Below are 143,815 nucleotides of genomic sequence, written 5' to 3'. Positions count from 1 at the left end.
TCTCCTGCCTCAGCCTCCCAGTAGCTAGAACTACAGGCGCCCACCACCTCGCCCGTTTAATTTTTTTTTTTTTTTTTTTTTTTTGTATTTTTAGTAGAGAGGGGGTTTCACCCTTGTTAGCCAGGATGGTCTTGATCTCCTGACCTCGTGATCCGCCCGCCTCGGCCTCCCAAAGTGCTGGGATTACAGGCGTGAACCACCACGCCTGGTTTGGATTATTTTCAAAATTTCAAAACGATGAACCTTTATTATTACTTGTGTATTAGTCTCTTTTAAATGTATTTAAATCAAATTTGCTTAAAATGCCGCTGCCCCCAATTCCATGATTTGAGGGAGAAGAAGATGAAAAATGTACTTTGTGATACAAAATGGATGATTCTTTATGGTCCTGCACAGCTGCATGTCCCAGCATCACATTAACCTCTGGATCTTCTCAGCATTCACTCTGGAATGTTTTAAATGTCATAACAGTGTACTTTCAAAATAGTATCCTTGCGCACCCCCTCCTCCCCAATCGTGTAATATTGTCAGGATGTTTTATCTGGTGCCATATATCCTGCACATGACAAATCCATTTCCCCAAACAAACCATCACATATGTCCACACTGTCTATAAATTTTGAATCCTGACATCAACACTATTACCCTTTGACGTGTGGATTGGCCTGAGTTGTGCAAAACTGAGGGGATGATGTCTTTAAGGAATTAGGGGATGTCACTCTTTTCTTTCTGATGGGTCCCCTCTGGAGAAAGTGATGTCAGGAACATGCAAAATTTAACGCTGCTGGAGAAAGCCCTAGATACTCTCCCCAGGGTACCCGGAGATTCAGCCGGCCAGATCTGTAAGCGTCTCCACCTCTGGGGGTGATAACAAGGTCACCCTATACTTCAGTTTGGCTTTATAATAATACATCTGGCATCAATAGAGATTCTTTCTTTTCAAAGTGCTTTCCTATTTATGATCTCATTTTGCCCTTGCAGGAGGAAGAAAGAGAGCTGGTTAGGAAGCAAACTTGAGTTTCCCCTGCTCTGTGGCTGAGCAAGTCACTTCACCATTCTCAGGTTCAGTTTCTCCATCTGTGAAGTGGTATCATAAGGGCTGTTGACTGCTTAGGGTTGTGTAAGTGCAAATGCTGCTGTGGGTTGGGCGGCGAATGCCTAAAGAAATACAAAAAGCCATAGACAGAAACGCACTGTGATGATAAAAGTCATTTAGACACTCTGGAAGTGGTAGAGCTGGAAGGAACTTCAGAAATAATAGTAAAGAGGTTTCAGTATTCTATCTTGTGAAGATGCACAGATGAAGCGTGGGCAGGAGCAGGACACATTACTTTGGTGGCTCAGATTTTTGGTCTCTCACTTTAAGAGGCACCTAAACTGTAAGCAAAATGCCATTGCTGGCATTGGCCCCTTCTCCACCCCACTCTCTCACTCACTCAAGAAAGCATACCAGAATGCTAGTGAAAGAGGTTATTATAAGAGCAACCTTGATTTCCCTCTAATTTATTTTTCAAAAATGCAAACTCAGGATTCTTACATGGAACAAAACCCTGACCCAAGCCGACTTAAGCAAGAGTTGATATTTATTGACTTGTGAAATAAAAGAATATCCAGCAGTAGATGCTTTAGTCCTGGCTAGATCCAGGGGATCAAATGGTTTTGTCAGAACTTAGACTATTTATTCATCTCTAGGTTCTGCTTTTCTTTGTATCGACACTGTCAGACAGAGTCTTTTCATGAGTGATAAATGGCTGTTGGCAGGCTTCCGTTTGTATCCTCAAAGCTTAGCACCCCTGTGAAAAGAGAGCTTTCTTCTCCCAGTAGTTTCAGTGTTAAGTTCTAGGATTAAGACTCATTGGACTGACTTGGAGTCACTGTCCCTGTCCTTCAATCAGCCACTGTTTCTAGGGCAGTGGGATACGCAGACTGCCTAGAACTACATCCTCTCTCTCTTCCTTTCTCTCCAGGACGGAAGTGGGGATGGAGGTGGCATCAGCCTCATTTGAACCCACATGAACTAAGAGGGGCTGTGGGGGTATTCCCCAAAGGAAGACTGAGGGGCATTACTAGAAAATGGGAGAATGGAAGCAGAGTGGGCAAAACCAACAGATGTTCACTACAGCAGATAAAAAACTTGGCAAATTATTAGTGAGCAAGTACTTGTAACACATGTGGCGCACGGGGCTGTGACTCACCAGTGTGTTAGCACAATATGGTCAAAAACCTCTGATCCAATTCAACCTGCTCATCTGAACGATTTTATCAGCATTTAATACGTTTGTTTTGGCCATAATGAGTTACAGTTTTGTTTGTGGTTTTGACACCTCATTAGAGGTTTCATCAGTGTAAGAAGCCAACCTAGGAGCTCTTCTCACAAGTTTCCCGGGAGAGAAATTGCCCCTCCAAATGTGAGGAGTCCCACTTTATGTAGATAGCATCCACATTTCTTGCATTCGAAAACAAACCTTATAAAATGTAATACGTTTGGTTTCCTAACTTTTTCTTGACCCTGGGGTGGTAGAAGGAAGTGCAGGTTTTATCACCTGGATTTAGAGACAAGGAAATTGAAATGGAGAGAGAATTGGGCTCACGTGCAGGCAGCATGTCTAGCTGCCTCCATAGTGTGATCTGAGACACCCCGTGAGGCCTATTATTACTGTAAACCTCTAAAATAATAAATAAATGGCCGGGCGCGGTGGCTCAAGCCTGTAATTCCAGCACTTTGGGAGGCCGAGATGGGCGGATCACGAGGTCAGGAGATCAAGTCCATCCTGGCTAACACGGTGAAACTCCGTCTCTACTTAAAAAAAAATACAAAAAGCTAGCCAGGCGAGGTGGCGGGCGCCTGTGGTCCTAGCTACTCGGGAGGCTGAGGCAGGAGAATGGCGTGAACCCAGAAGGCGGAGCTTGCAGTGAGCTGAGATCCGTCCACTGCACTCCAGCCTGGGCGGTAGAGCGAGACTTCGTCTCAAAAAATAAATAAATAAATAAATAAAATAAAATAAAATAAAATAAATAAATAAATAAGTCTCTGCCACTGAAGTGCTTCTTAATGAGATGTGTGTAGTTTAATGGGACCAAGGCATTGGATCACTTGAAGGACAATGTATAATTAATGCGTTTTTGCAAGTTGGTTCAATTCAACAAATAGTTATTGAGGATCTACTACTAGTTCTATCACTGAGGATGTTTTGGTTACAAGCACAGGCATATCCTGAATATATTGCAGGTTCAGCTCCAGATCACCACAATAAAGTGAATGTTACAATAAAGCTAGTCACATGAATTTTTTGTTTTCCCAGTGCATATAAAAGTTATGTTTACACTATACTGTAGTCTGTTAAATGTACAATAGTATGATGTATAAAAATGTACATATCTTAATTTAAAAATATTTTATTGCTAAAAAATGCTGGCCGGGCGCGGTGGCTCACGCCTGTAATCCCAGCACTTTGGGAGGCCGAGACGGGCGGATCACAAGGTCAGGAGATCGAGACCATCCTGGCTAACACGGTGAAACCCCGTCTCTACTAAAAGTACAAAAAACTAGCCGGGCGCGGTGGCGGGCGCCTGTAGTCCCAGCTACTCGGGAGGCTGAGGCAGGAGAATGGCTGAAACCCAGGAGGCGGAGCTTGTAGTGAGCCGAGTTCGCGCCACTGCACTCCAGCCTGGGTGACAGAGCAAAGACTCTGTCTCAAAAAAAAAAAAAAATGCTGACACAGAGACACAAGTGAGTACATGCTGTTGGAAAAATGGTGCCGATAGACTTGCTTGACACAGAGTTGTCACAAACCTTCAATTTGTGAAAAATTCAATATCTGCAAAGTGCAATGAAACGAGGTATGCCTGCAATAGCAAACCCCATTTCAACAGACTTAACATATAAAAGGAATTTATTGACAACCCAGTGATAAGGTGACCTTCAGGTGAGGCTTGATCCAGAAGTTCAACAATATCATAATACCAAAGACCTAGTTTTTTCTCCTTTTCTTCTCAGGCTCCCAGGTATTTGCCTCATCCTAAGACTGGCTGCCTGATGATCACAGGGTGGCTGCCAGAATGTTCTGAGAATTACGTGCTTCCTCATTTATACCCGGGATGAGAAAGCAGCTGTCCAAGGAGTTTGTAAGTGTGAGACAGTTCCTTCCCAGGCAGTATCTGCTCACATCTCTCTAGTTCAAACTGGGCCACGTGCTGCCTATTCCTAAACCAAACTTGGTGGCTAGGAGGAGGGGATGTGCTGAAAAGCAAGGATCATGCCTGGCACCACCTTCTGTAGCGGCATATGGGCTGTGGGGAGACGGGTCTTGCCTGAATGAAAACCTGGGTACTGTTAACAGGAGGAAGGGAAATAAATGCAAAACCACCCCTCATTAGGAGCCGAATCTCTTTGTCAAAGAGTACAACAGTAATGAGTATTTGTAAATAGAACAAAGAAAATCAAGTTTCAAGGGCAGAAAGGGAGAATAATTTTAATTTTAGACATGTCGAGTTTGAAGTATCTGCAGAATATGTGGACAATGCTGTTGAGGAGTAAGTTGGAAATAAGGACCCAGGACTCAGCTTTGGGCTGGTGCTGTTGATAGAGTGGTTAAAGCCACGACAGGAGAGGCCAGCAGGTGCAGGGCAAGCCCCCCTGGGTGGCGCAGGGAGAGTGGGTGGAGCCCTGACACCGCATGATCTGGGCTTATGAGGGAAAAGGAACGGGGCCCCACGGGATTGGAAAAGTGAGGAGAACACTGTATTAAGAAGGCCTAGGGAGAGGCCGGGCGTGGTGGCGTGTAATCCCAGCACTTTGGGAAGCCGAGGCAGGCGGATCATGAGGTCAGGAGATCAAGACCATCCTGGCTAACACAGTGAAACTCTGTCTCTGTTAAAAATACAAAAAATTAGCTGGGTGTGGTGGCGGGCACCTGTAGTCCCAGCTGCTCGGGAGGCTGAGGCAGGAGAATCACTTGAACCCGGGAGGTGGAGGTTGCAGCGAGCCAATATCGCGCCACTGCGCTCCAGCCTGGGCAATAGAGCAAGACTTCGTCTCACACACATACACACGCAAAAGAAGACGTACGGAGAAAAGCAGTTCATGAAGTGGGGAGGCATTGTCTTAGAGGTAAGATGAGGCCTTAGCTGTTTCTGTTCAGTTTGGCCACAGTTAGGTCCCTGGTGGTCTCTGTGGAGGGATGTGGAGTGGTGGAGGAGGAGTCAGTGAGGGGAGGATGGGAAGTGATGAGGCTGAGGATCTCACCCTGCAGAGCCTGTCTCTGAAGGCCCAGGGGAAAGGAAGAGAGGGCAAAACTCAGAGAAGAGGGAAGACACTTTTTTTTTTTTTTTTTTTTCCTGAAAGGGCTTTGAAGAGGTTGAGTACTTTTTGTGCCAGGCCACCTAAACTGATGATGCTCCTGTCCCTGGACAGGGGAGCAGATGTGGACAGAGAAGGTGGGGACTGAGATCTGCTACAGGTGGTGGACTACAGTATACAGACCCCAAATACTTCCTTTCTGATACAGTTAGGATATTTTCCCCTGCCCAAATCTCATGTTGAAGTGTAATCCCCAATGTTGGAGGTGAGGACTGGTGGGAGGTGTTTGGATCATGGGGGCCGATCCCTCATGAGTGGCTTGGGCCAACCCCTTGGTGATAAGTGAGCTCTGGCTCTGACTTCACGTGAGATCTGGTCATTTAAAAGCGTGTGGCATCTCCCTACCCCACACCCAGCGCTCGCTCTCTCTCTCTTTTGCTTTTGCCATGTGAAGTGTTCATTCCTGCTTTACCTTCCACCATGATTGGAAGTTTCCCCAGGCCTCCCAAGGAGCACATGCCAGCACTATTTCCTGCACAGCATGCAGAACCATGAGCCAATTAAACCTCTTTTCTGATAAATTACCCAGTCTGAAGTATTTCTTCATAGCAATGCAGTAATGGCCTAACACACCCCTCCTAGACTGGATAAGGACTATGTCACCTTGGGGTGCCCATCTGTAATGCACTCAGGTATCTATGTACCTTCCCACTGTTCTCATTGACCCAGAGCCAACCCAAGGACATCTTCCAGTGGCTGCTTGGGCATCCTGGGTGGTAGCAGGTATCTCCATTGCACTCTATCTGCCACCTAACCCTGAAGGAAGGTAAAGGGCCCCTTCAAACTCCATACAAAGACCTTCCAGAGTGCCCACTGTGCAGATTGCCTGGTACAATGTCCAGCCTCCCCAGCCCCTCAATCTTCACCTCTATCTTTCTCTTGCAACTTGACCTTCACCAGTTTTGAAATCCCTAATTGACCTGGGTGGGCATGGGCCTTGGAAGGATCTGATGAACATTCTTTTTATTTTCTCACTCACCCCTGCCACAAACATTCTTTAATAGGCCTTAGCCCCTTTATCTCTTCTTCTGTCTTCTTGCCTCAATGGCCCTATTGCCCCTTCCTTCCTTCCTTCCTTCCTTCCTTCCTTCCTTCCTTCCCTCCCTCCCTCTGTCCCTCCCTCCCTCCCTCCCTCCCCCTTCTTTCCTTCCTTCTTTCTTTCTTTCTTTCTTTCTTTCTTTCTTTCTTTCTTTCTTTCTTTCTTTTTTTCTTTCTTTCTTTCTTTCTTTCTTTCTTTCTTTCTTTCTTTCTTTCTTTCTTTCTTTCTTTCCTTCCTTCCTTCTTTCTTTTCTCTTCTCCTCTCTTTTCTTTTCTTTTCTCTTCGTCAGGCGTCTGAGCCCAAGCCAAGCCATCACATCCCCTGTGACTTGCACGTATATGCCCAGATGGCCTGAAGTAACTGAAGAGTCACAAAAGAACTGCAAATACCCTGCCCCGCCTTAACTGATGACATTCCACCACAAAAGAAGTGAAAATGGCCAGTCCTTGCCTTAAGCAATGACATTATCTTGTGAAATTCCTTTTCCTGGCTCATCCTGGCTCAAAAAGCTCCCCCACTGAGCACCTTGTGACCCCCACTCCTGCCCGCCAGAGAACAACCCCCCTTTGACTGTAATTTTCCTTTTACCTACCCAAATACTCGCATGACACTCTCTTTCCCTCTTTCTTTCTTTCCTTCTTTCTTTTTCTTGATGGTATCTTGCTCTGTTGCCCAGGCTGGAGTGCAGTGGTGCGATCTCAGCTTACTGCAGCCTCCGCCTCCTGGGTTCAAGCAATTCTCCTGCCTCAGCTTCCCGAGTAGCTGGGACTACAGGTGCCCGCCGCCATGCCTGGCTAATTTTTGTGTCTTTTGTAGAGACGGGGTTTCACCATGTTGGCCAGGCTGGTCTTGATCTCCTGACCTCAGATGATCTGCCTGCCTCAGCTTCCCCAAATGCTGGGATTACAGGGGTAATTAAAGGCCTGCCCCTTTCATTTCATTGAGTGTCCCTGCTGACCCTGTCCCTCACTGCCTGTCCCAGTGGGAAACACCCGAGACTGGAGGGCAGGGCCTAAGGACAAGCTGCAGGGTCAGGGCATGTCAAAAATTTGCTGCTCAGCTGCTTCTCTCTCCCACTCTGCTGTTCCTTACTACTTCAGAGAGAAAATCCCAAAGAGGGTGTTTCTGTGGCTTGGCGAAGGGAAGAGAGAGTTCGTGGGTTCTCAGGAATGCTACAGTTAATGCCTCTAATTAACACCCCAGGCGCTTTCGCTGCACTGCGCTGCTGCTTTGTAATCATCTCTCTCCACTCTGCCTCAGACATGCGCTCTGGAACTGTGAGCCATCTGGGAGGTGCAGGAGGATTCCAGGAAAGGGCAGGAAGGCCTCAGAGGAGTTTCAGTATGTACTTGGCCAGGACTAAAGTCTGTCTTCATCTAGGCTCTAGGTGCTGACTTCTGTAACAGGGGAGCTGTTAGCTTCTTCCTGGGAATCCACCTTCTACCCCACACCCAAAAGCAGAGCACCATCCACTTAGGCCTCCAAGTGCTCCAGGCCTTGTATTCCACCTCTGCCTATTTTGAACCAGCAACTGATTTCAGCAGGAATTCACTGAGACTGACGTCCTCTGTGCTCAGCACCGTGTGCCAATAGTATGGCCACACAAGTAGATTTTTCCTGTCTCTCTTTTCTTATGCTAATGGTTCAGCTCTAAAGATAAGACTTAAGTAAGTAAAAGAAGCAGAAGACCTTTTTTTTTTTTCTAAAGTCAATACATTTTTATTCAAGGAATTCCATGTTGTGATTTCTTCCACTGTCCATCAAGGTCACTTTAGATCCCCTAAAAAGCTGGAGTCAAAAGATCTTCAAGTTTATCCTTTTTAATGAAACTGATCCAGCTGTCCTGTCAGCCCAAAATTACTTTGGCTTCTGTCATCTCCTTTTAATATGGGTATACTGATGAAGACTTCAAAATTCACCAAGAATCTTTGGGATCTAATTTCTTTAACCAATTTACTTTAGGGTCCTTTTGACTGCCGGTGGTGGGGATCTGCCTGGTTCTCAATTTGACACCCTCTCAATATGAATGAGTTCAAGTCGCATTCATTCCTAAGCGATCACTCAAGAATGGTACAGATGTGTGGAATATGCCAATACCTAAGGTAAAAAAGTAGATTATCTGGTTTTTCATAACATTTAGTAACTGTCTTTTTCAAACTTTTAGCAACTGTCTTGTAGTTCCTTCCCACAGATCTAACAATAGTCCTGTGAGTAAAGTAAAACCACAGAGTTACTCTATGAGGCGTTTCCAACGACGTGCAAGCTACAGGAAAAGCCCCATCGGGTTTTTTTTTTTTTTTTTTGAGACGGAGTCTTGCCCTGTCCCCCAGGCCAGAGTGCCGTGGTGCGATCTCCGCCCGCTGCAAGCTCCGCCTGCCGGGTTCATGCCATTCTCCTTTCGCAGCCTTCCTCGTAGCTGGGACTACAGACGCCCGCCACCACGCCTGGCTATTTTTTTTTTTTTTCGTATTTTTAGTCGAGACGGGGTTTCACCGTGTTAACCACGATGGTCTCGATCTCCTGACCTCGTGATCCGTCTATCTCGGCCTCCCAAAGTGCTGGGATTATAGACGTGAGCCACCGCGCCCAGCCGCAGAAGACCTATTAACTTCATATTCAGTTCCTGAAGGAATATAATCAAGGCAATACAGGGAGTCAGTATAAGGTAAAGTTGTGTGTTCAATGTGGTAGCCACTAGCCACAAGCTATTTAAATGTAAATTAAAGAAAATTAAATGAATTAAAAATGTAGTTTCTCAGTCATACTAGGCATAGTAGGGGCTCAAGAGCCACATGTACCTAGTGGCCATTATATGGGAGAATGCAACATTAACCTTCTCACTAGAGAAAGTCCTATTGGACAGTGTTGGCCTGCAGTAATAGAGGCCAATTTCACAGTGTAGGTGTGGCTCCACCTGGGCCTGGAAGTATAGCAGAATTAGAAGACGAGGGAAAGGGTCTTCCAGATGGGACAAATGGTGTTAAGAGATTGGAATGAACCTGGCATACTGGGCCAACATTCAGCAGAAGAGGACCAGCTGGAGTAGAACATTCCTTTTGAGGAACTGGGAAAGGCATCATCACTGATGGTAACAGGCACAGAGAATGCAACGGAGAAGCCCAACCTCATCCTCTCAATTCTCAATTGAAATTGAGATTGATGGGATTCCTATAATCCCACCCTTCACATTTACTCCACCCCACAAGAGGAGAGGGTTCTGACTCAACCTTGGGCTTCTGATCTTGGAGGGTGGCAGCTTGGAGTCATAACTAGTTATCTGCTCTATTTGAAAACACTGCTGGGAATGGACTGTGTTGGGGACCCGAACTTGCAACCTGTGACCTTCCTCCCCACTTAAGCTGGCCTTTGAACCTGCTTTGTCACTGAGAAATGATGAAAAGCCCGGAAGTCAGCCCCACTTGAATTCAATTACTGGCACTTCTACTCACCAACCAAGTGCTTGTAGGCAAATAATTTAACTCCTCCAAACCTCAGTTTACCCATCTACAAAATAGCACTGGCCTCATAGGATAGTTACGATGGTTCAATGGGATAACAGTTGCAAGGGGCTTGGCCTAGTTCACAGCCAAATGAAATGAATAATCTATTCATTATGTTATTCCGCTACCACACTGAAGCTGTTTGCAGGTTCACTGCTGTTATTGTATCTGCTTCCTTCAGAATTAAAATTTTAAAAAATATGATTGAATCCATCAGTTTTTTTCTCTAATGATTTGTGTTCTTTGTGTCTTATATAAAAAATGTTTCCTACCTCAAGATCTTAAAGATTGTTACATATATTTTCTTCTAAAAGTGTTTTTAAGTATATTTTTAATTATAGAATAATATACTTAAAAGGTGCATGGATGATAAAAGTATAGCTCCAGGAATTTTCATAAAGTCCACACATCTATGTAAGCAGATCCAGATTAAGAAAGAGCATCATCAGAAGCCAGGGAGCCTCACTTGGGCCTCCTTTAGTCACAAGCCCCCTAGCCAGGGTAAGTATTAATCTGACTTCTAATGTGACACTTTAGTTTTTCCTGTTTTGAACTTTATAAAGGCCTACAGATGCAGCATATACTCTTAGGTGTCTGGGTCCTATTTGTGCGATTCATTCACACTGTGCATACAGCCATAGCTTTTTCATTCTTATGGCTTTACACTTTTCAACTGTGTGGATAGACCACAATTTATTTATCCATTTCACTGTTTTTAGACGTTTGAGTAATTTCCAATTTTTGACTACAATGAACAGTGCTGCAATTGTATGTGCCTTTTGGTGAACATACGTACATATTTCTGTTGGGTGTGCAGGCCCAGGAGAGGATCATTCCTCAGTTGTTATCATAGTCTCCAAATGTTACAGCAGGAAGAAGGCTTGGGGTACATCCAGTCTGCCCTGTTGCAGAGAAGGGGAATACGGCCCAGTGCAGACAGTGATCTGCTGAGGTCCTGCAGCTCACATGTGGCAGAACTGGGTATCCTAAGAGCCAGAACCCTAATTTGTCCTGCTTTTCTACACCCCTGCTCACCTCCTCCAACTCCTCAAACTAGGAGCTCCAATTAAGGAAACTGCAGCCCCGTAGGGCATTTACAATACTGCTTTCCTTTTTCTTTTCCTTTTTTAGAGACATGGCCTCACTCTGCTGCCCCAGCTGGAGTGCAGTGGCACAATCACAGCTCACTGTAGCCTCAAACTCCTGGGCTCAAGTGGTCCTCCCACTTCAGCCTCCTGAGTAGTTGAGACTACAGACATGTGCCGCCATACCTGGCTAATTAAAAAAAAAAAATAGATATGTGGTTTCGCTATGTTGCCCAGGTTGGTCTTGAACTCCTGGCCTCAAGCAATTCTTTCACGTGGGCTTCCCAAAGCACTGGGAGTACAGGTGTGAGCCGCCACACCCAGCTTAATACTGCTTTCTCAACTCAGCTTCAATTTTCCCTCCTTTTTGGTCAAACATTCCCTAAAAGCCCAGAATACCTCCATGCCTCTTTGTTCCAAGTCTGCTGTAGCTATTGTCCTCCATGGTCTTCTCTGACAGCTGGTGATAATGCATGTATGACCCACCAACCATGGCTCCTTCCATTGGCTATCCTGGACCTCCTTGGATTTGTAATGTCCAACTGTATTGCTATAATCCTAGGGTGTGGGAGGCAGCATGGAAAGAGACGAGATGCTGCAAACCTAGCTGTAGAAGCGATCTGCCTAGGCCGGGCTGCGTCCCCTCGGCCAGGCACTGCTACGGGGCACTGGCATATTCCACCCAGGGCAGCTCTTTCTTCTGTTCAGTGACTTTTGTCAACTTTGGTGCTGCTGAACCATCAAGACATTACTGTGAGGGCCCACTCCTTTACCTCCTTTAAATGTCAGGCTTTCAAAGAGGCCTTTCCTGACACTCCTAGATAGATTACACACCACTCCACTTCCAGCAACCCAATTTCCCTTCCCTTCCCTTTTATTTCTCTTTAACACTTATCGGCCGGGCGCGGTGGCTCAAACCTGTAATCCCAGCACTTTGGGAGGCCGAGACGGGCGGATCACAAGGTCAGGAGATCGAGACTATCCTGGCTAACCCAGTGAAACCCTGTCTCTACTAAAAAATACAAAAAACTAGCCGGGCAAGGTGGCGGGTGCCTGTAGTCCCAGCTACTCGGGAGGCTGAGGCAGGAGAATAGCGTAGACCCGGGAGGCGGAGCTTGCAGTGAGCTGAGATCTGGCCACTGCACTCCAGCCTGGGCCACAGAGCGAGACTCCATCTCAAAAAAAAAAAAAAAAAAAAAAAAAAACACCACTTATCACTGCCTTACATACTCTATTTTTATTTTATTGCTTGTCTTTTCCAACTAGAATGTAAATTCCATATAGGCCAAGATTTTGGTTGATTTTGTTTTTTACTCTATTGCTGCCACTTAGACTGGTGCCTGGCATATTGGAGGACTAAAAAAAATTTGCTAAATACGTGAATAAATTCAGAAGTTATCTAGAATGGGTGTCTCGGTCCTGCTTACCATCTTTTTTAGGTCTTCAAACTCTAAAGCATTGATTTTACCCTCTTTCTAAGGCTACATGACATTACCTAGACACTTGTCACATAAAAGATCTGCTGGTAAGTGATTTTTATTTGACGAGGGGGGACATTTCTCCTTTTTTATTGCAACACAAGGTCTGGCATGTGAGTTGCATGGAAGAGGACACTTCAGCTGAACAGTAGGTCAACTTTGGCTGAAGCTGGAACAAAACAGCCCGCAAGTCTGACATCCACTGAGTGTTCTGCTGCCAGGTAGAGGCAGGGCTCGGTCATCGTTGACTCCCTTGTGGTGCCACTGAGCTAGTGCCTGGAACATAATAGGTGCTTGATAAATATTGCCCAATCCAGTCTTTCTCACATACTTCATTCTCTGCTTTTCTCAGTCAGTTGAATTTTGGGAAATTGCATAAGGGGATATTATTCATCCTTAAAAAAAAAGAAGGAGGTCCTGCTATTTGTGTCAACATGGATGAACCTGCAGAACATTGTGCTAAGTAAAATAAGCCAGACGCAGAAAGAAAAATACTGCATTACCCCTCATTTTATTTGTGGAACCTAGAAAAAAAGAAAAAGTCAAATACATAGAAACAGAATTAAATGGTGGTTATGGCAGGGGGCAGGAAGATTAAGATTTTTTAGAAAATAGTTGCTAACTCATAAAAATGAAGAGACTTCACACCATCCCCTCCCCCAAATCTGTTAGCATTGGACCTGTAGCTCCTGCTTAAATTTTGCATTACTGGGGCAGAGGTATTGGGGCAGAGGTGGTATGTAGAGGGGCTCGTTCTGAGGATGTGCAATATCCTCAGACTGTAGAACAGGATGTGCAACATCCCAAGGTACAAAGGAAGGTGAGATGGGGGCCCAAAGAAGGTGCACGGATGAAGCAGAGGGTTGGGCAGAGCCTTGCCCAGCATAACAGCTTAAGGTTTTCAGCCTTTGAAAGCCTGTTTGCAGTTTTCTTTTATAGTTTATTTAAGGTGTACAACATGGTGTTTTGATATACATAGTGAAAATCTCACATAGTTACCCTTTTTGTGTGTGTGGGTGGCAAGAGCACCGAAAATATATTATTTTAGCAAATTTCCAGTGTACTATACAATATGATAATTGTAGTCCTCATGTTGTACATTAATCTCTAAATGTATTTACCCTACATATCTGAAACCGTGTACCCTTTGCCCGAAATATCCTCATTTCCTGTCCTCTGCCATAACCACCATTTAATTCTGTTTCTATGTATTTAACTTTTTCTTTTTTTCTAGGTTCCACAAATAAAATGAGAGATAATGCAGTATTTTTCTTTCTGTATCTGGCTTATTTTACTTAGCATAATGTCCCGCAGGTTCATCCATGTTGACACAAATAGCAGGATCTCCTTTTTTTTTTTTTTTTAAAGGCTGAATGATATTCCCTTATGCAATTTCTTTATCCATTCATCTGTCAACAGACAGGAGCTGTTTCCATATCTTGAGCCTATTTGCAATTGAAGGGCACTGGAAACTGGTGATTGTGGTGTATAACGTGAGATTTTTAATCTATTACTTTTTTCTTCTTTACTTTACACCCACATGATTCCAATCCCCCCTAACTTCAAAGGAAGGAAGGAAGACCTGGTTGGTGACGAGGTCATACAATAGCAGCTTTTTGTTTTGCTCTCTTTCCATTTAAGAGTAGCCCCTCCTTTGTTTGAAGCTGCTGGAAGGTCTCTTTGTGCCAAAGAGCTGGGGGAAGCCATGGGAACAGGTTGTTTTCACAGCTGTGCTGAACTCCAACTCAGAGCTGTCCATCCCACTCCTCACACACTCGGGCAACTCTGGCGAAGGGGGAAAGGATGTAAGTCGTGCCCTCCCACATGTGTTCTGAGCTCATTTGTCTCTGAGCCTCACCCAGGGGCCTCTTAAGCTTTGACTATTAAGGAGTGAGCCAAGGCTGCAGGAAAGGTGACTCTTTAGCATAACAGTAAGGCCTACCCCACGGGCAAATCTACTCTGGTGTGTGCAGGTGTGCCTTGCTTTACACAATAAGGGCATTGACAAAACCCTAGACTGATGGGACCACATGCTGACCAGGGCCACCACCTCCTCTTGTGGAGGAGGAAACTGCTTTCCTCATAAGTTTAGTGAACTAGATGGTCTCCAAAGACTCTTCCAGTTTTGACCGTCTATGGTTTTATGAAGATGTAGAGATATCAGATTTTTAAGATGCACTGTGGGAGCTCTCCAGGAATAATAGAGCCAACATTTATTGTGCTCTTTCTGTGCTCCAGACCGTGCTAAGTACTTTTCTTGTGTTCTTTCTTTTAGTCTTCAGAATAGCCTTCAGAGTCAGGTATCCTTTTTCCCACTTTACAGATGAGGCTTAGAGAGAAAAAAGTAAGTTGCTCAAGATCTTACAGCTACTAAGGTGCAGAACAGGCATTCAAGCCTTGATCTATTTGACACCAAGGCTTGTGGGGTTAAATACCTGTGGTAAGGTGAAACTCCTTTCAGTGTCTGTGACCCAATTGCAGATTAAACTTTGGTCACCTCCAAGGACTAAGAGCTTGCGAAGAGCCAAAAAATGTGCAGTATGCTTTTCACAATCAACACATGGACGAGTCCAGGCATACCAGCTGACAGAGGACTTCAGTATGCCGAGCGTTTTGCTCCACAGGATCTGTTGGCCTGGGATCCACCGAAGCCTGCAGGTTACCATGGTGCACGCTACCAGTTAGCAATTGACTAGGATAGCTGATGGGCTGCACAGCAGCGTGAACTAAATAGCAATTTATGGAAACAAGGAAGGCCCAGCTCCTCACACTCGGGAAAGTGAAGGGCTTCAGTTCACAAGTCTGCATGCTGCTCCCACACCTACCCTTTGGAGAGAAATGGCGCTCTGATGCAACATGCTTTTTTTTTTTTTTTTTTTTTAATCTGCAGAGGCCTTGCTGCATCTGCTGCTTATTTTGTGAACTTAGGGAAGGGAGGCCCCAGAGAGGCCCCACAGCCTCCTGCTCACCCTGCTGCTTCCCTCACAAGCCCTGCAAGCCTGCAAGGATCTTAGTTGCCCACCACTATCTGTCTGTCTGGTGCCTATCTCTCTCTCTCTTTAACTGGGGCCATGTGGGGTGGGGGTACTTCTACAGACAGCAAATGCATAAACACCTCAAATATATCTCAATTATCTGGAATAAGGGTCCCAAATTAAAATACTTTCAGAAACTAGGCAGGCAACATGATAAGAGAGGCCCACTGGACGCGTACTGGGAAGTACTGTTCAACTCTAGCCTCTTGCTTGCAAAATTTGAGCAGGAACCCACAAGTCCAATGCTAACAGATTTTTGGAGGGGCGTGGTGAAATCTCTTCTTTTTTTTTTTTTTTTAGAGACAGACTCCCTCTGTCGCCCAGGCTGGAGTGCAGTGGTGCTATCTCTGCTCACTGCAAGCTCTGCCTCCTGGGTTCACACCGTTCTCCTGCCTCAGCCTCCCAAGTAGCTGGGACTACAGGCGCCTGCCACGACGCCCGGTTAATTTTTTGTATTTTTAGTAGAGACGGGGTTTCACCGTGTTAGCCAGGATGGTCTCCGTCTCCTGACTTCGTGATCCGCCCACCTCGGCCTCCCAAAGTGCTGGGATTACAGGTGTGAGCCGCTGTGCCAGCCGAAATCTCTTCAGTTTTATGAGTTGGCAACTATTTTCTAAAAAATCTTAAAATACCTTCTAGGGTAAGCTAAATACATCTATGGGCTAGAATCAGGCCATGGTACCCGGAATCACCTAATTCTCCACTTTGTTGTATGTATGAATGCAGCCCTTGCTCTTGGAATTATAATTGCCCCAGTGTTTGCTAAGCACAGCTGGCTGAGAGACTATAGGGTGAACTGATAAGAGGAATAGAAGGGAATCAGAAGACCTGGGTTTCAGTCTTGTTCTCTAATAAGCAGCTGTGTGGCCTTGCTCTCATGAATCTCGGTTTGGTTAGAGCATCTTTATCTATAAAATGAAGGCATTGATGAAGGAATCCTTAGGGCCCCTTCTAGTTCCAAACTTCCATGTCTATGCCTTTAAATGATTGAATTACTTTATTTTGTTTGTATCTAAAATACCTAGGCTAGATACTTAGAGACTTTGGCTTAAGCAGCACTGTGGTAACAAATCCGATTTACAAGAGTGAAGGAACCCTTGAAGTAGGATTTTTCTAAAGGATTCCTTAACAGGAGAGGCTAAAGAAGGGTTCACTCTAAAATTAAATGCTACTCCACTTCTCCAATGGCAAAAGCAATTAGGAATTTCATTTGAAATCTGGGGACGATTGATGGAAAAAAGAAAACAAATATATTAATAAAGAATAGTAAGAATGGTCATTGCTGGCGGGAATGGTGCAGCCACATTACAAAAACAGTTCGTCAGTTATTCAAAATGTTAGGCATAGAGTTACCATATGACTCAGAAATTCCATCCTAGGTATTTATCCAAGAAAAATGAAATCTACCTACAAAAAAACTTAGGCACAAACATTCTAGCAGCATTATTCGTCACAGCCAAGAAGTAAAAACAACCTAAAAGTCCATTTGAATGGGTAAGTAAAATGTGGTACATTCATACAGTGGAATATTATTCTGCAAAAAAAGGAATGAAGTACTGATGAATGCTACATTACAGGTGAATCTTGAGAACACTAGGATAAGTGAAAGAGGCCAGTCACAGAGAATGATATGTTGTAGGATTTCATTTATCTGAAATGCTTGGAAGAGGCAACTCTATAGAGATAGAAAGCAGATTAGTGGTTGCCTGTGACCGGGGAGGATGGGAGGAATGAAGAGTGATGCTAAAGGATACGAGATTTCTTTTTGGGGTGATAAAAATGTCCTAAAATTGGCTGGGCACAGTGGCTCATGCCTGTAATCCCAGCACTTTGGGAGGCCAAGGCAGGAGAATCACCTGAGGTCAGGAGTTTGAGACCAGCCAGGCCAACATGGTGAAACCCCATCTCTACTAAAAATACAAAGATTAGCCAGGCATGGAGACAGATGCTTGTAATCCCAGCTACTTGGGAGGCTGAGGCAGGAGAATCGCTTGAATCCAGGAGGCAGAGGTTGCAGTGAGCCGAGACTGCACCACTGCACTCCAGCCTGGGCAATAGAGTGAGACTGTGTTGGGTGCGGGGCGGGGGGAGCGGATCCTAAAAGTGCCTGTGGGGATGGTTGTAAAACTCTGACTATAATAAAAGACATGAATAGGACACTTTAAAGAAGCAAACTGTATGGTAATATGAACTATGTCTCAATAAAGCTGTTTAAAAAAGAAAAAGGATAAAAAGGTTAACATGAAGGAGTAGATGAATAAAACCTTAAACGAAGGTTAATGAGAAACTAAGGAAAAAAATATATATGACTAGGTTATGTTACTAACATAATCTCTTTAGAACTGCTCACTGTATTTTGAGAAGGGGCTGCTTTTAGCAGGCAAATTGTGATCAGGGAAAGGGATGATTAACAATAATAAATAGTGATTTTCATTCTTGGATATGGTCCTAGGCACTAATTGTTTTTCTGAGTATTTTTATGCACTGTTTTGAAGCTCGGGCAGCCTGTTACTCTGTTTTTCAGCTCCAATTGTTTGAGTTTGGCAGATTTGAGTTAGTAATGAGGATGCATTATGGCAAGGGACACTCATGACATCAGTACACACAGGGCTGCCAGAATTCTGGGGGCTCTGCCAAGCCCCAGTGAGTTGCCCCAAGCCTTGCAAAATCCAAATTGCAAAACAAGAAGAGTGAGGACTTGCTAGTTGGTGTTAAGTTTGGAGGATTCTATGTTTAAGTGCCAAAGGTGAAACCATTCCGACAAGAAGTAGTTACTTTAGCTTAGTTGCAAGGGCAATTTCAGTGGCGTTGAAATCCAGGCCATGCTTTGTCAGATTCTCCAGGAGGAGGAGTCACACATTTGGATATCAATAGTGGTCTGGTAGGTAAAGTAGAACAGTGTTAAGTGGTTAAATGGAGGGCTTTCTGTCCCACTTCACAGGGCCAGACCCTGTGCTGTTCATGTTCCTTGTTACTGTATAGAAGGAAAGACCAGTATTGCCAAACCAACCTTCTGATTTTTCAAAAGAGACCGAAGACACTGATTTTTATTTTTTATTTTATTTTATTTATTTATTTATTTTGAGATGGAGTTTCACTCTTGTGGCCCAGGCTGGAGTGCAATGGCGTGATCTGCACTCACCGCAACCTCTGCCTCCTGGGTTCAAGCGATTCTCCTGCCTTAGCCTTCCTGAGTAGCTGGGATTGCAGGCATGCGCCACCACGCCCGGCTAATTTTGTATTTTTAATAGAGACCGGGTTTCTCCATGTTGGTCAGGCTGGTCTTGAACTCCTGACCTCAGATGATCCGCCTGCCTCATCCTCCCAAAGTGCTGGAATTACAGGTGTGTGCCACTGTGCCCGACACGGATTTTTAAATAGTGAAATCTTCCTCTTTGAATGTTTCCATCTAATTAGAATTTTAAAAGAAATGTAATAGCCCATAGATTGGGAGAAAGTAATTCCCATGGCCGGGCGCGGTGGCTCAAGCCTGTAATCCCAGCACTTTGGGAAGCCGAGACGGGCGGATCACGAGGTCAGGAGATCGAGACCATCCTGGCTAATATGGTGAAACCCCGTCTCTACTAAAAAAAAAAAATACAAAAAACTAGCCGGGCGAGGTGGTGGGCGCCTGTAGTCCCAGCTACTCGGGAGGCTGAGGCAGGAGAATGGCGTAAACCCGGGAGGCGGAGCTTGCAGTGAGCTGAGATCCGGCCACTGCACTCCAGCCTGGGCGACAAAGCGAGACTCCGTCTCAAAAAAAAAAAAAAAAAAAAAAAAAAAGAAAGTAATTCCCTTACTGGTCGGTTTAGGACTTTCGGCCTCCACTATTGCTCTCGGTACTGGAGTAGCAGGCATTTCAACCGCTGTCATGACCTTCTGTAGCCTAATGACTTCTCTGCTAGCATCACAGACATATCACAAACTTTATCAGTCCTCCAGGCCCAAGTTGACTCTTCAGCTGCAGTTGTCCTCCAAAACTGCGGAGGCCTTGACTTACTCGCTGCTGAAAAAGGAGGACTCTGTATATTCTTAAATGAAGAGTGTTGTTTTTCCCTAAATCAGTCTGGCCTGGTATATGACAACATTAAAAAACTCAAGGATAGAGCCCAAAAACTTGCCAACCAAGCAAGTAATTATGCTGAACCCCCTTGGGCACTCTCTAATTGGATGTCCTGGGCCCTCCCAATTCTTAGTCCTTTAATACCCATTTTTCTCCTTGTTTTATTTGGACCTTGTATCTTCTGTTTAGTTTCTCAATTCATCCAAAACCGTATCCAGGCCATCACCAATCAATCTATATGACAAATGTTTCTTCTAATGACCCCACAATATCACCCCTTACCACAAAAATCTTCCTTCAGCTTAATCTCTCCCACTCTAGGCTCCCACGCCCCCCAATCCCACTTGAAGCAGCCCTGAGAAACATCGCCCATTCTCTCTCCATACCACCCCCCAAAAATTTTCGCCGCCCCAACACTATTTTGTTTTATTTTTCTTATTAATATAAGAAGGCAGTAATGTCAGGCCTCTGAGCCCAAGCCAAGCCATCGCACCCCCTGTGACTTGTAGGTATACACCTAGATGGCCTGAAGTAACTGAAGCATCACGTAAGAAGTGCAAATACCCTGCCCCACCTTAACTGATGACATTCCACCACAAAATAAGTGAAAATGGCTGGTCCTTGTCTTAAGTGATGACATTACCTTGTGAAAGTCCTTTTCCTGGCTCATACTGACTCCAAAAGCTCCCCCACTGAGCACCTTGTGACCCCCACTCCTGCCCACCAGAGAACAACCCCCCTTTGACTGTAATTTTCCTTTACCTACCCAAATCCTGTAAAACAGCTCCACTCTTATCTCCCTTTGCTGACTCTCCTTTCGGACTCAGCCCACCTGCACCCAGGTGAAATAAACATCCATGTTGCTCACACAAAGCCTATTTGGTGGTCTCTTCACACCGACGTGCATGACAGTATTTGCACATTATATAATTGATAAGGGACTTGCATCTAGAATATATAAAGAATGCTCACAACTCAATAATCGAAAAAAACAAATAACCCAATTTAAAATGGGAAAGGGATCTGACTAAACATTTCTCCGACAAAGACATATAGATGGCGAATAAACACATGAAAAGAGGCTCAACATCATTAGCATCAGGGAAATGGAAATTGAAACCACAATACTACTTGAAATACTACTTCATATCCACTAGGATGGCTAGAATTGAAAAAAAGATAACAAGTATGGATGAGGAGGTGAAGTTGGAACCCCCATATAGTGCTGCTGGGAATGGTGTAGCCACTTTGGAAAACAGTACAAAAGTTTTCCACAAGGGGTTAAACAGAAAGTGATCATATGACTCAGTATTTTCTCTCCTAGGTTTATACTCAAGATAAATGAGAACATATGTCCACACAAAAGCTTGCTCATGAATTGTCATAGAAACATTCTTCACAATATCCAAAAGTGGAAGCAACCCAAATGTCCATCAGCTGATGAATGGATAAACAAAGTAATATTCTGTACCATGGAATTTTAATTGGCATATTTGGAAATAAAAAGGAATCAAGTACTGATACAACCTACAACATGGATACATCTTGAAAATGCTATGCTAAATGAAAGAGGTCAGTCACAAAAGACCAGATATTAAATGATACCACTTTTTATGAAATGTCCAGAGAGGCAAATCTATAGAGACAGAAAGTACATTAGCAGTTGCCTAGGGAGGAGAGGACAAGGGAAATGGGGAGTGACTGCTCTAGGGTATGAGTTTCTTTTTGGAGTGATGAAATGTTCTAAAATTGTGGTGATGCTTGCACAATTCTATGAATATAGTAAAAAACATGAATTGCACACTTTAAATTGGCTCAGTGTATGGCACGGGAATTATATTCCAATAAAGCTGTTATTAAAAAAAAGAATATAGTGCCGAGCACAGTGTAATCCCAGCACTTTGGAAGGCTGAGGTGGGTGGATCCCCTGAAGTCAGGAGTTTAAAACCAGCCTGGCCAACATAGCGAAAACCCATCTCTACTAAAAAATACAAAAATTAGCCGGGTGTGGTGGTACTCTCCTGTAGTCCCAACTACTCAGGAGACTGAGGCAGGAGGATTGCTTGAACCTGGGAGGTGGAGGTTGTAGTGAGCTGAGATCATGCCACTGCACTCCAGCCTGGGCGACAGAGTGAGACTCTGTCTGGAAAAAAAAAAAAGAAAAAAGAAAAAAAAGAAAAAAATATATATATACACTCAAGGTCAAAGAAAACATATTGGATTTGATTACTGAATAGTCAGACTGGAAGGCATTTGTCAAGCCCAACACCTTAAGAAACCAGAGAAAAGGGTGCTCTGCCAGGTCTACAGTCACACATTTATTTAGTGGCAGAAACATAGTCAGACCTTGTCTCTTGACCTTGACCTCTACGTTGTGCTGCTTCTCTTCAAAGCCCAGTTTTGAAGACATAGCTTGGAAGGGATTGTGAGAAGTCAATCTCATGAACAGCTGGCTATGCTCTCTTCCCTTTCCCACATTTTGCAAAGGTCCCCCAAAGGCTTCTTGAGGAGGGGATAAATTGTGATAAAAAGGAATACTCCTCTTCCTTAAAGGAAGAGACTGCCATAGAGCTTCCCTGATCTTTTCCCTCATAGGATGGGAGGGTCTGTGTGTTTCAAAGAACACTTACTCTGTATGTTTCTAATTCATTTGCACTTAGCTCATCAATATGTTGTTTATGCAAGAACCATTTGATGTTCAAGAAACCCTCTGGGCCTCTTAAAGGGCTTTTAAAAAAATTCGAGCCAGAGAATTGAACTTTGCCAAGAGTAAATGGAACTCAGATATCAAAAGGTCTGAGTTCAGTTTTCATTGAATACAAAGGGTGAGTAGATTCTGAACTGAGCCAAATGCATTCTCCCACCCTTAATTTACAGTACATTGTTTTGGCAGACTCTACAATTCTGAAAGTTGGCTTGTCTTCTCCCATTCCTTTCTAGGGTGCAACCTCAAGCCTATCTTTTAGTGAACTTTACAAAAAATAAGGCCATGTTATAATGATTTATGAGAGCCTCACTCATCACTGTTTTTGTAACTATTAATTTTATTAGAACAAATTCAAATGTTTGAAAAGGTTAAAATTCTCCTCTAAAGCTATAATTTTGTTTGATCTCCTACAGAGATTTCTATGTTTTTTAGTCCTCTCATCTGGGAGTTTATCAAAAGAGATGTTGCTCCTCTTTCAATAAGTGGTCAGGTCATCAACCAATTATCAAATTGAATACTAGAGGGCTACTATTACTTGTAGTGCTAGGATTTGGAGTACAAAACAAGTTCCTTTGCTCCGCCTTCGAAGGAGTAAGGGCCAGAGAAATTATTAGCACTTTGAGTTACTTTTTAATAAAAAACAATCTCAAAAAAATGGCAAAATTAAAATCAGCCCAAGTTCTGCCACCTCAAGATATGCAGTAAGATTTTGTGGGTCACTTTCCTCTTATTCTAAAAAAGTACTTAGGTGGCTGGGCGTGGTGGCTCACGCCTGTAATCCCAGCACTTTGGGAGGCCGAGACGGGCAGATCAGGAGGTCAGGAGATCAAGACCATCCTGGCTAACACTGTGAAACCCCGTCTCTACTGAAAATACAAAAAATTAGCCGGGCGCGGTGGTGGGCGCCTGTAGTCCCAGCTACAAGGGAGGCTGAGGCAGGAGAATGCCGTGAACCTGGGGGGCAGAGCTTGCAGTGAGTGGAGATCGCTCTACTGCACTCCAGCCTGGGCGACAGAGGGAGACTCCATCTCAAAAAAAAAAAAAAAAAAAAAGTACTTAGGCTGGGTATAATGGCTCGTGCCTATAATCCCAACACTTTGGGAGGCTGGTGCAAGAGGATTGCTTGAGCCCAGAAGTTTGAGACCAAGGCTGGGCAACATAGGGAGACCCTATTTCTACCAAAGGAAAAAAAAACCTGGGTGTGGTGGTATGTGCCTATGGTCCCAGCTATTCAGAAGGTTAAGGTGCGAGGATTGCTTGAGCCTGGGAGGTCGAGGCTGCAGTGAGCTGTGATCACACCACTGCACTCCAGCCTGGGTGACAGAACAAGACGCTATCTCGTCCCTCCCAAAAACCTCTGTATCTATATATCTATGTCAGTATACATAGTTATAGATATGTTATTATAAAAATGGGATATTATATTGTTTTACAATTTACTTTTTCCATTTGTTAGTTCGTGATTGTCTGTATTAATAAAATGATATCTACTCATGCATAAAATTCAATTGTACAGATGGTTACTTAAGTAAAGTCCAGTGGGACATCTGGTTTAAGGTGTGGCAGGATACAGCACTCAAATAATGTTCCGAGGTCTGCTTCTTTCCTTTCTATTTGCTCTGCCTTCTGCTGCCTTGGTGCCACTCACATGTTGCACATACAGGCAGCAGTTTGAGTATATGCATTCAGGATCTTGGCTGGCAGAAGGGATCAAGACTCTATTCCGATAGCAATATCTGATCATATCATTGTAACTTATGCCTGGGTTACATGACACACTCTCGGAATCCAAGTATTACACTAGGATAACATAGACTGAGAATGGGGAAGGGATGGAAGTAGGGAGAGGTGGGCCCCAGAGGGAAATGGGAGGATGGTTATCAGAAGGAGAATGAATGTCAGGTGGCCCAAATCACAGGTCCACAATCCATACACTTGGACATTTGGAACTTGTTTTGTATTGGTTTCCTGGGGCTTTCATAACAAAGTACCACAAACTGGGCGATTTGAAGATAAATTTGTTGTCTCACTGTTCCGGAGGCTGGAAGTCCAAGATCAAGACACCCACAGGGTGAGTTCATTCTGAGGGCTGTGAGGGAGAATCTGTTCCATGGCTCTGTCCTAGCTTTTGGCAGTTTGTTGGCAGTCCTGGTGTTTGTTGGCTTGTAGATGTATCATCCTGATCTCTGCTTTCGTGTTCACATGGTGTTCTTCCTGTGTGCACAGTGTGATTTCTTTGTTTTTTTTTTTTTTTAAATAAAGACACATCATATTGGATTAGAGATCCTTCCTACTCTAATATGACTGTATTTTAATTAATTACATCTGCACTGATGCTATTGCCAAATAAGATCACATTAGAAAGTACTAGGGGTTAGGGCTTCAACATATGAATTTTTGAGGTCACAATTCAACCCAACATATTTCCACCATTTTTCCATGCATTTAATATATCTGGCTACATCTAAGACCCATGCAGTCTGGGTGTGAATGCGGAAACCAGCTGCCTCCCTGTTTCTGCTGCGTGGGCTAGGAGATTGGATGAGGCCACCTCTAGGGTCCCTTCCAGATAACTTCACGATTAAGTGTCAGGGCTAGGAATCCATCCTGTGGTCTGAATGTATGTTACAGTGCCACCACTGACTAGCTCAGGGACTTTGGGCAAGGGGCTTACCCTCTGCAAATTTCAGTCTCCTCAACCAGTAAAATCAGGATAAGAGTCCTTCATCCATTGGTTTGTTGTAGGTTAGACACATAGCCTTCAATAAATGTCAGGCAGTGTTCCACTTCTTTGAGGATGTAAGGACTGCAGAGCCAGGAGAAGAACCTATATAACTCCTAGTGTTCTCATTCTCTCATGACAATTCAGAGCCATAACTTCTCCAGAGGTTCACTTGTTAGAACTTTGAGAGAGAGGCCGGGTACCGTGGCTCATACCTGTAATTCCAGCACTTTGGGAGGTTGAGGCCAAGGAGTTCAAGACCAGCCTGACCAACATGGTGAAACCCTGTCTCTACTAAATGCAAAAAATTAGCTGGGTGTCGTGGTGCATGCCTGTAATCCCAGCTACCTGTGACCCTGAGGCAGGAGAACTGCTTGAAGCAGGGAGGCGGAGGTTGCAGTGAGCCGAGATTGTGCCATTGTACTCCAGCCTGGGCAAAAAGAATGAAACTCTGTCTCAAACAAACAAACAAAAAATCTTCAAGAGGGGAAAGGGTTCTTTTTTTTTTATCTTGCAAACCAGAACTCAAATCCAGCTCAGGGAACGCAAAATATTTCTCTTTCTCCCCTGAAGCTGGATGCTATAAATTCTGAGCCAACTCCTTTTCTTTTAGGCAATGTGATTATTAAATACCTGTCCCCCTTGGGTTCCACTTATCTCTCTCTTATCTCGTTTTCTCTTATAACTTGATTTTTCCCACCAGTTTTCAGATGTGGGCTGGAACCAGTATTTTATTTACAATCTGTTTTTGGCTTCATAAATTTGGGGAAATGGAACAGATGTGTGCTGCTTTCCCAGGAAGCATATCTTTAGTTTTTTCATGCTTTAACTACAGAGTCTAATTCGGCTTGCCTAAATGTTTATTCAGTAATAACTCTGAGTTCTTGCAGGTAGCAGAATCTATCTGATACAGGTGTATTAGGCCTTCACCAAGGTCAAAGCAGGAGGAGGTGCCAATCACCTTTAAAAAAATGTGGTCACTTTCATTTAGTGCCAGGTGTTGTTCTAAGCACTAGGGATATAACAATGAACAAGAGAGCCACTATCTATCCCTGCTTTTGAGGAGTGCACATTCTGGAACATTCATTTCTGCAGAAAATATATAAGGAGAACTTATGACATGTTAGATATTGTTCATCATTGAACAAAACAGAAGCAATCTGCACTTATGGTTATGTTGTGTGTGTGGGTGGTGGCAGGAGAGGGGGAAGAATACAGTACACATAGGTACATTAAAAGAATCATGTTAAAAGGTGATAAGTGCTATGGAAAAAACGAAGTAGGGTAAGGGGGATTAGGAATATTGGAAGGATTTACAAGTTTAAATAGGATGGTCAGGGTAGGTGATACCTGAACAAAGACTTGAAGGAAAATGAGGAAGGGAGCCTCAATGTTTGGGGGATGAGCAAGTCCAAGAGCCCTGGGGCACGAGTTTTTTTCAAGGAGAAAAGGGCCCTGCTTTTTCAAGGAGAGTCAGGAGGCCATTTTAGCTGAAGAAGAGTGAGCAAGGTGAGAACAGGAGGAAATGTGGTTGGGGGCAGATCAAATGGAGCTTTCATCCTGAGTGAAACGAGGAATTAATGGAAAGTGCTGAGCAGAGAAGTCACCTGCTCTCACGCTTCAAAGGTCTGGTCTGGCGGCTTTGTTCAGTCCGGACTGTGCAGGTGCAGGGTGGTGGGGTGATATTTGGGGGGCTGCTGTAACCACATGGGTGGGGTGGTACAATCCTCTGATGCACATCAGAGGGTAGCAGGTGGAGGTGGTGTGACATGGTCAGATTAGGGGTCTATTTTGGAGGCAGGGACAACAAGATTTTTCTGGCAGATTAGATGTGGGGTGTGAAAGAGAAGAGGCAGGGAGGATTCCTAAATTTTTATCCCTTAAGAATAGCCATTGAGGCCGGGCGCGGTGGCTCAAGCCTATAATCCCAGCACTTTGGGAGGCCGAGACGGGCGGATCATGAGGTCAGGAGATCGAGACCATCCTGGCTAACACGGTGAAACCCCGTCTCTACTAAAAAAATACAAAAAACTAGCCGGGCGAGGTGGTGGGCACCTGTAGTCCCAGCTACTCGGGAGGCTGAGGCAGGAGAATGGCGTGAACCCGGGAGGCGGAGCTTGCAGTGAGCTGAGATCCGGCCACTGCACTCCAGCCTGGACGACAGAGCGAGACTCCGTCTCAAAAAGACTGCTGGAGAACGTTTTTGTTTTGCTTCGGTGCACTGGGAGTTCCAGGAGTTCCGTCTGGATGTTAAGTTTGAAGGGGCTATTTACTATTCAAGCGGAGCGGAGAGCTGGATTTTGAAGCTCTCTGGGGACATACTTTTGGGGACATTTCTAAAGCTTGAGACCCTGCTCCAAAGCCTCGAAGACCCTGTCGAGGTTCTTCCAGAGCCGGCCACGTCCCTCTCTTCTCAGCCCTCCTAAATTAAGCCGGAAAATCCCTGGGACAGTAGCCCCTTTATTCGGCAAGGTCCTTTTTCCTCTTTGAGGAGCGACGAGAAAAACGAATAAAAATGAAGACGCGCAGCAGCACCGCGTCCTTTCCCCGCTCGCTGCAGGGAGAGGCAACGCGGCCTGGTGTGCAAGAACAGGCTCCGCTCTGGGCCGCAGGCGCTGCTGCCACGATCCCCAGCTCCAGGCGTGTGGGCGGGGCCTGCGTGTAGGCGGGGCCGCGGCGCCAGGGCACGCCACAGGCGAGGGCGTGGCCGACCCGGCGCTCGCCCGCCCGCCTGGTCTCGCGCTTCCCTCGCGCCGGCCCTTCAGCGGGTGATCAGCTGGTCTGCGCTCCCCTGACGTGGGCTGGGGCACGTCACCGCCGAATGGCAGCCTCCAGAAAGCCACCGCGAGTAAGGTGAGGGCACTCCACCGGGAGCCGCCGTCCGGGCAGCGTGCAGCCCTCACTGCGCGGCCGCGTGTGTTGCACCTCGGCAGGCAGGGACGCGCGGGTGAGGAGCCCGGCCCGCCGCAGTCTGGCTAGGGCCGCGCTCTCCGGAGCCCCGGAACGGGAGAAGGGGGAGGGGGTCCATGAAGCCGGGCGAGATCCTGTTCGTTTCCGGCGGGTCGGTGGGCACGGGGGCGGCCCGAGCCCGGTTCCTGGACGCGTGTGCCCGCGGAACTGCAGCACTCGGCTCGAGGGGGCGGCGGCCGTCACAGATCCCGGCCCGCGGGAAGGCCCCGCTCATGGTGGAAGTTGGCCCCTCCTGGCCCTTCCTCGTGCCCGGCGAGGTGGGCGAGCCTCTGCCCTGGCTCCTGTTACCCAGGAATCCAAACCTCAAGTTACAATCTCGACAATACTGACTCCTGCAATTCGCTCTACTGATCTGTCACCGCCACAAGGATAGACGGTCGCGGGCTCCTCCCCACCCAAATGGTTTCAGAGGCTGTGTAAGGGGCTATTTTAGTATAACCTCCAGGAAAATCCCCCCAGTAGCCTGCCCTCGTCTCTCCTTGGGCACAGGAAGGTGAGAAGGATAATTTCCCGGCCTCAAGTTAAACATGTTTTAGTTTATTCCCCTCCCATAACCAGGGTATACTTATCAGAGCCTCTGATAAAGTGGGAGACGAAGAGAGGTGTTCAGAGTTCATGGAGGCCACAGGCCACTCCCTGCCCATCCCCAAGGGGTCACCCACCTGCTAATCGCTTGAGACATGAAAGCAGTCACTTTGCAGCGTGGCCAGCCTTTCTTGCCGAACACAGACTATGGCTCTTGGCTTGTGTTTGTAAGTAGGGGGGGTCCCAAACCTACCTTGACCTGGATTTGCCCTTGCCACAGCTTGTTAGCGGTGAACAGAAAGCCAGACCCACCGTGTGGAAGTATGTGGGGAGGGGTGGAGAACTTCCATCTGGAAGGAGCTTCCTGTAAGTGAAGTGCTGGAAATGGAGTCAGGCAAGTGGAATGATGAGTTAGGCTGTGGGCCTCAGGTGGCCTTCGAAGGCCACAGTGATCTGTGCTAGATTTATGGACGCACAGCCTTTTAGGAGCAGAAGAGTCTTTTCTACACCAGCTGGTAGAGTCTTTTACTTCAAAGGAAAGTCCAGTGACAGGCTGAGAGAGGGGAGGCCATTTTCCGTAGGCGCCTCCCCTACTGGTAGAATTTGAGTGCCATCCAGTGTAAAAGTGAGCACTTCTTTCAGTTTAAGTAGTGCAAACTGAACTCCAATTGATTTAGGTAAAATGGGGTTGAGCTGGCTTCTAGTGTGGCTGACTCCAGGAGCACCACCAACATTGGCTTCAGACTTGGCTTCTCTTTTGCATCTCTTGGCTCTGATTTATTCAGTATCGGCTTCATTCTCAGGCAGACTTTCTCCTTATGGCAGGTTATGACAGCTCTAGGCTGACAGCCCCAGCAGAGAAGTTGAACCCTCCTTCCTAATGGAGCAGAAGTCCCCGATCTGATTCTCACTGGGCTGACTTAATTCTCATGTTCATCTGTGAAGCAATCATTATGGCCAGAGGGAGGGATTGACCAGCTCTGGGTCCCAGAACCTGATGGGTGTGTCGATAAGACTCCTTTGAATCCGTTGGGCTGAAATGGAGAGGGTACCTTCTCAAAAGGAAAACCAAGGTTCCCATCGAAAGGAGGGATTGATTCTGGGTAGGCAAAGGACAACATTGCTTACTTCCCAACTTTGGAACTTGTTCCAGTTTACCCTTGTCTCATCCCACTAGGTGTGATTGAGCATCTTGTTCCTTGTTTTGCCCCATGCTGAACACTACACATGTGTGATTCCCATGAACTGGGGATTGCAGGGGGGTGAGGTATTTGGAACCCTGCCAGAATTTCTTTGAAAAATAGGGAGAAGGCCTTTTCCAGTGCTGCCATAACCATCTTACACAAAGATTGAAAGTGCGCTGCATGCTTCTTGCCCCTTACCCACTTTGTGGCTCATCATGAAGTTGAGAAGGTGAAGGTCGAAGAAGTTCTGGGAAGGGTAGGGGCACTGAGCTGGAAGTTGGGAGGCCTGAACGCTGGTTCTGGCTGTGTCAGCACTTACCTGTAAGGCCTTGAGCTCGTCATTTGATCTCTGTTTCTTGGTTTGCTGGTCTAGAGGAAGGAATTGGGTTGGATAGTCCCTGAGGTATATTCTTCTAGCTCTTAACATTTAACGATACTTGTGCTTTAAAAGAGAACTTAAGAATTTTATTTGTCCAAACAAGCGAAGGGTGGATAGATCTTGGACTCTACAGAGACCAGGATATGACAAGAGCAGAGCAGCTGTAGTATTGAGCTGCTTTGTAGCTCCCGTGATCCTGACAGGAAGGTGGAGGTGTTGATGCTCACAGAGAGTTTGAGCTCACCTGTCAGACCTGGTTTCTGGTCTTGGCTTTGCAGCTACTGAGTTATATGGCCTATGGTAAGTTATCTTTGCTTTTTTCTTCTGTAAAATGAATGAATAGGATTACCTCAAGATAACCTTGGCTAGGCATGGTGGCTCACATCTATAGTCCCAGCACTTTGGGAGGCTGAGGTGGGAGGATCACTTGAGGCCAGGAGTTTGAGACCAGACTGGGCAATGTAGTGAGATCCTGTCTCTTCAGAAAATTATTAAAAAAAAAAAAATCAGGTGGGTGTGATGGCACATGCTTGTAGTCCTAGGTCCTTGGGAGATTGAGGCAGGAGAATTGCTTGAGCTCAGGAGTTTGAGGCTGTGGTAACCTAAGGTTGTGCAACTGCACTCTAGCCTGAGTGACACAGCAAGACCCTGTCTCTAAAAAAAAGATAACCTTCCAACTCTGTAGTCATGTGTCTGAACCAGTCGTTGGGATCACTTACTTATCAGCTTAGAAACTTATGTATGAAGTAATGGGAAATTGGGTGAGAATCTGACTTGTATCTCTGTCCACAAGAAAGAGACGTTATAAAATTTATAATGGCTTTATTGAGATACAACTCACTTACATGCAATTCATCTGTTAAAATGTACAATTCAAGTTATGAGTATAGTCACAGAGTTGTACAACTATCATCACAATCATTTTAGGTCATTTTCTTCATCCCCAGAAGAAATCCTGTTACCCACAATCAGTCACTCCTCATTTTTCCCGACCTCACCTCAGCCCTTGGCAACCACTAACACTGCATGTCTACTTCCTGTCTTTATAGATTTGTCTATTCTGGACATTTTATGTGAATAGAATCATATACTACGTGGTCTTTCGTATTAGACTTTTTCCCTTAGCATGTTTTCAAGAATCATGTATGTCGAGGTGTGATTTCTTTTTTCTTTTCTTTTTTTTTTTTTGAGACGGATCCTTGCTCTGTTGCCAGGCTAGAGTGCAGTGGCATGATCTCGGCTCACTGCAGCCTCCCCCTTCTGGGTTCAAGCGATTCTCCTGCCTCAGCCTCCTGAGTAGCTGGGACTACAGGAGTGCACCACCACACCCAGCTAATTTTTGTATTTTTAGTAGAGGCGGGGTTTCACCATGTTGGCCAGGATGGTCTCTATCTCTTGACCTCATGATCTGCCCGTCTCGGCCTCCCAAAGTGCTGGGATTACAGGTGTGAGCCACTGCGCCTGGCATTATTTCTTTTTATTGCCAAATAACATTCCATTGTACGGATAGATGCTTTTATTTATCCATTTATCAGTTGAGCATTTGAGTTGTGCCTACAATTTGGCTGTTACAAATAATGCAGCTATGAATATTTGTGTACAACTTTTTATAAGGATATATATTTTCAGTTTTCTTGATTATGTACCTAGGAATGGTTTTCCAAAGCCATTACACCATTTTACATTCTCATCAGGAATGTTTGAGGGTTCTAATTTTTTCCATACCCTCACTTGCCCTTGTTATTGTCAGTCTTTTTTATTATAACCTTCCTAGTGCATGTGAAGTGGTGTCACATTGTGGTTTCGATTTGTGTTTCCCTAATGACTAATGATATTGAACATCTTTTCATGTACTTCTTGGTCATTTGTGTACTTTTGCTGGAGAAATGTCTATTGAGATCCTTAGCCCATTTTAAAATTGGTTATATGTCTTTTTATTGTTGAGTTGTAATAGTTTTTTTTTTTTTTTTTTTTTTTGAGACGGAGTCTTGCTCTGTCGCCCAGGCTGGAGTGCAGTGGCGCGATCTCGGCTCACTGCAAGCTCCGCCTCCCGGGTTCACGCCATTCTCCTGCCTCAGCCTCCCGAGTAGCTGGGACTACAGGCGCCCACAACCGCGCCCGGCTAATTTTTTGTATTTTTAGTAGAGACGGGGTTTCACCGTGGTCTCGATCTCCTGACCTTGTGATCCGCCCGCCTCGGCCTCCCAAAGTGCTGGGATTACAGGCGTGAGCCACCGCGCCTGGCATAGTTTTTTTTTTTTTGAGACAGAGTCTCCCTCTCGCCCAGGCTGGAGTGTGGTGGCGCCATCTCAGCTTACTGCAGCCTCCACCTCCTGGGTTCATGCTATTCTCCTGCCTCAGCCTCCCGAGTAGCTGGGACTGTATACAGGCGCCCGCCAGCACAGCCAGCTAATTTTTTTGTGTTTTTAGTAGAGACAGGGTTTCACTGTGTTAGCCAAGATGGTCTCGATCTCCTGACCTCGTGATTTGCCCATCTCGGCCTCCCAAAGTGCTAGGATTACAGGCGTGAGCCACCGCACCCAGCGAGTTGTAATAGTTCTTTATGTATTCTGGATACTAGACTCAACAGATCTGCAGATATTTTCTCCTGTTCTGTGGGTTGTCATCCATTTTCTTGATGGTATCCTTTGAAACACAAACATTTTAAATTCTGATGAAGTCCAGTGTATCTCTTTTTTCTTTTGTTGCTGTGCATTTTGATTTGTGTCTCAAGAAGTCATTGCCTAATCCAAGGTCAGGCAGACTTATGTTTGTGCTTTAAGAGTTTTACAGTTTAGCTCCTATGTTTATGCCTGTGATCCATTTGTGTTAATTTTGTTTATGGTATGAGGTGGATTAAACTTCATTTTTCTTTTTTTGAGACAGGGTCTCTCTGTGTGACCAAGGCTAGACTGCAGTGGGGCGATCACAGCTCACTGCTGCCTCAACCTGTCTGGCTTAAGCGATCCTCCCACCTCAGCCTTCTAAGTAGTTGGGACCATCGGTGTGCACCACCAAACCTGGCTCATTTTTGTAAATTTTGTAGAGATGTGTTTTGCCATGTTGCCCAAGCTGGTCTTGAACCCTTGGACTCAGGCAATCTGCCTGCCTCAGCCTCCCAAAGTACTGGGATTACAGATGTGAGTAATTGTGCCTGGCTTTTTTTTTTTTTTTGAGACAGGGTCTTACTTTGTAACCCAAGCTGGAGTGCAGTGGTGCTATAATGGCTCACTGCAGCCTCGACCTCCAGGGTTCAAGTGATCCACCCCACCTTAGCCTCCAGAGTAGCTGGGACTACAGGTGCATGCCACCATGCCCGACTAATTTTTGTGTTTTTTGTAGAAATGGAGTTTTGCCACGTTGGAAACTTTATTCTTTTGCATGTGGATATTCACTTGTCCCAGCACCATTTGTTGAAGAGACTATTCCTTCCCCCATTGAATGGTCTTGGCATCCTCAAAAATCAGTTGACAGTTGTGAGGGTTTATTTCTGGACTCTTAATTCTGTTTTACTCATTTGTAAGTCCATTCTTATGCTAGTACCACACTGTCTGGTATTTAAGTTTGAAATTGGGATGGAAGAGTTCTTTTCAAGATTCTGTTCTTTTTCAAGATTGTTTTGGCTATTCTGGGTCCCTTGCATTTCCATATGAATTTTAGAATCTGCTTGTCAATTTCAGCCTACAAGCTAGCTAGAATTTTGGCAGGGAATGCATTGAGTCCATAGATCAATTTGGGAAGTACTGTCATCTTACCAATAGTAAACCTTCTAATCCATGACCATGGAATAGCTTTTGTTTATTTAGGTATTCTTCAGTTACTTTCAGCAGTCTTTTTTAGTTTTTATGGTGTACATTTTGCACTTCTTTTCTTAAATTTATTTTTAACTTTTTTTTGTTTTTGATGTTATTGTAAATGGACTTTTCTTAATTTTATTTTTGGATTGTTCATTGCAAGGATATAGAAGTCAAATTGATTTTTTAAATATTGATTTTTGTATCCTGTGTTCTTTTTTTTTTTTTTTTTTTTTTTGAGACGGAGTCTCACGCTGTTGCCCATGCTGGAGTGCAGTGGTGCGATCTCGGCTCACTGCAAGCTCCGCCTCCTGGGTTCACGCCATTCTCCTGCCTCAGCCTCCTGAGTAGCTAGGACTACAGGCGCCCGCCACCGCGCCCGGCTAATTTTTTGTATTTTTAGTAGAGATGGGGTTTCACTGTGGTCTTGATCTCCTGACCTTGTGATCCGCCCGCCTCGGCCTCCCAAAGTGCTGGGATTACAGGCTTGAGCCACCGCGCCCGGCCGTATCCTGTGTTCTTGATGAACTCAGTTATTGGTTCTAATTTTGTTTGTGGATTGTTTAGGATTTTCTGTATTCAAGATTATGTCATTTGCAAATAGAGATAGTTTTACTTCTTCTTTTCTAAACTGGATGCCTTTTGTTTCATTTTCTTGCCTCCTTACCCTAGATAGAACTTCTGGCATGATGTTGAATAGAAGTGCCAAGAGTAGACATCCCTGTCATGTTCCTGATCATAGGGGAAAGCATTTAGTCTTTCAACATTAAGAATGATGTTAGCTGTAGGTTTTGTAATACCCTTTGTCAGGTTGAGGACTTTTTCTTCTAGTTTGCTGAGTACTTTTATCTTGAAAGGACATTGGATTTTGTCATGCTTTTTCTGCATTTGTTGAGAAGACCAGGTAGATTTTGTTCTTTATTCTGTTGATATGGCCTATTATAGTAATTGATTTTTCATATATTGAGCCAACCTTGTATTCCTGGGATAAGTCTCACTTGGCGATGATGATCCTTTTTATGTTGTTCTAGATTCAGTTTGCTGGTATTTTGTTGAGAATATTTGTATTTATATTTTACAAGACATATTGGGGTGTCTTACTTTTTTATGAAAGAATAATATGTTTACCCTAGTTAAGAACATCCCATTCTGTCCAGTAAAACTAAAGTCACAGCCATATGAAAGTAGGCCTAGAGTCATTGGTAAAGCTGCCTGGTTATCTGGTTCTGGCTGTGTGGTAGACTGAGCTAATGTGTCCCTCTCTATCTTTACCAACATGTAAACATGTGGTTAAATTATAACTTAATCAACTTTGAGTTCATAGCTAAGTAAAATTCAAAACCTTTTCTATGGCCCACAGTAGGCCCCCTGGTGCCTCTATGACGTTGTCTCTGAACCACTTACCTCCCCATCCCCTGATACAATCACACTGTGCTGGCCTTCTTGCTTTTCCTCAGGTACACTAGACATACTCCTGCCTCATGGTCTTTGCACTTGCTGTTCTCCTGGAACATTGTTCCCCTAGCCGTTCACATGGCTTGCTTCCTCACTCTTTTTAGGTCTGTGTTAAAATGTTGTCTGTTACCAGAGAGGCTGTCCCTGGCTACCCCATATGAAATAATCCTTCCCCTTACCTCCTTGATGCTTTCTTCCCCTTGCCCTGCTTTACTTTTTTTCACAAAACAAGTTCTTATTACCTGACATACTGTGTACTTGTTTTGTGTCTGTTGCCTTCTCTTCCCTATCCTCTCCCCAATCTCCCTGCCTTGCCCCATGTACATTTGTTAAAGTCAGAGATCTTGTCTGTTTTGTTCACTGTTGTGTCCAGAACAGGGCCCGGATTATGGAAGATTTTTCAATAAATATTTGTTGACTGAATGACCTTGAAAGAAAGAGAAATCCTCAAGTGCCAAAAATGTAGAGGGAACCTAACACCTGAATGGTATACTAGTAACCTGAGCCTGGGAAAATGATCAGATGCAGATATAGACCTTCATGCCTGGTGTCCAGGGCATTAGACTATCCCCATATGGGAACAAGAAGTTTGTGTGCAAATCTTCTAGCTATGAAATTAATGTGAAAGTCTTAGAAGCAAGCAATCACAGAACTGCTTGTACAAACCAGGACCCATCACATTCTTATAGATAAATAGTCTCTATTGAAGATAAGCTCTTAATAAAAGATCGATCACAAAGCACAGAAGGAATGAACCACCAAGAGGGAGAGGCAGCAGACCCAGCAGACATGAGGGTTAGTCTCCCAAGATTTGTTTGAAAGTATGGGAGAAATTATAAAATAAGGGCCTAAAATAATGAAGGCACAAAGAGAAGGCATAGAAACCAGAGTGAAAGAATAGGACACCATAAAGAAAGAACAGGCCGATGTGAAAAAGAATCAAATAGAACTTGTGTAAGGAAAAAACATAGTCATTGAAAGTAAGTCTTCTTAGTCTAGTTAAACAGGAAGTTAGACATAGCTGAAGAGAATTTATGAACCGAAAGCTAGAACTGAGGTTAACCTGCAATGGCGATGTTTTACGCCTGCAAGTTTTACATCAAACTTTTATTTATTCTGCCACTGATAATGGGGGTGAGAGTTCTTCTGATTCATGTTAGAGAACTGTTTTTTTTTTTTTCTTTTTATTTTGAGACGGAGTCTCGCTGTGTCTCCCAGGCTGGAGTGCAGTGGCGTGATCTCGGCTCACTGCAAGCTCCGCGTCCCGGGTTCACGCCATTCTCCCGCCTCAGCCTCCCAAGTAGCTGGGACTACAGGCGCCCGCCACCACGCCCGGCTAGTTTTTTGTATTTTTAGTAGAGACGGGGTTTCACCATGTTAGCCAGGATGGTCTCGATCTCCTGACCTCGTGATCCACCCGCCTCGGCCTCCCAAAGTGCTGGGATTACAGGCTTGAGCCACCGCGCCCGGCCTTAGAGAACTGTTAAGTTAAGCAATGCCTCTTCTGATTGAGCCTTGCCACTTTTATTGTGGTCAAAGTCTGCAAATTCCTGTTCTTTCTCTCCTTAAGGGCGAATCACCAGGATTTTCAGCTGAGAAATTTAAGAATAATTGAACCTCACGAGGTGACACACTCAGGAGACACAGGTGTGGAAACAGGTAATAATTTTGTCTGGAAATTAGATGGAACATCTGTAAAGGATTTTAGATCTTCACCCCAACCCCAGGTTGGGTGAGAAAAGAGGGTAAGGAATTAGTAATAGATCATGACTGGGCGTGAGTACCTGGAAGTTAAAAACCATTTTGTGGCCGGGCGCGGTGGCTCAAGCCTGTAATCCCAGCACTTTGGGAGGCCGAGACGGGCGGATCACGAGGTCAGGAGATCGAGACCATCCTGGCTAATATGGTGAAACCCCGTCTCTACTAAAAATACAAAAAACTAGCCGGGCGAGGTGGTGGGCGCCTGTAGTCCCAGCTACTCGGGAGGCTGAGGCAGGAGAATGGCGTAAACCCAGGAGGCGGAGCTTGCAGTGAGCTGAAATCCGGCCACTGCACTCCAGCCTGGGCGACAAAGCGAGACTCCGTCTCAAAAAAAAACAAAAAAAAACAAACAAAAAAAAACCATTTTGTTTTTTGGCTTCCTAAGTGGTTGGTTACTGTTTCTATATATTTACCATTTTTTAGAGAATTCCAACTTTTATTATTATTATTTTTTTTTGCGTTTTCCATTTTTGTCAGGGGGGTGGTGGTGGAGGAGGAGATAGGTTATTATTGAAAATGTTCTGTATTTCTCTAGTATAGTCCTTTATTGATTATCTTAGAAATTCGCTTTCAATTTTGGTCATAAGATTGCAAAATGAGAAAAGCTTATATTATTGTGCTTTATAAATTGAGTGTGCATTTAGGACAGTCTTTTTGGGAAATATTTCTTGGCTGTCCCTTCTCCCCAGAACTGGTTAATTGTCTGATGGGTTACCAGAAACCTGAATTCTGAAAAGTTGTGTATTACTGTATTTCTATCCCATGTAAGCCAGTACGGTTGTACCGACTACTCAGGAGAACCACTTTTTGTTTTTGTTTTTTTTTTTTTTTAGCTGACTGAAAAATTAATCTCTTTTTTTTTTTTTTTTTTTTGAGACGGAGTCTTGCTCTGTCGCCCAGGCTGGAGTGCAGTGGCACAATCTCGGCTCACTGCAAGCTCTGCCTCCTGGGTTCATGCTATTCTCCTGCCTCAGCCTCCCGAGTAGCTGGGACTACAGGCACCTGCCACCTCGCCCGGCTAATTTTTTGTATTTTTAGTAGAGACGGGGTTTCACCATGTTAGCCGGGATGGTCTCGATCTCCTGACCTCGTGATCTGCCTGCCTCGGCCTCCCAAAGTGCTGGAATTACAGGTGTGAGCCACCGCGCCTGGCCTGAAAAATTGATCTCTTAAAGTACATAAGAAACCATGCCTATCTAATCTCTGTTTGGAAGAGCAATGCTATAATTGCATGCAATTTTAGATCCTTTTTCTTTAAAAAATATAGATGTATCCCACACAGTTTGGACCATATTAGGAGGTAGCAGAGGAAGGAGGAAACAGAAAGTAAAGAAAGGAAAAAAGTGATGGAATCATCAAACTTGGAATTGGAAGATAACTTCTTTTTCTTTTTGTAATGTATGAGGAAATAGAGGTTAGGAAGCTTCAATTGCCTGAGGTTGTAGATCCCAGTTGGAAACTGGAGCTCACTTGTTTTGCTTCTGTCTTAGAACACTTTAAGCCTCTGTTATGTCCCCCAGATAATATGGTGTAATAGAGCATGGACCTGAGAATTGCGTAGACCTTGAGTCTATGGTTCCTGATGATCCAGCTGACTTGGGCAAGTACTTAACTCGTTTTAACTCCTGTTCCTTTATGTGTAAAATGAGAATAGTGAAACCTGCCTTGGAGAATTGTTGTGAGAATTAGCCACTAATGTATGTAAGTCCCTTAGCCTTCCCTCAGCTGTGCAACAGAGAAACAAAGCACTACCTCTAAAGCTATGGATGCTGGAAGAGCATCTATGCCTGTGTTAAGGTGCTGAAATTGGAGTAAATGGGCCCCTTCCATTCTTGTGACGAGACGTGGGAATTCCAGTTGGTGCTTCAGATCCAGATTCAAATATTTCTTGAGCTCCTGCAGTGTATTAGGTGCTGTGCATGGTGCTTTCACACATGTTATGTTTAATTTGCCTGGCCGCCAGTGAGATAAGTATGGTGTGCTTTTCATGTACAATCAGTGAAAAATCTTGTTTGTGATAAAGGCTGAAGTTGTGGGAACTTATTTCTAAAAGCAGACCTGTATATGCAAGACTTTTAAGTGAGTCATTGTCTGTAAGGCATAGTTTGAAAATATCTGGCAGTGTATAGGCTAATGTTTCATCATGGACTAGGCCTGTTGCTCTTGCCTTCCTACTTTCCTGCACACTTTGCTTAGCTCTTGACTGTTTCTAACATTTCTGAAAAGTCATAGGATATGGAATGAGCAGATGTCATAATACAGCACCTTGCAAGAGCCTATCTGTCACTGAAGATTCATTACTGTTCATTGAGTCTGAAAAAATCATAGACACGATGTTGTGAATTTGATTTAGCCATCTTCGAGTGAGCATATGTATATGTTAGTTATAGATACATGGATACAGAGATGACACCATCCCTGCCTTCAGGAGAAGTGGTATGTACACCTATTACATGATTTATCACATTGCATTTATGGTTAGTTGTACGTCTTACTCTAATAACATTAAACATGTACATGACGTTTGTTATTTGCCAGGAACTGTTTCTAAGTGCCATACGTATAGTAACTCATTTACTCCTTATTACAAATTACGAGGGTCATCAGCTACAACTTTCACTTCCTCCATCTTGGCTGCCTTTTCAACCAGTGCCACCTCAGTGGCTAGGACTTATATAATTGCACCAATTTTGTTCTCTCCTTAGCTCCAGCTGCTCACCCATTCAGTCACTTTCATCACCTGTTTTCCTTGTAGCTACAGCTGCCTCAGCCACCAGGGCCCACTGTATTCACTTCAGTGGTGGCTGCCTCACTGCCTCAGCCATTGCCTGTTACTGTCTTCTTCACCTTCACTGTTGCTGCCCCTGCCCCTTACCACATCTTAACTGTTGGTTATGGCGTTGAGACTTCTTTCATCATGTCTGATATTGATGATAGAGAAGTAGTTGCATTTCACCTAGAACATGAATGTGATGGGCCTGAAGGATGAGGAAGTAGGAAGAGGGAAAGTGTTGAGTGTCGATGGGGGCAGGTAGCATTGTGGAGAGGAGTGGCAGTGAGACTGATGAGGCTCATGATTCTGTGGGGGTCTGATCCACCAGTCACCAGGGGAAATGTGATGATGTGATGGTGGTGGTGATGAAGGTCAGAATGTGGAAATGAGGAGGCAGGTTGTGATGACTGGGAAGCAGAGGATGTTTTTGAAGAGTTCCAGTTTGTTTTTGTTGGTTTTTAGTTTGCAGTTGAAGATTTTGTGCTCATCATTGGTTGTGTTAACTTTATTGATGAAGTTAGTGACTGATAATATTGATACTATAATCAATACTAAACATCCAGTAGTGCCACCAAAATCCTTAAGTCAGAATGTACCTAAATGGAAGGCACATTCTATAAAGAAATAAATGATCTTGAAAGAAAGTATTTTGGACTCTTACATTTTTGCATTTTAAAACTCCTGAAGCCAAGGCTGTACTCCAGACCAGTTAAGTCAGATGTTCCCCAGATAGTCCTAATGCGCAGCCAGTGTTGAAGTCCTGCTCTAAAGAAAGCTTCGTTTTTGCTTGACTGTTTTTAAGAATGATTACTTGCTCAGAAATGTGATTTGAAAACACAATAAATCTATTCTGAAGCTCCTGAAAGATATCAGAGTAAAATTTTTAGATGCTGGCAAGCTTGTGAGATCACGGTGGGCTTTATTTTCAACCCCCAGTGGAGGTGTTGACATATAAACTTGGATCAGACCAGGTACTTCTGATCCCTTTTTCTCTGATAGGTGAGAAATTATAGGCTCAGTAGATTAGACAAAAGGAAAGGATAGCTGGATGCAGTGGTGTGTACCTGTAGTCCCACTTACTTGGGAGGCTGAGGTGGGAGGATCACTTGAGCCCAGGAGTCCAGCCTGGACAATGTAGTAAGACCCTGTCTCCCCTCAGAAAAAAAAAAGAATGCCCCTCTGAACAATATTCAGAAGCAGCTGTAATGCAAGGAACATGGATGTGCTTGAATTATGAGTAGGACAGTTTCCATTTACTCTTCCTTTGAGTACTCCTGTCTTCTGAGACTTCGGGGTTGAGTCCTAGGGCCTGCTTGTTGAAGTTGCCCTTGCTGCAGATGGTAAGTGAGGCACTTTTTCTAGCTTAAGATCAGTATGGTACCCTATAGGGGATTCTGTTGGAGATAACCATAACAACTGAGGCATAGAAGCCTAAGGTGCTGGTGATGATGAAAAGGAAGAAGCAAATGAGTATGCTAAAGAAAAAGATCCAAAAAGGACCTATGCCCAGCAGGGTTTAAGCTACAGTAAGTCAGGATGTCAGTCCTTGAAGATCACCTCATGTAATTGCCTTGATTTAACTCTCCATTACTTACAGAGTTGTATGTTACAATGTTTTTGATTAAGTAAAAATTTTTTTTTTTTTGAGATGGAGTCTTGCTCTGTCGCCCAGGCTGGAGTGCAGTGGCGTGAACTTGGCTCACTGCAAGCTGTGCCTCCCAGGTTCACGCCATTCTCCTGCCTCAGCCTCCTGAATAGCTGGGACTATAGGCGACCACCACCACGCCCGGCTAATTTTTTTGTATTTTTAGTAGAGACGGGATTTCACCACATTAGGCAGGATGGTCTTGAACTCCTGACCTTGTGATCCACCTGCCTCGGCCTCCCAAAGTGCTGGGATTACAGGCGTGAGCCACTGCGCCTGTCCAAATATTTTTATTTGTTAAAAAATGAGTTGGCAAACTCCAAAACACCAAAAACACCAAATGAGTTGAAATCTTATGTCCATCTAAAACCTGCACACAGATGCAGCTTTATTCATGGTTACCAGAACCTGGAAACAACCAATATGTCCTTCAGCAGGTGAATGGATAAATGGTGGTACATCCAGACAATGGAGTATTATTCAGGGCTAAAGAAATGAGCTATCAAGCAATAAAAAGACATAGAGGAACCTTAAATGCATATTCCTTTTTTTTTTTTTAAATTTTTTGAGACAGAGTTTCGCTCTTGTTGCCCAGGCTGGAGTGCAATAGTGCAATCTTGGCTCACCACAACCTCTGCTTCCTGGGTTCAAGCAATTCTCCTGCCTCAGCCTACCGAGTAGCTAGGATTACACGCATGTGCCCCCATGCCCAGCTAATTTTGTATTTTTAGTAGAGATGGGGTTTCTCTATGTTGGTCAGGGAGGTCTTGAACTCCCGACCTCAGGTGATCCGCCCGCCTTGGCCTCCCAAAGTGCTGGGATTACAGGTATGAGCCACCGTGCCTGGCTTAAATGCATATTCTTAAGTGAAAGAAGTCAGTCTGGAAAGGCTACATATTGTATGTTTCTGACTATATGACATTTTAGAAAAGGCAAAACTATGGAGACAGTAGAAAAGCTCAGTTATTGTCAGGGGTTAGAGGAGAGGCGGAGGGAGGAATGAATAGGCTGCATGTGCACAGAGAATTTTCAGGGCAGTGAAAGTACTCTGTGTGATGCTCTAATGGTGGATACATGCCATTACACATTGTTCAAAACCCATAGAATGTACAACACCACGAATGAATGCAGGAGTAAGCCGTGGACCTAGGGTGATGATGATGTGTTAATATAAGTTTATCCATTTTAACAAATGTACTACTCTGGTGGGGCATGCAGATAGTGGCAGGGGGCTATGTGTGTGTTGGAACTGAAGCTACATGGGAACTCTGTATTTTCTGCTCAGTTTTGCTGTGAACCTGTAACTGCTGTAAAAAATGAAGTCTATTAAAAATGGTTGGAAAAACTCATTCTACTTTGAATTCTAATAGTATAGTTTTGTGCCAGTGTATAGGATATAGTGAAATATGCATGATCACTATTCTATAATTGGCTCCTTCTGAAGTCGTTTTTTTTTATGTAGACATAGGACTACAGCTATGATGTTTATCAGAACATTAACTAATATCAGTGATTGTTGAGAAAAGGTCTTTTTGAAGAACCAACTAAAGTGGTTAAGTCAGCGTGCATCATCTGTGCTTCCACTTAGTGAGTACAAGAGACTATCCCTGACTATAGATATAGGTGAAACAAGTTTACGAATTTCTAGTAGGACCACAGTTAACATCTTTTACATTTCAGTTTAATTAGTTTTATATTTCTATTCCTATTTGTATTTTCTAAAGCTGGTGATTCCAGCTCTGGTTTTATTTGAATGGTAGACTCCCCTGGAGCCTTGGGACTTCGTTTGAAAACCTTGGGTCTCATCCACTCCTGCCATACTTTAGATAAAGTATTGAGACAGAGTCTCGCTCTGTTGCCTAGAGCTGCAGTACAGTGGCGTGATCCTGGCTCACTGCAAGCTCTGCCTCCCGGGTTCACGCCATTCTCCTGCCTCAGCTTCCCAAGTAGCTGGGACTACAGGTGCCTGCCACCACGTCTGGCTAATTTTTTTTGTATTTTTGGTAGAGATGGGGTTTCACTGTGTTAACCAGGATGGTCTTGATCTCCTGACCTCGTGATCCACCCGCCTCGGCCTCCCGAAGTGCTGGGATTACAGGCATGAGCCACCGTGCCTGGCCACTCCTGCCATACTTTAAAAGAGGAGAACAGAGCATTGAGGCCCTGGCCCCCTTCTCCCTTGCACAGCTGGTTGGTAGCAGGTATTCACTAGAAGATAAGACTTCTGACTCCTAGTGGACGGAACTTTCTTCTCTAAATCTAGCTGGGTATTTACCAAAAAGTTTATAAAACATACTTCTTTTAAAGCAGTCAAATTTAAAAAGCAGAAAAATACAAGAAGACAATAATCACTCCAAATTTACTTACTCAAAGGTAACCACTCTTAACACTTGGGTGACTGTCCTTGTAGAAACTTCTCTCTGCATATATACATACACAATTTTAAATAAGAACAATCTATATGTGGTTTTTTTTTTTTGGTTATCTTTTTTTTTGTTTTTGTTGTTGTTTGTTTTTTTTGAGATGGAGTCTTAGTCTTTTGTCAGGCTGGAGTGCAGTGGTGTGGTCTCAGGTCACTGCAACCTCTGCCTCCCGAGTGCAAGCAATCCTGCCTCAGCTTCTGGAGTAGCTGGCACTACAGGCACGTGCCACCACACCTGGCTAATTTTTAATATTTTTGTAGAGATGGGGTTTCACTGTATTGGCCAGGATGGTCTCGATCTCCTGACCTTGTGATCTGCCTGCTTTGGCCTCTCCTAAAGTGCTGGGATTACAGGCGTGAGCCACCTTACCTGGCCTGTCATCTGTTTTTAATCACCCACAAGTGTTCTCTAGGTATCAAATATGTAATCAAATATGTAAGTCTATGTAATTCTTTTCTAGGTCTGTGTAATTTGTAATGAGTACACAGTATACTGTTGTATGTATTATAGTTTAACTATTAACTATAAAATCATACACTTCTCCTGTTTTTTTCCTACTATAAACAAAGATAAACACCTAAATTTCTGTATACTTGTTTATCTCCTATTCATGAGTGAAATCCTAGGAGTGACAGAGGTAACCAGTCAATTTGAAAATGGTTAGTAGCTAAACTTTGCTGGCCACAAATGGCTACTTGGAGGTAGTATTTAAGAACTGTGGGCCGGGCGCGGTGGCTCAAGCCTGTAATCCCAGCACTTTGGGAGGCCGAGGCGGGCGGATCACAAGGTCAGGAGATCGAGACCACAGTGAAACCCCGTCGCTACTAAAAATACAAAAAAAAAAATTAGCCGGGCGCGGTGGCGGGCGCCTGTAGTCCCAGCCACTCAGGAGGCTGAGGCAGGAGAATGGCGGGAACCCGGGAGGCGGAGCTTGCAGTGAGCCGAGATCGCGCCACTGCACTCCAGCCTGGGCAACAGCGTGAGACTCCGTCTCAAAAAAAAAAAAAACAAAAAACAACTGTGAACATTAGTGTTTCTGGCAGCTTTGGTCTCGGTCTGGTGGTGGGGTGGTCAGTTTGAAGACCTAACTGGGAGTGGGTCAGAACGTGGAAGGCACTCCTCTCTGGGGCCCACTTCGAACTGGACATTGAATTGCAGGGGGCAGGCTGGTTTTGAAATAAACTCTCGTGTTGTTGCAGACAGCAGAATGCCTCCAAAGGTGACTTCAGAGCTGCTTCGGCAGCTGAGACAAGCCATGAGGAACTCTGAGTATGTGACTGAACCGATCCAGGCCTACATCATCCCATCGGGAGATGCTCATCAGGTACTGCGTGGAAATGGGCTGTGATGGAACTCCTCAGCCTCTCCTTTCTTTTCAGTCTTTTTTTTGCCCAGCCCTAATGCGTTTGTGGGATTCTAATTGTCAACCCACAACCAGGGCCACAACCAGGCCCTTCCAGGGCTTGCTATGGGGATCTGTGTCCAGTAGGTCTCACTGAATGCTTGTGGATTGGCCCTGGGTTCCTTGATTCCAGTGACTTAGCCATCTTTCAATGAAGAATTAGTGGGCAAATTAAGGGACAGAAGTTCTGGAACTTTCTGTTGCTGGCATACTCCACATCTCGTCTGCCACACTCTTTTCCTAGCAGAATTGTTTGCCCTGTCTTTCTTTTGCCCAACCCAGGAGAGTTGGAGAGGCAGAGACCTCATGTGATAGGGTTGACGGGCAGTAGGGTAAAAGGATTCTGGGATCCAGTGTGAGGTCATTGAGTCAGCAAGTGTTTGAGTGCTTACACTGTGGTTATGGTGCTGTAGGGTTCAAAGATGAACTTAAGGTTGAATGTCTGCTCTCACTGGGGTTATGGTTTAGTGAGAGATGAAATAATATAAGAGTGCTATTCTTCCACAGAATCATCTGTAAGTATAGTTTTCCCAACCTTTGCTTATGTGTAAGGCCCTACCCATCTCAGGTATTAGACATGATACAGAGATGAGAATTGTTCCTGGTTTTAAGAAGCATACAGCTTAATAATGGAGTTTAGATGTACATGCACATACCTGTATTGTAAAATGTGGTAAGTGTGATCAAGAAAATCCGGACAGAAGGCTGTGGAAGTTTGAGGGTGAGAGGGGAAGATAATGAAGAGCTTCATGGCGCAGGGGAGGCATTTGAATTGGACCTTGAAGGATGGGTGGAGTTTGGGTAAATAGAGGGATGGGGTGGAGGAGGAGGAAAGAGGTTCTAGGTAAAAGTATTAGTGGCAGCGAAGGTAAGAAACAGGGAAGCTTCGAGTGCTTTTCAGAAACAATGGGACAGGTTTCCCTGGCAAGAGACCAGGGAAGTAAAAAGCAGTAGTGGGAAATAAAACTGTTGTTATAGGATTCTTCAGTTGCAGGTTATAGAAACTGCCTTGAGATACCTTGATCAGTAAAAATGCTTTATAAGGATTCAAGGGCAGAGCCACCATATTGGCACAACGCCAGATTGTGAATGGTGTTCTCAGAGTTATGCATATCAGGGCCTCAGATAGGGTGTCTTGTGGAAGCTGAGGGCAAGAATGCAGCAGGCCCTCAAGAGGAACTGGGACGGGAGGGTTTTCAGGTCTTGCTGCATATCAGTTTCTTTTCTTCAGCCAACTGGGTGGGTCGTATAAACCTGACAACACCTACATTTATATCTTTTCCTCTCTTAGTTTCAAAATACCAGATTGAGCTAGAACTTTAATCCCTCAAATTCAAAGTCCAGGGTGAGAACTTGATTGGTATATGTAGCAACTTGGTTCTGTATGGTCCTGGTTACTCTGTGTGTGTGCACGTGCGCGTGTCTGTGTGTCTGTGTCTGTGTGTGTGTCTGTGTGATGTCAGACATGAGTAATGGGGGTCTACCAGTCCACCATAATGGAGGGGGTGGTAGATAAGGGTATTTCTGTAAGTTGAGCAAGATCCCAAAACATATCCATTCTGGCTGGCTGACTTCTTGCCTCTCCCCAGAGTTCCTAGTCTACATGGTTGTGACAATGTCAGGCCTGTGTTAACCTGGGGACCACTCAACCACAAGATTGGATCTCTGCCTGGAGACATGGATTTCCTAGCCTTAGGGGCAAATGAAGGGCTTCAAATGAATAACCAAGGGGATCGGATGTCTGAGACAACGGTATGAAGTTTAGGATACTTTTTTAGGATACTTTGATGTTTAGAACAGTGTTCCCCAAACTGTGTTCTTCAGTATTCCTGTTGTGTCTTGTAAGATGCTCTACAAAAAATATATTTGTTAGTTGAGAAAATGAAATGAGCTGAACAGCGTTTTTTTATTGTGGTAAAAAAAGTGTAATATGACATTTATTTTAATCATTTAAAAATGTACAATACTGTAGTGTTAACTACATGCACTTTTTTTTTTTTTTTTTTTGAGACAGAGTCTCGCTCTGTTGCCCAGGCTGGAGTGCAGTGGCTGGATCTCAGCTCACTGCAAGCTCTGCCTCCCGGGTTCACGCCATTCTCCTGCCTCAGCCTCCCGAGTAGCTGGGACTACAGGCGCCCGCCACCTCGTCCGGCTAGTTTTTTGTATTTTTTAGTAGAGACGAGGTTTCACTGTGTTAGCCAGGATGGTCTCCATCTCCTGACCTCGTGATCCACCCGCCTCGGCCTCCCAAAGTGCTGGGATTACAGGCTTGAGCCACCGCACCCGGCCTGCATGCACATATTGTTGTGCAACAGATCTCTAGAACTTTTTCATCTTGCAAAACTGAAACTGTATATCGATTAAACAGTTCCTCCCAATCTCTCTTCTCCCCTCCTATCCCTGGCAACCACCATTCTACTTTCTCTTTCTAAGATTTTGCCGGCCCAGTCATGGTGGCTCACGCCTGTAATCCCAGCACTTTGGGAGGCCGAGGCAGGCGGATCATGAGGTCAGGAGTTGGAGACCAGCCTGATCAACATGGTGAAACCCTGTCTCTACTAAAAATACAAAAATTAGCCAGGTGTGCTGGCACGCGCTTGTAATCCCTCCGCTCAGGAGGCTGAGGCAGGAGAATTTGCTTGATCCTGAGAGGCGGAGATTGCAGTGAGCCAGCTGAGATTGAGCCACTGTACTCCAGTCTGGGTGACAGAGCGAGATTCCGTCTCAAAAAAAGTTTGCCTACTTTAGATAACGCATGTAGTTGGAATCATGCAGTATTTGTCTTTTTGTGACTGGCTTATTTCACTTAGCATAGTGCCCAAGGTTCATCCATGTTGTAACGTATAACAGGATTTCTTTCTTTTATAAGGCTGAATAATATTCCATTTTATTTAGAGACTTTTTTTTTTTTTTTTTTTTTGAGACGGAGTCTCGCTCTGTCGCCCAGCCCAGGCTGGAGTGCAGTGGCGCGATCTCGGCTCACTGCAAGCTCCGCCTCCCGGGTTCACGCCATTCTCCTGCCTCAGCCTCCCGAGTAGCTGGGACTACAGGCGCCCACAACCGCGCCCGGCTAATTTTTTGTATTTTTAGTAGAGACGGGGTTTCACCGTGGTCTCGATCTCCTGACCTTGTGATCCGCCCGCCTCGGCCTCCCAAAGTGCTGGGATTACAGGCGTGAGCCACCGAGCTCGGCCTTTTTTTTTTTTTTTTTTTTTAACCTGTTCTGTGGATGGTCATTTCAGTTTTTTCCACCTCTTGGCTATTGTGAGCAATGTTGCAATGAACATGGGTTTGCAAATATCTTTTTAAGATCCTGTTTTCCATTCTTTTGGATATATGCCCACAAGTGAGATTGCCAGATCATATGATCCTTCTATTTGTAATTTCTGGGGGAGCTTCCATACTGTTTTCCACAGCACCTGTACTATTTTACATTCCCACCGATGGTGCACAGGGTTCCAGTTCTTCCACTTCCTCACCAACACTCGTTATTTTTTGTTTTGTTGTGAGGTGATGGCTCATTGTAGATTTGATTTGTATTACCTGATGATTAGTGTTGTTGAGTATCTTTTCATATGCTTTTTGGTCCCATTTGTATATTTTGTTTGGAGAAAATGTTTATTCAAGTCCTTTGCCCCTGTGAGTTTCATAGCTGCAGGACTTCTCAGGGCCTTTAATATGCTGACGTGCACTCTGTACCTCTAAGGAGGGGATAAAGTATTCAACTTTTTTCGGACTTAAATGTCCATGGAATTTTCCTAGTTATTTCAGGGATGGGGTGGGAGAATCTAGTGTTCCATGGAATACCTTTATGTGTTGTTCTGTGATAGCACTTTTCATCCGATGATGGGTCTTGCATGTAGAGGTGGATGAAGGGAGAGGTCAAAGTGAGAGGTATATTCAGGCACCAGCTCACTGGCTGTTCAGCCTGGCAGAATATAGGAAAAGTAGAATATCAAGCTGGAAGCGGGGTGGTGGCATGTGAGGAGGCCATGAGGCTGGGTACATAACTGTTAAATTTAGTAGGCAGTGGGACGGTGAGGTTCATCTGTGTTCTTTAGAATAGACAAATAAGATTGATCAACTTCAGGCTGGGTGTGGTGGCTCATGCCTGTAATCCAAGCATTTTGGAAGGCTGAGGCGGGCCGATTACCTGAGGTCAGGAGTTCAAAACCAGCCCGTCTCTGCCAAAAAATACAAAAATTAGCTGGGTGTGGTGGCTCATGCCTGTAGTCCTGACTTCTTGGGAGGCTGTGGTGGGAGAATCACTTGAACCTGGGAGTGGAGGTTGCAGTGAGCTGAGATCATGCCACTGCGCTCCAGCCTAGGTGACAGCGCAAGATCCTGTCTCAAAAAACAAAAAAACAAAAAAACAACAAAAAAAATTTGACCAACTTCATATGAAGCAAAGTATCATCTTGACCAAGGACTGGATGAGGAAGTAGGCTGGCCACTGTGATTTGGGCCTGAGTTATGGTAGGAGTCGTAGGTAGCAGAGGAGCTGGGCACTCCCCTGTTTAAGAAGGGCAGACCATTGCCTTGTCTTCAAGGAATTTTGTTTTTTCTTTGGGCCCCTCTGATGAGCTAGCTCTTCCTTGTTTCCTGTCAGTCCCAGGCCTCAGCCTTTGGATGTGGGCTTCATGTCACATGGATTCTCTGCTGGACTCACCAGTGGCATTTTTAATTTGCTGCCCTTCAAGCATTGGACAGTTGCCCTAGGCCAATTTGATTGCAGTCACCCTATTAGTGTTGAGCAGATGGTGGTTCCTGCAACTGGAGCACATTATGATTATGTAGCAGTTGGTCTGGGCAGTTCTGTAAGTCCCCTGGCACAGTTGTCTGAAATTGGGGCCCTCCTCCGAAAGGGTTCTCACAGGCCGTCATGGAACCCCAGCTGAAGACTCCTTAATAGCTCTACTATTTGTGAATCTTCACCTCCAGGGGAGGCCTCAGTATACAGAAAGATTCGACCAGCGTATGTTACTTGAATTAAAAGTTGAAGGTTTCTGGTTAAGGGTGTGTTGGAAGCTTTGTAGTCTTTGTATTTCAGTTTCAGTTTTCTTTTGCCTGGAGTTAGGATATTATCTGTGTGTTTACTGGTAGGAGACACCGACATCTTGTAGCTAAGTCAAGTTCATCTTGATGTTCTTGGTTCTGGGTGCTGTTCCTTTTCCAGCTTTTTTTGTTTGTTTGTTTGGTCATCATAAAGCTGATTTTTGGATACCCGGACTGATACTTAAAAAGGTTCTACCTTTGACAGTAGGTGTGGCCTAATACACCCAAAGCAATTTCTTCTGGGAGTGGCAGTGAGGCCATCCAAGCCACAGGGTGTGTTCCAGGCTTTCCCTCAGCTCTTTATCTCCTGCTAATGATCCTGCAATATCAGAATTGGATGGCTTTTCCCTCCATGAGGAAACTGAGGCTTTAATCCTAGACAGATGTGTTTTCTAGCAACATCCTGAAAATACAAAATGTGTCAAGCTTGCTCGGTGTTAGCTGTTGCTCTTATTGCAGAAGTCGCTGTTTAGACTTCACACTCTTACATTTTTTGCACTATTGCTGTCCTTCCATCTTCATCACCCCTCTCCACTTTTTCTTTTATAATCTTCACTGCCATTTCTACTGCTGTAGCTTAGCTGTCTGTCTTACGTATGTGGGGAAGTTGTGTTTTGTTTGTTTGCATGTTTTCTGACTGCTGCTCGGGGCTCGGTCCTGGGGCAAATGCAGAGGGCAGGTAGTTAGCATACAGATAAGTGTATGAGCTCTAGAGCCTCTCTGGGTTCAGATGCCAGATTTGCCACTTACTAGTTGCTTGACATCAGGCAAGTTACATGAAATTCTGAAGCGTCAGTTAAACTTTCTGGGTCTCAGTTTTTGTATTCTCAAAAAGGAGATTGTGACAGTATGTACCGCATGGGCTATTGTTAAGATGAAATGAGTTCATACTGTAGATGTGAATGCTTGAAGCACTTGAATGCTTGCAGCTTCAATGCTTGATGTCACCTGAAAAGTCTCATCATATTAGCTGCAGCTATTGTTGTTGTTATTACTGTTGTAGAGACGAATGAAATTCCCTTTGAAGAGATTAAAGAATAGGTAAGCCACAGTCATAAATGCGAACACAAAAAGAAATTGGTGCCTGTCATGTGAAAGGACCTCATTAGCACTGTCTGGTAGAAATCTGGTAAAAATACATATGTAATATTAAATGTTCTCATAGACACATTAAAGTAAAAGAGCAGTGAAATTAATTTTAACAGCATATTAATCCAACATATCCAAAATATTATTTTAGCACATCATCATTATAAAAATTATTAAGAAGATACTTTACATTCCTTTTTATGCTGAAATTTCAAATATGGGAAGTATTTTACATTTCCAAAACTTTGCACTTTGAATGTGAAATTTTCATTGGAAATATTTGATCTGTGTTTAGATTTCATAAAACTAACAGTTGAAAAGGTGGACTCAAGACTCAAAAACATACCCAAGTTTTTCTAAACCTACCTAAAAGTTTTCCAGTAACTGAATCTTGAATATCAGTTTTAAAATTTGTATTTCAATTTATTAAAGTGAAATAAAATTAAGTATTCTGTTTCTCAGTCACAACAGCCACATTTCTTTTTTTTTTTTTTTTTTTTTTTTGAGACGGAGTCTCGCCCTGTCGCAACAACAGCCACATTTCAAGTGCTTAGACACATGTGGCTGGCGGCAACTGTAGTGTAAGTTTACTTAAAGTGTGAACTGAATTCAAAGGTGACAGTATTTTAAGCTGGCAGGATCAAGGAAGTCTTCATGGGGGAAGTAGGATTTAAATCAGAACGTGAACGGGTAGAATTTGGATGCATGGAAAGAGGGAGAGAAGCACAAGAAATACCATGGATATCTTTTTATTTTATTTTTTATACTTTAAGTTCTAGGGTACATGAGCACAACATGCAGGTTTGTTACACATGTATACATGTGCCATGTTGGTGTGCTGCGCCCATTAACTTGTCATTTACCTTAGGTATATCCCCTAATGCTATCCCTCCCCCATCCCCCACCTTGTGACAGACCCCAGTGTGTGATGTTCCTCACTCTGTCTCCAAGTTATCTCATTGTTCAGTTCCCACCTATGAGTGAGAACATGCTGTGTTTGATTTTCTGTCCTTGCGATAGTTTGCTGAGAATAATGGTTTCCAGCTTCATCCATGTCCCTACAAGGGACATTAACTCATCCTTTTTTATGGCTGCATAGTATTCCATGGTGTATATGTGCCACATTTTCTTAATCCAGTCTATCATTGATGGACATTTGGGTTGGTTCCAAGTCTTTGCTATTGTGAATAGTGCCACAACAAATATATGTGTGCATGTGTCCTTAGAGCAGCATGATTTATAATCCCTTGGGTATATACCCAGTAATAGGATGGCTGGGTCAAATGGTAAGAAATACCATGGATATCTATAGAATTAGGAGAACATGCATGACAATAAGCTTGAAGAAGAAAGGAAAACAGGGGCCTGATTAAGACCATCCATGAGTTATCCCCGACTGGTCATGGTTGTCCTTGACCACGAGAATCAGGATTTTAGAGTGACATGATCAGAAGGAGCAGTGTTTAGTATGGATTGGAGAAAGGAGACTCTGCGAATTGGGAAACCTGTTAGGCCTTGCAGGATCTCATAGTTGGGGTAAAGAGGGGCTGGACTTGGGTTACTGGGGTTAGGAGCAGAGAGGAGGGGTAGGATTTGGAGAAGTAGTAGACCCTGGATTAAATGTGGACCTTGCAGGCACGTGGCAGAGGGGATTGGGAAGGTTTGAAGCCTGAGAGTGTTTATGGTACCATCAACAGAAAGAAATGGGTTCCTTGTTTTAGTTCCTGTGGAGAAGAGAGACATAGTTGGGGTGACTCTGTTAAGTGGGGCTCTGGATCCTTGCTGTGATTGTGAGAACAAGAAGGAAGGGCTGGCTTCCTGTGTGACCTGCCATAGTCGTCTCCTCAGTAATAGAGACGCTGCTATTCCCTGCGGCTCTTGTTCCTAATTGTTTCAGGGTAGATTCTGGGTTGATGGAGTTTCTCCTACGACTGGGGAAGGGAGGGTGTTGGAGAAGTGAAGGGGAATCTTGAATTCTGTCCTTTGTGTACTTTCCAAAACACAAATATACACACCCACACACTGTTCCCTGCTAGAGAGAAAACGTACCTCAAACGCATAATTACGCAAGGACTTGGCACTCCAGTGGTCTGCTTCTCTCTGTCCTCTGTAACTCTTAAGAGTTTCTTATTTTTAAACTCAGAACAAGGGTTGTGGTATTAGGGTTGTGGATTAATGAGCTTGGGCCCTGGGGGACTTTTTTAGCAAGGGATTGTCTGTTCTCTCTGGTACAGACATGGATGCTTTCATGTACCATCCTAGTCATACATTGGGATTTGTGGTCACCACTTGCCTCAAACCAGGAGAATCCTTGGTTGGAGTCATAGCTGTGCCAGCACTGCCTTTTAGAAATCCTGATTCCCTGTTTTCCTCATCTGTAAGACCCCATATTATGTTGTTGGGCTTGGCTTAGTCAAAGGGTGATGTTTTGTCAGGGACTGACTCTGCCAATGTGAATTTTTGTTTATGGTTCCTCCTCCTGGAAGACGTGAATCAGATTTTCCTAAACTCTTTGGACCCTACTCCATTCTCCTGGAGTCAGCTTCCTGTTTTGTTTTGTATTTCATAAACAGGCTTTCTCTTGGGGTGGGGTTAGTGATTTTTATCCCACAGTGATTTTATCGGTTGTGTTAGAATAATGCTAGCTGTGGTAACACATCTCGACGTTTCAGTGGCCTAGTATTGTAAAGGCTTATTTCTTATTTCATGTAGCAGTATAGAGTGGGTGTTCCTGGTTGATGGGGGACTTCCCTCTACCTTGAGGGAAAGTGATTCAGGGATCCAGGCTCTTTCCATCCCATAGTGCCATCATTTTAGCTGGTGGAAGGGGAAACAGAAGGAGTATGGACAGGGCACACTCATTTGTAAGAGCCCTGACCCAAGTGTCACCTCTTACCCATATTTCATTGGTAAGAGTCAGTCATGTGACCTCACCTCAATGTAAGGAGGCGTGGGAATGAAGGCCTGGCTGGGCAGCTACTTTCCAGTGACTATTCTACACTAAGGAAGGAGCACGAATCTTTGGACAGCTATCAGTTTTTCCCACATACCCTGACTTGGTTTCATTTAGGAGAGAAAAAAAATGCCAAAAACTTATATTTGGAAACAAGGAGTCTGTATCACCATTCACAGTCTAACCTTTGGTACTTCCTGTGGACCGATGGCCCTTTATTCATTCAGTTTCATTTTTCTTGAGAACCTTGTATGTTTGAGGCACAGTGCCAGGCTCATGGCTGATGGGAGAATAGGGTCAGGGAGGGGGAAAGATGTCACCCAAATGTGGACTCTAGTAACTTTAGTCGTGCTTATCTTGGCAGTCAGCTGTCAGCTTTACTTGGCAAGTTCCATCTGCATGTGACCAGCCATGTTGATCCCTCTCCTTAAAAACCAGCTCTGGTCATGTCACCACCCACTCTTCAACTTTTAGTGTCTCTCTAGAACTTGCAGGATAAAGTTCCAGCCTCTTAGTGTGATGTTTGAGGTCTTTGACTATTTGTCTTCAGACGGCCTTTACAGAAATCTCTGCAGCTGCTCCCTTGAACTTCTTGCCCCTGCCATTAGGCTAATTGGCTATCTGCCTCATGACAGGCCTCTCGCCTCTTGCCTCTTGCTTCTCGGCCTTGTCACACCTTTCCCTCTCTCTGGACTGTTTTCCTGCTGTCTTCATCTGTCCTTGGTGGCCCAGTCAAACCTCTGAGCTTGGCCTGATGGATCTAAGGCACATCTGAGCATCCTTTAAACTGTAGCAAATACCACACTGCATATTCAGCGTAGTCTGTTTCATGGAGTATCTGTCTAAAATTGCTGATTGTCTACTTCGAGAAGATAGTTTCTTACGTTTGCTGTAGAGGCAAGCTTGGTGCAGTACATAGCAATAAGTGCTGCAGTTCACCAGATGTTCGGCATGCACTAATTGCTTTATGTCACACCTCAACCCTTCAAGGTGGGCATTATTTTCATCCCCATTTTACAGATGAGGAAGTTGAGCCCCAGGTTCACCCAGCTAGTAAGTGGGGAACCAGGCTTGAACAGAATTCTAACTTCTGGTTGTAGGAGATGTCTATTATGTGGCTGATGAAGGTAGAGGTAAGTGCAGCATATACCTTGTATTCCTTGTTCCCTCAGAATTTATAATCCAGTTGTGGGACTTGATGTGTACAACTTCTCTACAAAATTAGAAGAGGTTGCTTGGCAGCTTGCAAGGGTATGGGCTTTCGAAAGTCAGACCTGAGGCTGGGTACAGTGGCTCATGCCCGTAATCCCAGCACTTTGGGAAGTCGAGGTGGGTGGATCACTTGAAGTCAGGAGTTCGAGACCAGCCTGACCAACATGGCAACACCCTGTCTCTACTAAAAATACCAAAATTAGCTGGATGTAGTGGCGGGCGCCCGTAATCCCAGCTACTTGGGAGGCTGAGGCACGAGAATCGCGTGAACCTAGGAGGTGGAGGTTGTAGTGAGCCCAGATTGTGCCACTGCACTTCAGCCCGGGCGACAAAGCAAGACTCCATCTTTTTTTTTTTTTTTTGAGACGGAGTCTCACTCTGTCGCCCAGGCTGGAGTGCAGTAGCCGGATCTCGGCTCACTGCAAGCTCTGCCTCCCGGGTTTACGCCATTCTCCTGCCTCAGCCTCCCGAGTAGCTGGGACTACAGGTGCCCACCACCTCGCCCGGCTAGTTTTTTGTATTTTTTAGTAGAGATGGGGTTTCACTGTGTTAGCCAGGATGGTCTCGATCTCCTGACCTTGTGATCAGCCCGTCTTGGCCTCCCAAAGTGCTGGGATTACAGGCTTGAGCCACCGTGCCCGGCCGTCCATCTTTTAAAAAAAAAAAAAAGTCAGACCTGAGTTCAGATGTTACTGTGATGTTACCTTGGGGAAGTTAGTTATTTCTCTAAGCTTCATTTTTTTCATCTGTAGATTGGTGAGGGAGGATACCTTCCAGAACTGCTATGAGGATTAGAATGAGAGGAAATGAATACAGTTATTGACTAGTAGGTGTTGAGACAATGATAAACAATACAGACTAAATAATCTTAGCTAACATTGTTTGTCAACATTACCCAAGGTAGGGTATGGATAAGTGCCAACGTGGATGGTCCTATAAAATTCAGAGATGTGGGAGCCTCTGAAAGCTGAAGTGGGTCAGTCAGCTTCATGGAAGAGGGGGCACATGAACCAGATTTTTTTTTTTTTTTTTTTTGAGAAGGAGTCTTTGCTCTGTCACCCAGGCTGGAGTGCAGTGGCGCGAACTCGGCTCACTACAAGCTCCGCCTCCTGGGTTTACGCCATTCTCCTGCCTCAGCCTCCCGAGTAGCTGGGACTACAGGCGCCCGCCACCTCGCCTGTCTAGTTTTTTGTACTTTTAGTAGAGACGGGGTTTCACTGTGTTAGCCAGGATGGTCTCGATCTCCTGACCTTGTGATCTGCCCGTCTCGGCCTCCCAAAGTGCTGGGATTACAGGCGTGAGCCACCGCGCCCAGCCGAACCAGATTTTTGAGAGATGACTAGCTTTTTTTTTTTTTTTTTGTAGTTTACAGATGCTTTATTTGGCTATGTATTGTTTATATTGTTGGAATTAGATGCCAACATTTAAAAATTGGGTAATTTCTCATGAACCCATATTTCTAGCTGCTTCTGAAATATTGAAGACTGGCAACACATGGCCTGCATTTCAGAAATCAGAGCTGAGTAGGAGCTGCTGTCTTTAGAAAAGACATCCTTTGTCCTGTACCCTGAGGTATTTGAGTTTGAAACCCCATTTATAATCCCTTACGATCTTTTCTCCGTTAGATAATGTGTTAGTTTCCTATCACTGCTATAACAAATTACCACAGTGACTTAAAACGAATTTATTCTCTTATGGTTCTGGAGGTCTGAAGTCTAAAATGGGTGAGCAGGGCTGTGTTACTTCTGCAGGCTCCAGGGAGAGTCCATTTCCTTGGCTCTTCCAGTTTCTAGAGGCCACCTGCATTCCTTGGCTAATGGTCCCTTCCTCCATCTTCATAGAGATGGTTGAGGTTTTAACTGGATGTAGGGAAAAGCTTCATGTCTCCTTCTGCTTGTTCATTTGTAATACAAATGTGGATTGAGGATCTACTGTGTGTCACCTGTGCTGAGTTCAGGAACAGTGACAAGACAGATACCCTGATCTCATGGAACTTACATGCTTGGGGGTAAGATAGAGGTTGAGGAACAAGACAATAAAAATGTAAAAAGTTCATTAAGAAGAGAAACATTGCCTAGCATGGTGGCTTATGCCTATAATCCTAGCACTTTGGGAGACTGAGGCAGGCTGATCACTTGAGCCCAGAAGTTCGAGACCAGCCTGGCAATGTGGTAAAACCCCGTTTCTACAAAAAAAAAAAAAAAAAAAAAGGGTGTGTGCCTGCTGTAGTCCTGGCTAGTCAGAAGATTGAGGTGGGAGGGTTGCTTGAACCTGACAGGTCAAGGATATAATGAACCATAATTGTGTCACCACACTCCAGCTAGGATAACAGAAGGAGATCCTGTCTCCCCCCCCCACCAAAAAAAAAAAGGCAAATATCTAGAGTATGTGTGAGCTATACAGAGACTTAAAAGTGGCTGGGTGGCTATTATAGCTGGGTAGTACAGGTAGGTCTGTAGAGGTGACATGTGATCTCAAGTATAATGATGAGAAGGACCTAGCCATGCCGTGATCAGAAAGACTTTTATAGGCACAAGGAAGCGCATGTGCCAAGGCCCTGAGGCAGGAATGAGCTCAGGATATGCAAAGAGCAGAAAGGAGGTGGGTGTGGCTGGAGCATGGTGAATGGGAGCAGAGCTGCAAGAGGACTGGCAAAGTCAAGAGTACCTTGAGTGGGCCAGAGTTTGGATTTTATCTTAAATATTATAGGAAGCCATTGGAGGGTTTTAAGGAGGTTGCTAACATGATCTTAGATATTTGGAAAAGCTCACTCTGAGTGTATGTGCAGAGTGGATTGTAGGGGCGGTAGTCCAGGTAGAGATGATGGAGGCTTGGACTGAGTGCTGCTATTAGGAATGGAGAGAAATGGGTGGTTTTGAGAAAAGCCAGCAGCTGTGCTTCTTTGTTCCTTTTTCCTAGCATGCTACAGCTTTGGTTTATTTTAGGCCCTATGCTGTGCTCTGAGGAGACCGCCCCTGGGCGTTGCCAGCTTCATGCCTGGGAGGAGGAGAGTGACAGTCCTGGGCACAGTGCTTGTCTGGCTTCTGCATAGCCTGTCAGTGTGGAGGTGACGCTGTGGCCAGCCTTGCTCAGCGATGTCTTTCTGGAATGTTGACCACTTAGGTCATGTCTGGACATTCTTACCCCAGACCTTGTCTCCATCCCAAACTAAACATGTCCATTTGCTGTTAATTCCACCTCCCTTTGGAGGAACTCTTTCCTTGCCTTTGCTGATGGAGAAGTCTAGCTAAACCCTGCGGATCTTCCATCTCTCCCAAGCTTACCCAGAAAGGGATGGGGCATCCGTAGAGTACTGTGTCCCTGAGTGGAAGAGTTCACCTGGGCTCAGACCTGCACTGCGTTCTCTACCAGCCTTTGCCAGTATCTTCACCCTGTGTCACGGGTTGAAGAGCCCCAAGCCCGTGGAGTCATGTTGTTGGTGGAGAGTGCCCTCACTGTGTATTCCCCATTGTGCGCAGTGATTTTTAGCACAAGAGTTATTTTTAACTTAGTTTTCCCAGCCCCTTAGATGCCTTCTCACTGTTTAGGAAGAAGAGATGCATAACATCTCTTCCATTGCATATGTGCAGCACTTTCCGGTTTCTAGTGAGTTTTCAAAGACATTAACTTACTGTTTCTCACAAGAGTCCCAGAAGATGTGTGGGCCACCCTTCCCCTCCATTGTTACTTTTTAATAAAAAGTGTTGCACACGGTGATTACTGGGTTAATAAACACACGAGGATTCCGCAGTTCTAAACGATGCTGGTGGCCATTTCTTTCTATTTCCTTAGTGCTGTTGACTGAATGTTCCTTTATGCTGTAGGAATAAAACGTGCTTGCTGTTGCATTTAGCAATCTGAAATGACCTGTCTTAGGGATGAGGAAATGAGGCTGAGAGAGCTGCCAGGACTTGTTGCAGACTATGCAGCTGGGCCTGGGCTAGAGGGCAGGTGGCCCAGAGCTGCTTTATCCTGCCACTGTGGTTCTCTATGCTGGCCCTTCTGGTATCTCCCTGGAGGCTGGTTTGAGACTGTGATTGCTGGTGCCTTGGTGAAAAAGGCAGTTCTTTTTATTTTTTTTATTTTTTGAGACAATGTCTCACTCTGTTGCCTAGGCTGGAATACAGTGGCGCAATCACGCCTCACTGTGCAGCCTCAACCTCCTGGGCTCAGATTATCCTCCCACCTCAGCCTCCTGAATAGCTGGCACTACAGGCACGTGCCGCCGGGCCTGGCTAATTTTTGTATTTTTTGTAGAGATGAGGTTTCACCATGCTCTCAGGCTGGTCTCGAGTTCCTGAGCTCAAGCAATCCTCCCACCTCAGCCACCCAAAGTACCAGGATTACAGGCATGAGCCACTGTGCCCGGCTGAAAGGGGTAATTCTTAACCATACTGCAGGAAAGGAACATGAGGGCCTTTTCCCCCTACATCACGTTGACTGTCCTAAAAATGCCTTGGGTCTGGCCAGCAGCCCCATTCCCCACACTGAACTTTCTTAACCTTGCCAGGTCCTTTGGCTTGGGAGAATCCTGATAACTGCAGAAGGAGCAGCAGCTCTGTACTCAGGCAGGCGTGGCTTTGGATCCTGGCCTACCATTAACTTGTCAGTGGGCAGGTTACTTAAAGATTCTCTCTTTGAACCTCAGTTTTCTCATTTGCTATTGGTCTTATCCTAGAGAGTGATGAGGGTGAGAGATAAAATGTCATGCATTGGCAGCCTGGCATAGGGCTTCAGAGTCCAGACTCTGGAGTTGACTGCCTAGGTTCAAATCCTGCCTCTGCTACTTAATTAGCTGTGTGATTTCGGGCAAGTTACTTAAACTATCTGTGCCTCACTGGCTATTACCAGAAGTTGCACACTTTGACTTGTACCCTTTGCCTAGGCATAAGAATTTCTTACTTTCTTCACTCCCTAACCCCCTTACATACAGAGGCAAGGGGATTATCAGCCGAGAAGACCTTGGTTTTGGACATGATATTTTATTTTGCGGAAGCCTCCTGGATTGGATGAAGCATTTCCGCTCACTCCCTAACAGGAAGGGATGGGGCCTGCATGGGAGAGATTGGTGATGCTCCCTCAGAGGAGGACCCAGACAGGAAGTTTGGAAACAAGTCAGTATCTACAGAAACTTAAGTTAGGGAATTATTGGTGCTTAACACAGAAATTCAGCCTTACTCTTCAGAAAAATAACAGATGCCTAAATGTCAGTGGCAAGGAGGGGAGAAGGCTATTGGTTTGATTTTTGAGTAAGATCTCAGTGAAGAAAGAGCAGTTTTTATCTGTTTCTCCTGATGTGCTTTTGTTCTCCTAGTGAGGAAATAGAGGGTAAAGGGAACAGCTCTCTCTGCCCTTAATTAATTAGAGTCTTCTGCAGTGTGTGCTCATCTGTTGTTTTCAGCTAGACTATTGGCTCCTTGAGGGTGGGTGCCAAGGATTCCCCAGTCTTCATAGTCCCCGCTGTGCCTAGCACAAGGCTAAGCAAGCAGAACAGTCTGCTCATGAGTAATCGAGGCCCACTTTGTTGTCATCTTTGTTTTCCAGAGTGAGTATATTGCTCCGTGTGACTGTCGGCGGGCTTTTGTCTCTGGATTCGATGGCTCTGCGGGTGAGTCACTGCATTTTCTCTGTTCTTGCTGCACCTTTGTTCGCCTCCTAAAAATAACTGAACCGAGTTTCAGCCTGTGATATAGAAGCAAAAAGAAAATGCAAACCAGATGCTCCACATTGACTCTCTGCAGAAAGGTGTGGGTTCCCAGCCTTTCCCGGCTCCCCAAGGTCACCTTGCAGTAACCCTTTTTATTCCTCTCTGTACCTTTGCTTTCAAAGTTTTAACAATTCTTATTTTTAAAAAGTTTTTGAACTTTTTATTGAATATAACATACATATGAAAGTTCTATCAATTAAACTGACTATACCTATGTTACTAGCGTCCCAAATAAGAAATGAGACTGTAATATCGTTTCAGACCCTCCTCTCTTAGCTTATTGGTCCCAAGTAATTCTCCCAAGTGCTTGGCTTTTGGTCTCTCTGTTTTCACTCTTGGCTTACATAACACAGGTTAATGTTAAGCTGCATTGGTGTTCCTCAAAACCATTATGCCTTTGAGTTTTAGGGTGGACTCCCCACTTCAGATTTGTCTGTAAAGCAAGCTGGACAAGGTGGGAGCTCCCCTCCCCTCACGGTTATTAGCACGCTGCTTCCTTTGGCGTAAGTGCTTGTGTTGGTTGGCACATTAGGATTGACTTTGGCTGACACCTCTGCCAAAAGCCCCAAGTTCTGCCAGGTCTGTGGGAACGGAGGGCGGATAGAGGTAGGAGGCGTAAGCTTCCTGCTAGTGACCACAGCAGGAACACTCATAGGGCCCACTTGGTCTTTCTCCAGGAAAGGTGGAACAGCTCTTCTGGGGTGTCTGGTGGAGCAGAGGAGTGGCTATGATTGCTGAGCAGGAACCATCTCTCCCTGTGTCTTGATTATACGAGACCGCTTTGGCCATACGTCTACAGTTCTCCATTCTCTGTTTTTGACTCGTACTGCGCAAGTGCAGTCTTTTTTGTTCAGGGACCAGTGCCAGGCAGCTTGGGTCTCAGGACTGTTCTTTCAGAGCTTGACACACAGCTTGTTCTCAGTGGTGTGGTCTTCTCTTGCCCAGAGGTTTCTTTGGAGTTAAGGACCCATCTGCCCCACTAGGAGGAGCTGGTGCCTCTTACTGCTCTCACCTGCCTGCTGTCATTTTGTGCAGCTTCTGGGCAGTTGTTAGAAACCTTTCTTCTTCTTTTTTTTTTTTTCTCCCCTGCTTCAGGCACAGCCATCATCACAGAAGAGCATGCAGCCATGTGGACTGACGGGCGCTACTTTCTCCAGGCTGCCAAGCAAATGGACAGCAACTGGACACTCATGAAGATGGGTGGGTACAGGCATGGCTAGCCTAAACTTAATTGGCCTGGTCTCGGCAGGGATCCTAGAGGTCCTCAGGACTCCTGGATCGTACTCCTTTTATGCAGTCATGGACCTTTTTGAGAATCCAGGGGAAACTGAGGGGAAAAAAATGGCATGCTTATACATACATAACAATGTACATTCAATTTTGGAGGACGCTGGTTCAGGATACTTATTTTATTGAGGGGAAACTGAGGGCTAGAGAGGACAGTTGATTTGCTGCAGATCACATTGCTGTGCATTTCACTTCGGTACTGGGGGCCTTCTACTATTTGCTGCCTCATGATTCAGAGTGAGATAAAGGCAAGGAGTCATTGGCAACAGGAGCCAGAAAGTTTTCCCCCGAGGCTCTCTCTGAGGATCTTGGATTTGCTTCTGGCAGCTTAGCTCTGGAGAAGAGCAGCATGCAGGACAAGCGAATGGGTCTGGAACTTTCTTGGGCTAGTCGCTTCACTTGCAGTGCTTTAGTTTCCTCATCTGTAAAATGGATTAATCACAGTAAGTAAATAACATATAAAGTGGTGAGAATTAAAGCAGTACTATGTGGAAAGTGTATAGATCAATATTTATTGAATAATGTGTGTATGTACTCTGTTTTCATTTAATTTACTGCTGTGTGTATATTCCTGTCATTAAAATAGTCTTTAGAAACACGGTTTTAGGGACTGTACAAAGTCTTTGCTTCCTGAATTTTGAACTTGGGGAACAGAAGAGAAGGAAGGGCCAAGTGAGAAAGAGAAGATGAAACAAAATACCTGATGCTTCTTGTTTGTTGTAGGAAATAATGAGGAAAGGAAATAGTCCCCAGACTCACAGCAGGGAACAGAGGATTAGACCATGACCCTGAGATCCAGGCAGCCAGCTGACCGAGGGGTGTGTGCACTCAGGTGTACGCCACACACCCTCCACACACACACACACACACACACACACACACACACGTGTTCTTTGTCTTTGAGAAGAACAAGGAACATTTTTGTCCTGGCATTGGATTAAGTTTCTATTTCTCAAAAATCATTTCATAAATGTAAAAACACCAAAGCTACAGATTGTTGCCTGTGCTGCATTTGATTTCTCCTTCCCCTTCTCTCTGTCTGTCTGTCTCTCTCTCTCTCTCTCTCTCACACACACACACACGCACACACACACACACACACGCAGGCAGGCATTTGAGACTGGCTGTTATAAATGGACAGGCTAGTGGTCTTTAAATTTTTTTGTTTGCATGCTTCTGTTAATGGGAGTCAAGTACCCACAACATGTACGTATGTTTATATGTTATTTATATGTGCTAGTGTTCCTCTATATTCCAAATATCAAAAACTAACTTTGTAATTTCTTTATAAAAAATAAATACAAATAGAAGCTCTGATACTTTCTTCTTGCACCCAGTAGAACATTGTTTCCCCCCGGGGAGCAGGCATCTCTCTTTGGGGCCCACAGATTCCGTCTGTTAGGTCTGTTAGTATTTTGGGGGTCAGCATGTTAGAGGTGTGAACACTGCCTACCTGTTCCTTAATGTAGGTATGTGGCAGCACGGAGGTGGCAGAGGGAGTGAATCCTCCTCTCTTCCAGGCTCCTCCCTGGTTTCCTCAGTCAAGTGTGTAGGGAGATTCTGGTGGGTTGGTTGGCCAGTGAGTGATTCATCCCTGGGGTTTTGCCGAAGATCTGTCTGCTAGGAAATGACATGGCTTCATCCTGTGAAAGCTATACTATATAGTGTACTAGGGCATTCACAGAAACTGTGTTAATAAGTGGCTTGTTTAGTGGTTTGAAAAAAAATAGGAAAGAATCAAATAGCAGAATGAAACTCAATGTCAGCTTCTAGGCATTTTTTTGGAGTTGGAATTCATGAGCTTCTTTCTTTATAAACCTTTGCACTTCCCTTGTGTGGTTATGTGGTTATATCAGTAGTCAGTAGAGAAAAATAGTAAAGATAAGTTTCTACTGTTTTAGAATATGTGAACTTTTACTCTAAATATATGTTTATTTTATCAAGATGTTAATTATTTGGCCAAAATCTGATTGGTTAAAAAAAGTATACATCTCAAAGATAACTGGCTAGATATGGAAGATGTTGGCTTAGATTAAAGGAAAACTGGACTATAGAAGTAATTTTAGTTCCATTCTGGAGGCTGATATAGTGTCCTATGACTAACGTCTTAGAAACAGAAAGGGAAAGGGCTGTCTCATCCTGGAAGTTGGGGAACCCAGAGGCCCATGTTAAAGACAACAGGACGGCCAGCACTTTGGGACGCTGAGGCGGGAGGATCACTTGAGGCCAGGAGTTCGAGACCAGCCTGGCTAACGTGGTGAAACCCCATCTTTACTAAAAATACAAAATTACTTGGATGTGGTAGCATGAGCCTGTAATCCCAGCTACTTGGGAGGCTGAGGCAGGAGAATCGCTTGAACCCAGGAGGGGGAGGTTGCAGTGAGCCGAGATGGTGCCACTGCACTCCAGCCTGCGTAACAGAGTGAGACTGTGTCTTCAAAAGTAAATAAATAAATAAATAAAGACAGCAGGATGGGTGCCCGTGTGCCTCTCCTATAAACTTTGGAAAGATCTCTTTGCTGCCGAGACTTGTGCTTAGCCCTCTATGCAGGGGCTGGTTATGGGGCAGGGGCCTTCTCTTGGCCACCCTGCCCTTGCAGATGAGTGGCGGGCACTGGGAGCGTGTTATCACCTTACCTGGTGTGTGATATGTGGGAGGCTCCCAGTTCCCAGACTTCACCAAATCATTGCCCACATTCTCATCAAGTGACCGGTAGTGGGGAAGTGACTGAACTGAGGAGATTATCTTTGTGGTGACACCATGTGCCTACGTGGCAGTGATCCCCAGGATATTTTTATAAGGAGTCAAGTGAAAAATCGTACTTTTTTCCCTTCTGTCTCACCCTTGTCTTATGCTTTTCATACACACAAACTTACACTTCTCCCTCTTTCTGTTGCCTTCCAGGATTAAGGGAGGTTCAAAGATTTTCTAAGTCCTATCAATCCACTTTAAAGAAGCTGCTTAATAAAGACCCTGCTGTCATGATGTTAGAGAATTGTATCCTTCTGGTGGGATAATAAGCGTGGACCCACTGGGAATTGTTTCTTATCAGTTCTTCCCCGCGTAGGTCTGAAGGACACACCAACTCAGGAAGACTGGCTGGTGAGTGTGCTTCCTGAAGGATCCAGGGTTGGTGTGGACCCCTTAATCATTCCTACAGGTAAGTGAGCTTGGTTCTTTTCTGCTTGGGTAAGGAAGTGGCTTTTAGACTCTCCTCCATCCTCTTGGTTTGCTTGTGGGGTGTGGAGCATTGGGGAGCTCAGCATGACTGATTTTATAGTAGAGGTCAAGGTGAGGAGAAGAGTTCCACTGTTGGTGAAGATGTGCTTTTACAGTTCTTCATCCTGCACACCCAGCTCTGGGCCACGGCAGGACCACCTTTCCGAAGGTTCCGGATTTCTAAGGCCCTGCTGCCTGCCCCGCTGCAATGGGCGTTCGGCTCATGGCTGGGCCACAATGTGTCTTCTCAGATTATTGGAAGAAAATGGCCAAAGTTCTGAGAAGTGCCGGCCACCACCTCATTCCTGTCAAGGAGAACCTCGTTGACAAAATCTGGACAGACCGTCCTGAGCGCCCTTGCAAGCCTCTCCTCACACTGGGCCTGGATTACACAGGTCAGAATCACGGTTCCACCCAGCAGGGCCCCCATCATTGTCCCCTTACCTCTTGCTGTTGTCTCCAACCTCTTCCTCCGAATCCAAGTTGAGTTTGAGCTGACGGGAGGATTTTGCCCTCCTCTGCCCCAATGGGATATTTGAAGAAGCAGGAGCTTTATTTGTTTCCACTGTTGCCACCTACTTGCCACTTAGTTTGGCGTTGGTTATTTTTGCAAAGCTCGTTTGGGTGACTTTTTGGGTGCTGCTGAAAGGACTGAGTTTTTTTTTTTTTTTACCACTCAGCTGCTAACTGCCACTCGAACATATTTGATATTGGAAATAGAGCATAGAGGTTTCTAGGTTCCATTTCCCTTCTTATGTCAGCATTTGTAGATGTACCTTCCTAGGCCTCTGTCCTCTGTCTTTTACCTTCTGCTTTAGAGGCTTTGGGGTGTGGGTGTGTTTCCCTGGCCTGCGTGATAGTGCTGGGTAAGCAGCGTGTTCTCTGAACCATTGTGTGGATTTAGGAAGCAGTGAAGGGGCAGAGGGAGAGGCCTGGAGGTGGGGCTGCAGGGGAGGGCGTCTTGCTGTAGAAACAGAGGTAGATGGGGGATGGCTGTGGAATGTAGGCAGGTTGCCCAGAGGGGTCCTGGGAAGAAAGCATGACAGCCTAGATCCTGGGCCAAGTTTTAAACAGCATTCCCGAACTGATCTTCAAAGCAGACCTGGGTGTGGGGGCAGCCCCCAGCCTGCTTTCTTGTGTGACATCCTCACCAGAGGGGTATTGCGGAACAGGGAGGATGGCTCCAGTGAGTGGCCCAGGGTCAGCTAAATATTTTCTATCAGCGTGGTTTGAAATTTTTTTCACTAGAGCAGAAGCTCTGACTTGTTGCTTGTAGGAGAGGGGAGAGCAAATGTTGCTGATAAAGCTTTTGTTCAGTACACATTTGGGTGCCTACTATCTGCAGGACGCCGTGCAAGGTGCTGAGTGAATAAGACAGATGCCCACCCAATTGGCTGTTCCCTGAGTTATGAATTGCCCTGGTAGGGTGGTTGTGGTGGCAATGGAGTGAGCTCCTCTAGCACCACAATTTCATCTTGCAGAGCAGCAGGGAGGCCTTGGCAGTGTCTAAAAGGGCAAATGTGATTTGGAAGTGGTAATCCCAGTGAGTCAGACTGTAGGGAATTCCTAGGTCTTAGCACCGAAAGGCAAGTCTTGCAGCCCCAGGAGCATCAAATGGTGGGTGCCGTTCCCCTGACCTCTGACACTGGGTGAGTTCCCTCTGCTGGGTGGTGTGTTGATGTAGCTCCCTGTGTGTCCCCTGTTGCATCAGTATTTACAGTAGTGTGTTAATTGCTGGTTTCATTGTCTGTCTTCCCTTCTATATTATAAGCCCCATGAAGACAGGGACCGGGTCTGGCTCAGAGCTGTAACCACAGTGACCAGCAGAGTGCCTGGCATGTATCTATGCCTGGCAGATCTAGATGCTACACAGGCATTTGTGGGATGCGTAAATGAATGAATTTTACTGGTGAGGCAATCAAGGCTCACGACAGTTAAGTGGCTTGGACACCTCTTATATAGGGCTTGAATCCAGGCCTCCTGTCTGTGTAAATATAGCGTGCTCCCTGTAAGAAGTGGTGCTGATGTTTGGGGTAGGTTCTTTCACTGGGTTCCTACTGCTTTCTGGGACCAGGGCTGGAGTTAAAGCACATTTGTTTCTTGCAGGCATCTCCTGGAAGGACAAGGTTGCAGACCTTCGGTTGAAAATGGCTGAGAGGAACGTCATGTGGTTTGTGGTCACTGCCTTGGATGAGATTGCGTGTGAGTGCTCTGGTTTCGCTGTTTGGGCATGTTACCCGATCTCTCCTTTGGGTCTCTGGGAATCTGTGTGTTCATGCCATTCAACTTTTCTGAGTGGCCAGGGAATAAGCAGAAGACTATGTTCCAAATGGGTATAGGAGATGCCAATTAGGATGAAGGAGAAAGAATTACAGGGAATTGGGGAGGGGAGTGAGGCTTGCCCAGAGCAGTATTACAGCTGGGTGATGCTCACCTCTGGCCAGTCCCTCAGGACCATGGCACCTCTAAGGAAGGGCATTTCCTACAAATATTTTATGTCTGTCAGCCTCTCTGTAGGTGTAGAAGTGGGATCATAGCAGAAGCCTTCTTTCTTTACACTCGTCCTGTAGTTCCTAAGGTCTTTATAGTGAGAATGTTCTGGGAACGTTTCTACCTCAGAAAACTAGGAACCGAAAGTTCTTCCCCAAGCCCTTTAATAGCAAGTTTCTCAATCTTTAGACCTTAACCCACCTTCATGCAATTGTTCAGCACCTTCTTTCATCTAAAACCTGATGGAATCTGGTTGAACTTTCCTGTCCTGTCTTCTGGTTTCTGAGTCGATTTGACCCAGGGCAGCTGAGGAGAGGCACTGCTTTCTCTTTTTGCCTTCTCGCTAGAGAATGAGACCCTGCTGCAGTGTCCTCTCTCTTCAGTCCCTGCGTCTTCCATCCCCAAAACATTGTCAAGTGTATCAGTGACTTACATCCTTAATTAACTTAATGACCTCAGCGTCAGAGAAAAACACATGGAAAACTTTTTTCTCTCCCCGATTGTAACAAAAACACAATCCCATGATAGAAGACTTGGAAAGTGCAGAGGAAGTAAAAAGAAGAAGAAAAAAATCACCTATAAATTCTGCTACTTAGAGATAATCAGTGTCAATATTCTATGCATATATCATTTTATGGCCCGATTTTTTTCACTGTATCAGTATACTATAAGCATATATAAGCATAATTTTAAGTGAGTATTAAATATTCCATCATGTGGTTATACCATAGTTTATTTAACTGTTTCCCTAAGGATGACCTTTGGGTTATTTGCAGTAATCCCATAATTTATTACGATGCTACCATGAAAATCTTGGTTCATGAATCTATGTCTTAGTGTTTGATAATTTTCTTCCTATTTCTGGTTGGCTTTTAGGGCTTTTGACCCATTTTGCCCTTTGCCTGCCAGAAAGTTTGCACCTTGGTATTTGAATTTGTCCATCTTGCCACACCCTAACCCCAGGTACTGTCATTTTTTAAGAAGTGCTAGTATGATAGGTAAAAAATGTTGCCTCATCACTTTATTTTGAGAAGCCGTTATTTTAAAATAGAGGTTGTACGTTTAATGCCCAGGCCTTTTTTTGCTCTGATCCTCATGAGAACAAGTGATGGAAGCTGGAAGTCGTGGGACCAGAACTGTGCTCTCTCCTGGTCTCTCTAGTTCTCAGACGTTCAGCAACATCACTGCCACTGGCTGTCCGCAGGTCCTCCACCCAGTGGTGGTGCCGGGGCAGACCCATGGGTGGGCTGCAGGCTCTGATTTCATTCGCGAGCTGCAGCCTCGCTGACTCACTGCTTTTCTTTCCACCTCTGACAGGAAGCTCCGTCTCCATGGGGCTCACTGACCCTTACAGAGGAGGCTTGCCTGGCTTCCCTTGTGTGAGGGCCTCAGTTTTTCTACCCTAGGTCATCTGCCTCAGAAGGGAGAGAGGGCTCGTCTCCTTCCCTTTTATTTGGGAGTGCTAGAGGTTTGTCGGCTTCAAGGCCAGGCCTGGCAGGTCGCCACTAGGCGGATTGCATTTCAACTGCTTGTGGGGGCAGTTCTCAGGATTTTGACTAATAGCTTTTATTCCCTTCTCCCGGCAGTGATGTGGAAGCATGAGAAACAGCTCTGGTGCCCTCACGTGGTGGACATGAGCAATTGCAGTTCAGAGGTGGAACCAAACAGGAGTCAGGCTCCCAGCCTTTCTGTGCGATTCCACTGAATCCTTCCACAGCAGCTGGACTCCAAGCTGAAGCTCTTCCCTCCCCCTACAAGCGACCCCTTAAAATCTTAAGTCAGACAGGTGACAGGGACTTTGATTTCTTTTCTAGGGCTATTTAATCTCCGAGGATCAGATGTGGAGCACAATCCAGTATTTTTCTCCTACGCAATCATAGGACTAGAGACGATCATGTGAGTGTTTGCCCTGCATCTGGAACTCCCTTCCACAGCTCCTCAGAGCCCTGGTGTGCCCTTTCTGGTCCTGGCCCACCCATCACTGCCTGCTAGTTCACTGACGTGCTGCTTTTTTCTTGCCCTTTTAACATTTTCCCTTCTTGTCTTCCTTAGCAGTAGGTGTTTATTTATATCCTGCCTCTCTTTGAGCCCCCAAAATGATTTGAAACGCATGAAAGTGTCTGTAGTACTGTGAGACTGAAAAACAATTAGGTGAGGACGTTAGGACCAAGGTGGAGTGAGGTTAGTTCACCACATTTTTGCTGCAAGGTCTTGTTCAGGCCACACATTCTTTGGCAAGTTTTCTAGCAGCCAGTGTAAAGGGGTATATATGTTCAACTGTACAATTCTGGGTCCACAATGCAAATAAACCCAGTCATTTTGAAGGTCAAAAATAATATGGGAAAACCCCTCCAGCTACGCTTTGTTGAATTGTCAGTTTATTTTTTCAAAGCATTTCTTATAGCCTTTTTTTTCATTACTGTTCTAGTTAAATAGCTTTTTGTATTAAGACAACACATTTATTAAGTGCCAGTGATGTGCTTAGGGTCTCTGTTAGGTGCTAGGGTGACTGAAACAGGACGGGGTCCTGGGTTGGAGTCAGGGAGATGAGCATGTCCTCTTTCTAAAGTATTTGGGCACCTAAGTGGGCACCAGTCTGCTTGTGGGAAGGATGCAGGTGTTATGAGAGGGGCCTGACCTAGACTTGGAGATCAGAGGAGATTCTTGGGGAAAGTAATATTGAAGCAGAGAGTAAGGATAAATGTGGGTGAGTCAGGTGAATGGCAGGGTGAGGAGGAGCGGGGAACCGTGATCCAAGCAGAGGGAAGAGCATTTGCAGAGACTCTGGGCAGTAGAGAGCACGGTGCATGTGGAGGACCTGAAGTGGTTCAGTGAGGTCAGAACATAATGAGGACAGAATGTGAGCAGGGGCCGCAGAAAAGAAAGGCCTTGTGGGCCGCATTCAGGAGCTTGGGTTCTTGTTCTGAACAAGAATAGTGGGAAGCTGCTGAAAGAATTTTTCAGAGGGAACCACGTGTTAGACGTACAACTTGTAAAGAATATTATGACTGAAACATCGGCAGACGGGGAAAGACTTAGAGGCTGTGGCACTAACCCAAGTGGGAGATGGTGGGACCTGAACCTGAGTGGTGACTGGGCGAGGCTGTAGTTGAGCTGGACAGATTAGATGGAGATTTAGGCTGTGGGTCCCAAGGTCTTAATGAAGGACGGGAAGAGGGTCATCAATGAAGGACACTGCCCAGATTTCTGGCTTGGCGAATTGGGTGGATGATGACAACATAAACAGGGACAGGGAATGCAGCTTGGAGGGCAGGATTTGGGAAAGGAGTGGGGAGGAGAGAAAAGGGGCTTGGTTTTGGTTGCCAGGAAACAGAGCCTGATGTGTATGTGTGTCTGTGTTGCCACCCTCTCACTCATGTTGCCTCCTTTTGCTGCCACCCACTTGTCCTCCATCTGCAGGCTCTTCATTGATGGTGACCGCATAGACGCCCCCAGTGTGAAGGAGCACCTGCTTCTTGACTTGGGTCTGGAGGCCGAATACAGGATCCAGGTGCATCCCTACAAGTCCATCCTGAGCGAACTCAAGGCCCTGTGTGCTGATCTCTCCCCAAGGGAGAAGGTGTGGGTCAGCGACAAGGCCAGCTATGCTGTGAGCGAGGCCATCCCCAAGGTTGGTGACCCCACTTTGGTCCATCTAAACTCTGCCACCCCCTTCCCAGTTCTGGTATTGTCTTTGGAGCAGAGGCAGACTTCTGAGGCTGCCTGTTGGATCAGAACTGTGGTCTCCCTGGATGAGGCCTTAGAGCTGGAGCCATATCAAGAGCCTGAGGGCCCTTATTGCTTGTTGAGTCTTGTGTTTTCCAGAGCGTGGCATGAGAGATTATTTTAGGTGGTACACATTATTTAGGTTTACTTAAATTTATCTGTTTTAACAGCATTTAGCATATAGTAGAAAAACCATAACTAGCAGGAGTTCGTGATATTATAATTATTTAAAATAAAGTTGAGTTTAATAAAGCTTATTTAAAGATGGTTTAAAGAAAAGTACTAAGTGAATAAGGGTACAGTGGATAAGAAGCTAGGGTAAAAACTGTGCAGGTGGTATGAGAATGCTTGAAGCTTGGGAAATGCTTCTCTACCCCCTCCTTCTGCCCCACCACATTTTATAGCTAAGGACACTTGAGGCCTAGAGAGGACTGGGGAGTTGGGAACTTGTCAAATTCAAGTGATAGTGATAGGCTTGCCCTTTACTGAGCCCTTGCTGGGCAGTGCTAAGCAGCTGACACTTGTTGCCTCATTTTAATTAGGGTCTGGGATAGGACTGGAATCCAGGCCTCTTTAGAGGTAGGCTTTTCTACTGTCCTGCCCTTGGCCTCTGGCTGCCAAGTGGCCTTTGGCAAGCCCAGTGATGTTCTCTCTTCTCCACTGATCAGTGGGCCATCCTGGGAAGAGACCAGGCCTGGCTGTCTAGATCCGGCTTGCCGTTGTACCCCTGCCACCATCACACACAGTGTGACTCCTCCTCTCTCTCTCTCCTCTCTCTCTGGAAAGAGAAAAGGAGATAAGATCACGAAAGCAATTTGAGAAGCTCTGTGCAAGTGTCAGGTGTGCTGAGGCCCCATCTGCTGGGTTTTAACTTGTTCTCAAATTGGAAAGGGTCTTCTCTAGCCTTTTAAGATCAGATCATTATCAGTAGCTGAGATAGGACCACTGGGTGGGAAGGGAGGGAGCAGGAGACCTCACTCATCAGGTCATGTGCATCACCAGACAGGGAGAAAAAGCCCCCTTTGTACAGCAAGAGAAGGGTGATTTCGGTCAGGCTCTCAGTGGTTAGTGAACTCTAACCACAATCACAGTGGTTTGGAAAGCAGTGTCTTGCTGATGGCAGGCAGCCAGCAGTCTCAAAGAGCTAAGGGAGTGAGGGATGGAAGAGAGACACTTTGTTTGATGTACCTACTCTTTTTGGTTGAACTTAAGCTCAGGGTCATCAATCAAAAGGTACAGGTCGTTGGGGCCCCAGGGGGAGCTCTTCAAATGATTGGTCTAAAGTAAGTTTTGCTGAGCAAACAGGTTGTTGCCTTGGTCTTGAGTGGGTGCAGCAGGTTTGGTTTCCCACCCTACTGCCCTTTGCCTCTAGGACCACCGCTGCTGTATGCCTTACACCCCCATCTGCATCGCCAAAGCTGTGAAGAATTCAGCCGAGTCAGAAGGCATGAGGCGGGCTCACGTGAGTAGAGAAGCTGGTGCAGAAGATGGGATGTGAGGTGGTCAGAAGGCCTGGCTCCTTCACCTCCTCTGTGGCATTGAGCCTGGCACAAGGTTAGAATCTCTCTGAGCCTCAGCCTCCTGGCCTTCCAGAGTTAATGAGGGAATAAAATAAAATACTTGATGGATTAGATCTTTACAAAGTATAATACACAACACAAAAGGAGATATTGATGATAATAGTGTAGATGATGGTGATGACATGTTGCTGATGAAGCCTCATAAAAGAGCCAGATTGTGTTTCAGAACAAAGGATGGGTCTCAAAAGATTTTGGGCTCAGAGGTGGCTTTTGATAGTGGCCTATTTTTTCCTGGCCCCTGTAGGGTTCTTAACCTTTAAGTTAACCTTTTGGAGGAGCTCCCTGTGCTCTGAGGTGGGGCCTTTCCTGATTGTACCTGAACTACCGAATAGCAGAGGAGCCTTTCCCTGGTAATGGGAGTTGCTGCACACACCGGCTTCCCAGAAATGTCCACATGTAAAGCTCTGGTTGCTGATGGTGTGTGACCCTGCAGGTACAGCCTTCTCAGTATTGCATTAGGGCTAGGCTCTGAATCTGGTCGTGTGACTTTCAGTAACAACTTAAAAAAATGTCTCCATTGTTTGCACAGATTAAAGATGCTGTTGCCCTCTGTGAACTCTTTAACTGGCTGGAGAAAGAGGTTGGTTCTTAGTCTTTGTTTAATATGTGGGTATACATTATTCAGACCTACCTCTGCTGACCATGAGGTCTGAGATCTTCATCAAATTTTTGGGCTCTATTTTAATAATACTCTCCGGAAATTTGGTGTGTGTAGATTTCAAAATTCTTTAATTATGAAAATAGTAACAAGAATGAAGAAAGAAGTTCCATAATAGAGTGGATGCTTTTTGGGTTAGGGAATCATAACTAAGTGGAATTTCATTATAAGGAAAAATGACTCTTATAATATTATTATAGGCAAACTGATTATATTAGGAGAAAAAGATCTTTGTGTACATTTTGAACTTCAGTTTAAGCCATGAACCTTTTTATATTAAATTGACTCTTGGCCGTTAATTTCTTGCTCTAGTTGGCAAGAGAGTGGTTTCTCTGTGCTGTTGTTAAACAGTATCATGTTCCCTTTAAGTACTGTATAAACAACTCTTTAATTGGAAAAAGAAAATATTGTCTTTATTCCCACCAGTGTAACTTTTTTTTTTTTTTTTGAGACGGAGTCTCGCTCTGTCGCCCAGGCTGGAGTGCAGTGGCGCAATCTCGGCTCACTGCAAGCCCCGCCTCCCGGGTTCACGCCATTCTCCTGCCTCAGCCTCCCTAGTAGCTGGGATTACAGGCGCCCGCCCCTGCGCCCGGCTAATTTTTTCTATTTTTAGTAGAGACGGGGTTTCACCATGGTCTCGATCTCCTGACCTTGTGATCCGCCCACCTCGGCCTCCCAAAGTGCTGGGATTACAGGCGTGAGCCACCACGCCCGGCCAAGTGTAACTTTTTTCCTCATGTTTCCTTCTGGTGATTGTTCATCTATGTAAATTATTATTATTTTTTTATTTTAATTTTTTTTGAGACGGAGTCTTGCTCTGTCACCCAGGCTGGAGTGCGGTCGTGCAATCTCTGCTCACTGAAAGCTCTGCCTCCTAGGTTCACGCCATTCTCCTGCCTCAGCCTCCCAAGTAGCTGGGACTACAGGTGCCCGCCACCACACGTGGCTAATTTTTTGTATTTTTAGTAGAGATGGGGTTTCACTGTGGTCTTGATCTCCTGACCTCGTGATCCACCCACCTCGGCCTCCCAAAGTGCTGGGATTATAGGCGTGAGCCACCACCCCCGGCCTTAAATTATTTTTAAAAATATAAATTATTTTTACATGTCTCTTAGTATGCAGATACATTTTTTTTTCTTTTTCTTTTTTTTCTTTTGAGATGGGGTCTCATCTGTTGCATGGGCTGGAGAGTAGTGGTGTGATCACAGCTCACTGCAGCCTCAGCCTCCCCAAGCTCAGGTGATACTCCCACCTCAGCCTCCCGAGTAGTTGGGACTTCAGGAGTGCATCATCACGCCCAGCTGATTTTTTCTGTTTTTTTTTTTTTTTTTTTTTTTTTTTTGAGACGGAGTCTCGCTCTGTCGCCCAGGCTGGAGTGCAGTGGCCGGATCTCAGCTCACTGCAAGCTCCGCCTCCCGGGTTCACGCCATTCTCCTGCCTCAGCCTCCTGAGTAGCTGGGACTACAGGCGCCCACCACCTCGCCCGGCTAGTTTTTTGTATTTTTTTAGTAGAGACGGGGTTTCACCGTGTTAGCCAGGATGGTCTCGATCTCCCGACCTCGTGATCCGCCCGTCTCGGCCTCCCAAAGTGCTGGGATTACAGGCTTGAGCCACCGCGCCTGGCTTTTTTTTTTTTTTTTTTTTTTTTTTTTGTAGAGATGGGGTTTTGCCATGTTGCCCAGGCTCAAACTCCTGGGCTCAAGTGATCTGCCTATCTTGACCTCCCAAAGTGCTAGGAATATAGGTGTGAGCCATCACACCTGGTTTAGATACGATTTTGTGTTTTGTTTATTTTATTCTCTTAGACTCATAGTGTGAACATTTTCCATGTACGTTGAGGCCTTAAAAAAGGATCCAAATGAAAACTCATCTAGTGGCTATACTGATTTACTAACCCAGTCCTCCTATTTTTAAATGTTTGGGTTGTTTTTAATTTTTTGCTGTTATCAGTAATCCTGCAGTAGTATCTCTGCATTTATCTTTTTTATTTCTCTAGAATGATTTTCTTAGGATGATTTCTTAGGAGGGGATGCTTTTGAATTTTTAAACTTAGATACATTGTTTTGGGAGGTTTTAGGATAAAATACTGAAGCACAATAGTTGAGTGAAAAATTAAATGAATAGAAACTGTTATATTTTAGATAGCTTTGGTGAGAACCTTTGGGAGTTCTCCCTTGCTGAGGATGTATCCTGTAGATTGGGCAGTTGGGATGAAGAAATTGAGGAAAAAGTAAGCTTTTAAAGTATCTCCTCTAATTTGTAAGAGGCACACATGGATTTATCTCACCAGATAATTATAAGCAATTTTCTCATAGGTTCCCAAAGGTGGTGTGACAGAGATCTCAGCTGCTGACAAAGCTGAGGAGTTTCGCAGGTGAGGATCCATTTGGGGGGACCCAGGAAGCTCGTGCTGATTTTCTTGCAAGTTGAATGAGGCTGGAAGGGCCCTGAATCTTAGCACAGTAAAAACCTTTAAGCCACTCTGCTTCTGTCTTTCTGTTACAGACAACAGGCAGACTTTGTGGACCTGAGCTTCCCAACGATTTCCAGTACGGGACCCAACGGCGCCATCATTCACTACGCGTAAGGCATGCGGAGGAGCATGCTGCCGGGCATTGCTGCTTCTGCACAGGAGCCTGAGCAGGGGAGAGACATTATTTTACCAGAGGCCTCTGTGCCCACCTTCATCTGTCTGTTGAGACTGTAAAATGAAGAGAAATAAGACCTCTAAGGTTTTATTTTCTCCCAATCCCCAAGCCTCTGCCTTTTGGGAGCCTCCTCTTAGGCTCAGTATGGCACTGGCATTCTCTACATTGTAGTCAGCTGGGTGTCCGTGTCCCTCTTTCCTTTTTGAAGCTGCAGGAACTGTATGTATAGCCCTTGCATCTTGATGACTGGGTTTTTTTTTTTTTTTGAGACGGAGTCTCGCTCTGTCACCCAGACTGGAGTCTCGCTCTGTCACCCAGACTGGAGTGCAGTCGCGCGATCTCTGCTCAATGCAAGCTCCACCGCCTCCCAGGTTCACGCCATTCTCCTGCCTCAGCTCCCCTAGAAGCTGGGACTACAGGCGCCCACCACCACGCCCGGCTAATTTTTTTTTTTTTGTATTTTTAGTAGAGATGGGGTTTCACCATGTTCGCCAGGCTGGTCTCGATCTCCTGACTTCGTGATCTTCCCGCCTCGGCCTCCCAAAGTGCTGGGATTACAGGCGTGAGCAACCTACAGGCGTGAGCAACCGCGCCCAGCGGGTTTTTTTTTTTTTTTTTTTTTTTTTTTTTTTGAGACGGAGTCTTGCTCTGTTGCCCAGGCTGGAGTGCAGTGGCCGGATCTCAGCTCACTGCAAGCTCTGCCTCTCGGGTTCACGCCATTCTCCTGCCTCAGCCTCCCGAGTAGCTGGGACTACAGGCGCCTGCCACCTCGCCCGGCTAGTTTTTTGTATTTTTTTTAGTAGAGACGGGGTTTTTCACCGTGTTAGCCAGGATGGTCTCGATCTCCTGACTTCGTGATCCACCCGTCTCGGCCTCCCAAAGTGCTGGGATTACAGGTGTGAGCCACTGCGCCCGGCGGGGGTTTTTTTTTTTTTTTGAGACAAGGTCTTGCTCTGCTGCCCAGGCTGGAGTGCAGTGGTGCTGTCCGACTCACTGCAACTTTGAATTCCTAGACTCAAGCAGTTCTCCTGCCTCAGCCTCCTGAGTCACTGGGACTAAAGGCGTGTGCTACCACTCCTGGCTAATTTTTACATTTTTTTTGGTAGAGATGAGGATCTTGATGAGTTGCCCAGCCTTGTCTCGAATTTCTGGACTCAAGCAGTCCTCTTGCCTCAGCCTCCTAAAGTGCTGGGATTACAGGCGTGAGCCACTGTGCCTGACCCATGGCTGGAATTTTTGAGTGGTTTTCTTTCCTGGTAACAGCAGTTGTTTTGTACTAGTCTGTATATCTTGTGAGCTCCGTCAGTTGCATACCAAAAAACCTTAGCACTAGGTTGTGGGGCAACCTGTTTTAGGTGGAGAGTACCCTCTCTTCCTGTCTCCCAGAGCCTGAAGCCTGGCATCCCAGTATGTGGTATTTTTACCACATGGTCTACAAGAACCCATGGACCCACAGGGCCGAGCCTCCCTTCCCTGTGAGACAGAGGGGCACTGATATGTTTAGGACTGACAGGACTGACAGATCCTAAGACAGGATGGTGGGAAATGTCATTAGGTGTGGCCGTTGGGCTTCAGCCTCGGCTCTGCCTGATTCAAACCGCTTTGCTTTGCATTGGGTATTTTGAGTTCTGTGCTTCCCCATCTGTTATATGCACAGCCAGTGAAGGAACACTGTCTCTCTGTGCTGTGCTTGGGCACACATTTTTCCCCCTTTGAATAATTGCTTTTAGAGTTTTTCGTCTTGGGGCAGATTTTGAAGCTGTGTGTGGGAGACAGTCACAGATGTGACAGTACAGTTCCCTCGCTTAATGCTTCTGTTCCAGCCTAAAAATATCAGAGGGACTTCAGTTTTTGTTTAACTCAGGATGAATTTCCTGGCTGGATACTCTCCTAGAATTTTGTGTATAATTAAAACGTTAAACAATTCCATGCCAGTGGGGAAGAAATTTGCCTCTGCTTTGGCACTTCTTCATTGTGGGTGGTTGGAAGCCTGTTTAGAGGCAGGGTTCTGGAGGGCACCGGTTGTCTGTTTCAGTTGTTCAGCTTGTATGTGGACTGGTGCCCTTATTGCTGAAGAGGGGGTGGTACCTGGAGATGGAGGACAACCTCACTTCAGCTGCAGGGCAGAGGCATGGAGTGCTCTCATCCCTTCAGGCGTTTCCCAGTGCAGTGATACTGTTTCGAAAATGGCATGGGGAAAGCGATCACTTTTTGAAAATACCTCATGTTTGTTTGAAAAAAGTGCTCCAGCAGCAGAATATCATGATCCATTCCTTTTCCCAGCAAAATTCCTTTAGTTTTTCTCCCAAATTGAGACATTTACTCCTGCCTGTCCAGTGGGCAGGGAAGCGAGTGGGGAGGTACCTGCTGGGGTCAGGGCTGAAGGAGGGGCCTGGAGGCTGAGGCAGGGGCCTGGGGCTCCCAGAGACAAGCAAGTCTGCAGTGACTCCAGGCTGCTCCTGTCCCAGTTCCCAGGACTCTAGCTAGGTCCTGTTGCTTCTAAGGATTCTCATTTTTTTAGCTTTGACAATTATCTTTTGAACACCTGTTTTATTCCAGACACAAACAGAGGTAGACATAAAGAAATGTGTTATTTTTCCCCTCTTGAGCTCTTTATCTCAGTTGGGGAGATAGGTTGATTGGATTTTTGAAAAGTAGAAGTTTAATATTAGTTGAAATAATTCATTTATTGGGTAATTTATTTTGATATGATTTCAGGCTTATGTAAGTTGCAAGAATAGTATAAAGAGCTCTTGTGTGTCCTCCTCCCAGATTCACTAAGTGTTTACATTTGTGGAATAATTAATTTTTAATTAACTTTGTTAGGCCAGTCCCTGAGACGAATAGGACCTTGTCTCTGGATGAGGTGTACCTCATTGACTCGGGTGCTCAATACAAGTAAGTAAACCAGGACTGCTGTGGAACTTGACTCTGTGATTCAAGGCAGTTGAGAAGGTGGACAGCTGAGCTCCAGCTGAGAGTACTCAGCTGGTCATCACACCCTGTGCTGGCCATTAATGGAATCGTTCCTGTGTCTTGTCCTTTTTTTCACCCCTATTTGAAATAGCCCAATTGTGACTCTGTTCTCACAAAAGACTGTTTGATAGAAATGTTATAGTCCTTGGCCGGAAGTTTTAAAAATATAATTAAACAACTGTGAAATAAAGCAAGCTTTTGGAACCGTTGAAAGTTTTCCACCCCAGCCCATGAACCGCCTGCCAGTTCCCTGTACTTGCAGCCGCCCCAGGGCCTTACGAAGTCAGGGATTCATTTTGAATGAATGGGTGAGAAATGAGGGCTGCCGCCAGATTTCTGAATTCCCTTCTCCATGTTTTGCTGCTTTCACAGCTATCTTCTCTGGAAAAGTTCCTCAGAGAAGAACCCAAGATATGGTTGGGTCTTGATACGGAACCCATGAGAAGGAGTAAGAATAGACCCTGTCTGCGTTAGGAGAGCACGAGCAAGGCCTTTTAATGCTGCTCCATTCCCCACTGAATTTGGGACTGTGGCTAAGGGAGGACCTAATTATTATTATTATTATTATTTATTTATTTATTTTTTTTTGAGACGGAGTTTCGCTCTGTCGCCCAGGCTGGAGTGCAGTGGCCGGATCTCAGCTCACTGCAAGCTCCGCCTCCCGGGTTTACGCCATTCTCCTGCCTCAGCCTCCCGAGTAGCTGGGACTACAGGCGCCCGCCACCTCGCCCGGCTAGTTTTTTGTATTTTTTTTCAGTAGAGACGGGGTTTTACCGTATTAGCCAGGATGGTCTCGATCTCCTGACCTCGTGATCCGCCTGTCTCGGCCTCCCAAAGTGCTGGGATTACAGGCTTGAGCCACCGCGCCCGGCCTAGGAGGACCTAATTATTGAATGAGCTCAGCCAATTATGTGGCAGCCATGCCTGGCCTTGGGACACAGGGGTGTTAATAATATCAGCCTAGAGCTAAGGATTGCTTGGTAATGGTGTAAACTTTTGTTCTCTTCTAAATTTTAGCAGAATTCTAGAAGTTATCCTTTCTATGTCAGGGATATAGTCTAGTATGTGTTAAGATATGTACTTGGATATTTTTAGGGTCTCTGTCCAGGAATCCCCCTGCTGTTCTAACAGGAGGAGTTGGGTTTTGGCCCTCTTTTGCTAGAGATGGGCTCCTGTTTTCTTTGCCTTCTTGCGTCTTGTTCATAACCCCAGTGATAGTGTCTCTCGTGAAGCAGCCCTTACGCTGTAGACCAAGAATGTGTGTGTCAGGGGCTGACGTCACTCCCACTTTATTTAGCCATCCCTGCATTCACATTTTGTTTCATTTTTAAAAATAACTTTATTGGGGTAAAATTTATGTACCATGTAATTCACCCACTTAAAATATACAATTAATTTTTTTTTTGTATATTCACAGAGTTTTGCAGCCATCAGCACAATCAAGTTTAGAACATTTTCATTACCCCAGAAAGAAACCTCATACCCAATAGCAGTCACTCCCCCCTTTTCCAATAGCCTGGAGAACCACTACTCTCCTTTCTGTTTCTATGGATTTGCCTATCCTGGACACTTCATAGAAGTGGAATTGTATTATGTATGGCTTTCTGTGTCTGGCTTCTGTCATTTAGCACAATGTCTTCCAGGTTCATCCATGTTGCAGCATGTATCAGTATTCCATTCCTTTTTATTACTGAATAGTATTGCATTGTGTGGATAGTCCCCCATTTTGTTTATCCGTTCATCAGTTGTTGGACATTTCAACTGTTTCCACCTTTTGGCTATTATGAATAATGTGGCTATGAACTTTCATATACAAGTTTTTGTGTGGATGTATGTTTTTGGTTCTCTTGGATATATAACTAGAAGTGGAATTGCTGGGTCATATCGTGACTATGTTTAGCCTTTTAAAGAACTGCAAACTAGTTTCAAAGATGGCTGTGCTGTTGTACATGCCCACCAGTATTGTGTGGGGCTTCTCACTTGTCTGCATGCTTGCCTGTGTCATATTTGACTTAAAGCTTATTTTGACGGGAAACCAATTTGTCCTTTTTTTTGGAAAGGGATGGCACCACAGATGTAACGCGGACAATGCATTTTGGGACCCCTACAGCCTACGAGAAGGTAAGGTGGAGGCCAAAACCTTAAGAGGTCCTCTCTGATTTCTTAAGAAGAGCATTGCTTTTATGAAAAGAGATAGTATAAAGAAGTAAAAATTACATGTGGGGTAGTAAAATTACTCACTGCTGTGGAGTCAGGCTTATCTGCTTCACGAGGTTCATGTAATTAATTATTGGAGTAAGACATTTGGAGAAATTTTTAAAGCATTCTGCTGCGGTTAGGGCAGCTCAGTTGCAAGTTTAAATATAATAGCTTTGGCGTTCTCTTGAGTCAGGAAATGCCTTTGAGGCTGGGGATGAGATAGTGAAATATATGCTTTATAAGCAGTGTCTAGATTTGATTTTGAAGGCCACCCCCTTCTTTTTTCGAGATTCTTATTTACAGGCTTAACTCTCTGGGAACTTTCCGAAATGACAGACTCTGTTAAGTTTCTGGTATGATTGGTATGGAAAGGGGAAAGAGAGCTGTGAGGCGGAGAGATGTGTACCAGGGGTCTGGAGACCTGGCTTCAGAGCTTCTCTGCCATTTACTAGCGTCACCATCCATAAAAATAAGAATAAAAGGACTCACCTTCCCAGCTGCCTGTGAATTCCCTTGAGCCCAGCCAGTTCCTGGATCATAGTCACTGCTCAGCAAATGCTGATTGAGCACCTAAATGAATCCGTTTGTCCAAAGGAGCTCCTTCAGGAAGATTATCCAAGGAAAAGGGTTTTATGCAATGTAGTGGGGCAGGTTTCATTGTCTTGGTCCCTTGCCTTGTCCCTTTGTATGCACCAGTGCCTTAGAAGAGTTTAGACCTTGCGTCTAGGATTATTTTAGTGTGACTCTTTTTGTGCTTTTCAAAGAGCTCAATCAGGCTGAGGAGAAAGGAGTTTTAGTCCTGACTCTGCACCTTACTGGCAAGCCGCTACACTTCTGAGTAGCACTTCTCTTGTCCGGACAGTGGGGATAACCCCTGAAGATAGGATGGTGGTAGGAAGCACAGCTGCTGAAGCAAGACTGCTTGGCCCCAAGGCCAGATGCTGCCACTTCCGCACTGTGTGATCTGGGCATGCTACTGAATCTCTGTGAAGCGAGGATAACAGTAGTGCCTCTATCGCGAAGTGTGGGATCAAACATGCAGTGCTTACAATAGTGTGTGGCACAGAGGACTCGCTCAGTAAATGTTAGCTAGGGTCATCAGTACTTTTTATTACTTTTCCGTTCTTTCTGAGGCTCACATGATGGAGTATGTCAGAGTGTTCATTATAAAGTCCTGTGGGGTCATCTCTCTGACAGTGCTCTTCTACTAAATTGAATTTCAAGATTTTCTGGGAAATTGGCCCCATGGCCAGGCTTTTTTTCCACCAGATTTTTTTCTTTTTACTTAAGTTGTCTCTGTGATATTGCTAAAAACTTTAGCAGGCAGGATTTTGTGAACTACCAGAAAACTACAGGATTAGGCATCTGTCCCCATTCTGCAACATGCCCCTGGGTTTTCTTTGCAGGAATGCTTCACATATGTCCTCAAGGGCCATATAGCTGTGAGTGCAGCTGTTTTCCCGACTGGAACCAAAGGTAGGTGGTGCATTCTGTCACATGGCAGGCTCTTTTTCTTGTTCGAGAATCAAATATGTCTATGTTTGAGTGAAAGAACATGTCCTTCCCTCACTGTGAGGTCCCCAGCCCACTTCAGGCCCAGCCAGGTGCTCATGGGGTGAGTCTGCAGAACCCACTGACTGAGCCCAGAGGCCTCAGGGAGCTGGGGTTAGGATTGGGCCCAGTACCCACTGTGCACCTTTCTCCTGACCACTTAGGTATTGGACGACACATGTGGATGGCTCCCAGGAGAGGACAAACCAGATGGGAAGGTCACAGGGCCTGAGTGGAAGTTGGTGCAGCCTCCTGTCTGGCCTTTAGTACTGAGCTAGTGCTTCCTTTCTGGATTCTTAGGATTTATTTTACTGGGACCCTGACTTCAGCTATGTACTACTTTGCTTGAGGCCTGGTAGGTGGAGCATTGGACTGGGCATTGACAAGACCTGGGCTGCCTTGCTTCTGGGTAGATGAGACGTGTACTCATCTCCCTAGGCCTCAGTTGCCTCATCTGTCATGCCTGCCTGCCTGCTTGCAGTCTGGTTAGAGTCTCATCTTTGTAATTCTGAAACCTTAGGGTCGAAGAGCTGGGAAGGGAATGTCCGTGTCTTCTATGGCCTCTGTGTGCTATAGGTGTCTGTCGCACCTCACCAGCATCCTGAATGGATGATTGCTAGCTTCGGACTGAACTGATTGTTCCTCAGGAGATCTGATTGTTAGAAAGTTCTTCCTTGTGCTGTGCTGAAATCTGAACCCTCCAGTAACTTACCTATTGGTTTCTGTTTCACGTTCTGGAGCCAAACGTAATAAATCTAATGTCTTAAAGCTCTGTACAAATATCATTAAGTGGCTCTTTCTATCTTTCAGGTCACCTTCTTGACTCCTTTGCCCGTTCAGCTTTATGGGATTCAGGCCTAGATTACTTGCACGGGACTGGACATGGTGTTGGGTCTTTTTTGAATGTCCATGAGGGTCCTTGCGGCATCAGTTACAAAACATTCTCTGATGAGCCCTTGGAGGCAGGCATGATTGTCACCGATGGTAAGTATCCATCACATATGGGGCATGCATGGATCCTTGAGCCTTTTTGAAAGCTATTTGTTGTTTTTTATTTTTTAATTAGTTTAAATTGGCAATAATTTTCCCTTTCTAACAATAATGAAGTTTTCCGATTATAGAACTGATACATGTTCATTTTAGAAAAAACGAGATGGGAACTGTGTGAAAAGAAAATGAAAATCATTTGCAATCTAACCACTCAGGGGAAACATGACTTAATGTTTTGCTGTATTAGCTTTTGGTCTTTCAGATATGTAGATATCATTTTTTAAAAAAACCACTGAGATCATACTGGGCGTCTTGTCTATGTTCTGCTTTCTTACTTGATACACTGCTTTCCCCAGGTCATTGCCAAGTCTTTGTAAATATATTTTAATGCTTTCATTATTGTGTCTTATGGATGTGAACCATGATTTATTTAGTGGATCCATTGTTATTGTACTCCTTACCCCGTAGCCAGTGTGCAGGGACTTCAGAGTCTAGCTTTCTGTACCTCAGATGCTTATAAAAAAGTGGCCATATGAGAGAAGGTGGCATCTCTGGGCTCTTACACTGGATAGAGTGGGCCCTTCACCTGTTTCTTCTCCTTTGGAGTAGGGCAGTCATCCCAGGAGTGAAAGGTTCTCTCTGTGGACATCATCATCGTGGGCTGCTTCTCATTTTTGGGATTTGGTTTGTTTTAGAGCCTGGGTATTATGAAGATGGGGCTTTTGGAATTCGCATTGAGAATGTTGTTCTTGTGGTTCCTGTGAAGACCAAGGTGAGTATTTATTAAAAAATTTTTTCCTGTTCCTTAATGTGGGAAGATGAAGACTTAATGTCTTTGGAGCCAAGAGTATGCCATTCTGGGGCCAACATGGAGCCGCCTTCTCCAGATATCAGGGACTTTCCTGGAAACCACACTCCTTGCCTGCACAGCCAGAAAGAAAATCCTTAATGAACTGGGATCCAGAACTGGGATTCATGGACCATCAGGCTGATGCTTGCTTCACATAATTTGGGGCTCACAGTTTCCTATAGGCGGCCTGTTGTCTCTTCTGCTAGGGATGCCTGTTCAAGGTGCTAATTTCCAGGCCCATCCCAGACCCTAGAATCTCCACGGTGGGGGGCCTGGAAGCTGTAATTTTGTCACACTCCCCAGGTGACTTTTATTAGGTAAAGTTGAGGAACCCTGAGTTACCCAAGGGTCAGCCTCAAAGGCAATACAAGACAGGTGTTTCACCCTCTTCCCTCATCAGTGTTACCAAGGCTGCAGGGTTTTAGGCCCTAGGCTTTACCTGAAAGACCTGTTTGTGCCTCCTCCATTGGTGGAATTGAACAGTTGGAGGGAAGTAGCTTCCTGTGTCAGCAAGGAGGTTGACCGTGGGGATGTGCTCTCTGCTTTGGCATGGAAGTGACTATTCTTGGAAGTGACCTCCCGTCTTATTCCCCAAAGCTGCCATGAACAGAAACCCGACATATTCTTGTGTGCTCCAGTGGATAGATGTGTTGTCGCCTGACGGGCCTGGCTGGGTCAAGGCAGGCCACACACTTGACTGTTAAAAAAATGATATTGAGGACTTACACCCTTGCATCCTGGAGAATCAAAACCAGAGATGCCCTTGAGCCCAGACACCCCCTTGCCCTGCCCCCGTTTCCTGTCACAGTAGACATTAGCCTTGTGGAACTGCTGCTGGGAGCCCCTCAGCACCCTTTGTTTGGCCCTTCCTGATGGCACAGGCCGTTGTTTGCGCACTGGAGAAGCTCTTGGAAAGTGGCATCAGGTTTCCTGTGTGTCTGTGAAAAGTGGTGACCAGCTCACCGCATCTTGGCTCCCAGTTACCCCGGCTCTGAGGGATGGCATGCTGATGGAATGACCTCATGGTGCTTCAGCACAGTAAAGTAAAAACGTCTATTTTCTTCTTTCTCCCACAGTATAATTTTAATAACCGGGGAAGCCTGACCTTTGAACCTCTAACTTTGGTTCCAATTCAGACCAAAATGATAGATGTGGATTCTCTTACAGACAAAGAGGTAATGGGGAAGTCTTGGTGGGCAGGCATGTTACTAGGGGAGATGGAGACTACCCTAAATAGTTCTAATCCATTCTCTAAATCCTAAATTCTCTAATTCATTTTCACTTTGTAATTTTTAAATTTAGAGGTCTAGGCCAGTTGAGTCTGAAAGCCCTAGGTTTTCTGAGGACTCTTGAGCTTTTCCTGTATTTGTTGGGCTTCCAGGTGGAGATAATCCTGTTCCCCACAGCCATTCTAGGGCTGTAGGGTTTTGTGGGTGGAACTCGTACGCCACTGTTTAGCTGCACTGTTCCTCCGTAGCTGCACTGAGGCGTGTTTAGCAAATATGAGCCTATGTGTGTTCCCTACAAGAAGCCAGATGGATGGTGGGGCCTCTTGGCCACTGTACATACCAGATTGTTTTCTTGTGTTACATGAAACTTTAATGAAATGCAAAGCAAAATCTATTATCGTGTGTCCCATTTTCACACAGACAAGGAGAAAGATAGTACCAGCCCTTCTTGGTTACTACTGTGGTCACTCTGGGGCAGTGAAACCCTTCACAAAGCCTGGGGCACAACAGTGCTTACTTGCTTAGCTCAGAGGGTTATGGGTCTTAACTCCTTCAGACCCTGGACTGGTAAGGCCAGGTGAGATCGCAGTCCTGGGGACATGAGTAAGGCCTGAAGAGTCACACAGATGATCAAGGTCAGAGCAGAAACAAGGGTAAGAAATGGGGTAGGAACTGTTAGCACTAGACAGACAAAACAGTTCCCAAACCAGGAAACTGGAAGCCAGGAGGACACAAATTCCAGAGCAAGGCAGGGGTCAGAAGTTTCAATGAAAAGCAAATGACTGGTGGGAGCCGAAGGCAGGGTAAGCACGGTGGTTTACTCTGGGAATAAGATTTTGTTATTTGAGGCAGCCGCTGGCCTTTGAGTGCCTCTCAAGGCAGGAAAATTTCCTCACTGGTGCCCGCTTGGGCCTTGTTCTTGGCACTGTAAAGGAAAGGGTCTTTGGGGGTCAAGGACCTTCCCTTCCACAGGAGCTGTGGAACGGGATTCTCCCAGCTAGAAGCCTCCTGCCTGTTCCAGCTCACAGGTGGGTGACGAGAAAGGCCACCCACTTCCTGCTTAGCTTTCCTCTGTGCTTGAGTGCCTCTGCTTAACCATCCGTGCCCTTGGTTCAGCTGAACATTCACACTCACAGGACCCACATGGGCCCTGCTGATACTGGGTGGGTTATGCAGCTTGCAGATGGATGTGGAAAAGGAGACAGCCTGTCAGCACAGTGTCCAGTGTGTCTCTTCAGCAGGAAGAGTCTTTCCAGTGTCCAGGGCTCTTGTCCAGCCCCTGTAAGTGTTGCCTTAGCTGAGAGGAAATGAGAACACATAGGTGGGCATGGGAGCCACCCTGCTTAGAATCCCTCTGCCCCATAGGAACCAGTGTCTTTTGTAATGGCCCTTGGGCACAGCTTCCAGGGACTTAGCAAGGGGCTTTCCAGTAATACGTCATTTCGTACTCTTGGAGTCCAAGGCTGTGGCTTCCTGCCAAGTAATTCTAGGTCATGCTGTCTTTCCTGTCCACATAAAGTGTACCCATCAGGAGGCATTTCTCCCATATGACATTCCCCTTTATCCAGGGAAGTAGTGTATGAGGAAGTTTAAGCAAGGCCATTTTTCCTTGAAGGAGAAAGAATCAGTCTACTCCCGTGACATTGGACATAGACCAGGGATCTGTGTTACGCTGTGGTTCATTCCTGCACCTTGCATGCCCACATCATTGAACTATTCTTTCGGCCAGTTACTCTTTGTGGGGCAGATAATGTCTTCTTAAAATACCTGGCTTTTAAAATATCTGGTCATTTGCCCTTTACTATTTAGCCTGTCTTTTGGAGTCACTTTAGGGACTTTTTGGTTGGGGTCTGCATTCTCATCACTTATCACCAGATGGCAGCAAAGGACCTTGTTCGGATGGGAATATGGCCAGCTGCAGACTGTCAGGGCCTTGTGATGGTCCTCAGGCCCCGCCGAGGCTGTCCACACTCCCACTTTTCCCTCCCTGCTCTCAACCAAAAGGGCTTTGGGAGTTTGGCTGTGGCCCCAGGCTTACACCAGGATGCTGCCTTCGCCTTACTGTTGAGCTGCTTTAGCCAGTAGGCTGCTTTGTAGCCCTGCTGGCCTTGCTGTGGACACATAGCAGTTTGCCTGCTTTTGACATCGTCCCCTGCCCCCATCACTTCCCTGACTCCCAGAAGGGGCTAGTAGGCTAGCAGGCTCTTCTCAGTAGGCATTGGAACCCTGGCTGGGTCACAGCCAGTTGGTAACACCACCCTATCTGTCTGCCGTCAGTCCTTTGTAATTAATGGGCTTGTGTGCCCATCCTGACCCCAGCTGGGGTTATTTAAAGCCAGCGGGGCTTTGGTACCTGGCTGGATTGTAGTCCCTGAAGCCAGTACTTTTGTAACATCCCTGCCCTCCAAAATGGCCTTTGACTCATTTATGACAACCACACCCGTGGCACTATCGGTCTCCTCAGCTTCCAGACAGCTACCCCATAGACAGTGGTGAGAGTGGCTTGTTGTCCTCTTGGTAAAACCTGCTTCACTCCAGACTTCACCTTTTTCCCTGTACAACCAAGGGGGATTTTGCCATCATGTCTAGTGGATCAGCCTCTGCCCAGGCACCAAGTCCTGCCAGCAGGTCCTTCCTTTCTCTCTCTTTTTTGTCTCCTGTTCTTGTGGCATGTTGAGTTGAGAGTCTGAAAACTAAGCTTACTCCCAGCCCCACTCTGCTGCACCACAGTCTTTAACCACCGCAGGTTTTGGGTTCATCTAGGCAGCTACACTCAAAAGACACTCATGGGCTTGACTGACCCTAGTTTTTTATTCAGCTTTTTCAGTGGATATAGGATCTGTAGCTCAGTGTGTTGGCAGGACAGTTTCGGGTGTCTCTCTTAGTAGGAGCTCTCAGAGAGTCCAGGGGCTCTTCCCCAGCTTACCGCCTCTCAGGATGGCTCAGGTGTAAGGGAATGAAGCCACACAGGTGGGAGCAGGAGCTTAGAGTCTACTGTCTATAATAGTAAACTGTTCTGGGGGCCTTTTCACCAGAAGCCATGAAGTCTGGTCCTATGTATTTCCAGGGAAACTGAACACAAGGAAAACACTCATCTGTGAGTAAGGAGAAAGGGTGTTGCACACCTTTTCTCTCAGCTTGTGATCTTAGCACATGGGGGCCCTTGCTGTTGACCTGTTTATCCAGTTGTTAAAGATGGGGTGGTGAATACTGTGTCTGTCCTTCTCTCCCCTGCAGTGCGACTGGCTCAACAATTACCACCTGACCTGCAGGGACGTGATTGGGAAGGAATTGCAGAAACAGGGCCGCCAGGAAGCTCTCGAGTGGCTTATCAGAGAGACGCAACCCATCTCCAAACAGCATTAATACCTCCCTGGTTTTGTTTTTACAAAATGGTCTGGGGAAAGGAAGAAATGTGGCAGATCCCTGACATCTTTCCCCTTTCCTCTCCTTCTTCCCTACCTCCCCTTTTTACTTTAGACTTTAAGAAGAATAGAAAATCTTCTTATCCTCTTTGATATTTTATTGCAAACACTGAGTCTTTTATGATTTTTTAATTGTTGAGAACGAGCCAAGAATAAAATTGCTGCACCAGAAGGAGGGCCCCTCCAAAGTCGAACACTTGATGAAAGGGAGTTGCCCTGACTTCTCTGGCCAGTGATGGGGAAAAAATGAGTGCTCCATGATGGTCATGTTCCAGGTGCTAGTACATCATTCATGATCACCTTAATGCTCATGAGACTATATTTATGATCGGTGAATAAAAATGTCAAAACTGTGCTTTGTCTTAGCTGTCTCTTTCTTCATGGTGCTGTCCCCCAGCATGTCAGGTGAGCTGATCTCCAGGGCTGCTGGTTCTGTGGCAGACATTTCCTAGGTGGTAGGGCCCCTTTGAGAGGAGACCCCTGGCTTTGCTGCACATTTGGGGGCTTATCTGTAAGCTTTTTCTTTTCTCTAGAAAACCTAATATGGTATTTTTATCTCAGTTTTTTTTTTCTGATTTTAAAATGTGTCACTGCTATGCAAAACACAATAAAAATTATGTCAAAAGTCAGTTTTCCAGAACTCACCCTATAGTAGATGCCTCAAGTGTCTTACCTACATGGCCACAGCTCTCATTGTTCTGTTACTTGTAGGCAGGATTCTGTGACAAATGTCTGCAACTCCCATTCTGTAGGATTTCTTTTGACTTGTATATGTGGGGCAAGCTCCAAGGGTTGGAGAGTTAATGTCCCTGAGATCTCAGACCATCGTGTTTGGGGATGGGCAAATAGACTTCCTCATCCCTTGGCTAGGATATCTGAGATGTGTCTTACATTGTCACTCAGGGTTTTCCAGTGGGTTTGAGCCCCACTTGCCCACCATGGTAACTTGCTCAATAACCAACCCTTTGTTTTCTTTGTTCTCTTCCGTGTCCTACTTTCTCCCTGTCCCATTAGTGTTTCCTGGTACCATCCTGAATGAACCATTTACATGCGAATCCTTGTTTGAGGGTCTGCTTTTTTATTAATCCAAGCTGACATACTCCTTATGTATAACCACTATTATCTGCTTTAGATTTTTGCTGACTCCTTTTTTTTGTATTCAGAATTCACTAAAATACTGATTAGTTGTATATGTATAAATGAATATGCCACATATGAACATAACATACCACATTTACAAACAGTGGATCATTCTGTATGTATACAATTTTATCTCTTAACTTGGCAATACATTAGATCTAATTATTTTTTAATGAGAATTCCATTGTATAGTTACATTGTTTTTAAACTAGTCTCATTGACTTTTTAAAAACAATAATACTAGCATTTAGACATAATTTTTTAAAAAATTGTATTAGTCTTAAATCTCATACAAAACAAAAACTGGAATCTCAAGCTATCGGTACAATAATATTGGTTTTTTAAATTGCCCAATGTATTTATTTTTCTTGAGATCTTTATTTCTTCATATTGCTTTGGGTTACTGTCTAATGTCCTTTCATTTTACTTTGCGGAACTCCTATAAGCGTTTCTTGCAGGGTGGGTCTAGTTAGGTAATGAATTCCCTCAGCTTATGTTTACCTGGGAACCTCTTAATTTCTCCCTCACTTTTGAAGGACAGTTTTGCTGGATATAGGATTCTCTGGTTGCCAGTTTTTATTTTATTTTATTTTTTTCTTTTAACATTTTGAGTATATTGGCCCACTGCCTTCTGGCCTCCAGCATTTCTGATGAGAAATCTGCAGGTAATCTCATTGAAGATCCCTTTTATGTGTAAATAGCTTCTCTCTCACTGCTTTCAAGATTCTCTCTGTTTTTGACTTTTGGAAACTCAACTATAATGTATTTTGGTGTGTATGTCTTGGAGTTAATCTTACTTGGGGTTTATTGGGTTTCTTGGATGTTTACATTCATGTCTTTTACCAGATTTGGGAATTATACAGCCATTATTTCTTCAGATATTCTCTTTGCTGCTTTCTCTTTTCTCCTGGGACTCTTAGTGACCAAAATACACTAGTGTGTATTTTGATGGTGTCCCACAGGTCTCCTAGGCTCTGTTCCCTTTAATCTTTTTTCTGTTTTTCAGACTCTAAAATTTCTATTATCCTGCCTTCAAGTTCACTGATTTTCTCTTTTGCCTGCTCATATCTGCTATGAATCCCTCTGGTGAATTTTTCATTTCAGTTTACTGTACTTTTCAGCTCCAGAATTTCATTTTGGTTTCTTTTTATGTTTATATCTCTTTATTGATACTTCCTTTTTTTCCTGTGGATTTATCTTTTCCTCTGAATGGGCCATACTTTCTTGTTTCTTTGTATGCCTTGTGAGTTTTGGTTGAAAATTGGATATTTGAATCTAATAATGTAACTCGAAATCAGATTCTCCTCCTTCCCTAGGGTTTGCTCTCTTTTATTAATGTGTGGTGTTGTTATTATTTATTGTTATAAGGGAGTCTCTGGGCCAAGTATTAGTCTGAGGTATCAACTTAAGGTCTCTCAGGTTTTTTTCTGAGCTTGAGCCTTTCCCTGGATATGTGCAGTCAGTTTCTAATTTCCCCTATATGTGCAGTTTTTTTTTTTTTTTTTTTTGAGACGGAGTCTCGCTGTGTCACCCAGGCTGGAGTGCAGTGGCTGGATCTCAGCTCACTGCAAGCTCCGCCTCCCGGGTTTACGCCATTCTCCTGCCTCAGCCTCCCGAGTAGCCGGGACTACAGGCGCCCGCCACCTCGCCCGGCTAGTTTTTTGTATTTTTTAGTAGAGACGGGGTTTCACCGTGTTAGCCAGGATGGTCTCGAACTCCTGACCTCGTGATCCGCCCGTCTCGGCCTCCCAAAGTGCTGGGATTACAGGCTTGAGCCACCGCGCCCGGCCGTGCAGTTGTTTTTTTGAATGTTGTAGTACTTAATGTCTGGCTCCCAATGAGGGAAAAAGAAAAATGAAGGGCAGAAAAAGGGCACTGGTCCTTTCAATCCTCTGGAAGTCACTTCAGCCAGAGGGGAAGAAGGGACTTCTAACAGTCGGGGGATGGATGTACAGCAACAGCGGCTGCTCACCTCTTTGTCTGCATCCCTGTGTTCAGAAGCACTTATCAGAACACAGGTCTCCAGCATTTGGAGGGCAAGTTTCCTTTTGTTCATTTTGGCTCCCGCAAGCTGTATGCCGGTTGCTCTGGGAACGTGTGCATAAGTGCCTGCCAAGGGGTTAGAAGTAGACATTGGTAGCTGCTACTGTGCTAAGAGCTGAAATGGATTGAAATTAACATTAATTCACCATCCAAGTTGTCCCCTGGAAGTTGCAAGCCTTCAGTAGACTCCAGAGTTCTAAAGTAGTTACATCAGGCAGATTCTGCCAGTGCAGCTGTTGTCTAGGTGGAGAGACACTTTCCGAGTGCATCCCACCACCCTCCCAGAATCCTCTCATTAAATCTTAAACCATAACTTTAATTTGAATGGCTTTGACAAATGAATAAATATAAGCATACTTTGGCCATTTACCAAAGCATGGTTGTAAGTGCCCATTACTTTCTCCACCTGGGGGAGCAGAAAATGAAATGAAACAATATTTACCATTCAGAACCAGAGTGGTCCTAAATAGAGTGCCTAAAAACAAATGAACCAGCATTTATTTGCTTTTCGTCTCCCACCCTCCTCTCTCTCTCTCTCTCTTTTTTTCTCTCAAGGATCATTGATTTCAATGTGCTGTGTGGGAGGAAGCAAGATTCACTGCTGCCTCTCAGAGTATATTTCTAACGAGGTCAGGAAAGCATAGACGCAGTGCCTCCTGATAATAGGTCATATTTTGATCCATCAAAGATCAATTCTTGAATGCCTTTTGTCCATGCTTGGTCATATTTCTAATATGTACCGTAACACTGGACTTAAAAGAGAAATTTCTCCCCAAATGATAGAACGTAGTAAGCATGTTTCTCATCTGTCATTCCTCTGGAAGTTGGAAGATTTCCCTTAGGACTCAGGCTGTTGTCTTCTCTGATATCCCAAAGGCTTCTCTCGCTAAGGAAATGTGAGGCATGAATCACAGTTGATTTGGAGTTGAAATAGCCATAACTCAAGTGTGACGGCAGCTCCACTGTTTGTTCATCAGGCTGTTAAGCATGTTACTTCCCAAGGCAGCCTCAGAGCAAAGTTTGATTTAATTGGCTCTAGCCCGAGAAGCAAAGGTAACAGGTGCTGGGTGCTTGGAGCTTCCTGCCTGGACCTGCTTTGTCTTGGCGTTAAGTCCAAGAGACATAAACTAGGCAAGATGGCCCCATAAGGATTGAGGACCAGAATAAAACTCTAATGTGCCAGAGCTCAGAGGGAAGATGAGGAGATAAAAATGTAGATCAAAAAAATCACTCTTCCTCACTTTTAAATAAATGATAAAATAAATGTTGGGTAGGAAAATGGGCATTGTGTTGAATTTAAAGAAGGAAGCTGATCTCGTTTCTTTGTCTTGCTCACTGTATTCCCAGGTGAAGTTTTATGTATAAGGTAGGAGGATTCAAGGAAGGGGACAGGTGTGGGGCCCCTGCTGTGAACACTCCAGGGGCTGACTTGCGGGAAGCTGGTTCGCCCTCCGGAAAGAGTCCATCTGCGCCTTCTGCCGGTGAGGGGCTGCCCCCACCACCCCAGCTCTCAGTGCTGCTTTAGTTTGAGGGCTGTGCCTGACATCTGGCTGCCTGAGAGTAACCATCAGTTGTTTCTCATCAGGCTCATTCCCAGTTAGGGGTGGGCAATTGTGAAAGGAACCAAGGTTGAACTAACAAGCCACGAGGGAGGTGTTGCCCTGGTGTTTCCCAACAGCTGGGGGTTAATACCGGTAATGATGTGAAGACAACGTCGAGTGCTTTGTGGCATCTTTCAAGCACTGTTGGCCTCTAGCAGGAGACAAGATGGGGGACTGGGAGGGCTGCGAGAGGGGAGGAGGGATATCGTGCTTGCTACTTCCTGCAAGTAGTTGGTGCAGTGATTAAGAAATTTATAGAATCATGGATTAAGAACAATGATTCGGATCCTGGCAAGGTGGCAGCCGTTGTGCCATAGTGTTTGAATCTCTCCAAATAACTTCATAAAAACACGGAGAAACTGGGGTAGAAAAACTAAAATTCAGGGATGAGCGTTGCACCAAATATACAGGTGTCAAACATCTCCACAAACCCTTAGTAAGAGCACGTGAAGACTAACCAGCCTATTATCAGCATCTGTGCAGGGGGAAGCCGAAGGAAGTGATGGCGTGTCTGATGGACCTGAGAACAGAACCCCGCAATAGCCATCAGGAGCTCAGAGTCTCAGTGAGCCAATCTGAGAACAGCCAGTAACAGCGGTTTGCACTTCCAGTGGGTGAGTATGAGAGGTTTTTGGTAAGGCCTGCAGGGCCTGGAGCAGTCTGCACCCCGGGAACTCCCAGGACAAAGCCGCACGCTGAGGGATAGAGCTAAACAGGAGTAGGACAGGTACAATGGAGGCAAAGGAGAAAGAAGGTTCTTTTAGAGGGGAACAGAGCCAAGAGATCTCCAAAAGTAAATGCTGTGTTTTTGAATACTTCAGAAAATCAACAGAAAAGGGAGCTCTAGAGCCCTAAATAAGAAAAAAACTATTCTAACGTCTCCCCGAAGTTCAGAAAAATTTCACATAAAAATAAACGGAAAAAAAGATTGAGGTAAAATGCTATGCAAACTTAGAAAGGAAAATAAGGTGCGGAATGAGAGACATGCCCATAAACAGATGAGAATCTGCAATGTTCAAAGCACATTTACAGGTTTAAAAATAGTGTATGTAAAAACAATATACAACAGAATTAGAGAAGCTGAGGAATTAAGCGAGGGAATTCAGGAAAGAATGAGAAAAAAATCAACTTAAATAATGAAGACTAAAGTAGGAGGAACACAGGAATGAACAAACACCACAGATAATGTCTTAAGATAAACAGGAGATGACTAAAAGGAGAATTGAAACCAAAATGAATAAAAATTATTTAAGCAAAAGAAATATAGAAGATAGGCAACAACATTTAACATTTACATAATAAGTTTCAACAAAGAAGAAAGCTAAAGGGAACAGGACAAATATAAAAAACTGTAAGAAAACACTCCTGAGATTAAAAAAAAGTTTGAAACTACACTTTGAAGAGGCACATCCTATAACTGAATAAATAAACCTAGAATGGCCAACAGGGCACACTTGTGGTAGAATTGCTCTACTTAAAAAAATTCCTGGCCGGGCGCGGTGGCTCAAGCCTGTAATCCCAGCACTTTGGGAGGCCGAGACGGGTGGATCACGAGGTCAGGAGATCGAGACCATCCTGGCTAACATGGTGAAACCCCGTCTCTACTAAAAAATAACAAAAAACTAGCTGGGCGATGTGGCGGACGCCTGTAGTCCCAGCTACTCGGGAGGCTGAGGCAGGAGAATGGCGTGAACCCGGGAGGCGGAGCTTGCAGTGAGCTGAGATCCGGCCACTGCACTCCAGCCTGAGCGACAGAGCAAGACTCCGTCTCAAAAAAAAAAAAAAAAATTCCTTAGTTAATCAGACAAAAGACCAAGTAACTTATGGTGAAAAAAATATATTGCCATCAGAAATTTTCAGAGCAACAGGTTAGGTCAGAAGAAAATAAAATGACATGAGTTGTAGTCACAAGGGTGTTCATTATGTAATTCAATAAGCCCAATGTTTGCTTTACATGGTGTTCTGCATCTGTGTTAAGTTTAATAACAAAGTTTAACCCAGCAATCCCATTACTGAGTATATACCCAAAGGATTGTAAATCTTCCTACTATAAAGACACATGTACAGGTATGTTTATTGCGGCACTATTTACAATAGCAAAGACTTGGAGTCAATCCAAATGCCCATCAATAATAGACTGGATAAAGAAAATGTAGCACACATACACCATGAAATACTATGCAGCCATTAAAAAGAATGAGTTGGCCGGGCGCGGTGGCTCAAGCCTGTAATCCCAGCACTTTGGGAGGCCGAGACGGGCGGATCACGAGGTCAGGAGATCGAGACCATCCTGGCTAACACGGTGAAACCCTGTCTCTACTAAAAAATACAAAAAAACTAGCCGGGCGAGGTGGCGGGTGCCTGTAGTCCCAGCTACACAGGAGGCTGAGGCAGGAGAATGTCATAAACCTGGGAGGCGGAGCTTGCAGTGAGCTGAGATCGGGCCACTGCACTCCAGCCTGGGCGGCAGAGCGAGACTCCGTCTCAAAAAAAAAAAAAAAAAAAAAAAAAAAAAAAAAAAAAAAAGAATGAGTTCATGTCCTTTGCAGGGACATGGATGAAGCTGGAAACCATCATTCTCAGCAAACTAACACAGGAACAGAAAACCAAACATCTCATGTTCTCACTCATAAGTGGGAGTTGAACAGTGGGAGCACATGGACACAGGAAGGGGGGCATCACACCCTGGGGCCTGTTGGGGGTGGGGGACAAAGGGAGGGAGAGCATTAGGACAAACACCTAATGCATGCGGGGCTGAAGACCTAGATGATGGGTTCACAGGTGTAGCAAACCACCATGACACATGTATACCTAGGTAACAAACCTGCATGCTCTGCACATGTATACCAGAACTTAAAGTACAATAATAAAAAAACCTCCAAAGTTTAAAAAGAAACAGTACCAACAGGTGGGCAAGGGAATGAATTAGAGCTGGTGGGATTAGCCTATGATGGATGGGAGAGCAGTACCCTATGTAAAGGCGGCAGGAGGTCCCATCTCCAGCCTGTCTGCCTTGGGATAAAGAGAGCACACAGGGGAAGAGTGAAAATGTGATTTTACTATTTTTATGCCTTTTTTACTTATTGTGAAGAACAGGGTCTTGCTATGCTTCCCAGGCAGGCGTCTAACTCCTGGGCTCAAGGTAGTGTCCTACCGCCTCTGTCTCCCTAAGTGCTGGCATTGTAGGCATGAGCCATCGCATCTGGCCTGAAATGGGATTTTAAAGAGGAGCTGAAACTGTGTGTTTGGGCATATCCTAGTTTTTAAACATTTACAACCAATGTAACATTTTACAAACCCAAACAAAATCTCATGTAGATCTAACAAAACGTGTGTGATCTAAAATTGGTTCTTGGGCAGAAGTTGTGGCTTCTTACTGCACTGAAAGCTCTGTAAGGACAGGTACCCAGCCAGGATCTCCCTCTTGGTGGCCTGGAAGCCAGGGAAATGTTGGCGGCTGAGCAGCATCACAGATACCTGAGGCTTAAGTGTTCCCGTTGCACACTCTGAAAGCAGAAGCTGCAAAAGACAAGCTAGGTCATTTGGTTGGGGATCTCTTTCTTACTTATTTAGAGACAGGATCTCACTCTGTTGCCCAGGTTGGAGTGCAGTGGCACAATCATAGCTCACTATAACCTCAAACTCCTGGGCTCACACAATCCTCCTTCTTCAGCCTCCCAAGTAGCTGGGATCACAGGCGTGCATCTAGCTAATGTTCTTATTTATCTCTTTCTCAGTCCAGAATGCTCTGTATCCTAATTGTTAGGGTGGATTCTAAATACCTTTTTTTTTCTTCTTTTTCTTTCTTTCTAAAGAGTGTTGGAAGGGCCGGGTACGGTGGCTCATGTTTGTAATCCCAGCACTTTGGCAGGCTGAGGTGGGCGGATCACTTGAGGTCAGGAATTTGAGACTACCCTGGCCAACATGGTGAAACCCCATCTCTACTAAAAAATAAAATTATAAAAATCAGCTGGGCATGGTGGCACATGCCTGTAATCCCAGTTACTTGGGAGGCTGAAGCAAGAGAATTGCTTGAACCTTGGAGGTGGAGGTTGCAGTGAGCCCAGATCTCGCCAGTGCACTCCAGCCTGGGTGACAGAGCGAGACTCCATCTCAAAAAAAAAAAAAAAAGAGTGTTGGAAGGAACCATATGAGGTCCAGATTGAAGGCTAAGACCCAACTTCACATCAATTCCTGGTCTTCTGGCTCTCAGGTTTGCACCAGGTGGATTGTGCTCCTTCCTTAACACCGATTCTGCAGGCAGAGAGGTACAGTCATTGGCTCCAACCTCTTTTCCTGGAGGGCTTCCTCCTGTCCTTCAATTTTGAATTCCTTCCCATCTTTAGAATCTAGTGCAATTCCCACATAGCTTCTTCATGAAGTGTTTCCCAATTATTCCAGCTACAAGTCCTTGCTCTGTTTTGTTGGCATTCATTTTCTTCACAAACTGTAATTGATATTCTCTTTATGAAATTTAACCTTTCCCATGTCTCTCCAACCAAACTTGTAGTTCCTTGGGGCCCAACCCCAGCTATTGCTCAGGACCAGGCACATAATAGTTACTCAATAAACATGTATTGATTGATACGTTTTAAAATTGAAGACATTCCGAACAAGTTTACAACAGAATGGATGATGGGAGCAGAATTGAATTCAGTCCCATTACTTCTTAGCTGGTGATCTTCATTGGGTAAATTATGTATCTTCTCTGACCTCCAGTTTCATCCTTTACAAAATGAGGGTGATGATATTTTCTGACTGCATATTTGTGAGGATTAAAAGAAATAATGTGCACACATCACTTAGCATGCTGTCAGACATGTAATCAGCTCTCAGTAAAAGTTAGTTTTTTATCATGACCTGTATTTTTAAACAAGAAGGAGATGTGCAATTCTGTTTTGAATCTCTGTTTATTGTCCCTTATTTCTTCCTTCCCAGATACCTCCCAAATTTCCTATATCATTATTTTTAAAAACAAACTTCATTGTTTAGAACAGTTTTAGATTTACTGCAAAGAAAGTACAGAGAGTTTCTTTATGCTCCACACCTAGTTTTCACTATTATTCACATCTTAGTATAGTAAATCTGTCACAATTAACAAACCAATGTTATCACAGTAGTGGTAATGAAAGCCTCACTTTATTCAGATTTCCCTAGTTTTTACCTAATGTCCTTTTTCTCTTCCAGAATCCCATCCAGAGTCTTACATTATTATATTTAGTTGTTGTGTCTTCTTAGGCTGTGACAGTTTCTTAGATTTTCTTCATCTTTGATGACCTGAACAGTTTTGAGGAATACTGGTCAAATATTTTGTGGAATATCCTTATATTGGGATTTTAAATGTTTTTCTCACGATTAGACTGTGATTCTAGTTTTGTAGGCGGAGTCGATGGAGGTAAAATGCCATTTTTGTCACATCATGTCAAGGGTACATACTATCAACATGGCTTTTGACTGCTGAGGTTAACCTTGGTCATCTGGCTGAGGTAGTGTTTGTCATATTTCTCCACAGGAAAGTGACTTTTTTAACCCCCTCGTTATTCTGTATTCTTGGAAAGTCACTACGTGTAGCCCATACTTAAGGAGTAGAAGTTATGCTCAACTTTCTTGAGGGTACAGTATATATGTAAATTATTTGGAATGCTTCCGCACCGATTTGTCTCTTTTTCCACATTCATTTATTTTTTCATATTTGTATAGGCTTGCAGATATTTATTTTACACTTTGGATTATAATCAATACTACTTTAAATTGTTCCAGCTTTGGCCACTGGGAGCTTTGATATATCCCATCGTGTGTGTGTGTGTGTGTGTGTGTGTGTGTGTTTGTTGTAAGCACTTCTTTACTTTCTGGCACTACAAGTTGCTCCAGGCTCATCTTGTTTATTTCCTGCTCCAATTCTAGAATCAACCATTTCTTCAACAAGCTCTACTAAAAAAAAAAAATCCAAAAATCAGCTGGGTATGGTGGCGTGCTTCTTCAAGAAGCTCTAGTTTCTTTTACTGGAGAAAGGTATTTAAAACCAAGATCTTGGCTGGGCGCGGTGGCTCACAACTGTAATCCCAGCACTTTGGGAGGCCGAGGCGGGCAGATCACCTGGGGTCAGGAGTTCGAGACCAGCCTGGTTAACATGGTAAAACCCCATCTCTACTAAAAATACAAAAATTAAACCTTGTCTCTACTAAAAATACAAAAATTAGCTGGGCGTGGTGGTGGGTACCTGTAATCCCAGCTACTCCAGAGGCTGAGGCTGGAGAATCACTTGAACCCAGGAAGTGGAGGTTGCAGTGAATCCAGCCTGGGCGACAAGAGTGAAACTCCATCTCACAAACAAACAAATAAAACCAAGATCTGGGCACTAGATCAGTTCTCTTACTGGCTCGTCCTTGCTTCTAGGCCGTCTCAGCTGAGAGCAAGAACAAAGAGGTATGCATATGTGTATGTATATATACATATACACACACAACTATCTTTCAGTGTTTCTATATGTAACCATCTTTTTCTATGTAATGCTAAACATGAGTTCATACTGATGTCTCCAACTCTAATTGGTGATCATCTCTCCTTGCTTCTCTGTGACCTCCTACTTCATCCATGAGAAACTGGCTCCCACCATCTACCATCCATTTCACTTACATTTCACTTAATTGTTCAATTCTAGTGTACATGTATAGCAGTGTTAAGATTGCTAACCTGTACCGCTGTGGGGCTGTGGGGAACAGCTTTATCAACTTGAGTATAGTGTTTATATGCAATTATTTTTGCTTCGGTTTTACAGACTCCACTCATTTATTTCCAGAGTTGCTTAGGTCAGCACCTTCCTTCTCACCCCCTCCCCTTCTTTCAGTGAGGTATTATAGTTTCATACATTTTAATATAGTTAGATCATTTTGTCACATACCACATTTCATCCTGGGATTCCTTTGACCTCCTAAATGGTTTTTTTTCAATTTGCATACATTATGGTTCACTCTTTGTGCTGTAAGGTTCAGTAGGTTTTGATAAATGCATAGTGTCATATATCCACAATTACAAAATTATACAGAATAGTTTCACCACCTGAAAAAAAAATCCCCTGGGCTTCACTGATTTCAACTTCCCATTTACCCACAGGGTCTTCGCAACCAGTGATTTTTTTTTTTTTTTAACTGTCTTTATAGTTTTGCTTTTTCCAGATATTGTATAATCAGAATCAAACAACACATAGATTTTTTTCAGGCTGGCTTCTCTCACTTAGCAAAATGTATTTCAGATTCATCCATGTCCTTTCATGGCTTGAAAGCTTATTTCTTTTTATCACGGAATAATGTTCTTGTTATAGATACACAAGTTTGTTTATACATTCACCTATTGGAGGACATCTTGGATAATTCCTACCATAACTGTTTTTTTTAAATCAAAAAAGAAAGTTTGTTTTTTTCTTACAACAAATTTTTCTTTCATTTTTCCTTTATAGAAGTAACGTGAAAGAAGAGTATCTAGTGGTTTGGAACATGGGTTCTAAAGCAGATGGCACTGTGTACCAGCCGTGAGTCCTTGGGCACAAGCACAGCCTCTCTGAGCCCCCATTTCCTGCTCTGTAATATGAGGTTAGTGGTGACGTCTCCTTGTTTGGCTGTGAGGATGGAATGAGAAAGCTCCTGTAGAGTGTATCCTTGAATATGTTAGCTTTGTGTATACATCCATGCTCCTCAACCCAACCCGAGACAGCTTTAAGCAAAAACTAAGCGTAGCCTTATTGAGATAAAATTCACACATCATGCATTTCAACTGTTTAAAGTGAGTCACGTTAATACTGGTGCTTCTTGATCTCTCCAGAAGGTGTCAAAGTTTTCACACAGAGACCTTGTGACACTAAGATGCATCCTCATTTCTGAGTTGTTGAAATGTGAAACGAACAATTCACAGATCTCGCTATAGAAAATCTAACCAAGCCTGCTCGGGGCATCATGATCTGTAGTGAAGTGCCTTAGAGAAGGGCTGAGCTGCGGAGTGGAAGGTGTCTGGCTGTCTTCTGTGCTCTCTTTTCTCCACCCCAGGGTTAAAGGAGTCTGCAGTATGCCCAGGTGGGATGGTGGAGGAGGACACGTTTCTGAACTAGAGAAAAATCTGTGAAGAAAGGGAGGATGAGTCCAGGGAGATGCTTGGGAAATGACAAGGAACAGAGCCTGAAGCTTCCACGGCTGACACTGTCACATGCCAAGGGTTAGGAGGGCATGACTCTGGGCATCAGGCATTGGGGACTGCCGCACGCCCTGCAGGGTGGGCACCTCGGCACTGAGACGCTCCTGTGCCTTCTGCCAGCAGATGGCAGTGTGGATCTGTGGAGAGAGTGGAGCCGGCCAGCCAGCTGAGGAAGCGGGTGGATTCTAGAGAAAGACGACACTGGGAGGACCCTCTCGAGCTCTCCTACTGACCTGGAGGCGCTCAGGTGGCTGCCACTCAGTGTCCTCTCAGAGGCCATTGTACCCAGCCCATGATCGTAGGCAGGAATGTAGGGAGAGTTGATTTAATAAAGATGGGCTGAATGCCAGCTCTGATGGGACCCTCAGCTGGGTGTGATTTGAACAGAAAGATACATCCTACCGGGCCCCTCACAGAGCCTGTGCTTTGATGGAGACTTGACATGCCCTAATGTGACTACAGTACAGAGGAGGTTATGGTTATGATGCAATGGAGAAGGTGGAAGGCATCTGTAGAACCTCTCTAGGGTGTCCCCTGGCTGGGTCCCGGTGCTTTGTCCCATCGGCACAGCCTGTATCTGGCTCAGACTTCCCCAGCTATGTGCGAGTCCGTTTCATTAGAACAGCCTGCCTCTGGCCTCTATGTAAGGCGGCTCACCAGTGCCAGCACGTCTCCCCAGCCTTTTTATCTTCAGTGTCAACAATCTCACCTCCTTTCCCTTTCCCTCTGGGACTCTTTTGATGCATCCCTCTGTGACTTTCCTCTGACTTTGTCCCAAACGGGAAACCTAATGAGGATTCTATTCTCTGCAATAGGAAGGGGAGGGCTAAGGGCTCCCTTCTATCCTGCCATTTCCTATTTAAACAAAGGCTTTGTGCTGTGATACCACTAGGCGTTTATGTTCACTCTGACCCCAGAATCCTTTCTTCTCTCTCTGTGTGTTGTGCTTTGTAGTCTGTCGCCTCAGGTAGTCTGGTTAGTTCAGTGGTTTGGAGCTCAGCACTGGTAAGATCAAAATCCTTTGCTGAAACTGTTTTTTTTTTTTTTTTTTTTTTTTGAGACGGAGTCTCGCTGTGTCTCCCAGGCTGGAGTGCAGTGGCGCGATCTCGGCTCACTGCAAGCTCCGCCCCCTGGGTTCACGCCATTCTCCCGACTCAGCCTCCCAAGTAGCTGGGACTACAGGCGCCCGCTACCACGCCCGGCTAATTTTTTTGTATTTTTAGTAGAGACGGGGTTTCACCGTGTTAGCCAGGATAGTCTCGATCTCCTGACCTCGTGATCCACCCGCCTCGGCCTCCCAAAGTGCTGGGATTAAAGAAAAAATTTTTCAATGATACTTGTTAAAGCACTGTAAGGCAGAGTTTATTCAGGACCATTGTGATAGCTAGAGGGACCCCTGCAATGGGGTTTTGCAGTTGGGGAGAGAGGTTTAGCTCAACTTTGACTACATCATAGCATGGGCGAGCAGCAATTTATAGCCAAGGCGCAGGGTGGGGTCAGTGGATGGAAAATTACTTAGAAGAAACATCAGGGGCTAGGAGGTTCTGGCTAAACTGACCTAACAGGATTCTTCCTGAAGAAAGGTGGAGGGTTCAGATATCAGTTGGGGAATGGAGGATGAGAAACCTGATCAGATTTTGAGGGTGGTCTGATATCAAGGGTGGGAGTGGGGGTTCTTGCTAAACTGACTTAGCAGGATTCTTTGCTAAAAGTGGACTTTACAAGGGAGTACATAGCTGGGCCTAGGAGAAGTTTCCAAAAGTGGACTAAAGTTTGGCCAATCAAAGAATCTTTGTCAAGAACTCAGGTGATCTAGTAGGTTTCATTTGTTCCATGATCACAGCCAATACCTTTCACCTTGGCTCTGTTGTCATGATGTCCTGGCTTTACTTCCTGCATCCCCATCTCTCCAGATCCAAAATGATCTCCTTTCATCCCCATCTTCAGAACCAGCCCTGCCCAGACTCTAGGACCAGGGCTGCCTCTGTGAAACTGAATGCTGAGCAGATTCAGAGTCTTCTTTTTGCAGGCCTGTTTCCCCCTTGTGCCCACCTTTTTTTTTTTTTTTTTTTTTTTTTTTGAGATGGAGTCTTGCTCTGTCGCCCGTGCTGGAGTGCAGTGGCGTGATCTTGGCTCACTGCAACCTCTGCCTCCCAGGTTCAAGTGATTCTCCTGTCTCACCTTCCTGAGTAGCTGGGATTACAGACGTGTGCCATTACATCCAACTAATTTTTGTATTTTTAGTAAAGACAAACGGGGTTTCAGCACGTTGGCCTGGCTGGTCTCAAACGCCTAACCTCAAGTGATCCGCCTGCTTCAGCCTCCCAAAGTGCTGGGATTACAAGCTTGAGCCACCGCACCCAGCCCCCTTGTGCCCACTTCTAAGAAAGGGCCTGGGCTTCTGAATTACCTTCCTTGCCTGAAATTCAGCTTTGGTTTCTTGCTCAGCCCTCTGGTGGCTTCTGGACTCTTGAGAGGGCAGAGGTACTAGCTTGGTGGGGTGGTGCTTACCTACCACTTTCCCACCATGTGCCTTGACTTTGTTCTCTGACTTCTCAGAAACACACTTTCTTCCTTTCTTAAAAATACAAAAAGTTAGCCAGGTGTGGTGGTACATGTCTGTAATCCCAGTCACTCAGGAGGCTGAGGCAGGAGAATTGCTTGAACCCAGAAGGCGGAGGTTGCAGTGAGCCGAGATCGTGCGATCGTGCGATCGCACTTCAGCCTGGGCAACAAGAGCGAAACTCCGTCTCAAAAACAAACAAACAAACAACAACAATAAAAAAGGGATGGGAGTGGCTCATACTTGAATTCGAACAAAATGGACATCAGTTAATGCTAATTCCAACTCTCCCATTTCCCCCATCTTTGCATTCCTAGGGCCTAGAAGCTTAAGCTTGATTGATGCTAATTATTTCTTGAAAGTCTATGCTCAACTCAACCTCAGACTACAGAGCCCCATGTTCCTTTATATCTGGTGGAACAGGCCCCTTTTTGCTGGACTCCTCAGAGGAGGTGCCACTAGCCTAGACCACCCACTGTCTCTCACCCCCTCTCTAACACCACGTCCCTGTCACTGTGTGTTGTGTTGCTGCCTGCCCCAGGGATTAGATCCCTGATCTAGCCTGTCTACCCCCTACCCTTCTGTTCCCCACGGAGTCATAGGACGTGTTGCCTACATCTCTGTAGCACTGGATTTGGTGGCAGCCAGGTAAGAGAGAATGTGAACGAATTAGAGCAGCCCATTACCATCCTGGGCACCTGCTTCATGGAGCATTTGGCAAGGAAAGTGGTGGCCTGCAAAAAATAAAACCAAACAAAGCAAAGCCAAAAAGTCCCCCAAACATTAGGAACCTTTGGGTGGGATTGTTGTAAAGATGGACAGAAAGGTCTCCACAAAGTGTACGAAGTTGAAGGCACAAAGTTGAACTCCACAAAGTTGAAGGCAGAGCAATAGCAAATGCTTATTAAACATTTCCTAAGTGCTGAGTTATTTTCTAAGTGCAACCCGTGTTATTTCATTTAGTCCTCCCAACACCTCTGTAAGGGGGGTACTAATAATAGTCCAATTTCCCATGTAAAGAAGCTAAACCTGAGAGGAGTGAAAGGAACTGTTAAGGTTGTACAGCTAGTAAATGCTGGAATTTACAGCTAGTAAAACCAGGAATTTCACCTGGCAGGCTGATGCTGGAGCCTGCACTGGCGTCTGAGAGGCAATGTTGCCCCCAGCCCTGTGCTGATCTCATGGAGGCAGCTACCATTTGCAGACTTGGACACATCCTCACATAACCTGGTTGTAGGGGAAAGGCTTGGGGACCTGGGGTTGCGGGGGCACTCTTGGTGGTTTCGTTATGAGGGAAATTGGATTTGCCGTGATTATACATCAAGGAATGGCATCTACAGATGCAGCTGTAGATATTCCAGATGTCCTTTGGCAGAGAGGTGACAAAAAGTGAGCCACCAGTGGGTGGAAAAACCCATATACATAAAGTGAAAGAGAGGTCATTAATTTCCCCTGGGCCATCCCGGTGTGCAAGTGAGGAATTAGAGGACATATGTATAAAAGATAGATCTGATGCTAATTGGCAGAAATGCTCCTCATTGCCTTGTGAAGCAAGGTTCATTAATTAAAACATAATGTTCAGTGTGACTTTAAAATTAAATACCTAAGACATAATGTCTGCTCACGAGGCAGACATGAAGTGTAGTTCTTTATATTCTTGTACTTTAGTACATGAACTTGTTGTATTATTTACAACCCAATCTACTCTAGAAGACTTTAAGAAGCTTCTATTTGGTCTCTTCTCATTAACTTCATGCTAAGTTTCAATATCTTGACTTCGGAGTCCATACTGGTTAGTGTCCCCCAGCTCTTTTGTTGGTCTGTTTCACTGGTGGAATGGGAAGAGACAACAGAAAATGTGGTCTCTACTATTGAAGAACCTGCAATGTATTAGGTGCAGAGTCTGTTGGGAAGGTCTGTGGCACCTTTATATTTGGGCTAGAAACAATGTTTCTCAGTTTCCCAGCTGTGTTCTCATTTGCAAGAATCAGAATCTCTGCCCATATTTAGGGAGACAAGGTGGAAGGGGGAGGGATTTATGAAAAGTTACTGGTGGGATTGGTATTGGGATATCAGGAACAGTTGGTGTCAAAAGGTTTCAGTCACTGTGCTGAATCTGTCCCTTCAAATATTCCCTCTGACTTGACATCACTTGGCCAAAGCTCAAAGTCCCAGGAATGAACATGTGACCGGTTAGGCCTGGCATGGTGTGGTGGAGAAATGGTGTGGCCTTCTTGACTTCCAATAGTAGAGCAGGTGGTGCAAAGTGGCAGGGGCTGGGACTTACCTTCTGCCAAGACCTTAAAACTGGGGAATTCTCTCCAATAGGAGATGGAGGTGCTAACAGAAATGGGCGATGGGGTGTTGTTGAGTGCTGGACAGCCAAAACAAACAAACAAACAAACAACAACAACAACAAAAACCCAGAACTCTCCCCTATGGAAACAATGGCAAAACAACCACCTATGGAGAGATGCTGGTATATATCTTGCTTTATGCAATATAAAAGCCTTCGAAGAAGTTGTATTTATAAGGAATCCTATGTTGAACGGAGCAGGACACCATCTATTAAAAGAAACTCTTGGTACATCCTTTTGCAAACTAGTGATGCAAACATAGCCTGACATTGATTTTGTTTTATGTGGAATTGTCCTGTAATGGATTGTGCCAAAGAAGATTCAGCTGCATGTATAATTGTGCACTCCTGAGGAACAGAGATCTTTTTCCTTGAAGGCACATCTCCTTGAATAGATTTTGATGGAAGATTCCATCACAGACTCTGCATAATCACAGCAGACGATTATTCCTTAAGAACTGGGCATGCCGGGGTTCCGCTTTTTTAAAAATTTTATTATACTTTAAGTTCTAGGGTACATGTGCACAACGTGCAGGTTTGTTACATATGTATACATGTGCCGTGTTGGTGTGCTGCACCCATTAACTTGTCATTTACATTAGGTATATCTCCTAATGCTATCCCTCCCCCCTACCCCCTTCCCACAATAGGACCCAGTGTGTGATGTTCCCCTTCCTGTCTGTTCAATTCCCACCTATGAGTGAGAACATGTGGTATTTGGTTTTCTGTTCTTGCGACAGTTTGCTGAGAATGATGGTTTCCAGCTGCATCCATGTCCCTACAAAGGACACAAGCTCATCCTTTTTATGGCTGCATAGTATTCCATGATGTATATGTGCCACATTTTCTTAATCCAGTCTGTCACTAATGGACATTTGGTTTGATTCCAAGTCTTTGCTATTGTGAATAGTGCTGCAATAAACATACATGTGCATGTGTCTTTATAGCAGCATGACTTATAATCGTTTGGGTATATATCCAGTAATGCGATGGCTGGGTCAAATGGTATTTCTAGTTCTAGATCCTTGAGGAATCGCCACACTGTTTTCCACAATGGTTGAACTAGTTTACAGTCCCACCAACAGTGTGAAAGTGTTTCTATTTCTCCACATCCTCTCCAGCACCTGTTGTTTCCTGATTTTTTAATGATTGCCATTCTAACTGGTGTGAGATGGTATCTCATTGTGGTTTTGATGTGCATTTCTCTGATGGCAAGTGATGATGATCATTTTTTCATGTGTCTGTTGGCTGTATGAATGTCTTCTTTTGAGAAGTATCTGTTTATATCCTTTGCTCACTTTTTGATGGGGTTGTTTGTTTTTTTCTTGTAAATTTGTTTGAGTTCTTTGTAGGTTCTGGATATTAGCCCTTTGTCAGATAAGTAGATTGCAAAAATGTTCTCCCATTCTGTAGGTTGCCTGTTCACTCTGATGGTAGTTTCTTTTGCAGTGCAGAAGCTCTTTAGTTTAATTAGATCCCATTTGTCAATTTTGGCTTTTGTTGCTGTTGCTTTTGGTGTTTTAGACATGAAGTCCTTGCCCATGCCTATGTCCTGAATGGTATTACCTAGGTTTTCTTCTAGGGTTTTTATGGTTTTAGGTCTAACATTTAAGTCTCTAATCCATCTTGAATTAATTTTCGTATAAGGAGTAAGGAAAGGATCCAGTTTCAGCTTTTTACTTATGGCTAGCCAATTTTCCCAGCACCATTTATTAAATAGGGAATCCTTTCCCCATTTCTTGTTTTTGTCAGGTTTGTCAAAGATCAGATGGCTGTAGATGTGTGGTATTATTTCTGAGGGCTCTGTTCTGTTCCATTGGTCTATATCTCTGTTTTGGTACCAGTACCATGCTGTTTTGGTTACTGTAGCCTTGTAGTATAGTTTGAAGTCAGGTAGCGTGATGCCCCCAGCTTTGTTCTTTTGGCTTAGGATTGTCTTGGCAATGCGGGCTCTTTTTTGGTTCCATATGAACTTTAAAGCAGTTTTTTTCCAATTCTGTGAAGAAAGTCATTGGTAGCTTAATGGGGATGACATTGAATCTATAAATTACCTTGGGCAGTATGGCCATTTTCACAATATTGATTCTTCCTATCCATGAGCATGGTATGTTCTTCCATTTGTTTGTGTCCTCTTTTATTTCACTGAGCAGTGGTTTGTAGTTCTCCTTAAAGAGGTCCTTTACATCCCTTGTAAGTTGGATTCCTAGGTATTTTATTCTCTTTGAAGCTATTGTGAATGAGAGTTCATTCATGATTTGGCTCTCTGTTTGTCTGTTATTGGTGTATAAGAATGCTTGTGATTTTTGCACATTGATTTTGTATCCCGAGACTTTGCTGAAGTTGCTTATCAGCTTAAGGAGATTTTGGGATGAGACAATGGGGTTTTCTAAATATACAATCATGTCATCTGCAAACAGGGACAATTTGACTTCTTCTTTTCCTAACTGAATGCCCTTTATTTCTTTCTCTTGCCTGATTGCCGTAGCCAGAACTTCTAACACTATGTTGAATAGGAGTGGTGAGAGAGGGCATCCCTGTCTTGTGCCAGTTTTTAAAGGGAATTTTTCCAGCTTTTGCCCATTCAGTATGATATTGGCTGTGGGTTTGTCATAAATAGCTCTTATTATTTTGAGATACATTCCATCAATACCGAATTTATTGAGAGTTTTTAGCATGAAGGGCTGTTGGATTTTGTCAAAGGCCTTTTCTGCATCTATTGAGATAATCATGTGTTTTTTGTCTTTGGTTCTGTTTGTATGCTGGATTATATTTATTGATTTGCGTGTGTTGAACCAGCCTTGCATCCCAGGGATGAAGCCCACTTGATCATGGTGGATAAGCTTTTGGATGTGCTGCTGAATTCAGTTTGCCAGTATTTTATTGAGGATTTTTGCATCGATGTTCATCAGGGATATTGGTCCAAAATTCTCTTTTTTTGTTGTATCTCTGTCAGGCTTTGGTATCAGGATGATGTTGGCCTCGTAAAATGAGTTAGGGAGGATTCCCTCATTTTCTATTGATTGGAATAGTTTCAGAAGGAATGGTACCAACTCTTCCTTGTACCTGTGGTAGAATTCGGCTGTGAATTCATCTGGTCCTGGACTTTTTTTGGTTGGTAGGCTATTAATTATTGCCTCAATTTCAGAGCCTACTATTGGTCTATTCAGGGATGCAACTACTTTCTGGTTTAGTCTTGGGGGAGTGTAAGTGTCCAGGAAATTATCCATTTCTTCTAGGTTTTCTAGTTTATTTGCATAGACGTGTTTATAGTATTCTCTGATGGTAGTTTGTATTTCTGTGGGGTTGGTGGTGATATCCCCTTTATCATTTTTTATTGTGTCTATTTGATTCTTCTCTCTTTTCTTCTTTATTAGTCTTGCTAGCGGTCTATCAATTTTGTTGATCTTTTCAAACAACCAGCTCCTGGATTCATTGATTTTTTGGAGGGTTTTTTGTGTCTCTATCTCCTTCAGTTCTGCTCTGATCTTAGTTATTTCTTGCTAGCTTTTGAATGTGTTTGCTCTTGCTTCTCTAGTTCTTTTAATTGTGATGTTAGCGTGTCAATTTTAGATCTTTCCTGCTTTGTCTTGTGGGCATTTAGTGCTATAAATTTCCCTCTACACACTGCTTTAAATGTGTCCCAGAGATTCTGGTATGTTGTATCTTTGTTCTCATTGGTTTCAAAGAACATCTTTATTTCTGCCTTCATTTCGTTATGTACCCAGTAGTCATTCAGGAGCAGGTTGTTCAGTTTCCATGTAGTTGAGCGGTTTTGATTGAGTTTCTTAATCCTGAGTTCTAGTTTGATTGCACTGTGGTCTGAGAGACAGTTTGTTATAATTTCTGCTCTTTTACATTTGCTGAGGAGTGCTTTACTTCCAACTATGTAGTCAATTTTGGAATAAGTTTGATGTGGTGCTGAGAAGAATGTATATTCTGTTGATTTGGGGTGGAGAGTTCTGTAGATGTCTATTAGGTCCGCTTGGTGCAGAGTTGAGTTCAATTCCTGGATATCCTTGTTAACTTTCTGTCTCGTTGATCTGTCTAATGTTGACAGTGGGGTGTTAAAGTCTCCCATTATTATTGTATGGGAGTCTAAGTCTCTTTGTAAGTCTCTAAGGACATGCTTTATGCATCTGGGTGCTCCTGTATTGGGTGCATATATATTTAGGATAGTTAGCTCTTCCTGATGAATTGATCCCTTTACCATTATGTAATGGCCTCCTTTGTCTCTTTTGATCTTTGATGGTTTAAAGTCTTGTTTTATCAGAGACTAGGATTGCAACCCCTGTCTTTTTTTATTTTCCATTTGCTTGGTAGATCTTCCTCCATCCCTTTATTTTGAGCTTATGTGTGTCTCTGCAGGTGAGATGGGTCTCCTGAATACAGCAAACTGGTGGGTCTTGACTCTTTATCCAATTTGCCAGGCTGTGTCTTTTAATTGGACCATTTAGTCCATTTACATTTAAGGTAAATAGTGTTATGTGTGAACTTGATCCTGTAATTATGATATTAGCTGGTTATTTTGCTCGTTAGTTGATGCAGTTTCTTCCTAACATCGATGGACTTTACATTTTGGCATGTTTTTGCAATGGCTAGTACCTGTTGTTCCTTTCCATGTTTAGTGCTTCCTTCAGGATCTCTTGTAGGGCAGGCCTGGTGGTGACAAAATCTCTAAGCATTTGCTTGTCTGTAAAGGATTTTATTTCTCCTTCACTTATGAAACTTAATTTGGCTGGATATGAAATTCTGGATTGAAAATCTTTTCTTTAAGAGTGTTGAATATTGGCCCCCACTCTCTTCTGGCTTGGAGAGTTTCTGCCGAGAGATCTGCTGTTAGTCTGATGGGCTTCCCTTTGTGGGTAACCCGACCTTTCTCTCTGGCTACCCTTAACATTTTTTCCTTCATTTCAATTTTGGTAAATCTGACAATTACGTGTCTTGGAGTTGCTCTTCTCGAGGAGTATCTTTGTGGTGTTCTCTGTATTTCCTGAATTTGAATGTTGGCCTGCCTTACTAGTTTGGGGAAGTTCTCCTGGATGATATCCTGCAGAGTGTTTTCCAACTTGGCTCCATTTTCCCCATCACTTTCAGGTACACCAATCAGATGTAGATCTGGTCTCTTCACATAATCCCACATTTCTTGGAGGCTTTGTTCATTTCTTTTTCCTCTTTTTTCTCTAGACTTCTCTTCTCGCTTCATTTCATTCATTTGATCTTCAATCGCTGATACTCTTTCTTCCAGTTGATCGAGTCAGTTACTGAAGCTTGTGCATTTGTCACGTAGTTCTTGTGTTATGGTTTTCATCTCTATCAGTTCTTTTAAGTACTTCTCTACATTGGTTATTCTAGTTAGCCATTCATCAAATCTTTTTTCAAGGTTTTTAGTTTTTTGTGCTGGTTATATAGTTCCTCCTTTAGCTCTGAGAAGTTTGATCGACTGAAACCTTCTTCTCTCAACTTGTCAAAGTCATTCTCCATCCAGCTTTGTTCCATTGCTGGTGATGAGCTGTGTTTCTTTGGAGGGGGAGATGCGCTCTGATTTTTTGAATTTTCAGCTTTTCTGCACTGCTTTTTCCCCATCTTTGTGGTTTTATCTGCCTTTGGTCTTTGATGATGGCAATGTACTGATGGGGTTTTGGTGTGGGTGTCCTTTCTGTTTGTTAGTTTTCCTTCTAACAGTCAGGACCCTCACCTGTAGGTCTGTTGGAGTTTGCTTGAGGTCCACACCAGACCCTGTTTGCCTGGGTATCAGCAGCGGAGGCTACAGAAGATAGAATATTGCTGAACAGCGAGTGTTGCTGTCTGATTCTTGCTCTGGAAGCTTCACCTCAGGGGTGTACCCAGCTGTGTGAGGTGTGAGGTGTCGGTCTGCACCTAGTGGGGGATGTCTCCCATTTAGGCTACTCAGGGGTCAGGGACCCGCTTGAGCAGGCAGTCTGTCCATTCTCAGATCTCAGCCTCCGTGCTGGGAGATCCACTGCTCTCTTCAAAGCTGTCAGACAGGGGCATTTACCTCTACCGAGGTTTCTGCTGCTTTTTGTTTAGCTATGCCCTGTCCCCAGAGGTGGATGCTGCAGAGGCAGGCAGGCCTCCTTGAGCTGTAGTGGGCTCCACCCAATTTGAGCTTCCCAGTGGCTTTGTTTACCTACTTAAGCCTCAGCAATGGCAGGCGCCCCTCCCCCAGTCTCGCTGCTGCCTTGCAGTTAGATCTCAGACTGCTGTGCTAGCAATGAGGGAGGCTCTGTGGGCATGGGACCCTCTGGGCCAGGTGTGGGATATAATCTTCTGGTGTGCCGTTTGCTAAGGCCCTTGGTAAAGTGCAGTTTTAGGGTGGGAGTTACCTGATTTTCCAGGTGTTGTGTGTCTCAATTTCCTTTGGCTAGGAAAAGGAATTCCCCTCCCCCTTGCACTTCCCAGGTGAGGCGATCCCTTGCCCTGCTTCAGCTCTCGCTGGTCGGGCTGCACCCATGGACCAACACCAACTGTCTGACACACCCCAGTGAGATGAACCCAGTACGTCAGTTGAAAATGCAGAAATCACCCGTCTTCTGTGTTGCTCACGCTGGGAGCTGGAGGCTGGAGCTGTTCCTATTCTGCCATCTTCGGCGCGCCCTTGTGAGGTTCCCTTTTTAAAAATTTCATGTTTATTCTCTCTCCTGTATGGCTTCTTGAGAACAGGGAATAAGTCCAAGTCATTTTTTTAAGGTTTCCCGTGGGGTGCTCATGTTAAATGGATGCTGTTGCAGATAGACCGAAACCTCATCATAACTGGTATTGTTTGCAACAGCACAGGTGATTTTTGCTTCTTTCTGAGACCTTCTTTACCTCTTACCCCTCTGCCAGATAAGTCAGTGCAGCGAACTTTTCTTTTCTTTTTTCTTTCTTTTGTTCTTTTTTTTTTTTTTTTTTTGAGAGGGAGTCTCGCGCTGTCGCCCAGGCTGGAGTGCAGTGGCCGGATCTCAGCTCACTGCAAGCTCCGCCTCCCGGGTTTGCGCCATTCTCCTGCCTCAGCCTCCTGATTGGCTGGGACTACAGGCACCCGCCACCTCGCCCGGCTAGTTTTTTGTATTTTTTAGTAGAGACGGGGTTTCACTGTGTTAGCCAGGATGGTCTCGATCTCCTGACCTTGTGATCCGCCCGTCTCAGCCTCCCAAAGTGCTGGGATTACAGGCTTGAGCCACCGCGCCCGGCCTCTTTTGTTCTTTTTAAAATGGAGGTCCTGCATTCTCCTCAAGGTCCTGCTTCTGGTCCTGAGGCCTCCTGAGGACACAGCCCACACCCCATCCTCCTCTCCCCAGCATTCCATGGGGACCCCAAGTTGAGGAGACTCTGACTTGAGTTTGTGCTGTCCTGCCCCATTCTCTAGTCCCGTCCCACAAAGGAGTTACACGTCTCCCTCTGCCCACCTCCTCCCTCCCCCGACTCCCAGCCCAGACTTCTTTGCTGCCTGATAAAACCTCATCTGGTCTGTTTCAATGGGGAGATAAAACTGCTGTTTATGTCACTGTGTGGACAATGTGTGGAGGTTTCAAGCCTCTCCTCCCCTCTCCTTTTCTCTCTCCTCTTCAGAAAAGTCAAGAGTCTTATTCTGTGGCTTCTGCAGACACTGCTGAGAGTCTGTGGCTGTCTCTTTCATATTCTGTCATCAGAGGGGTCTCAAACCAGGAAGCTCAGAGTCTCAAAGCTTGGACTGGTAAATGACACTGTCCAGAACCCTAGAGCTCAGTTATACCAGCAGGGTCCACATCTGGGGATGGCCTAGCCCAGCCAAATTTCTGGACAATATAATTTAGAGGTTGAATTTTCTAAATGGGAACAAAAACACGTATCTCAACAACAAAAGAAAACAAAATACCAACCAAAGTTCCAGTACTTTGGAGAAATTTTTAAAAAGGACTATTTATACAAAACAGATGAAAGAACATTATCTCGGAATAAAGGACGGTCATTTAACTTAAACACATTTAGCTTGATAACAAAATTTACAGTATTGCCTTTATTTTCCACATATGTAGGAATGTATTGTAGCAAACTTCATGGATGATCCTGAGTGGAGGAAATTAGATATAAAATAATGCGTATTCTAGGAGTGTACTTGGAGATGGGGCAAACACAGGTGAAATTAATCCATGCTGTTAGTGATCAGGATATAGTTACCCTAAGTGAGGGGTTAGTGAGCACAATGGGGATTCTAAGCTTCTGGTTATGTTCTGTTTCTCATCTGAGTGTTGATTTCATAGCATGTTCAGTTTGTGAAAATGCAGAGAACTGCAAACATATGAAACATGCATTTTTCTGTCCTTATTACATTTGAATTGTTAAAAACATACAGTTCATCAATGTCTAACCTGGGTCTCTAGTTCTCTGGAACCCACTGATAAAGTTCAGCCTCCGCATTTGATAGTGAAGAAAACTGAGCCCCTGAGAGGGGAAGGGCCTTGTTCCAGGTCACAGAGCAAGTCAGTGGCCAAATTAGAAATTGGTCCCTGGCCCCTGGACTCTGCTTCCAGCTTCCTAGTTCTGAGGTCACCACGCAGCTGCAGGCTACTCTAACAAAAAGGGTGCTGGCTGCCTCAGGAAACCCGTTCATGGAAGACAGTCAGTACATATTTGTTGGGTGAAATGTGGAGTGGGCGCTGCCAATATCCTGCCCTCACCCCAAGGCTCTTCAATTCCATCTCCTGAGTAGCTGTCTACTTCCTCCGTGCACATCCTTTCCTTATGATCCCTGCCTTTTATATATTTTCCAGAAGAAAGTTCCTCTGCTCCTTTTTAAGGCAAACTATTCTCCCACTTACTTTCTTGAGGCTGTCTTTATTTTATTAATTTATCTTGCATTTGCATTTTTTATCCTCCTCTGCCAAAGGATCATCTCTTTCTGATTACAAATATATTCAGTACTTTTCTTTCCTAAAAAAGAATTCTTTCCCTGGTCGCGATTAATGAGTCAACAGGCATTTCTGAAGTGCTTGTGCTTGGCACTGTGCAAGGTGCTGTTCCTGCTCATGGTTGATCAGGTCTTACCTGCCCCCCACCCCAAGTTCTTTTTAATGTTTTCAGACTTTTTTGAGGTCGCCGAGTTCATCTTCATTTTCTCCAGCTCCTCATGTCCTATTTCTCTTCTCTTGCTGTTACCAGGCTTCCATGGTCACTGCCATTGTATTTATTTTATTTTATTTTATTTTGTTTTAATGACCAATGCCCTTTTCGTAGGATAAACACACGTCCTGGGTTGCTTGGGAAAGTCCCATCTGACACCAGTTCTCCCAGCATAATTGTTGATAGCATCCATTTCACTCTCTAAAGTGCTCCGGTTTGAATTTTAAGCTCTACAGTAACCTCCTCACCAGCCCCCGCTTACTAGCCATATACAGTGGCCTTTTCTTTTTCTCATTTGTGTTGATTCTTGGGTCTGTTTTGACAAAGTATTGGTTAAAAGCTCAGACTTTGAGGACAAACGGAGACCTTTGTCTTTTTATCCCAGCACCTCATCTATGCACAAGCTACGAGCTTCAGTTTCTTTACCTGTAAACACAGGAATGAAAGGAAAGTGCTTGCTTCATAGGGCGGCTGCTGGTTCCGGGAGGCAAGGAAGTGCAGTGCCTGCAGGCTCTGGTGGAGGGGATGCCCGGGAAGCAGGACCCTCCCACCCTTGCTCCCTTCTGAAAGCTCCATTCTCCCTTGACCCCTGGACTTTCCGCAGTCTCCTTCTTGCTCTCTGATGCTTTCTAGACTCCTTTTCTGTCTCTTCAGGCTTTGTCCACCCTAACCTGCTGGAATTCTTGAATTCCTGATTTCTGCAACTCAGCCTAGCTCTGCGATGAAGAGGGTGGGCTGCGGAGACAGGATCCCCTAGTTCAAACCTCAGTGCTGTCACTTACCAGTTGAGAGCACCTGGGCAAGTTATTTAACCTCTTGATGCCTCAGTGATCACACTTGTTAGATGGCTATGCTTACTTCATAGGTGCTTCTGAGGATTCCATGGGCTGGGACCTGTATCAAGTCCTCTGCATAATGCCTGGCACTCAGTAAGCATGCAGAATCTGCTCTTCCTGTCCCAGCTTCCCACGTGTCCTGCGTTGACTCCTTCCTCTCCCACACCCCCTTGGTGGAATCTGGTCCATTCTCTCCCTTCCTCTTCCCCTTTGTGGAATCTTGTCTACTCTGTCTCTGTGGCACTCAGAACCCTCTTCTCTCCTTTGTGTCTGCTGCTACCCTAGTTGTTTCAGATCGTCTTCTTTCTTTGTAATCTTCTGAAATAATGTTACACAAGTATCCTTGCTACAAACCTCTCCCTTTTCCAATGCAATTTCCATGTTAATAGCAGGTACGTTTTTCTGAAGCACATTTTAGATTATGCTACTCCCCTATTCTAAAACCTCGAATGGTTCCCTATTGTCCACAGACTAGAGATCCAATCCTCAGTCCTGCCACTCAAGCTCCCCGCATCTGGTCCCCACCTGCATAACCAACTTAATTCCCCCGCTGCACCCTTTTGCCTCCAGCAATCCAGCTAGATGGACATGTTCTTTGCCCCTCATGTTCTTCCTGTGATTACCTGCCTTGGGGCTTTTGTCCTTGCTGTTTATTTGGAACACCCATTCTCTCTCAGGTACTCAACTTCTTCCATCCTTCAGAGCCCAGAGGAAATGTCATCTTCTCTTTGGAGCCTGCTCTGATTTTTCATATACTCCACATTGGAAAGATGCTCTGGAACTCTGTGTGAACCTTTCCAGTGGCTGTTCTGCTTTCTACCCTGCCTTTTATCTGAAGATCATTTATTCACAAACAGGTCACCTGTCGCTGGTCTCACGTTAGCCTTTCTCCTGCCTACTGTCATTAGTCATGGCAGTCTTTCTCGGCATTTCCATGACAAGAGCTATTTCTTGCCACTGTATGCAAGAACCGCACAGCCATAGGAGAACCTTGTTTTTCTCCGCCACGAGGGAGCATAAAGCTGAGTTGAGGAAAGTGTGTGTGTGTGTGTGTATGTGTGTCTGTGTGTGTGTGTGTGCACTTAGGAAGATTCTCAGAGCAGCACAGCTCATAAATGAGTGCAGATTAAAGACAGGGCCCAAGAGAATTGGCAAGTGCTGAGAGGCTACAGAGCAGGGAGGACTCAACCTTGCGTATAACAGGGCATGGCTCAGTGGAACAGGGAGTTCTGTACAGTGACCTGAAGGCAGGAGGCGCAAGGATTGGCTGGCAGTAGATGGGAATCCTGGGAGGGGGCAGCCATGTCTGTTTCCTGACATAGTCATTGGCCTGAGGGACAATTTGCAGTCCCAGTCATGGGACTGCTCTAACTCTGTTTCCTCATCTTCCTTCAGTATGGTCTAGTGACTCACATCGCAGGCTTTGGTATCAGAGTGACTTGGTTTTAAATCCTGGATCTCCTAATTGCTGACTGAGTGACTTTGGGAAAGTCATCTGAGCTTCAGTGTTCTCATCCTCACAAGACTGCAGGAGGTAGAGTGACATAGCAAGCTGAAGTGCCAGGCAGAGCTTAAGCTCACCAAGTTTAGGATGCAGTTGGAGTCTCAAGCTCTTCACCTATAAGATGGAGACAACTAACAACCTTCTGCGAGGGTTGTTGTAAGCTAGGCTCTCTAAGGGCTGGACACACAGCACTCAGTGAAATCGCAAGTTATATCCCAAAGCAAGATGTATCTGGGGTTATTTAAAAACACTCAATACCACTCTGTGTATTAAAATTAACTGTCTTTCCATCCTTCTAAAAAGTGTTAAAAGATTTTTTTAAAAGTTAAAATCATGACTTTCATACATACATAAAATAAGTGTGTGTCAAAGATTTCACTTAAGTCATTATGAATGAAGCGGCCGCTGCTCCTGCCCCCACAGTCTCCACTTTGGTCTTATTGCTCGTTCTGATTTTTTCCCGTGTTTCTTAATTCCTACTGGACAGGTAGAAAAATGTGTGTGTGTGTGCATGTGTGTGTATGTGTGTGTGTGCACGCGTGTGTGCATGTGTTTGTAGGTGGGGCGAGTGTATGTGAACAACCTTGGTTTTAGGAATGTGCTTTCCATTTTGTAGTTATAGTGTGTTTTGTTGTTGCTTTGCCTAATTAATTATAGATTGGATTAAAATATAACTCCTCTAATTAGGTTGGAGGAGGAAGGAGTTCCCTGACAGTGAATGCTCTGGAGAAAAGAGACAAAACAGAAAGAAACAAAGGAGAAGAGAGCTTGCTATGGAAATCTAGCTGAGCCAGGCTGGAGCTTAAACAGGGGCCAAGGGCATTATTCGTCTACACTTATTAAGCACTTACTGCATGCTGTGATGCCATGTGCAGTCCCAGGCAGTGTGAGGATTATAGAAATGTTCATGACCAGGACCCCTGGTCTCATGGGCTACAACCTTGCTTGTCACCTGGTTGGGGGGATAAAATCACCTGAAGCCAACCTGTTGAGAGCCTTGACTTAGTAGTCAGAGAAGAAAGACCAGCATGGAGAAGCAGCTTGGAAACTTGTCCTAGGAGAGAAGTTTTAGCGGGAAGGTCAGGTAAACATATACATATACATATCTATCTTGTAATGATTACGCATCAGAATCTGAAAGGGTCGTATATGGAAGGAAATCAGACTTATTCTGTGTGGCTCTGAGAAGCAGAGCTAAGACTTATTTATTCATTCATTCGACTGATACATATTGAGTGCTACTCTATGTCAGGTTGTATTCTAGACATTGGGGTTACAAGCAGTGGGACAAATTTTAAAAAGGACAAAAATCCTTGCCATCATGGTGCTGACTTTTTTTCCCCCTCAACAGGAGAAAGTTGCAGGGAAGAAAGGCTCAATATCAGGATGAACTTCCTATAGCCAGACCTGTGCAAAGATGGACTTTGAATTCCTTGAGGGGATGAAGAGAGCATTCAGGTGTTCTGGTTTGACAGTCTTGGTGATGATGTGATTATTCACAAATGACAGAGCCAAATGGTTTTTTAATTCATCCTCTTTTTTTCTGCCCTGTTTTGGCTCTTTTGGAAGACCTGGACAGACCTTCTTTCTGCCTGGGTGAGAGTATTTTGGTATAGGGTAGCCTGGCATTTGATGGAGTCCATGTCTGGTGCTCGGCTTGGCAGTAGCAACAGAGTGCTGGTCTCTGCCATCAGCTGTTGAGATTGTGCCTATAATAATATACAAAATCTTTTTTTGAATCTCACTATGTCACCCAGGCTAGAGTGCAGTGGCACAATCTCAGCTCAGTGCAACCTCTGCCTTGCGAGTTTAAGTGATTCGCCTGCTTCAACCTCCTGAGTAGCTGGGATTACAAGAGTGCGCCACCACACCAGGCTAATTTTTGTAATTTTAGTAGAGACGGGATTTCACCATGTTGGCCAGGGTGGTCTTGAACTCCTGACCTCGTGATCCACCCACCTCAGTCTCCCAAAGTGCTGGGATTACAGGCGTGAGCCACTGTGCCTGGCCTACAAAATCTTTTATTTTATTTTTTCTGTGTGTGCACTTCTGTGCCAGGTGGCTGAGGCATACTGGCAAGACCCAGCCCCTACCCTTGGATAACTCAAAATAGAGCTGGGAGAACAGAATACCTTCTGATAGGGGGACGGGCCATCTTATTTCTGTGGTTTGAAGAAGTCCAAGCAGTCAACTTTATTAAAGATCGAGGTTAGGCTTTATCATCTGCAGTTATCCTTTTAAACAAGGATATCCGGGAAGTGGTAGCACATTGCTAGTAACGTAGTTTACTCTGATCATGATGGCAAGGCATACCAGAAATCAGTTTCCACAGATATTTATGGGGCTTCTGCTACCAACCAGGGATAGTTCTACTACCAACCAGACTACTTTGAATATAAAGATAAAAGCAGCCTCAGTTCCTTAACAGTGTAAGTTTCTGTAAGGGAAGCAAGCAACTGCTTACATAAATAATTTATGAATACACTTGTAAACCGTATATACATAGTAACTGACAGGCATTCATTGCTCTCTTTAACAATTTTCACCCATTTATACACTTAGGATTGCAATTCTCTCAGCCACAAAGCTTCTCTCATTTGTTAAGTTTGGATTCATGTTTATTATTACCTTGGCAGCAAGAAGGCCCAGCCCAGCTGATGGAAAGAGCAGCTTGAACACGAGAAACATATTTTCCTACATTGTTGAGACAGCCGTGGGAGGGCTGATAATTAAGTTGGGGTTCTCAGGGGCCTTCTGGAGGATACCATCAACATGTCGAGCATCCCCGGAAGACTACGGCACGTACTACTAGGTACTCATCGTGAAGCCCCTGCCTTCAAGCAAATTACAGCCTAGGGAGAGTGTGTATGGCATTGGCATAAAAGGAAAAGTTGTGACGTAAAAGCTTCGGAAGATTTAGAGAAGAAAGATATCATGGCCTCTTAAGGGGAAGTAATCAGGAAAAGCTCAACAAGGGATATTATCATAATATAGACCATGAAGATTGGTGTAATTTCTTTTTCTTTTTCTTTGGTTTTGAGATGGAGTTTTGCTCTTGTTGCCCAGGCTGGAGTGCAATGGCACGATCTTGGCTCACCACAACCTCCACCTCCCAGGTTCAAGCAATTCTACTGCCTCAGCCTCCCGAGTAGCTGGGATTACAGGCATGTACCACCATGCCCGGCTAATTTTGTATTTTTAGTAGAGATGGGGTTTCTCCATGTTGGTCAGGCTGGTCTTGAACTCCCAACCTCAGGTGACCCACCTGCCTGGGCCTCCCAAAGTGCTGAGATTTCAGGCGTGAGCCACTGCGTCCATTCAGATTGGTGCAATTTCAACTGAGGGATAGCAAAAGGTGGCCCTATGGAATTGTGTTTGGATTCGCAAACGTGGTAGATTTGACAGTCAGCCCTTTTCCCAAGAGATGGGCTATTCAGTTTAATTAGGAAGAGAGAATTAAGAATAAAGTCTCATATTTTTAGTTAGAATGTCTTTGTACACAGGGAGTTTATGAGGACTCCCTCATAAATAAACAATATTCCCAAATTGCGTCCTGTGATCCGTAAAAGATGATTAAGTGCCCAAGTGGCTAACATTCCCACTTAAAAAGCTTCCTCGGTTATGGAACTGTCCTGTAGCATGTACCAGAAGCTCAAGGTTACAGTGAGGAATCACATGTCATTTACACACTATAGAGGAAAAGTAAAAAGGACATTGATTCATATGCAGAATTGATGTGATGAGCCTATGGCCCTAAGTCATAGCTGGGATGTCTTGTAGGAGTGAGGTGGCATGTGACAGGGGCCGTTATTCAGTAATGGTCATCCTGGGTCAGGAGAGCAGTCTGCAGTCTGGAGTTGGGCTACACAGCGACACTGTGCTTCCTGGTGGCCACGGTGTCCTGCGAGTTCGTGTCCAGTGGAAGCTGAGTGAGCTCATGACCACCAGGAGGTGCAGCGTACTTCCGAAGGTCAGGCCACAGACTGATGATCTTTCCCTCACTGTTTTCATTGCGAAGATAGTAGCTCTGCAGGCCAAAAGGCTACTACTACAGGAGAGTTGGTCTCCAATCATCTTGGATGATTTCAAACAGACGATTCCTCTAGAAATAGATGTGCTGATGTAGCAACAGGAGTGAGGAACAATCAGAACTCAATAACGAAAGCATATTGTTATTATTAACCTTGCAGTTCATATTTCTATCTTCCCATAAGCAGTTCTACTTCTGCTTTCTCCTTTTGTATTAATGATTTCACTCTGGTTTTGAAACCCAAATGCAGATCTGCCAGCCCTCTGCTTAAAATCCTCCAACGCTTCTGTGGCTCTTAGAATAGAGACCCTCGACTGGTACCAAAACAGAGATATAGACCAATGGAACAGAACAGAGCCCTCAGAAATAATACCACATATATACAACCATCTGATCTTTGACAAAACCTGACAAAAACAAGAAATGGGGAAAGGATTCCCTATTTAATAAATGGTGCTGGGAAAATTGGCTAGCCATATGTAGAAAGCTGAGGTTGGATCCCTTCCTTACACCTTGTACAAAAATTAATTCAAGATGGATTAAAGACTTAACTGTTAGACCTAAAACCGTAAAAACCCTAGAAGAAAACCTAGGTAATACCATTCAGGACATAGGCACGGGCAAGGACTTCATGACCAAAACACCAAAAGCAATGGCAACAAAAGCCAAAATAGACAAATGGGATCTAATTAAACTAAAGAGCTTCTGCACAGCAAAAGAAACAGCTATCAGTGAACAGGCAACCTACAGAATGGGAGAACATTTTTGCAATCTACCCATCTGACAAAGGGCTAACATCCAGAATCTATGAAGAACTTAAACAAATTTACAAGAAAAAAACAACCCCATCAAAAAGTGGGCAAAGGATATGAACAAACACTTCTCAAAAGAAGACATTTATGCAGCCAACAGATGCATGAAAAAATGCTCATCATGACTGGTCATCAGAGAAATGCAAATCAAAACCACAATGAGATACCATCTCATACCAATTAGAATGGTAATCATTAAAACGCTAGGAAACAACAGGTGCTGGAGAGGATGTGGAGAAATAGGAACACTTTTACACCATTGGTGGGACTGTAAATGTGGAAGACAGTGTGGTAATTCCTGAAGGATCTAGAACTAGAAATACCATTTGACCCAGCCATCCCATTATTGGGTATATACCCAAAGGATTATAAATCATGCTACTAGAAAGACATATGCACATGTGTGTTTACTGTGGCACTATTCACAATAGCAAAGACTTGAAACCAACGCAAATGTCCATCGATGATAGACTGGATTAAGAAAATGTGGCACATATACACCGTGGAATACTATGCAGCCATAAAAAAGGATGAGTTCATGTCCTTTGTAGGGACATGGATGAAACTAGAAACCATCGTTCTGAGCAAACTATCGCAAGGACAGAAAACCAAACACTGCATGTTCTCCCTCATAGGTGGAATTGAACAATGAGAACACTTGGACACAGGGTGGGGAACATTGCACACTGGGGCATGTCATGGGGTGGGGGAAGTGGGGAGGGATAGCATTAGGAGAAATACCTAATGGAAATGATGAGTTAATGGGTGCAGCACACCAACATGGCACATGTATACATATGTAACAAACCTGCATGTTGTGCACATGTACCCTAGAACTTAAAGTATAATAATAATAAAATAGAGACCCTGAAACATGGACCTAGAAGTCTGTGTGACCTGATGTCTCTCATTCTGTCTGGGTTTCTCTCTCACCACACACTCCCTAACTCTTTGCTTCAGTCCTTCAACCTTCTTTCAGCCCTTGGGAACTTCCAGATTCCTTTCCACAGAACTTTGAACATGCCACTCACTCTGCCTGGGACATCTCATCTCTCTCCACTTGTTACCTCTCACTCACAATTGAGATCTCAGTTAAAGCTTAGGTTTCTCAGGGAAGCACTCCCTTACCTTGCTGACCAGGTCAGAGCCCCTTATCCTAACCCTTCTTAGAACCAGGCATGCTGCTCTGTCTTAGCACTTAATGCATGTATAAGTCAGCATTTATTTTGTGATGATTTGACCGGTGGTCTGTCTTCCCCACTAGACTTTTAACTTTGCAGTGTGAGCGGCCATATTTATTTTTCCACAGTTTCATCTCTGGCACCTAGCACAATACTTGGTATGTGGTAACCAAGTATCATAAATAATTTTGTATTAATTCAATCAATATTTGTTAAGTTTTCACTGACTGACTTTAGTGACTATTGCACAAAGTGAGCAAGGAAAACAAAACAAAAGATTAACGGTGGAATCACTGTAGAAAAGGAAGTTGCAGTGTAACTCAATTTGAAGAGGCAAATGAATAAAATGTAGAAGTTAGTAAAACAGTTCCAGTCTCTGACCAAGAAAGGTTCTTGGCATGTCCCACTTTAATGTACCTACTACTACTAAGTGCTTGTGGTTTCCCAGGATTACAAACTCCGTGATGTGCCAGCGCTTCCTATGAGACATCAAAACAGCAGTGGGGAGTTGCTTAGAGCTCTGGGAAATTCAACTGAGAATTTTTATTTCATTTAGCAAATATGTACTTAGACGTAGCCTTTTATGGGGTAGCTCTAAAATGTTAGGAGCAGCAGGAACAGCCTCACCTGTTCAGAAGTGATTCAGCCACAGGCAGAATGTACTTTGATGGCTGTACGAAAGAGTTATAGCCTAGATTTATTTATGTCATCTAAGGCATATCTACAGGCAGCATCTTTCAGAATGGAAATCAAATTCTGGAGATGAAGAACTGTTTTTGAAAGAAATTGTGTTTGTACTAACATGATAACTTGAGAGCATCAATTTGAGGCTTTGTATCCAGAATTTACTGAACTGTAGAATAAATATACGATACATCATGTCTCTTATGCATTGCATTGTGAATATTTCATGGTTTTAAATATGTGCCATGATTAGGTATGTGCTTTAGTAATCAACCGAATAAGAGTTTAAAGCAATGAAATCAAAGTATCTCCTTTCAATTCAGCATGTTTCCTTGTGGGAGGTTTAAAAATATAGCACAAAGAAAATTCTATTGCCAAGGCTAAAGCTCTTCTGGTGATATCAGAATTGAGCAATGGGATCCCAAGTCTTGGTCTTTAGTGCTCCATTTTTAAAATAAAATCCCTTAAAGTGCTCATAGAAGTCTTCAGCTTTTTTACAGATTTGTGTTGCAATTAGATAATATTACTCCAAAGGTGAATAAAGAATGAGAGTTTTAGCATAAAAGTGGCCTTGAAATGAAATGAACCAATAAACAAATAACATTTAACAAATATTATTGCATACTTATATACTTATATTGAGCTGTTTAATATCCAATTTGAGATGCCAACTACTGGCTCCCAGCACCACAGAGATCAAGATAAGGTTTGTTCAAACCCCTAAAGCCATGTCCTGTGAAAGTCCATATGTTTTAGCCCTAACGGAATGTACCATTTAAGAGGGGAGATAAGGCAAGTTCAGCAATGATGATAGCAGTGAAGTAAAGTTCGCAGAGGAGAAAGAAGAAAATGTTTAGAAGAGAAAGGCAGAGGAGCACTTCCAGCTGGAATGTTTCTTGGAATTTTGGAGATGTGTGGAGATAAGCAAGAGAATACAATCACGAACTGGGGAAATAGTGTGTTGGCAGGAAAGTGTGAGGCAGGCCCAGGAAAGTGTGAGGCAGGCCCAGGAAAGGGTTGTTCTTTGTTCTGACTGAAGGGGAGTGGTGAGGATTACATGCGAAGGCGAGGAGAAGAAGGCCACTTTACTGGGGGTTTTGGAAGTGAAGTTAGGGATTTTGCTCTTTATTCTGTAGTCCATGGAGAAATGATCCAGATGTCAAGCAATATAAAGGCTGTTCTTATCCCCTGCCACTGATGACATTCATGCACCATGGTTTGTTTGAGTACCTGTTTTCAATTCTCTTGGGTATATACTTCGGAGTGGGCAAATGTCGTTCTAAATCTTCCCTTTATGGAAGAAACCCACGAAGCTTTTACAGTTTGGTTCCAGATCCAAATCCTCCCTGTGGAACTCCGAAGCACCATTTCCTCATTTTGCTTCAATATTCTCTTTAAATAGGACTTATATTCTTTTTGTTGAAAGGCAGTGTGGGATAAGATAAAACACATGATTAGAAGCCAGAAGACCTATAGAATAGGACTAGCTCTATTGTTTGGTTAGCTCATCGTACGTGTTTACTCAACTGTTCCCTTTTTTCCTCTTAAGCTCATAAGCATCAAGACAATTGGTCTTTTGGAAGGCATTTTCCAAATCTGTCTGATTATTTCATAATAGGCTTGTACTTGGTCTTTAAAACTTCAAACCAGAAAGGACTTTTACAGATTAATTGCTGCAAAAATGCTGTCATTTCACAGAACTGGCGGATGCCCAGAGGGGTTGGCTAGTTATGGGCTGAATTAGGGGTAGACACCAAGTCTTCTGACTTTAAAGTCTGGGCGCTTTCAACCTCACCCTGGTCAGCCCTTGTCCTGAGGCTCAATCCAATTTTTTGTCTTTTCTTCCTCTAGTATGAAACAAACAACAGCAAAAATGTACCTCTGAGTCATTCACCGAGTTAGTGGAGCTCAGATTTATCTCCAGGTCTGGCTGCATTGTGACCTTTCCTGTGTTTTGTTCTCTAGGCGTGGGAGGGAAGCCAGCCTTTCCTCAGCCCCACTCATTAATATCATTGGGAATTCTCTTATTTGTATTCCTGTTAGTGTCATACTTAATGCAGCAAAGCTTGCATTTAAAGCAATAACCAGCCTGAAGTATATGAAATAAAAGATTGATATCAGCTTCATGAACTCAGGCAAAAGCAATATCTTTTCTTTATCTTGTTAGGTCCTTAACTCCAGGAACCTTCAGACTTGGCAGCCATTGAAAAGTGAAATAACAACAACAATCATACTGATAATAACAAAAAAGGAGGTACCTTCCAAGAACTGCAGATTTTCAGTAATGTTGAGTAATTTCTTTAATGATTTAATGACAAGGGAAGATTATATTTTTCCCTCAGTTTCCAAGTATATTTTCACTTTTAAAAGAAAGATTCTTAGTATGTAGTATGTAGCTTGAAGGTTAATGTTTTTTCACCTGGCTTATTTATGCATTAGGGACCTGGGCAGCTGAAATGTATGGCCATGGCCACTCTGTTTATGAAGAAGGTAATCATCAGGAGATGGGAGAAAGGTTTGCTTTCTGTATGAAGTAAAACATCCTGAAAAGGAAGCTTTATACCTGTTCTTTTAGCAGGTCATGCCATTTCATAGGCTTGACTACTTATTTGCACACAGAAGGCACAAGTGCCTGTAGTAAGTATAGGACTTGACATCCATGACCCAACATAGCTTGGCTTCAGTCAAACTTTCTAGCCGATCTCCCCTTAACTTTCCAAACCTGAGTGGTTGGTCAAACTGGACACTTGCTATTTTCCATGTGATTATTTTCAATTTTATTGTATTCTAGCCGGATGACCTCCCCACTTTAATTGGCATGTTTATTCCATTTACATTTAACTGGGATTGAGTCTACCATTTTGCTATTTCTTTTCTACTTGGGTCATACGTTCTTCGTTCCTTTTCCCCTTCTTTCCTGCATTTTTAAGGATTAACTGTTTTTTTTTGCATCATATTTTACCTCCACTAATGGCTGTATTAAAGTTCTTTCTGCTAATTCCATCATCCTTTTCTTTTCAGTATCTGTTTCTATTGGCTAATTTCTCTGTTGGTTAGGAATCACATTCTCATGTTTTTAAACATAATTAGTAAACTTTAATTGTATGTTGGATGCTGTAGTGTTGACTATCTGGATTTCATTATCTTTCTTAATAAAAGAGTTAAGTTTTATTCTGGTAGGGTTTACTTGTGGATCAGGCTCATTCTTTTAAGACTAGTTTTATGTACATGGTGAAAAAGGAAAGTGATTCAAGGCTAGAAAAATATTTAGGAGCCAAATCATCTAGAACGTTGTAGACCCCCATGAGGAGTTTAGATTTTATTGTAAGTAGTCAAGAAACCATGAGATGAGTTTCAGCTAAAGAATGAAATCTATCTGGTTTATCTTTTTAAAAAGACTATTTTCTTTTAAATAATGTTTAAAATTATCTTTAATTATTATAATAAATTAAATTAAAATATAATTATATATAATTATGTATAATTATAATTATATATAATAAATTAAGTAAAATAATTTAATTATTATTAAATTTTCTTTTAAATAATGTTTAAAATGTTCAGTTAAATAAATATTATTGAAGATCCATTAGAGCAAGGGGCATGTGATGGGTACTGGAGACAAGAGCATGAATGAATATAGAGGATGTTCCTGCCCTTGAAGAGCTCACAGCATAACTGGGGTTATTGTGTGTGAGTGTGTTGATGGAAGCAAGCACAGGAAAGTATTGGGAGACTGACCAGGGGCCTTAGGGATGGTTTCCTAGAGAAGGCTAATCTCAGCTGACTCTTAAAAAAAAATGACAGGACTTGTCCAGGTGAAAAGAAGGAAGGTATCACAGGCAGGCAGAATGTCTTGATTAAAGGTATAGAGATGTGGAAGAGCATGGAGTGTGTGGAGCAACACAGTTCAGTTTTGTTAAGTGTGAAGTGCAAAGCTTTGTTTACCAACTTTCTCCTGCCTTGATTTTGCCTTCTGCCCTGACATGAGTTTTACCTGGACAGGTGCATTCATGCAGTCTTCAAGGTTCGATTCAAACACCCCCTCCTTCGTGAAGCATTTCCTGGTGCTCACAGAGAAGTGATTAGTGCCTATACTGATGGTGTTTCTATTATGCTCATATCTAATTGGCCATATCCAATATACTGTGTTTCAACCTCAGATTTTAATAGGGATTGGCCCACAGTCAGTGCTCAATAAATATTTATTGATAAATAAATTCAACAAATCTCCCACATTGGTGATCTCTAAGTTTATTGCTAATTCTGCCTTATTTCTTCGGACTCATACATCTTTCCACCACCTTGGGCTCAGCCTTTCAAATCATGAGGCAGCCATACCTTCAATTTACAACACACCCCGTCCACACACCCTATTTGGCCCAGACAATAGGGTATTTATATTTTCTTGATTTTGTTGTATCACGTATGTGGTACTTTTAATCTTAATCCTGGAAGAGCTCTTAAGAATCATCTAGTTCATGGGGGGGGGTTTCAGATTTGGCTGCTCATTAAAATTAGCTGGGGGAACTTAAAAAAAATCTATGCCGGTTATGTGGTTTGGCTGTGTCCCCACTCAAATCCCATCTTGAATTGCAGTTCCCATAATCCCCATGTGTTGTGGGAGGGACCTAGTTGGAGGCAGTTGAATCATGGGGGCGGTTACTGTCATGCTGTTCTCATGATAGTGAGTTCTTACAAGATCTGATGGTTTTATAAGGGGCGTTACCCCTTTTGCTCATTCTTCTCCTTGCTGCCACCATGTGAAGAAGGACATGTTTTCTTCCCCTTTCAACATGATTGTAAGTTTCTTGAGGCCTCTCTAGTCATGCTGACCTGTGAGTCAATTAAACCCCTTTCCTTTATAAATTACCCAGTCTTGGATATGTCTTTGTTAGCAGGGTGAGAGCAGACGAATACACCTGGGATCCATACTCTAGAAATTCTGATTTAATTGGGTTGGGATGGGGTTTTGACATCCTATTTAAAAATGTATCTTCCCAGGTGATTCTGGTGTATAAACAGGACTGAGAACCATCGATCTACATTCCTCATGTGACACAGGATGAAACTGCTGCCTCCGGCAGTGCTTGCACATGTAAACTTGTTCCTAGAGTAGGAAACTCTGTTTTGTCTTCCCAGGAGGTAGCTTCCCATACCTCCTGGCTCCTGGCACAGACCTCGGCATAGTATGTCTACTTCCAAGGTTCACTCTCATGCTTTGATTCCAAATGAATCTTATGCCTCTGCTTTATTCAGCTCCAGTGAACTGTGACTAAGGGCTAGGATCACAAAAGAGGAGGAGGGCCCTGGCTGGAGAGGCCAAAGTGAGTCATGGTGTGAAATCTTCCTTCTGTATAAAGGACATGTCCAACTTCATCAGGCAAGCAGAAGGTGACATTGCTTCCTTTTGACCAAGAATTAGCACTGTCTGGGCATCCACCTTGCTACCTTTGGGCAAGTTTGGCCTGTATCCTTTGTACCTGCGAATAAAGTCTTTCACTGTCTACACTGATGACAAAAATGGCTTCTGAAAAAAATAACAAAACAGATTAATCAAGATGGCCAATTCAAGCCTGGCCTGTTTTTGTTTTGACAAGCCACATAAAAATGTTGGGAGGTACAGCTGTGTCCCTCAATGAGAGGAGAAAGATAAATACCATTAAAAGGCAATTAATACATTCAGTCAGTCAGTTAATCACCATTTATTGAGCGCCTACTATATGCCAAAGAGTCTACTAGGTAATGGGATATTTGAATAAAACGTCACCTCATCAAATACAATAAGCAAAGAATTTCTTTACATGCAGGCTTATCTTTTTTTTCATGTTTTTAATAATGATTCCCAGAACTGCTCATCCACTGTTTGTTAGGGATAAACAAACCGATTAAAAATAAAAGGGGAGAGCCAGCTAGAATTTCTGCCCAGATTTTGAGCCAAAGTTTGTTTTTCAAAGAGCTTCCTCAGCTTACAAGTCTGGCCCAAATCTCCTAATTCTCCTTTCTTCACTCCAGGCTAGAAATATACACAAAAACTCTATGTTCTGAAAAAGAAATGTGTAGGGAGAAAGAAAATGCAACTCTTGAACAGGCTAGACTTGCAAAAGTATCTCTGACTCAGTGAGCCACAGTATAGGTTGGTGGTTGCTGAAATAACCTGGATATGGGATTCAGCTCCACAAAACTCTAGATGTGGTGAATAAGGGGTCACTGCAGAGTAAACCAGGATTGAACCAAATCTTTATAATTTCTCTGACTCTAGTTCTTCAGAGAACAGCCCCTTTGATCAGTCTCTTCACCCAATACACTCACAGAAACACTTTATTTTTGTTGCTTCTCACATCTTCAATTCTAGTGGAAAAGTTACCAGTGTGATATTTATACTGAAAGTTATTGAAGTCCAATAATCTTAAAGGCAATTCTTTCTTTTGGGACTTTCTGCCTTGTCTTTCTAGTTCTCTCTCTGAATGTGTCACAAATAGAGAGCTGAGAGAGAGAGAGAGAGAGAGAGAGAGAGAGAGAGAGAGAGAGAGAGCGAGCATGAATAATCTTTCTTTGAGCAGACTATTGGCCAGTATAGATTAATATATATAGAAAGAAGGTCAGTGTGGGAGGGTGAAGAATACAGCACAGTTGCTTTCATTCAGTGTGATGACCTTGGTGCTCCTGGAGAGCAAGAGTGATGGTTGAGAAATCTCCCCAGTAAAGAACACCCTTCCTTCTATGATTTGGATAAAACTCAGAGTCCATTCTTTCCCATGACTCTCATAAGACTTGTGGGTGGCTCCCTTGTTTACCCTGTGACAAGGCCAAACACAGACCTTTCCTCTTTGGTCGGAACCTGCTGACAAGGCTGGACACAGCCCCTCCAACTCCTGTTCTTTTTTTCTCATAATTGATTAACTGGATTGGAACGGCTTGTACCCCTGAAATTAGTTAACCATAGAGAAAAATATTTCCTGGCCTGATAACTGACATAGACTTGCCCTGCTTGCAAAACAACTCCAACTGTAAATTACCTCCTTTGCAAGCTATTTACCCTCCACTCCCTTCCCTAAAAGTTTAAGGCAAAGCCACCTTGTTGAGACATTCTGGTCTTCAGATCTTTTCATCTTATTGCAATTACCTGAATAAAATCAATCTCCTTACTCATCTGATTTTTGTCTTTGACAAGCTCCCATAGGTTTTATTGAACCTCTAACATATATGTGGAAAGCAGAGAGGATTATGGCACTCTCGCCTCTAAGAGCTCACCTTGTAATGGAGAAAATATACAAAACTCAAGCAGTCCTAGTACCTGGCTGTCTGTAAAACGTGCTCAGATATAGGTGAAGAGCGGCAAGGTAGCTGTAGAGATGGAGAGAGGAATTCTACCTGGGAATGTGGGATTTAAAATGGGGAGGGAACAACAAAGCAGTCTTCCCAAGTGAGTGGTCTCCCACTAGTAGTGAGGCAGGATAGGTAGTCAAGGAAATGACCATGTCTTCAGGACGCAGCAACCATGGTGATGGTACAATCAACATAATAAGCCCAGCATCGCATTGTAATTGAGCTCATTCAAATAAAGATATCTTCAGTAGGGAAATTCCCCTGTAGATATCATGTATACTTTGATTTTACCTGTTCTCAAACTGACCCCTTGCTCATTTTAACAGTAAAAATCACACCCCGGGTGGAGATTTAAGATGCTAATGAGACAGGCGATGTATGAACAAGCATGAACAGCTACTGCGCATGTGTGCCAGAGGACCACCCAGGACATGCATACTAATAACACCTCATCCCACCCCCTTATGAATAATCAGATAAGACTCCTATAAAGGGAATCTCTCTAGCACCAGTCTTAGCTATCTCTTCCTTATGAGCCACCCTCTCTGAATTCTCTCTGTCTCAGGGTATACTGTCTATTCTGCACCTAACTTTCAAAATATTCTTTTTATTCTGCAATAAATTATTCTACAGAATAAATTCTAGAATATTATTCTAGAATAGAATACATCTATTCTATTCTAGATAGATATCCTTTGCTGTGTGTCTCTTGCTTAAATTCTTTTAAACTAAGAAGACGAGAAGCGAGGTATCACAACAGCTGTCAACAGTAGTACTGAGGGGGTCATCTGGGAGAGTTCTCATTACTCCGTGCCATCAGCTCTCTCCACGCCATCTCAAATAAACACGTAATTGAATAAGCCCAATGTCCTTTCCTTACAAATATAATAGCTTCAGAGAAGTCTCTGGCCCTGACTTACAACCAGATTGCTCCTTTTTTAGAGAAAATTGGAGGCAGACACTGTTTTCTGAAAGTTACCAGAGCAGCCTGCATGAGACCAACTGACATAGGGCAGGGGAATGTAGTACGTGGGCAGCCTCAGGAAAGTGTCAGGGACTGAGTTGCTGAACTGATTTCTTTTCTTTTCTTTTTTTTTTTTTTGAGATGGAGTCTCGCTCTGTCGCCCAGGCTGGAGTGCAGTGGCCGGATCTCAGCTCATTGCAAGCTCCGCCTCCCGGGTTTACGCCATTCTCCTGCCTCAGCCTCCCCAGTAGTTGGGACTACAGGTGCCCGCTACCTCGCCCAGCTAGTTTTTGTATTTTTAGTAGAGACGGGGTTTCACCGTGTTAGCCAGGATGGTCTCGATCTCCTGACCTCGTGATCCGCCCGTCTCAGCCTCCCAAAGTGCTGGGATTACAGGCTTGAGCCACCACGCCAGGCCGCTGAACTGATTTCTGTGGGAAGCTTATTTACAAAAGCCCAATCTGGTCCTGCTGGTGAAAAGAAGACTGAATGGAATTATCAATTAGTAGTTCATCATGACTTCAGCTTGGCCTAGTTTGCATAGGCTCAGATTACAGCAGATGGATTGGTTTCCCTCTCTTTCAAAATTGAGGATGGATGAAGGGGAGACACATTTGCCAAACCAAACCAGATTGTAGAGGGCAGTCTATCACAGCTTCTAGGGGAATCATAAAGGGCATCATCTTTATAATAAATCATAACTGTGCACACATTTAAATGCACATTGCAGTAGCTGAAGCCTAGCCTAAATTGGTACATTTTGTTTCAATAGCATTTGATTATTCTTGTGGTGTTATGACTATGATCACAACGACTGCAATTTGCTAGTGTATATTGATGACTTGTCCAAAGAGATGCAGCTTGAAATCAAGAATCACAGAGATGATTTGCTGTGAGCACCCATTTGGAGGGCAAATTGTCAGGCAGCATTCCACTTCGGAAGCTCAGTGTGTTAGGGAGTGTCTGGCCACTTACAGCCGGGGAAAAGGATGCTCTGGAAACCATCCTTGACCCCAAGACTTGCGGTTAAACAGCTGCAGGACCTTGGACAAGTACTTCATCCAGGCCCCCTACTATGAAGTGTCCTAAGCACACCATACTGCAAACAAATCATCCAGATCTTTGCATAACCTCTTCTCACTTTCGAGAATGCCCTCTTCCCTGTTCTTCCAAGGTCCACTTAGTAAATTGTCTTTCCTCAGTTCCTGTTAGAGCATCACCTCACTGATCTTTTCCTGGTCTCATCATGGGGGGAAGACAGTAAAATTTTCTCATTAAGAATAAGGACACGCGCACTTTGGGAGGCCGAGACGGGCGGATCACCAGGTCAGGAGATCGAGACCATCCTGGCTAACACAGTGAAACCCCGTCTCTACTAAAAATGCAAAAAATTAGCCGGGCGAGGTGGCGGGTGCCTGTAGTCCCAGCTACTTGGAAGGCTGAGGCAGGAGAATGGCGTGAACCCAGGAGGCGGAGCTTGCAGTGAGCCGAGATTGCGCCACTGCACTCCAGCCTGGGTGACTGAGTGAGACTCCGTCTCAAAAAAAAAAAAAAAAAAAAAAAAAAAAGAGAATAAGGACAAGCATTAACATTTATTAATACTATGCATATAAGATGGAATGGTGGTAGTGGGCTTCATTTGTCACATGGTATTATAATTGTCTGTCTGCCCTTTCAGACTGTGTCTTAAAAATAAGACGTCTGCTGGCCCATCTTTCTGTCCACAGCTGGATGATGGCACTTGGCAGACATTCAGTCAACGTTGGTTGAATAAGTTTCTTCCCCAGTGTAAGATGGAAAATGCTCACCGAATTGTGGAAAGGATCAAGTGAAATGGTATTAAAGTACCTAGTAATGAACTGTCTGCACACATACCACATGTTTTCATAATCTCCCAGGCAGACAAGGAGAATCTGCGTGAGAAATCACACAGCTGCTTAGAAACACAGCAGGTGTCTGCCGATCCAGGTCTCCGAGAATGCAAGGCTCCTACATCAGCTGCTGACCTGAAAAAGAAAATCCCATCTTATTGCGAGTCAGAAAGGGGAAGCTGCTGCCATGCTTTAAAAGAGTAAGGAGAGGTGTAATGAATGGCAAGACAGAGGGATGCTTTGAAACAAAATCTACTTCTCAAAAATTGTATTTATACACAATGATTCTGCCATGGTCTCATACTTCACATAGCAGGTCAGCCTCTGAAATCCCCCTTCTTAGGAGGGCCAGGGAAGAGCAAGGTTGCTGGGTGGTGGTGCCTGCCCCTTCCACAGGGTACAGGGAGACATGAGGCATGGGAGGCCAGAGAAAGGAGTTTGGCTCCTGGGGGAGCCAGAAGGGGAAGGCACTTGGCTATGCCTCCCCTGAGCCACCTCTGTTACTGCAGGGCAGGATGTTCTCTCAGGCGTGGATGGCCTTAATCTCCATCCTGCCCGCACACCCATGGACACAGGTGGGAGGCAAATGACAGGAGACACTACCAAGAAACAAGGGGAAAACGTCCTCAGGACACATGAAGGCCCATGAGTCTTGGTCTTAGCACCAAGATTTGTTCTCCTGAAGTTAACCCGAGGCTTCACCATCGACAGGTAAGTATTTACCAAAATAACTCAGTTTTATCATTTCAGTTCCATTATTTGCTGTGGATGTATTTTGTGGGAGTAGGGCAGGACAAGGAAGGGGTGGTTACTTTCTTTGGCCAGGGAACCAGGGCAGAGCAACCCCAGCTGCTGGTTTGCAGAGGGTCAAGGATGGTTTCCAGAGCATCCTTCTCCCCGGCTGTAAGTGGCCAGACCCTCTGTAACACACTGTGGGAAAGCAAACTGCTTTCTTTGTCATTAAGACTCCTGCCGGGAGCTGGCTGCAGTGGCACACACCTGTACTCCCAGCTACTTGGGAGGCTGGGGCGGGAAGAGCCAAGGAGTTTAAGGCCAGGCTTGGCAATATAGTGAGACCTCAACAAAAAAACAAAAGCCTCTTGGTGGGTGAAGGTGAAGAGAGGAAGGAGAATGTACGCCCTGTGTGAGGCGAATGTGTATTAATTCAGGCTATCTTCCTGCTAGGATAGACTGTAAGCTTCCTGAGGGAAGAGGTGATGGCTAGCTTACTTAACTCTATATTTCCATCTACATGCACAGAATAACAGTGAACAAATGATGAATGAATGACAGGATTGATGAATGATCTCTCTTAAAAAACCATACCTGCAGAGAGAAGGGAAGCTGGTGCTATTTGAGTGGGAGAGTGCTGCAGGAGGGTGGAGAGAAGCATGGGATGAGATCAGGTTTGACTCCTGGATGAGGACCCAGCACCATTAGCCCAGGGGCCAATGATTCCTCCCCAGAAACAGCAGCCAGCCAATCGGTTTCTACCCCAAGGGGCCTGGCTGGAGCAAGGGAGACTGAGCAGGTTCACCTCTCCAGGTTCTATACAACAATTCCTGGTGCAGCCTCTTGCTCTGTTGAGGGTCAGAGGAAGGGCCCTGGAGGAGAAAGTAGAACCTAGTTCCAGCTCTGTCTATAGATGCAGGATGGCCTGGACAAGACCTTGTTCTTTCCTGGACCCCCTTTCATCATGACAGCACTGGCAGGGAGGCAATTCACTCTGTGGTGCTCTGACATTTCCACTGACGTATGCTTGGTGGCAGAGAGAGATGGCCTGTGGGTTTGGAGCACAGCTGAAAGCAACTACTTCAATCAATAAAGTTCTTTTATACTGCCATTTTTCAAGTTTAGGCACATTTCTCATTTTACTTGATTGTATACCTGTGTTTGCTTTAATATATAGTAATGCTATGTATGGATAGAATTCTCTTTGAAGCTGAGCCACGTTTGCCTTTGATTTCTACCCCTCGCTGACATTAGCACCTCATTGCTTCAGTGTTGGGAAGCCCAGAGCTAAATGACTCCAGGGTCCCTTCCAGTTCCCAAACCTCATGATTTTTAAACAAAGGTGAAGCAGATGGCTCCTCTTACTTTCCCCTCAAACAAATCCACACTCTCTTTCTTTGTTCCACAATATTTGGATCTGAATGGTGTTCTTTGATGAGAAAGGGCATAGCAAGCCTCAGTGAAGTTATTTAGTAAATCCTTGAATTCAGCAAAGTATCCTTTGTTTCACTTATTCCTGACCGATCGCCCTGCTTGTCAATATCCCTCATAAATTTAGGTGTAAAACATTCAGGAAAAACTCATTTCCAAATATATCTCTTCTCTAAAATCATCCTTTAACCCTTGTGGTGAATGCCAGCTAAGCTATTTGCTTTTTGATAACAAGTTGGTGAAAAAATTGCAGGGAAAATGCTTATTCATTTTTTTCTTTTTGGTCTTCGTGATTCATGTTATAATTGCTAGACTGTGTTGGCACAGGTAAAAGCTGTTTGCCATTTTAGAAGCATACCTGAGTTCTATGTGGTGATGAATGATAGGATTCTGTGGCAACAATAATGCATGATATCGCTGGTGTTGCTGTGTGGAATTTACCAGCTTTCCCTGTATAGTCCTAACAAACTCAATGAAGACCTGCCTCACTGTGAGGGACCAAAGAGCAAGTCTCCTTGGTTGCCTCCATTAGCAGAAAACACTGGTTCTGCTGACAAGGAAATTAGTCTTTTAAATCATAATGTCATCTTCATTTCTGAGACAAGAAGGGTGGGGTGCTGCTGAAAAGATACCTGAAAGTGTGGAAGTGACTTTGGAATCGGGTAACAGGCAGAGGTTGGAACAGTTTGGAGGGCTCAGAAGACAGGAAAATGTGGGAAAGTTTGGAATTCTCTAGAGACTTTTTGAATGGCTTTGACCAAAATGCTGATAATGATATGGACAATGAAATCTAGGCTGAGGTGGTCTCAGATGGAGATGAGGGACTTGTTGGGAACTGGAGTAAAGGTGACTCTTGTTATGCTTTAGCAAAGAGACTGGTGACATTTTGCCCTGCCCTAGAGATTTGTGGAACTTTGAACTTGAGAGAGACATTTAGGGTATCTGGTGGAAGAAATTTATAAACAGCAAAGTTTATAAATTTGGGTGCTGTTAAAGGCATTCAGTTTTTTTTTTTTTTGAGATGGAATTTCATTCTTGTTGCTCAGGCTGGAATGCAATGGCATGATCTCAGCTCACCACAACCTCCGCCTCCTGGGTTCAAGTGATTCTCCTGCCTCAGGCTCCTGAGTAGCTGCAATTACAGGCGTGCACCACCATGCCTGACTAATTTTGTATTTTTAGTAGAGATAGAATTTCTCCATGTTGGTCCAGGCTGGTCTCAATCTCCTGACTTCAGGTGATCCACCTGCCTCAGCCTCCCAAAGTGCTAGGATTATAGGTGTGAGCCACTGTGCCTGGCCGAGGCCTTCAGTCTTATAAGGGAAGCAGAACATAAAAGTGTGGAAAATTTGCAGCCTGACAATGTGATAGACAAGAAAATCCCATTTTTCTGAGGAGAAATTCAAGCTGGCTGCAGAAATTTCATAAGTAATGAGGAGCAGAATGTTAATCCCCAAGACAATGGGGAAAATGTCTCCAGGGCATGTTGGAGGTCTTTATGGCAATCTCTCCCATCACAGACCTGGAGGTCAAGGAGGAAAAAATGGTTCTGTGAACCAGGCTCAGGGTCCCTGTACTGTGTACAGTCTAGGGGCTTGGTGGTGCCCTGCATCCCAGACGTTCCAGCCATGACTAAAAGGGGCCAAGGTACAGCTCAGGCCATGGTTTCAGAGGGGGCAAACGCCAAGCCCTGAGGGTGCAGAAAAGTCAAGAATTGAGGTTTGGGAACCTCCACCTAGATTTCAGAGGATATATGGAAATGCCTGGATGTCCAGGCAGAAGTTTGCTGCAGGGGCAGGGCTCTCATGGAGAACTTCTGCTAGGGCAGTACGGAAGGGAAATGTGGGGTCAGAGCCCTCACTCAAAGTCCCTACTGGGGTGCTGCCTAGTGGAGCTGTGAGAAGAGGTCCACTGTCCTCCAGATCCCAGAATGGTAGATCCACTGACAGCTTGCACTGTGCCTGGAAAAGTGGCAGACACTCAATGCTAGCCCATGAAAGCAGCCAGGAAGGAGGCTAGGCTGTACCCTGCAAAGCCGCAGGGACAGAGCTGTCAAAGACCATGGGAACCCACCTCTTGCATCAGTATGACCTGGATGTGAGGCCTGGAGTCAAAGGAGATCATTTTGGAGCTTTAAAATTTGATTTTCCCACTGGATTCTGGACTTGCTTGGGGCCTCTAGCCCCTTTGTTTTGGCCAATTTCTTCCATTTGGAATGGCTATGTTTACCTAATACCTGTACCCCTTTTATTTTGGAAGTAACTAACTTGCTTTAGATTTTACAGGCTCATAGGTGGTAAGGACTTGCCTTGTCTTGGATGAGACTTTGGACTGTGGACTGTTGAGTTCATGCTGAAATGAGTTAAGACTTTGGGAGACTGTTGGGAAGGCATGATTGGTTTTAAATGTGAGAATATGAGATTTGGGAGGGGCCAGGGTTTGGCTGTCTTCCCACCCAAATCTCATCTTGAATTGTAACTCCTACAGTTCTCCCATGTTGTGGGAGGAACTCAGTGGGAGGTAATTCAGTCATGGGGGCAGGTCTTTCTCGTGCTGTTCTCGTGATAGTGAATAAGTCTCACGATATCTGATGGTTTTATAAAAAGGAGTTCCCCTGCATAAGTTCTTTCTTTTTGCCTGCCACCATCCATGTAAGATGTAACTTGTTCCTCCTTGCCTTTCTCCATGATTGTGAGGCCTCCCCAGCCATGTGGAACTGTAAGTCTATTAAACTTCTTTTTCTTCCCGGTCTCAATTGTGTCTTTATCAGCAGCATAAAAATGGACTAATACAAATACCTAAAAGTGAAACTGCTGGATCATATGGTAAGTGTAGATTTAAATTTTCAACAAACTGCCAAATGATCTTAAAAATGATGGTACTATTTTACATTCCTGCTAGCAATCATGAGAGTTGCTCCATATCCTCACCAACACTTGGTATTTTTAGTCTTTTTAATTTTAGTCATTGTAATGTATATTTACTGGTATCTCATTGCAGTTTTAATTTGCATTTTCCTAGCAACTAATAATGTTGAGCATCTTTTCATGTGTTTATTGGCCATTGGCATATTTTCTTTTGTGAAGTATCTGTTAAATATTTGGCCATTTTTAATTTTTTTGTCTTAGTATTGTTTTGTAAGCAAAAAATCTTTGAGTACAAGTTCTTTGTTGAATGTATGTAGTGTACATATTTTCTTCCAGTCTGTTACTTGCAGGTTTTTATTTATTTTTTTCTTTTTTTTTTTTTTTGGCGGAGTCTCGCTCTGTGGCCCAGGCTGGAGTGCAGTAAATTATTTTAGAATAATTTCTTCCATGATGATTTAGAGGGACTATCTTTAAAGCAGTACAAGTATTTCATAAATACAATCTGGCCATTTTCCAACCAATTGAGTAATTTGTTGCACAATAAACTACCTCACATCTTTCAGCAAGAAATACATTAAATTTGAATAGTAAAGACATTACACAAATGAATTAGGACACAATTAAAATTTGCTTTAAATATTTCTTTGGGAGAGGACCACACTTCTACTCAATGAAGAGAAACATTTCTGCAGTCCAGAGGTCTTTTATTTTATTTTTTAACACCTACTATACATGAATTCATAAGGAAGAGTTTCCTGCAGCCCAGGCTCCTTCTCATTGGTTCTCACAAAGTGTGCTTCCCTGGGTGGAGCAGGCTGGCACTTCAGCTGAACCCCGGTACCTTTCTCTTTGGCTTCCTTCTTTTTCTGATCATTTTCCTTCACATATTTCAGGAGGCTATCTCAGCTCTTAGAGTGCTTAATATGCTCAATATGCACATTAATTCGCTTGACAAGAATCTTGCCCTTAACTTGTTTGTTTACAACAATGCCAACAACATGCTGGGTCACATTGTAGACTCTTCCAGTTTTGCCATGTTAACACTTACAGGACATTTTGTTTTGAACAGTGCTCATTCCCTTGATGTCTACAATATTACTTTTCTTACAGATTTGCATATACATGGCTAAAGGAATAACTCTATGTTTTCTAAAAGGCCTAGAGAACATCTATCAGGTGCCTCTCCTCTTTCCCTTTGTGTTTGTCATTTTGGTAAATTACTGGAAGATGGCAGTTCTGGCTGAAAGGCTGCAGTTCTATTTTTAATAATGCCTTCCAATGAGCAAAAGTTTTAAATTTTGATTAGGTCCAGTTTTTCTTTTCTTTTTTTAAATCATTCATGCTTTTTGTATCCTAGTTGAAAAATAATTTTCCATCCAAAGTCACAAAGATCTTTTCTTCAGTTTTATTTTTCTAGAAGTTTTTGAGTATTAACTTTGCCATAGAATCCTATGACCCATTTCAAGTTAATGTTTTATATATGGTGTGAGGTAAGAGTGAAGATGCTTTCCCTCATATTTATATCTAGTTGTTCCACAAACAATGTTGAAAAGACTATCATTTCCCCATTTTACATCAGCAAAATACCCCAAGTCAACTGACTATAAATGTGTGGATCTATTTTTGAACTTTCTGTTCTGTTCCATTAATTTATATATTTATGTTTATGCCAGTACATACTTTACTTACTGTAACTTTGGAGTAAGTCTGAAATTGGGTAGAACAGGTCGTCTGTATTTATTATTTCTTTTTCCTAATTGTTGAGGCTCTTCCAGTCTTTTGCTTTCCACATAAATTTTGAAATTGGCTTTTTTTCTGAATACAAAAATAGCCTGTATGGATTTTAAGATTACACTGAATCTGTAGATTAGTATAGGTGTCTCTTCCATTTATTTAGGGCTCCTCCAGTTTTTCTCAGCAATGTTTCACGGTTTTCATTTTACAAGTCTTGCACTCATTTTGATAAATTTATCTAAGTATTTCATTGTTTTTGATGCTATCGTAGGTAGTATTGTTTGTTACTTGTATATAGACATAAAATTGTAGATCTATCAACCTTGTATTCTACAAACTTGTTAGACTCACTTCTCAGTTCTAGTAGCTTTTTGGGGAGATTCCTTAGGGTTTTCTACATACACAATTATGTCATTTGTGCATAAACACAGTTTTACTTCTTTTTCTATCTATATGCCCTTTGTTTTTCTTGGCTTATTTCATTGACTAGGTCCTCTACTACAATGTTGAATAGCAGCGGTGAGGGTGGACATCTTCGTTGTCCCCAATTTTATAGATGAAGCATTCAATCTTTCATCATTTAGTATAATGTTAGCAGTAGGATTTTCATAGATGCCTTGTTATCAGGTTAAGGAAATTCTCCTCTATTTCTAGTTTGTTGAGAATTGTTACAATGAATGGGTGTTGAATTTGGTCGAACACTTCTT

At 44.2% G+C, this 143,815-nt stretch overlaps 1 protein-coding gene and 1 non-coding gene across 7 annotated transcripts; one reads left to right on the top strand and one right to left on the bottom strand.

Annotated features, from left to right (window-relative positions):
* Positions 1 to 8,563: 8,563 nt before the first annotated feature.
* LOC114670222 (small nucleolar RNA SNORA18) lies at positions 8,564 to 8,680 on the bottom strand. Its single transcript, XR_003719704.1, has one exon. It is a non-coding gene; the product is annotated as a small nucleolar RNA SNORA18 (small nucleolar RNA).
* A 19,053-nt stretch (positions 8,681 to 27,733) lies between these two features.
* Positions 27,734 to 90,499, top strand: XPNPEP1 (X-prolyl aminopeptidase 1). Of its 6 annotated transcripts, none has more exons than XM_077944986.1 (21): positions 27,734 to 27,935; positions 36,866 to 36,954; positions 45,097 to 45,221; positions 61,153 to 61,216; positions 62,411 to 62,515; positions 65,671 to 65,763; positions 66,074 to 66,217; positions 67,929 to 68,024; positions 70,127 to 70,208; positions 71,733 to 71,943; positions 73,411 to 73,500; positions 74,148 to 74,198; positions 76,592 to 76,650; positions 76,782 to 76,859; positions 79,751 to 79,822; positions 81,961 to 82,021; positions 83,506 to 83,575; positions 84,461 to 84,634; positions 85,336 to 85,412; positions 86,567 to 86,665; positions 89,957 to 90,499. In XM_077944986.1, exons 3-21 carry the CDS (start codon positions 45,105 to 45,107, stop codon positions 90,083 to 90,085), a joined length of 1,872 nt encoding a protein of 623 aa, XP_077801112.1. In that variant the 5' UTR covers positions 27,734 to 27,935; positions 36,866 to 36,954; positions 45,097 to 45,104; the 3' UTR covers positions 90,086 to 90,499.
* Positions 90,500 to 143,815: the final 53,316 nt, after the last annotated feature.

This window comes from Macaca mulatta, chromosome 9 (assembly GCF_049350105.2).
Source record: "Macaca mulatta isolate MMU2019108-1 chromosome 9, T2T-MMU8v2.0, whole genome shotgun sequence".
In the NCBI taxonomy this organism is placed as follows: domain Eukaryota; kingdom Metazoa; phylum Chordata; class Mammalia; order Primates; family Cercopithecidae; genus Macaca; species Macaca mulatta.
The sequence above is the reverse complement of the archived record's forward strand: the minus strand, read 5'-3'. Positions and strand labels throughout refer to the sequence as shown.

Coding starts and splice junctions, on each gene's coding strand:
- XPNPEP1 (XM_077944985.1), top strand. CDS start 28,691: ATGGCTCTTGGCTTGTGTTT. Junction 45,222..61,152: donor CATCGGGAGATGCTCATCAG/GTACTGCGTGGA, acceptor TTTGTTTTCCAG/AGTGAGTATATTGCTCCGTG. Junction 79,823..81,960: donor GACTCGGGTGCTCAATACAA/GTAAGTAAACCA, acceptor TTTTTTGGAAAG/GGATGGCACCACAGATGTAA.